Source organism: Ascaphus truei, chromosome 19, assembly GCF_040206685.1.
Source record: "Ascaphus truei isolate aAscTru1 chromosome 19, aAscTru1.hap1, whole genome shotgun sequence".
Lineage (NCBI taxonomy): Eukaryota > Metazoa > Chordata > Amphibia > Anura > Ascaphidae > Ascaphus > Ascaphus truei.
In genome coordinates this window covers 32,403,447-32,547,625 of record NC_134501.1, presented here as the reverse complement: position 1 = coordinate 32,547,625, position 144,179 = coordinate 32,403,447, and the positions used below count along the sequence as shown (strand labels likewise).

The following is a 144,179-nucleotide window of genomic DNA, read 5'->3' as shown; positions in this document are numbered from 1 at the left end:
GGAGATGTGCCAATTGTGAAACTGTTTCTTCCTGCAGTGCAATCATCCTTTCCAGCACTGTCATCAGGTCAGAATGGCGACGATTTTCTGCTTCCACAATTTTTCCCTCAGAAGCTACAATTGCATCATATGTGGTATTTGCTGGACGTTTTGGCGGTAAAACAGTTTCAATTGGAACCTCTTCATGGTCACTTGCTTGTATTTGTGTGTCTATGGCGGCGGCGGCGGCATCATCATCATCATCATCATCATCAAAATCCTCTTCATCATGTTCTACAAATAAATGTACACATTATTAAATGGCATGTTAATCTCTGCTGTGTTACTATGTAATTGTACTGTGTCATAAGTAACAACTAACATGTTTCCATACGTTTTATAACCTCACATTAAAAACTACCTTGACTTAAGAATAATGTTTGGACTCAGTATGAAATATGAGTGAATGAAAACTTGCTGTAAACTCACAACTCCTACATGATAGTTAACATCACTAACACAATACAAGTTGGCTTACACTTCATTTTCACTGACACTAAGCAATCCTATTTAAAGAAGATGTGCAAAACAAATAATGAACATGACAACATAACATATAGAAGAGCACATATTATATGGCCACCAACTGATACACTCACCTTCTAGGTGTGTTGAGCTGGCTGACCCAGGTGAAGACACTTGTTCAGTCTCAGGTGACACATGTCCTTCAGGGGCAACTATATATAACAATAACATAAGTTTTACATTTACATGTGTAAATATTGAACAAACAGTTATTGTATGTTCTGTATTTATGAGTACCTAACAGCATCATTTCCTTAACCCAAAATGTGTGTGTGAAAGTGAACATAAATAGTTGTAATAACAATGTACATGCCTGTGTACTTAGAACTTTTGAGTTCCCTAACATAAAACATACTATGTTCCTGCAGTAATGCGTGAGGATAAATAGATTAAATTTGAACATAAAAATCATATGTTGTGTAGTGATATCAGTATCATAATGTACATAACTATCATGAGATGACCATTCACAATGGTTATCATGAAGGTGGTCATATTGCACAAAGTGTTGTTTTTGGTAGAGGATATGTGTGGTACATTAATATAAGATGTGGCACACATGAATGTGGCTGTGACTAAACAAGACAACACATGCAGTGTGTGATAATGTGTCGTTGATAGTAGTAGTTCAACTATAGATATGAGTGAACTAATGTGTGACGTACGGTTTGATAAGTAATGAGTTGTTGGGGCATTTAGTAGCTAAAGTGAAGCTTTCAAATGAGTGTGATTAACTTCAGTTGTGCTAGTCAGGTTGTAATAACGGTATTCCCTTCCCCAAAAAGCCTAATCAGCCACACCTTTCAATGACTTGAAACAGGTGAAAATGGTGTGAACTAAGTTGACCCTAAAATGAGGCTGTAATTAGTGTGTGTGCTGAACCCCACCCCCTCTGTTGAAGTGTATGCTGTGATGAGATATTAATTGCAGCTGCTTTAACACAATGGTAGATGAGCTAAATAGTCGTGTGCAGTTTTTAAGTTATGAAAACAATGACATAAAATATGATACGTGTGCCTCATTATGCTGTCTGATTGTCACGCTGCGCTCACCACAAACAGGACGGAAGACCGCGGGGCTGAGGTGGGGTATGTATAGGCACGACCCACAACCACGCAGTCCTGTCCGGAGTGCGTAGTCCTAGTCGTACCGCGTCGTAGGGTTGGAGAGGTCAGGGTAGTCAGGGTACTTGCCGTGTTCCAGGGTTGGAGAGTCCAGGTAGGTAGAGTTTCGTAGCCAAGGTCCTGGGTAATAGAAGGTAGAGTAGTCGAGTAACGAAGCCGGGGTCAAAGCGCTGGAGAGTGTAGAAATCCAAGAACAGGCAGGGTCAAACAGGACAGACAGGTTCAAGACAAGACTAAACAGCAGCGGTGAGCACAATGCATAAACAGGAGTTTATGCTCAGCAATCAAGGACAGGCAGAAGCAGGTATATATGTGGGAAGGGTCCAATTACCTTGCAGGGGTGTGTACTGATCCACCAATGGTGTCAGAGAGACACTGATCAAAAACAGCTTGCAATTAGGCTTTCCTGATGCTAGGTCTGGTTGCCGGACAACGCGCGCGCGTGCGCGATGCGCGTCGCGACGTGATGACGTCATGTGGTTTACTCAGCAAGTCTCCGCCTGTGGGAGGCTCCAGCAGCTCCCTCACGTTCTCCTGCTTCCTGGTTGCCGAGCAACCCGTGCGCGTGCGCGATGCGTCTCGCGGAGCTCCGCCATCACGCCGCTGCGCCTGCACTGCCCTGGCAGTGCGTGGGCGCATGACTCTGCCCCGTGGTGCTTCCCTGAGTCGGTCTCCGCGCGGATCAGAGGCAAGTGTGACAGTATCCCCCCCTTGAGAGGAGACCTCCGGGCGAACCAGAGATGGTTTCTCAGGATGCCTACGGTGGAAGGCAGAGATGAGGCGGTTGGCATGTACCTGATGATGAGGAATCCACTCTCTCTCCTCTGGGCCATAGCCTCTCCAGTGTACAAGATATTGTAATCCTCCTCTGGATATTCTGGAGTTGAGAATGGTCTGAACCTCGTATTCTTGTTGGCCCTCTACCAGTATGGTTTGCGGAGGTTTAGATTGTCCTTTGGAGGATGAGTCTTGATGATAAGGTTTGAGAAGGGATGAGTGAAATACAGAAGGAATCCTCATATTTTTTGGTAGTTCAAGCCGATAGGCTACTGGGTTGATCCTTTTGGTGATGCGGAATGGGCCAATAAAACGTGGTGCCAGTTTGGGTGAAGCTACCTTTAGCCGAATGTTTTTGGTAGATAACCAAACCCTTTGTCCTACAGAGTACCCTGGGACCTCTCTTCGGTGACGATCCGCTTGTCTCTTGTGTAATATACCAGCGTGCTGTAGATTCCGATGGATCTTCTGCCATAGGTCTTGTAAGTGGCGAATCCTGTCCTCTGCGGCCAGGACTCCAGACTTGGAGATGAGGGAAGGAAGTGCCGACGGATGGAAGCCATAGTTGACCATAAATGGTGACTGTCGGGATGATTCGTTCTGTAGATTATTGTGGGAGAATTCTGCCCATGGGAGAAGTTCCGCCCAGTCGTCCTGAGTGTCAGCGATAAAGCACCTCAAAAACTGTTCCAGAGACTGATTGGTGCGTTCCGTCTGTCCATTGGTCTGGGGGTGATATCCTGATGAAAAGTGTAGGGTAACGTCCAGATTTTTACAAAACGCCCTCCAGAACCGGGAGATGAACTGGGATCCTCTATCGGACACTATGACCTGAGGGGACCCATGTAACCTGAAGATCTCCCTGATGAAAACTTCGGATAACATTGGTGCAGTGGGTAAACCCTTCATAGGGATGAAGTGTGCCTGTTTGGAAAATCTGTCCACCACCACAAGTATTGTGTCCATGCCTCTAGATTTGGGCAACTCAACGATGAAGTCCATCGATATATGTGTCCATGGACGTACTGGGATGGGTAGTGGTTGAAGGAGACCTGCTGGTCTGTTGTGTGGCGTCTTGCTTCGAGCACAAGTAGCGCACGTGGCTACGAAGGCTTGTATGTCTCTCCGCATGTAGGGCCACCAGAATGTGCGTTCGATGAACTCAGTAGTTCTTTTGGTGCCAGGATGGCCTGCAGTCTTGGATGAATGTCCCCATTCCATGACTCTCCTCTGGAATTTACGGGGAGTGAACAACCGGTCCTCCGGAACGTTGAGTCCTGCCGGGATGTTGTTCTGAGCCTTAGTAATGTCCGTTAAGGCACTAAAAGTATTTGCAGCCAAAATACAAGTGGAAGGGAGAATGGTCTCCTGTTGATCCACCTTGTTATCCTCTACCAGGAACTGTCGTGACAAGGCGTCGGCTTTAATGTTTTTAGAACCAGGGATGTAGGAAATGAGGAAGTTAAAGCGAGTAAAGAATAAGGACCATCTTGCCTGGCGAGATCCTAGTCACCGTGCTCCCTCAATGTACAGAAGATTCTTATGGTCCGTAAGTATCGTGACTGGCGACTCTGTGCCTTCCAGTAAGTGCCTCCACTCTTCCAAAGCCAGCTTGATAGCGAGGAGCTCCCGGTTACCTACATCGTAATTCCTTTGGGCGGAGGAAAACTTCTTTGAAAAATATGCACAAGGATGAAGTGGAGCTTGAGGATTCTTTCTCTGTGAAAGTATAGCACCTGCTCCTACATCGGAGGCGTCGACCTCCAAAAAAAAAGGTAATGAAGGATCTGGATGGGTTAAGATGGGTGCTGAGGCGAATGCCGTCTTTATTTTCTCGAAAGCCTGGAGGGCCTTCTCAGTCCACTTTGTAGGATCAGCTCCCTTCTGTGTGAGTGCCGTGATGGGTGCTACTACCGATGAGAATCCCTGAATGAACCTCCGGTAGTAGTTAGCGAAACCGAGGAACCTTTGGATGGCCTTGAGGGAGAGGGGACAGGGCCATTCGAGTACCGCCTTGACCTTGGTAGGATCCATAGCAAGACCGGTATCCGATATGATGTAGCCGAGAAAAGAGGTGGATGTTTGATGGAAATGGCATTTCTCGAGCTTGGCATACAAATGGTTCTCTCTTAAACGCTGCAGGACTTGCTTGACATGCATCATATGTTCCGGCATGGATCTGGAAAAAATTAATATATCGTCCAGGTATACAATAACATGGTGGTCCAGAAGGTCTCTGAAAATGTCGTTGACAAAGTCTTGGAAGACTGCAGGAGCATTACACAATCCAAATGGCATGACCAGGTACTCGTAATGCCCGTCGCGAGTATTGAATGCTGTCTTCCATTCGTCTCCTTCTCTGATTCTAACCAGATTATAGGCTCCTCTGAGGTCCAGTTTGGTGAAGATCCTGGCTCCCTGGAGTTTGTCGAACAATTCGGCTATCAATGGGAGGGGGTAGCGGTTTTTTATGGTGAGTTTGTTGAGACCCCGGTAATCAATGCAGGGTCTGAGGGTTCCGTCCTTTTTCTTGACGAAAAAAAATCCTGCCCCCGCAGGTGATGACGATTTCTTGATGAACCCCCTCTGAAGATTCTCCTGAATATATGTTCTCATGGCCTGGGTCTCAGGAACAGATAGTGGGTATGACCCTCCTCTAGGAGGTATGGCCCCGGGTAGAAGATCGATGGGACAGTCGTACGTCCGATGTGGCGGAAGTACCTCTGCTTGACGTTTGTCAAAGACATCGCGGAAATCTTCGTATATCCCCGGCAGCTGTACCCTGTCAGGATCCGTGACCTCTATTCCTGCCACTGCCTTAGGAGCAGACATGCAATGTTCCAAGCAAAAAGAACTCCAACGAAGTGGCGTGGCCTCTGTCCAGTCAATGACAGGATTGTGGATCCGGAGCCACGGAAGTCCCAGAATGATGTTCGAGGAGGGGGTGTGAATGACATCAAAGGTTATAGTCTCGGAGTGAAAGTCGCTAGTCATGATGTTAAGGGGTATGGTTTGTAAGGAAATGATCGCGGGCTGCAATGGTCGTCCGTCAATGGCTTCAAGACCTACCGGTCGATCTTTGGGTACCAACGGTATTTTATTCTTGAAGGCGAACCTTTGGTCCACGAAGTTTCCTCCTGACCCCGAATCCAGAAAGGCCTGTGTCTGTACTGTGAAGGTCTCACCGGATATGGAGATAGGTAGATAAAACCTCGTAGAGGGTTGAGGAGGGGGAAAAGTTGCAGTACCCAGCGTGATCCTCCTTATACTCACTGGGCTTTGGCATTTCCCGGCTTCAGTGGACAGTTGAATACCAGGTGGCCGTTATTGCCACAGTAGAGGCATAGTCCCGCTCGTCTTCTTCGTTGCCTCTCGATAGGCGAAAGGCTAGTTCCTCCCAGCTGCATGGGTTCATCTAGGACAGGAGTTGTGGAGAGTAGAGGCCCTATGGTAGACAGAGAAGACGATTGTATACCTCGGGAGTGTTTGTTTCTCTCCATCCTTCTTTCTTGAAGGCGCTGGTCCATCCGAATGCACAGGTCTATCAGGTCCTCAAGTCCAGCGGGACGATCCAGAGCTGCTAATTCATCCTTCAACCGTTCGGACAGACCCTGCCAGAAGACTGCAGATAGAGCCACATCGTTCCAGCCGGTCTCGGCCGCCACCGTCCGGAAGTCCAGGGCATAACGAGCCACAGTACGGTCTCCCTGAGAAATATTAAGCAGAGTGGATGCAGCCGTAACCTTACGTCCTGGAGTGTCAAACACCCTTCTAAATTCGGTGACGAAGAGAGTAAGGTCAGAGGTCAAATCTGGGCGTTGCTCCCAGATAGGAGAAGCCCATGCCAGGGCGGCGTCCGTCAGCAGGGAGATTATGTATGCGACTTTAATACGGGAAACCGGAAAATGAGAGGGCATTAGTTCAAACTGTATGAAACACTGGTTCAGAAACCCCCGACAACCGCTGGGATCCCCTGCATAACGGTTGGGCGCAGGTAGTCGTGGTTCGGAGGTAGGTGTGATAAGTGCAGGAGTGGCTGCGAGTGGAACGGGGTTGCTGGCAGATACAGATAAACGGTTAACTTGTTCAGTCAGGGTATCCATGTCTTGTTTAATTTGGGAAACTAGTTGTTCCTTTAGTGTAAATGAGCCGGTAAGTTGCCGGAAGCATTCCTCATGGGTGTCTAAGCGTCGGGCCACCTCAGCGGCGTCCATGTTTGTTGGGCTGAGCATATTGTCACGCTGCGCTCACCACAAACAGGACAGAAGACCGCGGGGCTGAGGTGGGGTATGTATAGGCACCGACCCACAACCACGCAGTCCTGTCCGGAGTGCGTAGTCCTAGTCGTACCGCGTCGTAGGGTTGGAGAGGTCAGGGTAGTCAGGGTACTTGCCGTGTTCCAGGGTTGGAGAGTCCGGGTAGGTAGAGTTTCGTAGCCAAGGTCCTGGGTAATAGAAGGTAGAGTAGTCGAGTAACGAAGCCGGGGTCAAAGCGCTGGAGAGTGTAGAAATCCAAGAACAGGCAGGGTCAAACAGGACAGACAGGTTCAAGACAAGACTAAACAGCAGCGGTGAGCACAATGCATAAACAGGAGTTTATGCTCAGCAATCAAGGACAGGCAGAAGCAGGTATATATGTGGGAAGGGTCCAATTACCTTGCAGGGGTGTGTACTGATCCACCAATGGTGTCAGAGAGACACTGATCAAAAACAGCTTGCAATTAGGCTTTCCTGATGCTAGGTCTGGTTGCCGGACAACGCGCGCGCGTGCGCGATGCGCGTCGCGACGTGATGACGTCATGTGGTTTACTCAGCAAGTCTCCGCCTGTGGGAGGCTCCAGCAGCTCCCTCACGTTCTCCTGCTTCCTGGTTGCCGAGCAACCCGTGCGCGTGCGCGATGCATCTCGCGGAGCTCCGCCATCACGCCGCTGCGCCTGCACTGCCCTGGCAGTGCGTGGGCGCATGACTCTGCCCCGTGGTGCTTCCCTGAGTCGGTCTCCGCGCGGATCAGAGGCAAGTGTGACACTGTATATGAGTTAAAGTAAAAATGGACCTTTTCATAAACAACTATAGATGTGTTAGTGCAAGTGATGTTTGTAGGCCGTTGCATGCAATATATTTGATGCATGCTTAAAATAGGCAGTAATGTCATGTTTGTCGGAGTAAAATAAATAAAATACACAATAATATTATACATATTTCTGTTCTGTACCTGTAGCTAGTAATAATTTCTCATTAACATGTGTTACACATGTGTACTACCCTGTTGTTCCCCATCTTCGCCCACCATCAATTGCTTCCACTGCAGCAATGCATTTTGGGAATTCACATGTAAATGAGCATGCAATGGCACGTGCTATATTACTGCTTTTAGTAGGACTACAACATATATGTCTATTTTGAGATATATATATATATACAGAATCAGACATATACATATATAGATGCAGGTATGCTTATATTGTGAAGACAGTATAAAAAGCAGTGTAACTATGCAAAATAACTGTAAGCAACGACACGCCTTGTACAGTAATATTTCTCACCTGGTGGAAATTGTGAGGGGTAAATTCCTATATCACGGTCACCAGGTAAGCCTTCCACGACGACGGGAAGTAATTTTGCCCGAAGCAGCTCCTCCAGTGGACTTAATATGAGACGTTGTGGTGTGGGCCCACCTCCAGTGCCAGTAGCATGCACGCGTTGGTGTTGTATTTTCTTTTTCAATTTGGACCTAATATCATCAAATCTCTTGTGACAACTCCGCTTGTCCCTCACATGATTCCCACACGCATTGACACCAATGACTATTGTGTCCCACATCTCTTTTCTGCTTGCTGAACTTGTCCGCCCTTGAAAAACATATAAAATATATGAGGTAAATTAATAATAATATAAGCACCAGTTTCCTACACTGCTAGCTGTTCCAAGAGATAGCAAACATGCTGTTTTAGGTGTAATATGTGAAGCACATGAGCATTCACTACTAAACCTATACATGTAAGCAAGCTTGCATTCATATTGTATGCAGTTATGGCAAATTGACCGCCTGTGTTTAGTTGTCCTTGTAAGGCATGATAAAAAGCTGTGTTTCCAGACTAATTAACATAGAAAGATATTGTGAACCCATATTTGCATATGAACAAAACTCAGATGACCTAGGATCACATGTATTTGAATAATAAATGTAAAGGTACACTTACCTAGTAAATGTCCATATATACTGTCATAGTGCTCCAGAATGCCAGTGACAAGAGCTGTATTTTCCTGGTCATTGAAGCGAGGATTACGTGGCTTCTCCACACGTTTCTTCCGAGCAGGTTTAGGGTCAGAGCTTGGCTGGTGCTGACTGGACTCTCCTTCTTCCAATGGAAGAGCCTCCAAAAGCTGCCCACCAGCAAGCACGCCACCACCATCCACCCCATCTGCAACTGCGCCACCAGCAGCACTCCCAGCACCAGCACTCCCACTCCTAGCACCAGCACTCCCACTCCTAGCACCAGCACTCCCACTCCTAGCACCAGCACTCACACTCCTAGCAACAGCACTCACACTCCTAGCACCAGCACTCCCAGCACTCCCACTCCCAGCAACAGCACTCCCACTCCCAGCAACAGCACTCCCACTCCCAGCAACAGCACTCCCACTCCCAGCAACACCACTCGCAGCACCAGCACTCCCACTCCCTGCAACACCACTCTCACTCTCAGCAACATCACTCCCCTGAACAGTACGTTCACTCCGACGCGTACTCGCACGAGTAGCACTCCCACTCCCACCGGCATCACTCTTCCCACGCTTTGCGGGCATACTTCCAGCACTCACAAAAAACAGACAAGAAATGTACAGGCAATCACACGAAACACTTCCACATATAAAACAAGACAAAGATGTAAACAAAACAACAAAGGACAAAGCTCACCCAATACACAACAAGTCTCTCAGTCAATATGCAAATCTTCAATCGTCCAGCTCTGTGCGTCTCTCTCTCTCTCACTCCCAACAACACAGAGAATGATTAGCAGTACACGTTGCCTTTAAATATGGCGCGCAATCAAAAACATGCTTGTTTCGCCTGATTCAGCAAGATTTGTGATTGGGCAACCTATCAGCACCCCGCCACGCACGCCGATACACCTGTGTGTGATCGGATAATCATCGTGAGAGTGGGCGGATTTGTTTTCGGGTTGATTTTGAATGTATTCAGCACTTACTGCATACGGAGAGGAAAAATCGCCAATAACATGACTAATCGGTAAGATTGCCGATTTCACATAATCGACGCTTACTGCATGAGGCCCTAAGTTCTTTCAAGAAAAAAGTTTTGTGGAGACTCACATTTGAATCTGGTCTGTAACTGTTACATACACCTATAATATGCCATATGCCTCTAACATATATTATCTTTAACCGTTGATGCAATGTATTTATATCTAATGTATAATCCAAAATAAAAAGGGAAGGTGGGGGAGGGGGAAGGGAGGAAAGGGGAAAAACTCTTGCTTCAGCTTAATGAGAAAATTGTTAAATGTAACAAAATACAAAGGTGCAAAAGGGGAGTAAGGGGTAATGGTGAAAACTAGAAAAAGCACACCCTTTTACAAGCACTCAATGTATTAAATGATATGATTGTATATTTAAAAATAAATTTTAATGATATAAAAATAAAAAATATATATATGCGTATCAAAGTGAATAAATCACTATGGTGACCAAACACATACAAAAAGACAAACACTGTGTACAAAAATGTCAAAAACTGAAACCCAAGGTATATCTAAGTATTGAGTAAAAAATACTCCTACTGATAAATAGAACCTAAATAGGTCATAGTTAGCTAGTATTAACTCTTGGGTACAGCACTAATAGTGAAAATTAAAAGAAACGTGTATATAGTGAACAGGTAACATACAGACTGATCGTTATGTATAATTATAATGCATATATTAGTTCCTCCAAAAATCTATGATTACCAAATGTGATCGCTATTCTATATAGGCACACAAATTGTGTATAACGCCTAAGGGCACGGATCAGAGTCCAGTCAAATCTAATGTAGCACAGAAAAGTGAGGTGACCAGTAAAATATTAATATTCACTAACATGGCAGATTGTGTTTGCAGAAGGATAATGGTAAAGTATTTCCTAGTGCAATACCGCAAAGGGTGATATTTTCTATGGAATAAATTTGTTTAACTAAACCCAAAGTGACGGTTTGAGGATTATGGCACAATAAGTATTTGGCCACTAATGGGGGTGTAACTAGGCAAGTTTAGAGCCAAACGGATGCAAATAGATGAAGTTCAACCTTGCTGTTCATTGTTTGAGGCTAAGGTGGACATAAAATGAAATTCACCTTAATAACAATCTAAAAGTTGAACTGGTATTTCAATATAATAATAATATACGGTACATATTTGGGTGCCATTCACACAATGACATGCTAGAAATAGTTATTTAGCACCTGTATTTCCAAAGCAATATGTGCTTGGGGTACTTCAAGCCTCCAAGGGGAACCCAATCCTTCGTCTGTTCACAAAAAAACCATCTCAGCCACACACCTTACAGTCCTTATCCGTGTTGGTGACAACTTGTGCTATGCTTCTTTATCTGTAGGAGAAATAATATCCACCTCCCTATAGTACTTAAGCAAGAAGGCAGGTTGTAAATAACGTGATGAGACTATTTTTGGCAAGCAACCTCCATGAGCAGTCTTCATTTCATCTGTTGTTTTAGGCAACATTCCAAAGTTTGATGTCATTTCATGCTGATATATTTTATGCCAATAAAGCAAACTATCTCTATGGAGAATGTTTCAATTTCATTAGAGCCGGTACAATAAATAGTGTGCAGGCGGTACTACTACAATTGGCAAGCTCTGTGTTAGTTCATGTTACTGGGCATCCCCAATTCATATGTGTTTTGCTCGCTAACGCAATCTGCTGCTAGTGAAGGAATAACATACACACTGTAGCCTGTCGCTCACCAATTAGGCCTCATCCAGGGTGGGTAGAGGCGCGCTGGATCTCCGGCTCAGCGCCCTGCTCGTCCGTTTTTTTTCTGGCCGGCTAGGTGCGCGCGTGTCTGGGGGCGCAGCCTCTACGTCACGGAGCTGGTTTGCCCTCATTGGGCGAACCGCTCACGTGACGCGCTTGCGAGCGGCAAATTCAAAATTGCTCGCTCGGCAAGCGGCTGAGCGCCAAGCCGCCGCGCCCGCTCGCTCACGTAGGCCACGTGCATTGTCGCAACGTGTCTAGCGTGAGCGTGCACGCCCGCTCAGCGCCACCCTGGACGAGCCCTTATAGGTAGAATATATTCTTAGAAAAAACCCCCATGGTGTATAGGGAAGTAGGTACAGGAGGGCCCGGGGCATGTGGCAGGTTCCGTTCTAAGGGCCCGCCGCAAAGCGAAAATCGGCAGAAAGCGGAACCGGCGATTTTCGGCTTGTGTGCATGCGCAAACCAGCAATTCCCCCTTCTGTGCATGCACAACCTCCGTTCGGCGCATGCGCAACCTTTGTTCTGCACATTCGCACCCTCGGCAACAACCCTTTTTACGCATGTGCATTCTCTGACTTCCCCATTCTGCGCATTCACAGACATGGCGGCCCCTTCTCGGTACCGCAATATCGAAACTCAGCTGCAGTGAAATTAGTAAAACACGGCAGTGTAAAGCACAGTATTGTAATACTTTAAGGGGTGATCCGTGTCTAACGGATAATAAAGGCAGGTATAGTATATTCAAAAACGGCACATTGTTAAATTACAGCATAAACCACTATACAGTAGCTAAAAGAATAAGCATGTAAAGAAATCAGCCGATATACAACCTGTTTCTTCCGTGTTAATACACGTGTATAGCCGTCCCCACCACCGACGTCACCAGCCTGACGTCATCTACTGTAAAACCGACGGCGATCGAGCATTTCGTGTAGATGCTACGCTTTATCGGGGTAGGAGGAGTGATGGTGATTAGCTCCTCCCAGCCATTTATACCCTGAGTAGGGGGTGTGAGACAGTGTCTCAGGTGTTCCAAGTCATCTCTATAGTGACTGGCTTCATTAAGTATGCCATTTTAACTGGAACCAATCACACCAATAATTAATTCTATTGTTCATTCAATACTATGAATGGTTCATTTCTAGTAGGTGTATATGACATTTCTACTATTTGATTCTATAGGGGGAATATATTATCCAGGTTGGTTTGCATACCTGCAGCTATCAGAGGAATAATTCCCATGGATGAAAACAAAATGAAATTTTATTATGTAACCAACATCAAGGTTAAAACATTAAAACCAGTGGATATACCAGACTGTATTGGTAAGTATTAGGGGTTGTATTGTAAAATATTCAGATGGGTGAACATTAACTATCCAGAATGAAATAAAGTTTGTGGGATGCAGACGTTGCTGCAGATGGATTATAATGTATCACGTGCATGATATATATATAATAAAAACATGTTCCAAAAAATCTCTCACTCCTTTGGGTGTTTTATGTTCATACAATATGGCTAATAAATGGATAATAAATTGTGTAGGTAAATATACAATGTGAAGTGCTAAAGGAATATACAGTGTACTAAACAAGTGAGTATATGTATAAAAATGTATGTGTGTTGGTATATACAAGTGAAGTGTAGGAGTGGAATCCCTTATGGAGACCCACCTCTAAAAGTCAAAACGGGTCATAAAAAAGTGTAAGACTCATTAATAAATACCTGGATCCACCAAATATATATGTGTTAATTATTAACATAATATCTATAATGATAATAATGTTAACAGTGTCAATTAAACCTGTATAATACTGAGATAGTGATCAACTCACGTGAATAGTGATACTTATACAGTAGTAACATACATAAAGGTAATATATACAAAATATAATGTGAAACTACAAAAATGGTGTATAGATAAAGCCTTCATTAAGGCCATCTGGGTGCAGTGTCTGTAACTTATATATCCATCTACATTCTTTCTGCATTAATTTGTGGTCCCAATCCCCCTTTCTTGGTCCCCACTGCACGTGTTCAATACCACAAAACTCTAGTGACGATGCATCTCCATGGTGCATTTCTGTGACATGTGTTGCCCCTGGTGTGTCCTTACGGTTCCGGATAGACCCAATGTGTTCAAGGACCCGTACCTTTAGGGGTCTGTGTGTTTTTCCCACATATCTCATGCCACACTTGCAGGTAATGAGGTATATCACTCCTGCATTGAGGCAATTGATATCATCTTTGATTTGGTAGGCTTTAGATGTACCAATATATATTATGACATGATTATCGTAATTTTTAGTAGGTTTCTGTTCACTGGTCAGAAGTTTATCCCTGGGGTAGTCATAGCTCTTGTGTACGCCCTCTTAATAGACCCTTGACTGTGTCCTCTTTCCTGAAATCTGTGACTCATGTCCCTTGCCTGTATGTTGTATTCTGTCAGACTAGAGCAATTCCTTTGCAGCCTCAGGGAATTGGCCTGTAGGTATGCTCGTTATCATGTGATGTAGATGGTGGCTGTCCACCCTTAAGAGACTATTGGTCGAGATGGTCTTACGGTAGATGGTTGTAGCCTGTGTGCCGTCCACTTGTTAACTAATTGTAAGGTCAAGGAAGTGAATTTTCTCATTGTTGACGTCATACGTCAATTTAAGGTTGTGATTATTTTTATTCAACCTCTCAATAAACTACAAATACAAAAAATGTCCCCGGCGCAAAGTGTGGTGATGATAATTACAGTACCATATCGAAAGACAGTCCTGTTTGAAAAGTCAGTCCTGGTGGTAGAATGATTCATCAACAATGTGAGGTAGATTTTCCTCTAGGCGTGTTCCCTTATGTTGTCTGCAATAACAGATAAAGAAAACACACCATTGCGCAGTATACAGACTCAATTGCCCCAACCTGAAGAGGAAAATCCCTACTTACAGGATATTTTCTTGTTCATTCGGGGGAGAGAATCTGTTCTTTGGTTCTCTTCCTCCACCCTGGTCTCCACGGGCCCCTCGTGGTTCCTAAGGTGGCTCTCTTCAACTCGGTCTGCGTCGTCCCAGTAGCAGCATACACCGCAACAACCGTGGTTGGAGAAAATTGAAAGACAGCCTAGTGTACTCCGCAAATTTTATTTAACAATGTTAAAAAGCAGCGATGTTACACTCACATTTTGCGAGGGCAAACATGCCGCTCAAGAATGCCGTCCGCAGCCTGTGTCCACTCGATGGTGTGTTGTTCACGACGTCGCGCGCCAACCGATGACGTCAGCGGCGCAGCGCCCGAAGTTCTCCCCACACCACGAGATGCAACGCAGGTGACAGCTTACAACGTGCACTGTACTAGGCTCCTCCTCTCTACGCGTTTCGTGACGCTACGTCACTTCCTCAGGAGATGAAGGAGTCCAGTACACTGGTGCCTTAAGTACATGCACTAAAACTTGTATCTGCCCACAAATGGGCGGCGATCATTTTCGTCACTTAACTGAGTAATTGCAGGACCAGAAACAGCTGACTTGATATACTGTGCTGTTAGGGTCAAACCAGTCCTCACTACTACCCTTTTAAAATATCAAAAAATATAAAATGACTTAAAACATGTTAAAACATTAAATTAATAAAATAAACACTTGTCCTATAGTTGATTACATAAACCTAATGTTTAACATTGATCATATTTACAAATTCAATAGAAAACGATAACTACATTGAAGAAAGATGAAACAAGCAGATTCTAAGGGTCTTTCAAAAAGGATGCCAGATCGAAATCAATATTTAGACCCAATGGGGACAAGGTTTTCAGGACATATATCCAATAACTTTCTCTTTTGGACAACATGCCCAGCCTGTCTCCCCCGCGCCAATTTGGTTTTAGATGTTCAATACCCATACATATAAGGCCATCAGGAATCTGATTATGCACTAGCTTGAAATGATTAGAGACGCTATGCGTCTCGAGGCCTCTCTTGATGTTGTATATATGCTCGGCAAATCGCCTCTTGAGAGGTCTCCCTGTGCGCCCTATGTATTGTAGCCCACATGGGCATTGCAGTAAGTAAACACAATAATCCGTCTTACAGTTAATAAATGTTTCTATATCGTAGACCACTCCTGTTTTGTTTGATTTAAATGATTTGCCCTTAACACTATTTTTGCATCCAATACATTTGGAGCATGTATAGTATCCTTTAAGGTTACTTAGCCATGTAACATGGCGGTCTCGAAGACCATCAAAGGGACAACTTGGTGATAGCCGGGACTTTAGGTTTTTTGCCCTTCTATAAACTATCTGAGGTTTTTCTGGGACAATCTCTTTGAGTACAGGGTCCCTCTGTAGTATGCCCCAATGTTTAGTAAGAACCTTTGTTATAGTGGGGGCCAGACCACTGTACTGGGTTACAAAAAATGGAAATGGGTCACTTTTCTTCATAACAGTTGTGGTCGGATCTTTACATAGAATATTTTTTCTATCTAGTTTATTAACTTCAGACATGGCAGAGTCTACATCACGCATTTTGTATTCCCTCTCCAGGAACCTATCCCTAAGGTCATTTACCTGCTGTTGGTACACTTTTTCATTTGAGCAGTTTCGCTTAACCCTTAGTGCTTGTCCCTTGGGGATGTTCCGGAGCCAGTTTGGGTGGTGATGGCTTGATGCCAATAAATAGGTATTTGCATCTACATCCTTATTATATGTTTTTGTCTGGATAGTATCATCCTCTATATACAGAGAGAGGTCAAGGTAGTTAATGATGGTATTGCTTTGATTAAATGTGAATCGCAGGTTCAGTTCATTAATATTCAAATATTGCTTGAATGCCTCAAGCTCATCCATAGGCCCCCTCCAGACACACAGCACATCATCGATGTATCTTTTCCATAGCACCAGGTTTGCCCCAAATGGGTTGGAGGTCCATATGTTATCCTCCTCCCATATGGACATGAATAGGTTCGCATAACTTGGGGCAAACCTGGTGCCCATCGCGGTGCCGCATGTCTGGAGGAAAAAATCGCCTTCATAACAAAAATAATTGTGGGTTAGGATGAACCTGATTCCATCCAAGATGAAAGTCCTTAGTTTATCATCTACAGAGTTATCCTTTTCCAGAACCCTCCTTATTGCCTCCAGTCCCATCTTGTGGTCTATTATTGTGTATAATGAGACTACGTCGCATGTTACCCAACAACATTCTTTGGACCACTTTAACTCCTGTATGGTCGTGAGTACGTGCGACGTGTCTCTCAAATAGGATGGGACCTGCTTCACATATTTCTGCAACAGAAAATCTAGAAATTGCGATAGATTTGAGGTGAGGGACCTTATTCCAGATATTATCGGTCTTCCTGGGGGCCGATTAAGATTCTTATGGATCTTCGGGATGAAATAAAATACTGGAATCCTTGGTTGTTCTATAGTGATGAATTCCAGTTCTTGTTTATTAATTATCTCATCTCGAAATCCCTGTTCTAAATGCACCAACAACTCCTTTTTAAAAAGATCCGTTGGGTTGCCCTCCAGTTTCCGGTATGTGGTCGGATCACTCAAGATTCTTGATGACTCCTCTTTATAATAAGTGGAGTTCATCACAACCACCCCTCCCCCTTTGTCTGCCGCCTTGATTACAATATTTTTATTGTCCTCAAGGGATTTTATGGCAGCTTTTTCCTCTATGCTTAGATTTTGTTTGGGGCATTTGAAATCTGAACTTGCTGTTTCTAAATCTGCGATCACCATCTCCGCAAAGGTGTTGATATAGTTGCCTTTAACGGCTTTGGGGTAAAAAGTGGATGGTCTCTTAAATGATGTAAGGGGAGATTTGTCATTCCCATTGGTTAAATTGGGTTTAATGACTGCTCTACTAACGGCGTCCTTAATGAAATACTTTTTCAAAGTGATTTTTCTCACAAACTTGTGGATGTCCACAAATGTGTTAAACATATTGGGACCATTTACCGGAGCAAAATTCAAACCCCTGGATAGGACATCTAATTCTACTTGTTGTAATTGAACATCACTTATATTGAAGACATTACTTTTTACCAATCCCTTCCTCTGTCTGACCTTTTTCTTTCTCTTTCTCTTCCTTGACCCTCCTCTCTTTCCTCTGACTCTTCCAGCCTTGACCTTTTCCTTTCTACCTTTGTTTGGTCTTGTCTCCCTAGATGATTTCTGGGGCCTCTCCACCTTTCTTGAATTGGTGCTCGTCCCTGGCGGTAGTCTAAAAAAGAATTCTGTTTGGAATTATTTGTTTTCTGGCTGTTAAAGGGTCTATCTACTGGAGACCTTTCTCTATAGTTCCCATTAGTGTAATTTTGGTCAGAATGTGTAACCCTACTGCTACTTAGGTTTGTCCCTTCCTGATTGATGGACCTCTTTTTATTTTTATAGGAAGGGGGGTTCTTATTAGATTTATCTAATGGTAGATTCCCACCCTTTATTTCCTTAGTGTTAACTTCAAGTTTCTCACTTCTGGTGGAATCTAACCTGTCTCTAGAATTAGCTGCAGGTGTATCTGGTTCCTGACCACTAGTTTCCACTTCACTAGCAATAATGATTTTTTCTGTCTTCCAGTTTCTTTGCCTGTTTTCATCATAGTCCCGCTTATCTCTTGCAAATTTTTTAAGTTTAATAAGCTTGACTTCTTTCTCTGTTTTATCTATTTTTGAAATTGCTTTTTCTTCCAATAATTTGTACTCCGCCATTTCCATAAACGGTTCCATTTGCTCCTTGATTGTATTTATTTCTTTATCTAATACTTCCAGAGTCTTAGCTCTCTGCTTCAGGAGCAATTGGATAAGGTTTACCGAACATGTGTCTAAAATAAAATTCCACTCCTTTAAAAAGTTTTCATCTTCCTGATCTGAGGTGGGGGGCTTTTGGACTCTAAGTCCTCTGGGTATCCGCTTTTGTTCAAGGTATTGTTTGAGCGTGTATACTTCCCATATTTGCCTCATTTCTTGTGTCAGTAACCTTTCTAACTTGGAAAACTGAATATCAAGACTCTCTTTATCAGGATCCATAAATTCATCTACCGTGAAAAAACCTTCTAAATTTAACCCTCGTAGTGCTCTATTGGTGAATAGTGCCATGGTGATCAAATAATATTATGGTCAGCTGCTGAGTGAGTATTGAACAAACAAACGTGAATACAAAACTAACTAAAAAAAAAACTCTCTACCAGCGCTTGATCCAAGTGATAGACTAATTGGTGTGATAACAACAATTGAGTGATTACAATGTGATTACATATGCATAGCGTCTCTAATCATTTCAAGCTAGTGCATAATCAGATTCCTGATGGCCTTATATGTATGGGTATTGAACATCTAAAACCAAATTGGCGCGGGGGAGACAGGCTGGGCATGTTGTCCAAAAGAGAAAGTTATTGGATATATGTCCTGAAAACCTTGTCCCCATTGGGTCTAAATATTGATTTCGATCTGGCATCCTTTTTGAAAGACCCTTAGAATCTGCTTGTTTCATCTTTCTTCAATGTAGTTATCGTTTTCTATTGAATTTGTAAATATGATCAATGTTAAACATTAGGTTTATGTAATCAACTATAGGACAAGTGTTTATTTTATTAATTTAATGTTTTAACATGTTTTAAGTCATTTTATATTTTTTGATATTTTAAAAGGGTAGTAGTGAGGACTGGTTTGACCCTAACAGCACAGTATATCAAGTCAGCTGTTTCTGGTCCTGCAATTACTCAGTTAAGTGACGAAAATGATCGCCGCCCATTTGTGGGCAGATACAAGTTTTAGTGCATGTACTTAAGGCACCAGTGTACTGGACTCCTTCATCTCCTGAGGAAGTGACGTAGCGTCACGAAACGCGTAGAGAGGAGGAGCCTAGTACAGTGCACGTTGTAAGCTGTCACCTGCGTTGCATCTCGTGGTGTGGGGAGAACTTCGGGCGCTGCGCCGCTGACGTCATCGGTTGGCGCGCGACGTCGTGAACAACACACCATCGAGTGGACACAGGCTGCGGACGGCATTCTTGAGCGGCATGTTTGCCCTCGCAAAATGTGAGTGTAACATCGCTGCTTTTTAACATTGTTAAATAAAATTTGCGGAGTACACTAGGCTGTCTTTCAATTTTCTCCAACCACGGTTGTTGCGGTGTATGCTGCTACTGGGACGACGCAGACCGAGTTGAAGAGAGCCACCTTAGGAACCACGAGGGGCCCATGGAGACCAGGGTGGAGGAAGAGAACCAAAGAACAGATTCTCTCCCCCGAATGAACAAGAAAATATCCTGTAAGTAGGGATTTTCCTCTTCAGGTTGGGGCAATTGAGTCTGTATACTGCGCAATGGTGTGTTTTCTTTATCTGTTATTGCAGACAACATAAGGGAACACGCCTAGAGGAAAATCTACCTCACATTGTTGATGAATCATTCTACCACCAGGACTGACTTTTCAAACAGGACTGTCTTTCGATATGGTACTGTAATTATCATCACCACACTTTGCGCCGGGGACATTTTTTGTATTTGTATCTGTATGCTATTGGATTTGAACAATCCATTGTTTATTGCCCCCTTGGCTGCATATGTAATCACATTGTAATCACTCAATTGTTGTTATCACACCAATTAGTCTATCACTTGGATCAAGCGCTGGTAGAGAGTTTTTTTTTAGTTAGTTTTGTATTCACTCTCAATAAACTAACTGAGGAGTCTTTCTGGACCATGCCATAATAGTATGATGTCATCAATATAGTGGGCCCATAATTCTATGCGACCCATAAAGTTTTCCAGGGCATCGCTGAAAACCACCAGCCCAGATATAAATTAGCATAGGTGGGAGCACAGGTGGTCCCCATTGCAGTGCCCTGGATTTGATGATATACATATGTATATGATGATATATGGTTTGATCAAACAGAAATACATTTTTCATTAGAACAAAGTTCAACAATTTCATAATGAATCCATTATGTAATTCTGAGCTGGTATCCCTTGATCTTAAAATATATGAGACAGCCTGTATTCCATGGGTGTGGAGAATACTAGTATAAAGTCTCTCCACATCCAGGCCTACCAGCAAGGTCTCATTATCAACCACTACATCTTCCAATTTGAGTAACACATCTTTGGTGCCTTTGAGAAAGGAGGGAAGTGAGCTAACAAAAGGATGTAATGGTAAGGAATCGGGGAACACGCCCCATGCGACGTGTTCCCTCACCTGCCGCATCTCAGATCCCGGCTCTCCTTACAGAGTGCACATGCACCTGCGGTTCTTCTATTTGTGCCACCGAGCCCGGCCCTGCCCCCAGTCGCGTCGTGCATCTCTCTCTCACACGGTGTGTACACATGACGGTGTGTGCCGCTCTCCAGCTGCGAGTCAAGACTCTAATCCTTGTTCGTGTCCTGAACTCTTCCCTGCTTCCGCAGAGGCCACGCCTCCACTCCGTCCCCTGCCTTATATCACCAACAGGAAGTGACTTCAAGCATACCGAGGCAAGTGACGCCATCTTGCTTTCTGGCAAACCCTGCCCTCTTCATCCTGGAAGGAAGTCAGCCTCACTCTGACTCTCATTGCCAACAGCTGCTGCTGCTGCTCCTTAAATAACAGGCAGTTGCTATCTGCCCTGGGTCATGTAAAGTACTACTCAAGTGCTCAATGCCTCCTGTTCCTCTCATTGCATGCTGTTCCTGCTTGGATCTCCTCTGGACCTCTACTTTCCCTCCTTTTGGGTTTTCTGGAAGACTGGGACTTTCCGCTTTCTATTACTAAGGTTATTTTATCGTGCGGATAGTGTAGGACCTGCTGATTAGGGTTTATATTGACGTCGTAGCAGGCTTACAATACTTTGACCAAAGTATTTAACTAAAGAATCCTTACTTTGAATTTAGTATTGCTATTCTCTTCAGTTACTGGCACTATGCCTTTAAGGAGGCTGGACGTCCTCCAGGAAGCAACCAACCATTGTAACCTTGTGCTCTTGACTCTGGCCTACCTTTCTTTCTTACCTGTAGCATCCCACACCTCGCACTGGTGCCTGAGAGTGCGTCTCCGCTCTGCTAACAGAGCATGTGCGCATGTGCAGCTGGCTCAGCTGTGCCACGGAGCCTGGCTCGACTCCTCCGGACGTGTCTCGCATCTCTCGAACGCGGTGAGCTCCCCAGCTGCACGACAACTTTAGCCTATCTCGTGTCTCCTGCGGCTTCCCCACCTCACTACCGGATCCCCATCCTTGTCTTGGCTTGTACGTGGGAGCAGAAGTGTTACAGTAATACAGTGTCAAGATATCTACTGGCATTAGATGTTAGATTATTAATCCCCGTTACAAACGATCTCCCTGGTGGGGGTATTTTTCCCTTATGAATTTTGGGGAGATGATAGAATGTTGCAATTTGGGGATTATCTTTCATTATGAACTCAGATTAATTTTTCGAGATAACTTTGTTGTTAAGACCTTCCATCAGTATGTCTTTCAGTTCTTTATTGACCCATCTGTGCCCCCCAAGAGTGCTTTATCAGGGATTCTTTCCCGGGTGTTACTTGGTAATATCCGGACCTTGCATGCTAGTGTAGGAAGCAATGAATACACTGGTGTTTGACCTATATCAGGGGTAGCCAACTCCAGGCCTCAAGAGTTACCAACAGGTCAGGTTTTCAGGATATCCCTGCTTCAGCACAGGTGGCTCAATCAGTGCCTCAGACTGAGTTTCAATTATCTTTATGTCAATTCTTACAAGTGGAAACCTGAACTTATTCCTGTCTCGCCAGGTATTTGGGGGGAGGGGGGGCAACTCTTTTCGCTGTGCCACTACACCTACGACTGGAATATAGAGGCATATAAACAGATTATTCAGCAAACATCACTGAGAAATACACATTTTTTTTATCCTGTATGTGTTGTCATTAAAACATAATTTGATGCTCACATTTTAGCAGGTTGCTGCATGCACATAATTATGCTGCTTTTGCAACTTTCAAGGCATTTCTAAAGGTGTCAAAAGGAATAGCTACTGTACACTGTCCCTTATGAATCCAAATGATGTACACTGCCGGTTGTAGACTGCTTGCCAAGGAAAATCTGTGACCATCTCGCAGTAACTCGTGAGATGGTCTACAACAGGCTGTAATGGCACATTGGATTAACACAGCGGGGGTCCCTGTGTTTGAATGGGACTCGCATCCCGGTAGGATTCACACAACGTCAGTCCCATGGAGAGAGGCAGGGAAGCAGGTACTGATGGTCTCTAGTGTAGAAGAAGAAGTAGTTTATTCTACGAAACATGTTGGATGATTTTTATCTAGTGCCTTAATATGGCCATTGCCTCCTTTGGCTTCACCCTGCTAGTATTACTCCCGGTGGTAATTTTGGGCATATGAGAGACTTTGAGAGACTTTGAGAGACTTTGACTGCCTCCCTGCCGGTTCCCTCGCTACTGCGGAGACTGTGACGTCATCACCCAGTATCCCGTGACGGAGCGACAACGTGGCACGCCGAGTGTACCCTTGCAGAGCTGAGGTCTCACCCCTGTACAGTGGATCTGCTCGCTGAGCCACACGAGCTGCACCAGACGGCTTGGAAGCGCGAGCGGTCCCACCAAGCACCAATACCTGCAACGGAGCGTGGTTGCTGTAAAGGGAAATCCCCTTGGGAGCGATGTACTGCTGGATGAGGGGTTTTGGACATTAATCCTGCTCCTGAACCAACGTAGCGCCCCCGCTGAGAGAAGCAAGCTCCAGACTCTTCTGACAACAGTTGCTGAGTGGTAACTTGTGTGAAACACACTAAATGCACCTATTCCACTGTTTTGATGTACGCAGATTTATTACCCTATAATTACTAATATATAGCATTACTTGCTTCACTATTTGGCGTTGTGCTCTGTTTCTTTTGTTTCCATTTCTTAGAGTGTGGGGGGTGCTGAGCCACCCCCTGTGTTTATAGCAGCAGACGCCTCTACAAATACACGGTTATGTGATATAATTTCTTCATATATACACCCTCACTGTGGTTATTGTGATTTATTTCTTGGTCACTTATTTATGTGGTTTAGTCACTGCACTATATTTATATTCTAAATTCTGGGTTAGATAGTAGCGCACAGTATTTTCTCTGTTTTTTACAGATGGTCTCTGCCTCAAAGGAGGAAAATGAAAGGAAAGGACAAGGGGATATTATTATTATTATTATTATTATTATTATTATCATCGTTTATTTGTGAAGCTCTGACCTATTCGGTAGCATGGTACAATGGAGTTACAGATAGATGTAAATGACATCATCCGAGGTACTGTACATACCAAACAAGCCCAAACAGATAGGAAAGGTAAAAGGGCCCTGTTCCTGAGAGCTTACAATCTACGGGGAATGAGGGACACGGTTGAAACAAAAGGTAAAAGTGGCTGATCATTGTAGCACAGACTGTACATCAGGACAGAGTATGGTCCAGCCTCACAGTTGGTCCCAATAGAGTTATAGGGGGAAGGGGTGAGTGGGATATCACTTGAAAAGGAGGAGAGAAGAGTAGATCAACATAAGTATCCCAGGATTAAGGTGCCTCAAGCTCTGAACCAACACCCACCACATCACATATATTTGTGTCAAAAGGAGTGCTATTGGGTGTGACCAAATGTACTGTATACAATCAAAAAACAAAGCCCTAATGCAACATCAAAATGATGAAGTATATAGTTAAATACTTATCTGTGTCTTCTCATAAGTATGGGTCATTTAGTTGATCTCTGATCTGAGTAAATTATAAGAACACTTTAAAAAAATATACCATTTAAATATATCTATTGTATCTGCCATCACAGTCTTCACATTAACTGTCCTTACTGTGAAGAACCCTTTTCTTTGCTGCTAGTGAAACCCCCTTCCTCTAATCTCAATGGATGAGCATATTTTTATTTGTACTGTGCTTGGTTGGTAATGTTTATTGGCCAAAATACAATCCTGCTGTTCGGCATCTAATTAAACAAAGTAAGCTATGTCTTTCAGTATAGACCTAATTACATTAGCTGGTAATGTTTTGATATGTAAAAATAAATAGACTAAACAATTAAGAGGTTAGTGGTTACAAAATACCTATTCTGTATTCCTAATGGCTAGTTTTGTAAAATCATTTTATGATAACTAATTAGTGACTGATTACTGAGTAATTACTCCATGTAGAATCATTGTGAGTAATCAGTAATAAATGAATAACATTTAATATAAAATAATAATTTAGAATATAATTGTCCATGGGTAACACTCAAGAATAGTGAGCAATATTACTTGATCAAGCTCTAGAAGTGCTGGAAAATGATCTCAAACCAGGTTCTCCTAGAACAGACTGTACAATTGCCACTAGACTAGGGGTGGCCAACTTTTTTTACAGGTGTGCCAATAAATGGGCATACATTGTTTGCCGGATTGCTTTCCCACTGCACCCTACATCTGGTTTAAATTTAACCCACCTTAGCAAACTTGATACCCTCTACAATTCAATTTGTCATTTTGTTCTCCAATGCAACTATAACACACATCACTGCGAAATGCTCAAAGAACTAGATTGGTCATCACTCGAGTCTAGGCGCAAAGTTCACCTTTCCTGTCTTGCCTTCAAATTCTTTATGGGCAAGCTACCCAGCTACCTGAACAAGCTCCTCACCCCTACCACATGCAGCACCTATCACCTGAGATCAGACTCCAAAAGACTGTTCATGGTCCCAAGGCTCAACAAAGTATTCGGACGTTCCTCCTTCTCTTACCGTGCACCCCAAAACTGGAACAACCTACCAGAGACTCTCACATCCACCACCAGTTTAAGTTCTTTCAAATCTAAGGCTGTCACACATTTTAATCTGGTCTGTAACTGTTTCATACGCCCATAATATTTATTATCTTTAACTGTGCATGCAATGTCTTGTATATAATGTATACCCTGTTCATTTATGTAACTATTTGTAACCATGTATTATTTGTCTTAACTCTGTGCCCAGGACATACTTGAAAACGAGAGGTAACTCTCAATGTATTACTTCCTGGTAAAATATTTTATAAATAAATAAAAATAAATATAGCTAAACTTAAATGTAGCCAGTTTAGGCCAGTTCCCCGTTCATTACGTTAGCAGGTAGTAACCCCTATGGTAATTAAGGGATTAACCCCTCCCGCAATCCTCCCGGGAGGCCTAGCCACCCACCATGGGGCAACAACAAGCTTCACCAACCCTCTCTACCACCAACAAACCAGCTACTGCTATTTAACCCCTTCATTACCTTAGCGGTTAGCCACTAAGGTAATAAAGCTGATCTGTAATTTTATTTTTATTACGTGTTTGAAGCAGGGTGTCTCCGGAGTTGAAATTAATGTGGGTAAGCTCCGGAGACCCCCGGCTTCAATCTTATGTAGTAAAAATAAAATATACTCTTCATATGTACATCGCGACTCTTATCTCGCCACCCTCTAGACGGCAGGAAAAACAAATGCGAGTTTAAGGTGCAATGTGCATAACAAAGCTACCTGAATAGCAGTTACTGGCCAAAAAATTGAGTTTGGGCATTTTTTGAGCTACCGCTCGGCTTGTCAGAACAAGAGTGCGAACGATTTTTAAAAAGCCAAGCGATTTTTTACATGTTATCGACATTTTCTGAATAGCTACACGTGCAAAAGAGCTTGGAAAGTGCAAGAGCGTTAAGTCACTTTAAGTACACGTTAAGTACAGTACTAACGGTACTGTACCTAAATAAGCCCCATAGTGTTCGTTCTGCATCTGATATTTACATACTGGACATATACACATTTTTATTGGATTCAGCAGCGATTTAAATGTTTTGGTTATTTTTACGGCAAGAGCAGAGGAGTTTCCTAATGAGAAAACGGGAATTTTTAACGGGGTTAAAAGGAAAAATAAATTAATAATAAAGAGAAATGTATGTACAGTATGTATGTGTCTTTATTCATATAGTGCCATTAATGTACATAGCGCATAACAAATATTATAAATAACATGAAGGGGAGAAGTGCTTCAGACATAAAAGTAACATTTAGGAAAAGGAGTCCCTGCTCCGAAGAGCTTACAATCTCATTTGTTGGTAGGAAGAACTTACAGAGACAGTAGGAGGGCGTTCTGGTAAGTGCATCAGCAAGGGGCCTGTAAAGCGTAGCTCACCACAAACGAAGCGCGACCGCGGTGCTGAGGTAGGGAATTGAGTAACGCCAACCCACAGCCACGTGGGCGCATCTAGAATGTAGATTGGTCGTGCAAGCCAGGTCAGGAGTATAGACATGAGAATAGTAGAGGGTACTTGCCGGATCAGGATAGGAGAGTAGCGGATCATCGGGGCACGTAGCCAAGTTCAGATTTGGAGAGTATCGGATCGTCGGGGTACATAGCCAGGTTCAGGATTGGAGACTGGCGGATCGTCAGGGTGCATAGCCATGTTCAGAATGGAGACTGGAAAAAGGTCGGTGTAATTCCGGATCAGGAGAAGAGAGGTGCGGAGTCCAAGGTACGTAGCAGGGTCAGGCAGCGGCAGGATCAAAAGGCAAGGCAACCAAGACAAGGCAGGAGAATACAGGAACAGGATGTAGCAAGATACAGCCTCACACAAAACTATGCTCAGCAATGAGTGTCTGGAGCAAGAGGGTATATATAGGGAGATCCTCCAATGAAGAGCCAGGGTGGGATCAGGAAACCGAATCCTATAGGCTGCTGGTGCACGCAGGTGTGCCCTATGATGAAGCCTGATCAGGCAGGGAGGCGGGGCCGAGCACGTGCTGACCTGCGCACGTCACTGAGGTCAGGGGGCGGAGACCGGAGCGCAAGTAACTCCCACGCCGGTCCTGTCCGTCACCAAGACGGAGGCGGAGACTGGGGAGTGAGTCAGAGGGGAGGCTGGATGAACGCACTCGCCGCGTGCTGGAGCAGGGCAGAGCCCGTGGGCGGGCAGAAAGGCCACGCAAGAGCCGCGGGCACGTAACGGGGCCATGAGACTGCGCATCCTGGGTGTCCGTGGCGGCAGGTGTTTCCAGGTGAGGCGATGGCCTCCAGCCACAGGATGGCAGATCCTCACAGGGCCAAGGTTAATGTAAGAGGTGATAATTATCAGCCATGGAGCTACTCATATGCTTCCTTAAGCAGGTGTGTTTTGAGGTGGGTCTTAAAGGTGGATAGAGAGTGTGCTAGTCGGGTACTGAGGGGGAGGGCATTCCAGAGGTGTGGGGTGTAACGCGTAGCTCACCACAAACGAGGCATGACCGCGGGGCTGAGGTAGGGAATTGTATATAACACCAACTACAACCGTGAGATCACGTCTAGAATGTAGGGTAGTCGTGCAGGCCGGATCAGGGTTACAGAAGACAGGGTTAACAAGATACTTGCCAGGTCCAGGGATGTAGAGGATCGGATCGTTGGGGTATGTAGCCAGAGTCAGGGTTGGAGAAGGTAGAGTAGTCATAATGCCAAAGCCAGGGTCAGTGCAGGAGAGAGCAGCGTCGTTGTATCAAATCCGGGGTCAGCATTGGAGAAGTCACAAGTAGAATCCAGACAGGGTCAGGCAGCAAGGAGAAGACAGGCACAAGGCAGTGAGTCACAGCGTCACACAAACAAGGTTATGCTCGGTAAAGGCTGAGAGTTCCCTGAGCATATTTATAGGACCTCGAAGTGGAAATGCGGTTCCCTATAGGCTGCTGGAACACGTATGTGTGTCCTATGGCACAGCCTATTGATATCGCGTCAGAGTGTGTGCCCACGCCGCACACACCACGCGCATAATGTTGGCGACCCGGTCGCGCATCATCAGCGCGCGTCATGACACCATTGCCAGTGCGGGGCCGGAGACCAGGGGCGGGACCTACCGGTACGGAGGCGGAGTGCCGCAGACACCCGCGCGAGGAGCTCCCGATATTAGAGCGGGGGCGGGACCTTGGGACAGAGACTGCAGACCGGTGGAGGGGTCACGTACCGCGCATGCATCGCGCGTCGCAGACGGAAGAACGGGTGCGCGACTTGCGCCCAGGGGCAGGAGAAAGTGAGGGAACCCGTGCAGTACCCCCGCGCTGCGTGTACGTGCCCCTGCTACTGTACATTGCCACTCCTGAGTGCCATGGGGAACAGGTGAGCGCGGGAGGGTTAAGTGGAGAGAAGCCCCAGAACTGCGAATCCTCACATGGGGCAGTCAGTGAGAAGGGTTTAAGGCAGGAAAGGGCTTTAGATACAAAAGGGGTAAAGAGAAGACATCTTTGAGCAGAACGCAAGAGTTGGGATGGTGTATAGCGAGAAATTAGGGCTGAGATGTAAGAAGGAGCAGAAAAGTGTAAAGCTTTAAAAGGGAGGAGGAGAATTGAGTGTGTGATATGGGATTTGATAGGAAGCCAGGAGAGGGATTTCAGCACGGGAGACGCTGAGACAGATTTAGGAAAGAGTAGAGTGATTCTGGCATCAGCATTTAGGATACATTGTAGGGGAGACAAGTCAGAGGCAGGAAGGCCAGACAGCAGAAGGTTACAGTAGTCAAGACGGGAGAGAATGAGGCTCTGTGTCAGAGTTTTTGCAGTCGAGCAACAGAGGAAAGGGCGTATCTTGGTAATATTGCGGAGGAAAAATGATAGTTTTTTGCTACCTTTTGAATGTGAGAGGAGAAAGTGAGAGAGCAGTCGAGTGTGACCCCCTAGGCAGCGTGCTTGGGCTACTGGGTGCATGATAGTACTTCCAACAGTAATGTGGAAGGAGGAAATAGGGCCAGGATTGGAAGGAAGTATGAGGAGCTCTGTGAAATGTGAAAGAAAAATACAGAAAGAAAAAGAAAATGTTAATTGAGCCAAGAAGAGAGAAGTATTAAACAAAATAGAGAAAAGCAGAAAGAAAAACAAGAGAATACTTCTTTATAATAAACACTGTACATTGCATATACAGTATATTACTTCTCTTGCTATATTCACAATTATATTTACATGCACAATGACTGCAGCACATGCAGCACTGACGTTTTAATGTACTTCTGGTCTACAGCAGATGATAAAGTTAGCAGCCTATAGATTAATAGTGTATATAAGAAAATCATGGATGGCTTCTAGCGATGCATCCTATTAATATGAGCGTCTGTAAAATAGCACGTCAGCCGTCATATTACTTCCCATGACCCAATTTACTATCCCTCCATGTGGGCTTTACATTTTTCTGATGCTAATCCCCCCTAGAAATGGCCCAAGTCCAGCCTTTAGCCATCAAAGCAAATTAATTGGAGTGAACCAAGGGAATCCAAATTGGGCTCTCAGCTGTTCCAAGATTAAATGGTTCAGAAACATTATCTGTTTCTCTGCCTCTTAACCTATTCCTACTGTAGGCAAAGAGTTCCACAGTGTGTTTGTCTGTAGCAATGCAACAAGTCCTTTAGCTTCAAATGAGTTAACATACAGAATTAATAACTTCCCCACTTTACAATGAAATAAAGGATAAAGGAATCAAAGCAGATAATGTACACATTTACTACATTTGTGGGATAATCTGCCTTTGGTTCAGGCCCTAGTTTTGTGTAGCTAGGTTGGATAACCAGATGGTAAGCTTGTTTATTGAGAAAGGTAGAGAGAAAATAGACCAGATGTCCATATTTATTTATTTATTTATTTATCAAATGTTTTACCAGGAAGTAATACATTGAGAGTTACCTCTCGTTTTCAAGTATGTCCTGGGCATATAGTTAAGATGACAAACAATATATGGTTACAAAAACATAGTTACATAAGTGAACATACATTACATATATTATGTACAAGAAATTGCATGCACAGTTAGAGATAATATATATTATAGGCGTATGTAACAGTTACAGACCAGATTAAAATGTGAGTCAGCTTAAGTTTTCAAAGAACTTAGAATGGTGGTGGCTATGAGAATCTCCGATAGATTGTTCCAGTTTTGGGGTGCACCGTAAGAGAAGGAGGAGTGGCCGGATACTTTGCTGAACCTTAGGACCACGAACAGTCTTTTGGAGTCAGATCTCAGATGATAAGTGCTGCATGTGGTAGGAGTGAGGAGCGTGTTCAGATAGGTGGGTAGCTTGCCCAGAAAGTATTTGAAGGCAAGACAAGAAAGATGAACTTTGCGCCTAGACTAAAGTGACGACCAATTTAGTTCTTTAAGCATTTCGCAGTGATGTGTGTTGTAGTTGCATTGGAGAACAAAACGGCATATTGAATTGTAGAAGGTATCAAATTTGCTAAGGTGGGTTTGGGGTGCCGAGCAATATACTATGTCTCCATAGTCAATAATTGGCATTAGTATCTGCTGTGCGATACGCTTTCTGACCAGCAGACTTAGGGAAGATTTGTTCCTGTAAAGTACACCTAGTTTGGCATAGGTTTTTGAATGTCAAGTTATCAATGTGCATCCCAAATGTTAAATGGGAGTCAAACCACATGCCCAAGTATTATATGAAAGCTTTTATCAGGGCCATTTAGGGACAAAGAGTTTAAAAAGATGGACGAAATGATCTTACTCTTAAAAACTGTTAGATTTTTTTAAAATGTCGTAATAATAATAATTCAATTATTTTGACCCTTTTGCTAAATGCGGGACTGCAACCCCTTGCCCCCTCAATTAGAGGGATTAAAATAAAGACATCTTGTTAATTAAGTATCCTCAGGGCCACCAATACGGGATGGGGGGGGGGAAGTCTGCTGGAATTGGCGACTCGGGCCATTACATTAAAAAAAAAAAAAGTTTTAAAAAAATGGCGGCGATTCCCCGTGCGCATGCACAGAGCCGAGGGGATATCGGGGGCAGAGGGGGAAGCGTCTGGCGGGCAAGGAAGCAGTACCCACCCAGTCAAGGACAGTCACCCACCCAGTCACGCACCCACCCAGTCACTCATCCACCCACCCAACCCGTAGGCAGGTAGTCACACACCCACCCAACTCACCCACCCTGGCAATCACTCAGTCACCCACCCACCCAGTCACTCAGTCACCCACCAAGTAACTCAGTCACCCACTCACTCAGTCACCCACTCACTCACCCAGTCACTCACCCAGTCAGTCACCCAAGGCAGTCAGTCACCAACCCACGCAGGCAGTCAGTCACCCACCCAGGCAGTCAGTCACCTGTATTTTGTTGAAAATATTAAAATAAACAGATTGCATTGTAATGTTTTTTTCCGTATAACAATATGAAGAAATAAGTTAAGTAAAAGTTGCGCGCAAAAAAATATTTTTCCGTGGTAGTTGCGCTATGGGTTCGGTGGGAGGTGGGGGCTGCTCCTTTCATTTGTCCTGGCCCCATGATTTCTGTTGGCGGCCCTGAGTATCCTTATAGCTAATTATATGCAAAAATAATGGCCATTCTACATTTCATTAACATGGGCATAACTGAACGTTAACGCAAAAAATCTTACATGAGACGCAACTGTGCTCTAATAAATTGTGCAATGCATCACCACTTTCTTTGCTCCATAATTGCATTGGTATGTAGCCCTCTTTCGGGCCTGCATCAGCAAAACACCATTAAGTCACGTGACGCTAATTTAACATCACCTTAACACTAACCATGTATCTTCAAAGGCCAATAATACACTGGCAAGAGCTATGCTCCTTGTAGAACAGTCCTGTTCACCCGGATCAACCTTGTAACTTCGTGAAAGGCATCTGAGATATACGGAATAAAGCACAAAGATATTACATAGTGTATACTGCTGTAAATATAGGACAAACTAGCATATAACACTAATGAACAATACTGACTGACAAAAGACAGCAAACAAACCCCTGAGGAAGTTTCACGAAACATGTAGGGTCAGAGGTCACGGTATCAGAGCAAGTGTTTGTACAGCAGCTGAAGCCCTGGTGTATCCAGCATCCAGGAGCAGCCCCTCCCCCCAGCGTGTGCCTTCATAGAACACACGAATAGCATTGCCACAGGAGCTGCAGACGTCTGTGCTGTGGAGGAGAATAGCAGCTGCCTTGCTAAAGATTTGGACACACATGCGAGCTTTAAAGTAGGATTCTGGTTTTAACCACCAGATCGCCTTCAACAGAGAACCTTATTCTTTTTATGGATATTTTGTGTCCATTTTATATTTTAATAAATTAGTTTAAATTGTGTTTACAGCCTTGTGTTTGTATGTTAATTGTATTTATTTATAAAATATTTTACCAGGAAGTAATACATTGAGAGTTACCTCTCGTTTTCAAGTATGTCCTGGGCACAGAGTAAAACAAAATAATACATGGTTACAAATACAGTTACATAAATGAACAAGGTATACATTATATACAAGACATTGCGTGCACAGTTAAAGAAAATATATATTATGAGCGTATGAAACAGTTACAGACCAGATTAAAGTGTGAGACAGCCTTAGATTTGAAAGAACTTAAGCTGGTGGTGGATATGAGAGTCTCTGGTAGGTTGTTCCAGTTTTGGGGTGCACGGAAGGAGAAGGAGGAACGTCCAGATACTTTGTTGAGTCTTGGGACCATGAATAGTCTTTTGGAGTCTGATCTCAGGTGATAGGTGCTGCATGTGGTAGGGGTGAGGAGCTTGTTCAGGTAGCTGGGTAGCTTGCCCAGAAAGTATTTGAGGGTGAGACAGGAAAGGTGAACTTTGCGCCTAGACTCTAGTGATGACCAATCTAGTTCTTTGAGCATTTCGCAGTGATGTGTGTTGTAGTTGCATTGGAGAACAAAACGACAAATTGAATTGTAGAGGGTGTCAAGTTTGCTAAGGTGGGTTTGAGGAGCCGAGCCATATACTATGTCTCCATAGTCAATAATTGGCATTAGTATCTGCTGTGCAATACGCTTTCTGACCAGGAGACTTAGGGAGGATTTGTTCCTGTAAAGTACCCCTAGTTTGGCATAGGTCTTGGTTGTCAGGGTATCAATGTGCATCCCGAATGTTAAGTGGGAGTCAAACCATAAGCCCAGGTATTTAAAACTAGTGACAGGTGTTAGGGTGGTGTTAGCGTTGTTTGTTTGCTGTCTTTTGTCAATCAGTATTGTTCATTAGTGTTATATGCGTCATTGAGACATTATCCACCGTACATGTTTCGCTGGATCAGCAGGGGTTCGTGTCACATCAGACTCAATTGTCCTTATATTTATATACATGTTGATCGCACACCGATGACATCATAATCATTATACAATTAGAAATTGTAATGGTCGTGCTTGCCACAAACCGGGACCTGACCTCGGGGCTGATGTGGGGATGTGAAAACACCGACCTTAGACCATGAAGCCGGATCTGGGTTGCAAATTTCGTGGTCAAACATAGCCAGGACAGGAGAAAGCAGGGTAATTCGTAGGAAAGCCTGGGTCAGGGTAGGCAGCATAGGAGCGATGGTCGCGGTCATGAGCTGAGGTCGTCATCATGAAATCTTGAGTGAAGCTGCTTCAGCGTAGATAGCAGGAAACTGAGCAGGGCCGCTTCAGCGTAGAAGTTAGGAAACTTGAGTGAAGATGCTTCAGCGTAGCAGGGCTTCTGGAAGGAGGGAACAGGAACAGAAGGAGAAAAGGCCACAGGAAACCAGGGGTGCAGACACGCCACAGGAAATGCTGAGGACATCAGCGTAGCTGCTTCAGCGCGGCAGAGGCGAAGACTGCCAGGAACAAGGAGTAGAACCAGGGCAACCGAGCCGGAAGGCCTTGGAAGCAGGAGGATAGAGTGGAGAGACTCAGGCACAAGGAGGCCAAGTCTGGCCAAACAGAGGCGTCTGTGACAAGCACAGTTACTTGCAGCAGGAAAGCAAAGTCCATGTTCAGCCATGAAGAAGTGAAAGAGCAGGGTTTAAATAGGAGAGATGCATGACTGGGATTGAGAGGCGGAGTGGAGGTGTGGCCTCTGGGGAGACTAAGATTGGCTGCAAGGCACAGGAGACAAGTGAGTGTACTTGCTTGCAGCTGGGGAGTGGTGCACGACATCTCTCTCTCTCTCTCTCTCTCTCTCTCTCTCTCTCTCTCTCTCTCCTCTCTCTCTCTCTCTCTCTCCTCTCTCTCTCTCTCTCTCTCTCTCTCTCTCTCTCTCTCTCTCTCTCTCTCTCTCTCTCACTCTCTCTCTCTCTCTCTCTCTCTCTCTCTCTCTCCTCTCTCTCTCTCTCTCTCTCTCTCTCTCTCTCTCTCTCTCTCTCTCTCTCTCTCTCTCTCTCTCTCTCTCTCTCTCTCTCTCTCTCTCTCTCTCTCTCGTTCATGAATGTTTGAGCTCTGTCTTCTTCAAACTTTTTCTCTTGCTTGGTTTATCTTATAGCTTTTATTGTTTGGGGTTGTTTTCTATATAGCTGACTTTGTGTCAGCTTGTGGCCTTGGCCACTATGGTGACTCCCCCAATTAGTTTTGAGAATTTAACCCTTAGGCATGGGTAAAAATGTATGGTAGATGGTTACATTTCCGTGGTGGAATGTGTGTTTGCTGTGGGGAAAATTGAAGGTTTTGAGAATATTAAATCAGTTTCCCGAATGAATAAAGCTGTGGTGGGTTTTTTGAGTAGTACTGCACTTGTTCATTCGGTTGTTGAGCCAGGGTTACAGATTAATGGCTGTTTGTTTAATGTTTTGCCTTTATCCAGTCCATAGGTTAAAGTTACTCTGTCTAATGTTCTCCCATTTGTAAGTAATGAGAGGTTAATGCAGGATTTATCTTGCTATGGTAGAATTATTTCTTCTATTAACATGATTCCTTTGGGGTGCAAAAAAGCTGAAATTAAACATGTTATGTCTTTCAGGAGGCAGGTGTTTATGATTTTGAATCAATCTGTGAAAAGTTTAGACCTGGTTTTGAAACATAACATTGAGGGCCTTGATTATGTGAGGTATGCGAGCACAGAGTCCATGAAGTTCTTTGAGTGTGGGGCAATTGGTCACTTGAAACACGCTTGCCCTATTTTGAATACTAGAAAAGGTCAGGGTGAGAATGGTACTGGTCACAAAAAAGATGCAGGTGAGGAGAAAGCAGAGGCTGCTGCTTCAGCGCAAAGTGAGGAGGATACTGTGGCAGGTGAGAAAGCAGAGACTGCTTCAGTGCAAAGTGAGGAGGATACTGTGGCAGGTGAGAAAGCAGAGGCTGCTTCAGTGCAAAGTGAGGAGGATACTGTGGCAGGTGAGATTGCAGAGGCTGCTTCAGCGCAAAGTGAGGAGGATACTGTGGCAGGTGAGAAAGCAGAGGCTGCTTCAGTGCAAAGTGAGGAGGATACTGTGGCAGGTGAGAAAGCAGAGGCTGCTGCTTCAGTGCAAAGTGAGGAGGATACTTGTGGCAGGTGAGAAAGCAGAGGCTGCTTCAGCGCAAAGTGAGGAGGATACTGTGGCAGGTGAGAAAGCAGAGGCTGCTTCAGTGCAAAGTGAGGAGGATACTGTGGCAGGTGAGAAAGCAGAGACTGCTGCTGCTGCTTCAGCGCAGAATGAGGAGGATACTGTGGAAGATGTACAGATTGCTGTTATTGCACGCAGTGAGGTGGACACTGTGGAAGGTGCCACAGCGCAGACTGCTGTTACAGGACAGCATGGAAAAGACATTGAAAAAATGGCGTGTGAAAAAGCACGGACTGGTGCAACAGGGCAGTGTGCAGCTGACTGTGAGGACATGGAGTGTGAAAAGACTAGCAAGAAGAGAGTCTTGGAACAGGAGGAAGATGAAAGAAATCTCGAGGTAACTAAAAGTACTGTTCTGAACGCTGAAGTTGCTGAGGCCACTTTTTCAGATGAGTCTGGGCCAACAGGGAAAAAAATGGCTAAAACAGTGAATGTTTTAACTGATAATCTGCCTGAAAATGCTTTGAGAATGGAGGAAAATTCCCTGTCAGCGGCAACCACTAGTTTTGCTCTGCAGCCCTGCACTGGTGTGGAGAAAAGATCTGAATTGAAGTTACACCTTGTCTGTTTGCATAGCCCAGCCCTCCAGTAAGTCTGTCTGCAGTATCCAATGAACCAAATGCGTCAAAAATACTTTCTGTGGAAGCAGAAAGTGACGTGTCCGAGTCTTCAGACGATGAAGAATATGAGTATACCACCGATAACTCACAGCTTTCTGACCTTCCTTCTAGTCAGGCCTTTAAGGGCTCTCAGTATAGTCTGACTGAGATTAAGGATTTCCTTAACCAGACTAAGGGCAGGCGTGGTGTTGAAGTGCAGGATTATTTCCCTGATTTGCTGTTATTTGTGGACTCAGTTAATCTCATTTTGAAGAAAGGTTCTCTGATAGATATTGATAAACAAAAACGGTATCGTTTAAATAAGTTATTGCAAAAGGTTAAAAAATGAATTGCAAAGTAAATACTGTTGTTTTTTTAATTATGAAAGAATCATGGCTATTTTGGATTGAATTTTTTCTTTTTTTATTGTCGGTTTTTGCTCACAGTGTGTTTTTTCCTCTTTTGCAATGCAAAGACTCCAAATTGGGACATTAAATATTAATGGTGGAAGAGATTTTAATAAGAGAGCAACTTTGTTTGAGTATTTTACTCAAAAAAAAAGTTCAAATGTTCTTTTTTTTTTGCAAGAGACACACTCGGATGATAGCAATCAGCCTGATTGGGTTAAGGAGTGGAAAGGGGAGGCTGTTCTCAGTCATGGTACAAACACAAGTGCACGAGTGGCTGTTTTATTTGCCCCAGGTGTGCTAACATGTAATGTTTCTATCAATGAGATTATAAAGGGATGCTTATTGAAGGTAGATGCTACCATAGGGGACACAGCTTTCATTTTTATTAATATTTATGCGCCAGTTACTGGGAGAGATCGTGTTGTTTTTTTGCAGATTTTGAGTGATGTATTATCCACTTGTAAGCAGGATGTGGTTATTATTTTAGCTGGAGATTTTAACTGCACAGAGGATCCTCTGATAGACAGGAACCATAGATAGCTGCACCCTCAGTCCTCCAGAGAGCGGCACCCTCAGTCCTCCAGAGAGCGGCACCCGCAGTCCTCCAGAGAGCTCATCTCTTTGTTGCAAAGGTTTTCTCTGGTTGATACTTGGAGAAATGTGAATCTTAGTGCTAAGCAATATACTGTATAAAGAAATGGTTAAGGATTAACAAAACATGCACAAATAAAAATACCATAACTCCAAATCAATACATCACATTGCATCTCCAAATTAAAAAATTATATAGCCACATTAAAAAACCAGCACATTGCAAAAGAAAATAAATCTCAGCCCCCAAGAAAACACAGCACCTAGCCAAATAAATAGCTAACAAATGACAATCAAAACATTTAATTTTAGTGTGTACACGATGCAAATAATCTGTGCATCATGTACACTATGCCAAGCAATGCACAAAATCAAATAAACTATTCCAAACAAGATACAATTCCGTCTAAACAAGCATACAATTTAAACAAAGCAAGTAAACAGAAGTACATTTCCATCAATTAATCAAACCCCAAATCAATTACAATCCAATTCAAATCAATTACACAATTAACTATTCAAATCGTAAAACCAAACCATTCAGAAAAAAAGTTACCATCAGCCAAAATATAAGTACCAAAAATCACTATTTTAAAACCCAAGCCCCCCCTGAAATAAAGTACTGCAAAGACCACCAAAAAGTACATATATCGAAATAAAAATTACATTCCACACACATTTGTAAACATAGCAGCAAAATACATGTTAAATACATTAAAACAAGCATTTCCAAAACAATAATTTATTAACCTGTACAGAGGCGACACATTTTATTCGAATTCGGCTAGTTCCGCAAACCGGGAGATTTCCCGGCTTGCTAGCCGAATCCCCTCGGCGTGCCGCGCGTCACCGATGCGCGGTCACGCTTCATCGGGTGCCTGCGTCCCCTGCGCGCGTGCCCAGGGCTCCCCGAGGGAGCCCTGGTGTCCCGCGATGTGGGGGACGGCGGTGGGGGGTTCCGGGGGACCCGGCGGACCCGGAGAGGGGAGGGGGCAGCCCCGATCGGAGGGCCGCTCCTCCGAGGCTTCGGCACGCGCACGGGACACCCCGGCGCGCGCCCGGTTACTGTCGCGGCCGAGACCAGGTAAATGTTAGAATAAACTCGGCCGCGACAGTATGTGTATCGATCTAAACATACATTCATACATACATACATACATGCATACTACATACATACAGGGGCAATAAATGAGCATAAAAAAATACTAAACATATTAAAAAAAAAACCTGTAAAATAAAATACATTTCTTTTGTTTACTTACCATTAGATGACCCACTCACCGACTCCCGGGGAACCGCATGTTCTCGAACCAATACACCACAGGAACAGGTAACCATAAAATAAAATTTTTTAATTTTTTCTATTTGTAATCCATACCGTCACTCTCGGGGCTCTTCGGAATCTTCTGTCTCTTCTAGGGTCTTCATCTGTATCTTCTGGGGTCTTCTGTACCTTCTGCCACCACACCCTGGTCTTCTTCTACTTCTAGGAGGTCTGTCCTCCTCGGCGTCTGGCTGAAAAATGAGACGACCTAGGCTTTTATAGGCCTATGCCGTCACATTTTCGTCATATGGTTCCCACAGTCCTGATTGGGCCATGAAAACTATGTGATTTTGCAAAAAAATAAATAAAATAATTGATGACATAATTGAAAGGAAATGAAGCCAGCCAATCAGAATGGCTGTGTTTTATTTGCCTTTAAGATGACGTCAACAAAAGAAAGATGGCCACTGTCACATGGTACGGGAGCCAATCAGAGCGTGGGAACTAAATCCCAACTCTGATTGGCTGTATTAGACCATGTGACAGAGGCTTGGGGGAGAATGGATGTGAAGTCATCCAAAGGCCGTCATATGGTACTTGAGCCAATCAGAGCGTGGGAACTAAATCCCCAATCTAGATCGATATACATACAGGGTAATAAATGATTGTTTTGGAAATGCTTGTTTTGATGTATTTAAAATGTATTTTGCTGCTATGTTTACAAATGTGTGTGGAATGTAATTTTTATTTCGATAGATGTAATTTTTGGTGGTCTTTGAAGTACTTTTATCAGGGGGGCTTGCTTTTTAAAAGTGGATTATTTTTGGTAGTTATATTTTGGCTGATGGTAACTTTTTTCTGAATGGTTTGGTATTACGATTTGAATAGGTAATTGTGTAATTGATTTGGATTGGATTGTAATTGATGTGTGATTTGATTAATTGATGTTCATTTATTTCTGTTAACTTGCTTTGTTTAAATTGTATGCCTGTTTAGATGGAATTGTATCTTGTTTGGAATAGTTTATTTTATTTTGAGCATTGCTTGGCATAGTGTACATGATGCACAGATTATTTGCATCATGTACGCACTGTAAAATTCAATGTTTTGATTGCCATTTGTTAGATATTTATTTGGCTAGGTGCTGAATTTTCTTGGGAGATGAGATTTATTTTCTTTTGCAATGTGCTGTTTTTTAATGTGGCTATATAATATTTTAATTTGGAGATGCAATGTGATGTATTGATTGTAGATGTGGAATTTTTATCTGTGCATGTTTTGTTAATCCTTAACCATTTCTTTGTATATTTGTTAATCGAGTGTGTATGTGTGTACACACACACACACGTGAAGCCACTGTACAAATGAATGGGTGAAGGGTGGGTATCGGGGCAGGGTGGCTTAACCCCTTAATTACCTTTGCGGTTATTAACCGATAAGGTGATTAAGGGGTTAAGTGATATCAGAATGTATTTGCAATGTATTTATCTGGCAACATTAGACAGAGGGACTTCATATTGCTGAGGTAAGTAGAACTGAATTTATTTTATTATGCTAGTTAATGTGTTTAATAATGGACAAATAAGCTATTATCCATATCTGGTTATAGTTATTTTGCCCATTACTGTACTGTATGTGTGTTTGGTGGTGCGGGGGGGGGGGGGGTGTTTTATTTATTTTAATGTAGGACCATGTTTATTTTTTTGACATACAGGGTTGGTACTTTAGGTCTGCGGTGGACCTCTGGGGAAAACCTGAGGACCCCCGAACGCCCACGGGTACCACCTGCGGACCCACACACTGGTAACACCCCCAGAACCGGGGGCCCCACAGCTGTGGGGGCCCTGTAGACCCACAGGGACCATCCAAAGGCCCTAGACCCATGTGGGAACCACCCGAGGGCCTCAGCCACCTGTGGGGCTGACCCAGGGACCCCCAGACACATTATTATTTTTTGGGGGCACAGAATTGGTACTGCAGGCAAGCAGGGAACACCTGCGGGCCACCGCCGGCCTATAGTATCATTGCTGTGCATCCCAAAAATTACATATGTACTGTATGTTAGGGGGGTATAGGGGTTGTTGGGGGCACAGGGGGTTGGTGGTGATGTTTAACATATCAGGACATAATAACAATCATCTGTTCCTTAGCAGGTCTTAAAATTAGGTAAATACAACCTCAGCGGAACAACAACACATGACATATTACACCGTGTCATGATTTAGTTAACAAAAATAAAGCCAAAATGGAGAAGTCATGTGTGAAAAATTAAGTACACCTTATGATTCAATAGCTTGTAGAACCAACTTTAGCAGCAATAACTTGAAGTAATCGTTTTCTGTATGACTTTATCAGTCTCTCACATCGTTGTGGAGGAATTTTGGCCCACTCTTCTTAACAACGTTGCTTCAGTTCATTGAGGTTTGTGGGCATTTTTTTATGCACAGCTCTCTTAAGGTCCAGCCACAGCATTTCAATCGGGTTGAGGTCTGGACTTTGACTGGGCCATTGCAACACCTTGATTCTTTTCTTTTTCAGCAAATCTGTTGTAGATTTGCTGGTGTGATTGGGATCATTGTCCTGTTGCATGCCCCAATTTCAGCCAAGCTTTAGCTGTCGGATAGATGGCCTCACATTTGACTTTAGAATACGTTGGTATACAGAGGAGTCAACTCAATGACTGCAAGGTTCCCAGGTCCGGTGGCTGAAAAACAAGCCCAAATCATCATCCCTCCACCACCGTGCTTGACAGTTGGTATGAGGTGTTTGTGCTGATATGCTGTGTTTGGTTTTCGACAAACGTGGCACTGTGCATTATGGCCAAACATCTCCACTTTGGTCTCGTCTGTCCAAAGGACATTGTTCCAGAAGCCTTGTGGTTTGTTCAGATGCAACTTTGCAAACCTAAGCCGTGCTGCCATGTTCTTTTTAGAGAGAAGAGGCTTTCTCCGGGCAACCCTTCCAAACAAACAATACTTGTTCAGTCTTTTTCAAATTGTACTGTCATGAACTTTAACATTTAACATGCTAACTGAGGCATGTAGAGTCTGAGATGTAACTCTTGGGTATTTTGCAATTTATCTGAGCATTGCACGGTCTGACCTTGGGGGGAATTTACTGGGATGTCCACTCCTGGGAAGATTGGCAACTGTCTTGAATGTTTTCCACTTTTGAATAATCTTTCTCACTGTAGAATGATGGACTTTAAATTGTTTGGAAATGGCCTTATAACCCTTCCCAGATTGATGGGCAGCAACAATTGCTTCTCTAATTGTTGATGTCTTTCCTCCTTGGCATTGTGTTAACACACACCTGAATGCTCCAGACCGGCAAACTGCTAAAACTTTGGCTTTTATAGAGGTGGTCACACTTGCTGATGATCAATTAATCAAGGGCATTTGATTAGCAGCACCTGTCTGCTACTTAGCATCTTAATTCCCATGGAAGCAGTAAGGGTGTACTTAGTTTTTCACACATAGCTTCTCCATTTTGGCTTTATTTTTGTTAAATAAATTATGACACGGTATAATATGTCATGTGTTGTTGTTCATCTGAGGTTGTATTTACCTAATTTTTAAACCTGCTAAGGAACAGATGATTGTTATGTCCTGATATGTAAAACCATGGAATTCAAAGAGGGTGTACTTTCTTTTTCACATGACTGTATAGTAATGTTTATTGAGGGCCTTGGAGTAGGAGGTAGGTAGTAAGGCTGTAGTGTATAGTTTTTTTATTGTGGTTAGCGGGGGTGGGTTTAGGGGATGTTAGCCCCAACAGTGGGTGTTTAGGCCTTGCTGGTGGGTAGCGGGAGTGGGTAACCCCTTCATTACTGTAGCAGTATTAACTGCTAAGGTAATGAAGGGGTTAAGTCCACCCACAACTCCCCCCCCCCCTGCAAGCTCTAAACACCCACCAAGGGCCAAATACCCCCTTCACCCACCGCCGCTAGCTACAATAAACCTGGCACACGTGGTTATCCCCTTCGTTGCCTTAGCGGTTAGCCGCTAAAGTAATGAAGTGGGCTGTAAATGCATTTTTCCTGTATCAGATTCATGCCGGGGGGCTCCGGTGCTGGTATTAATGAGTATCAGCTCCGGAGACCCCTGGCATCAATCAGGAAAAAGGCCAAAATATTTTCTAAGTGCCGTCCTGCTGCCCGTGCGGATACTTCTCCCCAGCAACTTGCGGCGGGACGGATTTGTGGGAAAATCTAAATTCTAGAGTGGCGATCAGCTGCGAAAAGCTGCTCGGGGCTACTAGAATTGAGCGTGTTTCAAAAAGTGGCGATGAGTGCCAAAAAGTGGATTTTCGCCACGTGGCAAATAAAAATGCCGATTTGTTTGTATTTTTGGCAGCTTATCGGCGCTTATTGAATCGCAGAGACATTTTTGGCGGAAAAAGGCTTTTCGGCGCTTACTGCTTGAGGCCTTAAGTGATGCAAAACTCTGTCCGGGTCTGGAGCAAAAGATAGAGCCCCACCTCTGCAAGATGGGTGGCGCGAAAGCAGGAGCCATGCCCACCTACTTGGTGAGTGACTCAGAACAGAACGATAGACAACTATTGATGCCAAGTGCCCCTCCTCTAAACTCCAGAGGAAGGGGGCACAATGAGAGCTATCCCAAAGCTCTTCACAAGCTGAAGGAGGAGCCGGATGTGAGCTGCCGCACCCTCAGTACTTTCGAGCTGGCGATCGAGAAGGAGCTGTTTGTCAAGCTCTTGCATACACATCTGCCCGAGCTAAAGACGATATGGCTGCGTGTCGGCTAACCACCTACCAACTTCCAGGAGGCTTCCTGGTGGTGGAAGACGGCTGCTCAGAATTCTTAAGGTGTCTGTGCCTGCAGTGCCGATTACCTGGGGGTGAGCCCAGTACTACGGCGCGGTGCCAGCAGTGTGGAATATTCTACTTATGGCCGGTAGAACCATTTCCACCAGTTGTTGCCCAGCCGGACGGCTCACAAGCAAAACTATTAGAAGTGAATAGCCTCGAGGTTAATACCAACGTGGGCCGTGCGCTCTTCCTGGTGTTCCACGGGGTCCGTGTACCCCGGTTGAGGCATGTTGAATTACATCAAGTTTCTTAGAGAAACAACAGAGGGATAGGGAGGGATAGGGAGTGATCACAGGACCATACCAATTGAATAAAGTAATTAAATATATAAGTGAGGTAATCAAAAAGATGGGTGCAAACTGTGAACTGAAAAGTGAATCAGAAAAAGTGAAGGGAAACACAAATTGGATGTGCACCCTAAAAGAATTCACTTATATGCACACCAAACTAGTGTAAAAATTAACTTTTAATAAATTTCCTTAAAACATATATTACCAAAGTAATGTGTAATGTGAATTAAAAATATATTAAATCAAAGTTATCTGGCATCCGTGTCGTTAATTATAAAGTCATGCTATCCCAGATGACCACTTAATGTTGGTGGGATACAGAGGACAGGGGATGCTAAGAGTCAGGGTAATAACCCCTCTGGAGCAACGGTGAGACCGAGTAGTAGGAGTATATAGTTGTTCACAAAAGATAATGCACCCCAATGTTTCCGATGGGCCCTACTTTATTACGGGATACAGTGAGCAAGCCAGTGCAATTAAATCCATAATTCGGAAACATTACATTTTCTTAAATGTCAAAGTTGCTAGCACCCAAGGACAATGTTGTGACTGTTTTTTATATACCCTAGTTATCATTGCACCCCAGAACAGCTTAACTAATATAGATATTGTCCTATCCATGTTGTTTTAAATATATGAGGAATTCATTGATGTCCCGATAAACAACAAGATTATATCTAAGTATGATTCTAGTTACGCTGTAAAGTTATTTAAAGGGTATGGACACCAAGGGGTTAATCAATTAGTCCGTTTTTCGCAGGCTTTTTTTATTTAAATGTACAGGCTCAAACCACGTCTCCCCACTTCAAGACGAAGCGCTGTTCCATAGCGTGAAACGCGTTGAGGGGGAGATCGTGGTGTAGCCGTGTGTGTGATGTGATGTTCCAATAAAGTTTTTTCATCTAAACCCGGAAGTAGCCTGGCAGCTTGTCACTTGCAGTGGCGCCGGATCTTCTTTCTTCTCATTCAACTTCTCACTCTGAGAATAGTAACTCAGCTTTTCATACTGAAGAAAGAGTATGCTACCTCATGAGGGTCTGGAGTGTAGGAAGGATTTTCATGCACAAAATGGTTTATCGTTCAGAGGATGGCCCTCCTCAGTTTTATTTTGTTAAGGTGATCACATTGTGATCACAATGGTCAAACCGTGAGAAAACCTGACCCTAGATTTTATTATTAGTAAGAATTCTCCATGTTGGAGACATCCCAGTATTGTTATCACCATCCCAAGGTGGGTAGGTATGTAACCTACATGTACTATGACGGTATTAACTGTGAACCAGGTTAATGTTTGATGTACTTGTTGCAGGTTCTTCACCTACAGGATGGCCCAGCAAATGTAGGTCCAAGTGGGGACCATTGGATTACACCAGAGGGAGAGTGTAGCCCTGGCTGGTTTTGGGATATCAGTCTGCCTTTCTCCTGGCAGTAATCCCTGGTAAGGGCAGGTTACCAGGAGTAATCATGGGTTTTCCCCACACCTCTTCAGCTCAGTGAATCACAGAGAAGGTAGTGTAATCAGGCTTGGTGTTCAATCAGGGGCAAGGGGCTGGTTCCTGATGGATCTGTACTTAAGGGGTTGCACTTCCTCAATTTAATCAGTCTGCCTCTACCTTGAGGGAGGCAAAGTCTACCCTTGAGCAATGTGCAGGGCTCCTGTGCCCTCCCTTAGGGGAGCGGTGGGAGACTGTTCCCCTTACTCTACCAGAGAGTAAGGGAAGAGCTAGGACTGCTCCTGGTGACAACTGGTGGGAGTGTAGGTCCAGGAACATCCTAAGGGTGCAGGCCCTAATGCTGCTGATTGACTGCTGTGCCGTCAAAGAATAAAGAATAAAGTCATCCTGTTTAATATACGAAAAAGGGAGGGGAAGGAGAACACAAAATGGATGTGCCTCCTAAAAGAATTCACTATACTGCACTCCTACAGTACATTATCTAAAATTTAACTTTTAATAGATTAACATAAAACATATGTTACCAAAACGCTGTGTATTGTGAATTAAAAATAAATCAAATCAACAGTACCAAGCATCCGTGTCAATAAATGTGCGTTGGAATAGTCTCAAGCAACCCATTGTAGCTGAGACCACAGGACAGAGCATGCTAATAGTCAGGGTATAAACCTCTCTGAGGCACCTACACTACCGACACACTTTATTGAAGTGTGGTCGGTACCGCAAGCCGGGAAATCTCCCGGCTTGCTAGTGGCCGCCCCTCGGCGTGCCGCGCGTCATAGACGCGCGGTCACGCGTCATCGGGAGCGTGCGCCCCCTGCACGCGTGTCCAGGGGCTCCCCGAGGGAGCCCTGGTGTCCCGCGATCGCGGGACAGCGGCAGGGGGTTCCGGGGGACCCGGCGGACCCGGCAGCGGTAGGGAGAGCGCCCCGATCGGAGGGCGCTCTTCCGCTGCTTCGGCGCGCGCCCGTCACACTCGGGCGCGCGCCAGGCTACTGCTGCGGCACAGAACGGGCAAATGCTCGAATAAACTGTGCCGCAGCAGTATGGGACCAAGTAAATATATATAGAAATGTAACCTACTCAGTGAGTGATTGTATAGTAGAGATTCAGCAGTCCTGCTTAAACATGTAAACCACAGGGCACTTGAGGATAATAGTTAATGGTATATTACCATCCAGTGAATATAATAGTGCAGCTGATAGTGTGGTAATGGAGGAGAGTGATTCACAGCATAGTGAAGCTAGTGCTCACAGCATTTTGGTCAGTGAATCACTGTACAACACACTCCACATAAAGAGCAGGAAAGCTAGCTCACTGACTGTTGGTAGAAATATCCAATATTAGGTCTGCATAGATAGAGCCAGGAGACTGCAGAGCACTACATAAAAACAGCTCCAAGTAGGAGACTGACAACATTGCGCGTCCAACGCGCGTTTCCCTCCAGCAAAGGAGCTTCCTCAGGGAGAGACTGAAAACTATCAGGAAGAAGGAGAAAGAGACTCTCAAGCAGGGATTTTTCACCTTATCCTGGGGTCTGCAAGAGATGGAGGCACTGTCACTGTGAGCATGACTCAGTTTATACCCCAGAAGCCTGTCCTGATGATATCCCCTATCATCATGCGGGAGACTCATGGCTACTGTTTATCAGCAGGCATTCACCACACTACTCCAAGTAACCAGCATAGCTTTCCCCGTAATAGACCCTATCTGCGATTGGGGGGGGAGGGGGCGAGGTCCGGGTTGGAGAAAGGAGAATAGTCATTTGTACGGTGCCGAGGTCAGGGTTGGAGAGGTGTGGATAGTCGTAGATAGCCGGGGTCTGGAGTACAGAAGAGCGGAGTCCAAAACAAGCCAGGTCGATAACAGAGAGCTGCGAACAAGAGGAAAATACAAGACTGCGAGGCTAGGAAGCAATGAACACAACGGAACATTGAATTATGCTCAGACAATGTGCCAGTGGCACCGCTGAACATATATAGGAGAGAGCATCCAATAGAAGAAGATGTAGTGGAGGTGTGTCAGCAGTGATGATCACCAATGGCCACTCTGCTGCGCAGGACAGGTGTGGGGAGGTGCCCAGGTAGATTATTGAGGACTCGTCTCCTGTGCATGCTGTTCGCCAGCAAGACTGCGAGGCTAGGAAGCAATGAACACAACGGAACATTGAATTATGCTCAGCCAATGTGCATGCTGTTCGCCAGCAAGACTGCGAGGCTAGGAAGCAATGAACACAACGGAACATTGAATTATGCTCAGCCAAAGTGCCAGTGGCACCGCTGAACATATATAGGAGAGAGCATCCAATAGAAGAAGATGTAGTGGAGGTGTGTCAGCAGTGATAATCACCAATGGCCACTCTGCTGCGCAGGACAGGTGTGGGGAGGTGCCCAGGTAGATTATTGAGGACTCGTCTCCTGTGCATGCTGTTCGCGCATTGCACATGCTCATTGCACCCCGCTGACGGTGCGGCGTGGGCGGAGTCCAGAGTTGGAAGTATAAAGCTTTGAGCAAGGTGTGCGCACCCGCATGGTGAGCCGTATATGGCGCGAGAGGAGCGGGACTCCCGGCAGCGGAGAGGTAAGCGGGGAGCGTGCTGAGGGCGGTGTGACTCCCCGATCCTTGCAAAAAGTTCCCCATGAGTCAGAGCCGAAAGAGCGTGGGCGGGCTTTTCAAAGATGCTTGGGACCAAGTTCTCAGAAACTAATGTAGCAGTCGTGGCTGGTATTTTATGCCGTTTTGAATTCCAGGAGATTTGGGCTGACTCGCGGTCAGGAGGGACCAAGTTCTCAGAAGAGAACGTAGCGGTGGCATATGGAATTTTAGGACCATTTGGGTTCCAGAGAATTCCGGGCTGAGGCCCGGTCAGGGTAAAACTCTCCCAAAGAGTTCCTTGCACCTAGGTAAGTCTAGTTTTCAACCCCTGCCCCAAAGTAAGATTGTCTTTTCGTCTGTATTTTGTGTTTCAGTGTGTGTAAGGGAATTTATGCTGAATTTATTTCTCTACCTTGTTTTGCTCAATATGAAGGAGAAAAGGGTGGAGTGCTGGCCGCAGAACCTGCAGTGCCACTCTGGGAAGAAACTACTGTCTTCGGTGAACAACTTGAACACTTCTCACAGCCTATAGAACTGTGGATCAAATTTATCGACAATGTGTTCACGTTGTTGTGACTGAGTTTATCACAGCACTCAACACAAATGGGCATAATCTCAGACTAACCTTTGAGGTCAATAAACACTCTATTAATTTTCTAGATCTTACAATACAGAGAGATGAGACAGGCTTCTGTGAAAGGTTGAGTCCCAGCCTTTATTTAAAGAAGCAGCAGCATCAGACCCTGGGAAGAATGAAAGAGGTTTTTGCGGTCTCTGAACCTTCTTTTTATTAGGGATTCCACATTCAGGTGTACAACAACCAGTTCTCCCAGCGTGATGTCTCCAGCCACAGAGTAGCCAGCAATATCTGCATTAGAAAGTTTGCATCCTTTCACTGAAGTTCCACAGACATCCTCATATCACATAACAGTAACAAGGAGTGCAGAAAAGGAACAACCTTCTATCACATAGCAACAACAAGGAGTGCAGCAGCCCCAGGGAAAGGAACCCCCTCCCTTTTATTACTGGTTAATTTGGACAAAACCAAATTAAGTATACCACACAGGGGAGTTGTCTCCCAAAACTTACACAATTAGCAAACATAATACACTTCACACAACATACAATTTTCTATAGCAAGCCCCAAAACAGTACCTTTTACAAACATCCTATGCATGTCTTTACTCTGCAAAATAAATGACATTCAGCATCACTTACTTTAATTCCCCCTCCATACCATGGTATAATCCACCCTGGATGGTATGCAGGAAGGAAACGCCCTTTTCCTTTTTACAGAGACTGCCCATGGCTGTGTAACATCAAACTGTGTTTAACACCAACCAGACCTGTATTGTACTGACTGACCTCAGGACACCACATTAAAAGGTTAGTAAAGATTCAGGTAAAGGAAACAAAAAAAAGATTGCTGGGCCCAGCAAAAAAAAGACAGAGAAAGAAAGAAAGATAAAGTGGTGCACTTGATGCCAGAAAGCAAACATGCATTTTAACTTCTACAAAAGTGCAAGCAGCCCTGTCACATATCCCCCACTTTAAGAGGAAAACAGTCAGGATTTTTCTCCAACATACTTTTGTAAGAGACAGGAGTGCTGCAATTTTACTCTCCTATACTGAGAAATAGGGAACCTCCGCTCTGCCACTCTAGAGGTTCCATGTCCAGGCCCTCTATGAGACAAAACCACATTTACTGTTGTCAAATCTAAATACACTAAAGTTCCTGAACATCAATCCTGCTATTTCTCAGCACCTTCCTTCGTAGTTATTTCAGCCCCATATCAGGATAAATGATCTGCATTATGATGCTGACTTCCCGGTCGGTATGATACCGTAAATTTAAATGGTTGCAGGGCTAGATACCATCGGTAACCCGGGCGTTTTTACATTGCATATTGTTTAGCCACGTAAGGGCATGATGATCGGTGACTAGTGAAAATTGCTTCCCCAACAGGTAACATCTCAACACTTCCAATGCCCACTTAATTGCCAGACATTCCTTCTCAACCGTGGCATATCTGGTTTCCCTTGGATATAGCTTACGGCTTATATACAAAACAGGGTGTTCCACCCCTTCAACTTCCTGGCTAAGTACTGCCCCTAGCCCCACCTCTGAAGCATCACAGTGTACAATAAATGGTAACTTGAAGTCTGGACTTTTCAACACTGGTTCACTGCATAAAATATCCTTCAACTGGTAAAATGCAGCATTACACTCTGGAGTCCAGGTCACCAAATTTTGCTCCTTCTTCTTGGTCTTCTTGGTCAGCGAGGCTGCTATGGAGGAAAAGTTAGGGATAAACCTTCGGTAATATCCTACCAATCCAAGAAGAAAGGATCTTACCTCCTTTTTGGTTCTAGGTATCGCTGCTTCCCGAATAGCATTCACTTTGCTATTTTCCGGTCGTACCTCTCCATTTCCTAACATGTATCCCAAATATTTAGTTTGTGTGAAACCCAGGGCACATTTCTTTGGGTTTATGGTTAACCCAGCCTCGGAAATCAACTTAACCACCTCCTCTAGATGGTTTAAGTGACTTTCCCAGTCTGGGCTATAGACCACTACGTCATCTAGATAAGCTGCCACAAACTGTTCCCTCCCTACTAACAACCTATTCATCATTCTTTGAAAGGTCGCTGGGGCCCCATGCAAACCAAAGGGCATGGTCACAAATCGATAGAGCCCCTGGTGGTGGCAAATGCTGTCTTGGGCCTATCTGACTCTTCCACCGGAATCTGCCAACAGCCTTTTGTAAGGTCCAAAGTGCTGATATAATGTGCCTTACCCACTAGATCCAAAAGCTCATCAATGCGGGGCATAGGGTAGACATCAAAACAGGCCACCTCATTTAACTTTCGAAAATCTACACAGAATCGTACTGTTCCATCTTTTTTTGGTACCAACACTATTGGGGAACACCATTCGGAGGTGGGAACCTCAATAACCCCCATTTCCAACATTTGGTGCACTTCTTCTTCCACTATCTTTTTCTGCCTTTCAGGAATACGATAGGGACGGGTATGGATAGGTCTTGCATCCCCAGTCTCTATCCTATGAACTGCTTGTGTAGTGCGTCCTGGCCTTTTCGTAAATACATGTGCATATCGAGTAACTAGGCTCTCTAACATATCCCTTTGCTTTGTTGAAAGTTCCTCCCCAGACGATACTGCGTCTTCCTTACTTTTCAACTGCAATCTCTGATATGCCTCACCTGCCATATCAGGTTCACACTCTCTCAGGACCATCAAAGACAATTTTTCTCTCTCTTTCCAACCTTTTAACAAATTAACATGGTATATAGACTGGTCCCTTCTTCCTGGTATGCTTACTTGGTAGTTCACAGCCCCCTTTCTTTCCACAATGGTATATGGACCTTGCCATCTAGCTACCAGTTTATTCTCTCTATCGGGCAACAAGAGGAGCACTTTATCCCCAGGAAGGAATACCCTATCTCTGGACTTTTTGTCATACCACACTTTCTGGTGTTGTTGAGCCTCCCTCAAATTTTCATTAGCCAGATCCTGCATCCAGATAATCCTTTCCCTCATCTGGGTAATATATCCTACTATATTATCCCTCAAAGGATCCCGCTGCACCCAGGAATCTTTGATTAATGCTAGCAGACCCCGGGGTTGCCTTCCATAAAGTAGCTCAAATAGAGAAAATACTGTTGAGCTTGTGGTACCTCCCTGTATGAGAACAATAAATACAAGGTAACCACTGGTCCCATTTGTTAGGCTGCTCACCTACCACCTTTCTAATCATCCTTTTTAGTGTCCCGTTTAGCCTCTCTACTAAACAATCAGTTTGGGGATGATATGGGGATGTACGTAGGGTCTGGATTCCCAACAACTAATACACCTCCTTCATTAGGTTTGACATGAAATTTGACCCCTGATCTGTGAGGATTTCACGAGGGATTCCTACCCTTGCAAATACCTGAATAAGAGCATTCACTACAATCTTAGCAGTAACACTGGGCAAGGGAATTGCTTCTGGATACCTGGTGGCGTAATCACATAGTACCAGTATATACTGATTACCTTTAGAACTTTTTTGTAAAGGACCCACCACATCCATGGCCACCCGGTCAAAAGCTTCCCCAACTGTTGGTATAGGGATCAATTTCCCCCGATCTATGAGGTTTACTGGGGCCACCTGCTGGCATATAGGACAAGAGGCACAGTATTCTCCCACATCCTTATGTACTTTAGGCCAAAAAAAAATGCATTAATATTCTACATAAGGTCTTGTCTCTGCCCATATGACCCCCCAATGGAACATTATGTGCCAGCCGTAGAATCTCCTTTCGAAATAATTTTGGCACCATGACCTGCTCCACCTGCAAAGAAGACTGAGGATCCTTGCGCACCCTGGTTAATACACCCTGCCGTAATACATATGATGGTATGGGCCCAAACTCGCTCATCTCTTCAGTTACCAACTGCTGAAAAAAAGGGTTTAGTGAGCTGTCCTGCTGTTGCACCTCTACAATATCCTTGCCCCAAACATTATTGACCTCGTCCAAGTCCTGCACCCCTAATTCTCTAGCACAGAGTGCTTTGTCCTTTCTTTTTTGCCTACGGGATTTCCTGTCTCTCCCTTCCCAAAGATCTCTGGGTGAAAAGGAAAAAGCCCCATCCAAAGAAGTTTTCAAAGACATGTCCTTCTCCTTTTCAGCCTGCTTCTTCGCTTGGGCCCTTGTGGTAACTGCTGAACAGTGTGTCAATAGTCCTAACAGACCTGGAAAGTCCCACCCCAGAATCACCATGTAGGGCATATTTTCTACTACTCCTGTCTGTACTACATGTGTAACGGTACCCACGGTGATAGGCAGCGGAATGATTGGACACCGCTTATAATGTCCATGGACACATTGTATGTCCAGAGAGCCCACTGGTATCCCTTTGGAAAAGTGTCCTTTCTTTACCAAAGTACTTTCACTCCCAGTGTCTATGAGGGCCTTCACCATTTTCCCCCTGATGGTCACTTCCATAATGAATCCACCAGCATTGGTGATCATAGTACTTGGCCCATTCTTCCCTTGTTGGCAATATCTGGCTATGTGTCCTGGTTTCTTACAGAGATGGCATATTCGTGTATCCTGTATATGTGAGCTCCGACCTGCCCTCTGTCTAAATGAAGATTCCTGTAATGGTGTATGTGATGAGGGGGGAAGAGGTCTTACCACTGGTCTTCTCTCACGTTCCTGATGAGCTGCCAAATAGTCCTCAGCCAGGTCTATAGCTTTATCCCCAGTTTTGGGTCGATGTTCCTGCACCCACAGTCGCGCACCTGGTGGCAGAATTTCCAGGAACTGCTCAAGGACTAATAGCTCCAAAATCTCCTCTCTTGTCTTCTCGGTCGGCCCAATCCACTTATTCACAAGATCCATCAATTTGGCATAAGTCTACTGCGGTCCTTCTGAATGATTATAGCGGAGGTTGCAGAATCTTTGCCTGAACGTCTCCGGGTTGATGTTCTATCGCCTGTAAATGGCCTCTTTCACCATCTCGTAGTCTTCGGCATCCCCTGGACTTAGAGCACTGTAGGCCATCTGAGCCTTCCCGGTCAGTTTGGGGACAAGCCTCATTACCCATTGTGATCTTGGCCACTGACTTGCTCTGGCCACCCTCTCAAACATGACGAGAAAAGCTTCAATGTCATCCTCAGGGCTCAGTTTATTTAAGCGGATCTCTTTGAGGATGATTGGCTCAGGTGCCGGTGTTATGGTTCCTGCTTGAAGGAGCTTCATCAAGTCCGTCATCTGTTGCGTCTGTCGCTGCTGCATATCATCCATCCGTCTCTCCTGTTGCTCTACTTGTTTGGCCCATCGCCGCTCCTGTTCCTCACAGTGTTTCTCTAGTTCACTCTGCCGTCTCGCTTCCATCTCCTGCCGTCTTTCTTCCATCTCCTGTAGCCGCTGCTCTTGTTTCTCTTCCATCTCCTGTTGCCGCTGCTCTTGTTCTGCCTGTTGGACCACCAGCCACTTCAGAAGGTCCTCCTTTCCTTCCGCTTCAGTCTTAACTGCTTCCACTGTATGGGTCTTGGGCTTGGCTCCAACGTCCCCAGTGTCATCAGTGGCCTCCAATCCCTCGTCATTCTCCATAATTACCTCCACGCCCTGCACCAATCTCCTCTGCTCGATCAGCCCTTGTCTGGTCAGGACACCTGGATATCTTCGTCTGTTAGGGTGAGCTGCGACTTCCTTTGGGTCCTTTTCATCGGGGACCATAGGGTTTAGATGTTGGGTACAGCATCAATTATCCCACCGCTGCCACCATATGTGAAAGGTTGAGTCCCATCCTTTATTTAAAGAAGCAGCAGCATCAGACCCTGGGAAGAATGAAAGAGGCTTTTGCTGTTCTCTGAACCTTCTTTTTATTAGGGATTCCACATTCAGGTGTACAGCAACCAGTTCTCCCAGCGTGATGTCTCAAGCCACAGAGTAGCCAGTAATATCTGCATTAGAAAGTTTGCATCCTTTCACTGAAGTTCCACAGACATCCTCATATCACATAACAGCAACAAGGAGTGCAGAAAAAGAACAACCTTCTATCACACAGCAACAACAAGGAGTGCAGCAGCCCCAGGGAAAGAAACCCCCTCCCTTTTATTACTGGTTAATTTGGACCAAACCAAATTAAGTATACCACACAGGGGAGTTGTCTCCCAAAACTTACACAATTAGCAAACATAATACACTTCACACAACATACAATTTTCTATAGCAAGCCCCAAAACAGTACCTTTTACAAACATCCCATGCATGTCTTTACTCTGCAAAATAAATGACATTCAGCATCACTTACTTTAATTCCCCCTCCATACCATGGTATAATCCACCCTGGATGGTATGCAGGAAGGAAACGCCCTTTTCCTTTTTAACAGAGACTGCCCATGGTTGTGTAACATCAAACTGTGTTTAACACCAACCAGACCTGTATTGTACTGACTGACCTCAGGACACCACATCAAAAGGTTAGTAAAGTTTCAGGTAAAGGAAACAAAAAAAAGATTGCTGGGCCCAGCAAAAAAAAGACAGAGAAAGAAAGAAAGATAAAGTGGTGCACTTGATGCCAGAAAGCAAACATGCATTTTAACTTCTACAAAAGTGCAAGCAGCCCTGTCACATATCCCCCACTTTAAGAGGAAAACAGTCAGGATTTTTCTCCAACATACTTTTGTAAGAGACAGGAGTGCTGCAATTTTACTCTCCTATACTGAGAAATAGGGAACCTCCGCTCTGCCACTCTAGAGGTTCCATGTCCAGGCCCTCTATGAGACAAAACCACATTTACTGTTGTCAAATCTAAATACACTAAAGTTCCTGAACATCAATCCTGCTATTTCTCAGCACCTTCCTTCGTAGTTATTTCAGCCCCATATCAGGATAAATGATCTGCATTATGATGCTGACTTCCCGGTCGGTATGATACCGTAAATTTAAATGGTTGCAGGGCTAGATACCATCGGTAACCCGGGCGTTTTTACATTGCATATTGTTTAGCCACGTAAGGGCATGATGATCGGTGACTAGTGAAAATTGCTTCCCCAACAGGTAACATCTCAACACTTCCAATGCCCACTTAATTGCCAGACATTCCTTCTCAACCGTGGCATATCTGGTTTCCCTTGGATATAGCTTACGGCTTATATACAAAACAGGGTGTTCCACCCCTTCAACTTCCTGGCTAAGTACTGCCCCTAGCCCCACCTCTGAAGCATCACAGTGTACAATAAATGGTAACTTGAAGTCTGGACTTTTCAACACTGGTTCACTGCATAAAATATCCTTCAACTGGTAAAATGCAGCATTACACTCTGGAGTCCAGGTCACCAAATTTTGCTCCTTCTTCTTGGTCTTCTTGGTCAGCGAGGCTGCTATGGAGGAAAAGTTAGGGATAAACCTTCGGTAATATCCTACCAATCCAAGAAGAAAGGATCTTACCTCCTTTTTGGTTCTAGGTATCGCTGCTTCCCGAATAGCATTCACTTTGCTATTTTCCGGTCGTACCTCTCCATTTCCTAACATGTATCCCAAATATTTAGTTTGTGTGAAACCCAGGGCACATTTCTTTGGGTTTATGGTTAACCCAGCCTCGGAAATCAACTTAACCACCTCCTCTAGATGGTTTAAGTGACTTTCCCAGTCTGGGCTATAGACCACTACGTCATCTAGATAAGCTGCCACAAACTGTTCCCTCCCTACTAACAACCTATTCATCATTCTTTGAAAGGTCGCTGGGGCCCCATGCAAACCAAAGGGCATGGTCACAAATCGATAGAGCCCCTGGTGGTGGCAAATGCTGTCTTGGGCCTATCTGACTCTTCCACCGGAATCTGCCAACAGCCTTCTGTAAGGTCCAAAGTGCTGATATAATGTGCCTTACCCACTAGATCCAAAAGCTCATCAATGCGGGGCATAGGGTAGACATCAAAACAGGCCACCTCATTTAACTTTCGAAAATCTACACAGAATCGTACTGTTCCATCTTTTTTTGGTACCAACACTATTGGGGAACACCATTCGGAGGTGGGAACCTCAATAACCCCCATTTCCAACATTTGGTGCACTTCTTCTTCCACTATCTTTTTCTGCCTTTCAGGAATACGATAGGGACGGGTATGGATAGGTCTTGCATCCCCAGTCTCTATCCTATGAACTGCTTGTGTAGTGCGTCCTGGCCTTTTCGTAAATACATGTGCATATCGAGTAACTAGGCTCTCTAACATATCCCTTTGCTTTGTTGAAAGTTCCTCCCCAGACGATACTGCATCTTCCTTACTTTTCAACTGCAATCTCTGATATGCCTCACCTGCCATATCAGGTTCACACTCTCTCAGGACCATCAAAGACAATTTTTCTCTCTCTTTCCAACCTTTTAACAAATTAACATGGTATATAGACTGGTCCCTTCTTCCTGGTATGCTTACTTGGTAGTTCACAGCCCCCTTTCTTTCCACAATGGTATATGGACCTTGCCATCTAGCTACCAGTTTATTCTCTCTATCGGGCAACAAGAGGAGCACTTTATCCCCAGGAAGGAATACCCTATCTCTGGACTTTTTGTCATACCACACTTTCTGGTGTTGTTGAGCCTCCCTCAAATTTTCATTAGCCAGATCCTGCATCCAGATAATCCTTTCCCTCATCTGGGTAATATATCCTACTATATTATCCCTCAAAGGATCCCGCTGCACCCAGGAATCTTTGATTAATGCTAGCAGACCCCGGGGTTGCCTTCCATAAAGTAGCTCAAATAGAGAAAATACTGTTGAGCTTGTGGTACCTCCCTGTATGAGAACAATAAATACAAGGTAACCACTGGTCCCATTTGTTAGGCTGCTCACCTACCACCTTTCTAATCATCCTTTTTAGTGTCCCGTTTAGCCTCTCTACTAAACAATCAGTTTGGGGATGATATGGGGATGTACGTAGGGTCTGGATTCCCAACAACTAATACACCTCCTTCATTAGGTTTGACATGAAATTTGACCCCTGATCTGTGAGGATTTCACGAGGGATTCCTACCCTTGCAAATACCTGAATAAGAGCATTCACTACAATCTTAGCAGTAACACTGGGCAAGGGAATAGCTTCTGGGTACCTGGTGGCGTAATCACATAGTACCAGTATATACTGATTACCTTTAGAACTTTTTTGTAAAGGACCCACCACATCCATGGCCACCCGGTCAAAAGCTTCCCCAACTGTTGGTATAGGGATCAATTTCCCCCGATCTATGAGGTTTACTGGGGCCACCTGCTGGCATATAGGACAAGAGGCACAGTATTCTCCCACATCCTTATGTACTTTAGGCCAAAAAAAAATGCATTAATATTCTACATAAGGTCTTGTCTCTGCCCATATGACCCCCCAATGGAACATTATGTGCCAGCCGTAGAATCTCCTTTCGAAATAATTTTGGCACCATGACCTGCTCCACTTGCAAAGAAGACTGAGGATCCTTGCGCACCCTGGTTAATACACCCTGCCGTAATACATATGATGGTATGGGCCCAAACTCGCTCATCTCTTCAGTTACCAACTGCTGAAAAAAAGGGTTTAGTGAGCTGTCCTGCTGTTGCACCTCTACAATATCCTTGCCCCAAACATTATTGACCTCGTCCAAGTCCTGCACCCCTAATTCTCTAGCACAGAGTGCTTTGTCCTTTCTTTTTTGCCTACGGGATTTCCTGTCTCTCCCTTCCCAAAGATCTCTGGGTGAAAAGGAAAAAGCCCCATCCAAAGAAGTTTTCAAAGACATGTCCTTCTCCTTTTCAGCCTGCTTCTTCGCTTGGGCCCTTGTGGTAACTGCTGAACAGTGTGTCAATAGTCCTAACAGACCTGGAAAGTCCCACCCCAGAATCACCATGTAGGGCATATTTTCTACTACTCCTGTCTGTACTACATGTGTAACGGTACCCACGGTGATAGGCAGCGGAATGATTGGACACCGCTTATAATGTCCATGGACACATTGTATGTCCAGAGAGCCCACTGGTATCCCTTTGGAAAAGTGTCCTTTCTTTACCAAAGTACTTTCACTCCCAGTGTCTATGAGGGCCTTCACCATTTTCCCCCTGATGGTCACTTCCATAATGAATCCACCAGCATTGGTGATCATAGTACTTGGCCCATTCTTCCCTTGTTGGCAATATCTGGCTATGTGTCCTGGTTTCTTACAGAGATGGCATATTCGTGTATCCTGTATATGTGAGCTCCGACCTGCCCTCTGTCTAAATGAAGATTCCTGTAATGGTGTATGTGATGAGGGGGGAAGAGGTCTTACCACTGGTCTTCTCTCACGTTCCTGATGAGCTGCCAAATAGTCCTCAGCCAGGTCTATAGCTTTATCCCCAGTTTTGGGTCGATGTTCCTGCACCCACAGTCGCGCACCTGGTGGCAGAATTTCCAGGAACTGCTCAAGGACTAATAGCTCCAAAATCTCCTCTCTTGTCTTCTCGGTCGGCCCAATCCACTTATTCACAAGATCCATCAATTTGGCATAAGTCTACCGCGGTCCTTCTGAATGATTATAGCGGAGGTTGCAGAATCTTTGCCTGAACGTCTCCGGGTTGATGTTATATCGCCTGTAAATGGCCTCTTTCACCATCTCGTAGTCTTCGGCATCCCCTGGACTTAGAGCACTGTAGGCCATCTGAGCCTTCCCAGTCAGTTTGGGGACAAGCCTCATTACCCATTGTGATCTTGGCCACTGACTTGCTCTGGCCACCCTCTCAAACATGACGAGAAAAGCTTCAATGTCATCCTCAGGGCTCAGTTTATTTAAGCGGATCTCTTTGAGGATGATTGGCTCAGGTGCCGGTGTTATGGTTCCTGCTTGAAGGAGCTTCATCAAGTCCGTCATCTGTTGCGTCTGTCGCTGCTGCATATCATCCATCCGTCTCTCCTGTTGCTCTACTTGTTTGGCCCATCGCCGCTCCTGTTCCTCAAAGTGTTTCTCTAGTTCACTCTGCCGTGTCGCTTCCATCTCCTGCCGTCTTTCTTCCATCTCCTGTAGCCGCTGCTCTTGTTTCTCTTCCATCTCCTGTTGCCGCTGCTCTTGTTCTGCCTGTTGGACCACCAGCCACTTCAGAAGGTCCTCCTTTCCTTCCGCTTCAGTCTTAACTGCTTCCACTGTATGGGTCTTGGGCTTGGCTCCAACGTCCCCAGTGTCATCAGTGGCCTCCAATCCCTCGTCATTCTCCATAATTACCTCCACACCCTGCACCAATCTCCTCTGCTCGATCAGCCCTTGTCTGGTCAGGACACCTGGATATCTTCGTCTGTTAGGGTGAGCTGCGACTTCCTTTGGGTCCTTTTCATCGGGGACCATAGGGTTTAGATGTTGGGTACAGCATCAATTATCCCACCGCTGCCACCATATGTGAAAGGTTGAGTCCCATCCTTTATTTAAAGAAGCAGCAGCATCAGACCCTGGGAAGAATGAAAGAGGCTTTTGCTGTTCTCTGAACCTTCTTTTTATTAGGGATTCCACATTCAGGTGTACAACAACCAGTTCTCCCAGCGTGATGTCTCAAGCCACAGAGTAGCCAGTAATATCTGCATTAGAAAGTTTGCATCCTTTCACTGAAGTTCCACAGACATCCTCATATCACATAACAGCAACAAGGAGTGCAGAAAAAGAACAACCTTCTATCACACAGCAACAACAAGGAGTGCAGCAGCCCCAGGGAAAGAAACCCCCTCCCTTTTATTACTGGTTAATTTGGACCAAACCAAATTAAGTATACCACACAGGGGAGTTGTCTCCCAAAACTTACACAATTAGCAAACATAATACACTTCACACAACATACAATTTTCTATAGCAAGCCCCAAAACAGTACCTTTTACAAACATCCCATGCATGTCTTTACTCTGCAAAATAAATGACATTCAGCATCACTTACTTTAATTCCCCCTCCATACCATGGTATAATCCACCCTGGATGGTATGCAGGAAGGAAACGCCCTTTTCCTTTTTAACAGAGACTGCCCATGGTTGTGTAACATCAAACTGTGTTTAACACCAACCAGACCTGTATTGTACTGACTGACCTCAGGACACCACATCAAAAGGTTAGTAAAGTTTCAGGTAAAGGAAACAAAAAAAAGATTGCTGGGCCCAGCAAAAAAAAAAGACAGAAAAAGAAAGAAAGATAAAGTGGTGCACTTGATGCCAGAAAGCAAACATGCATTTTAACTTCTACAAAAGTGCAAGCAGCCCTGTCACAGCTACCTAAACACAACCATTTTTAGGAAGAAAACATCCACCAAAAGCCTCCTGAAAGCAGTCACACATCACCCGCACCACCAGGTATCCAGTATACCAGTAAAACAGTTCCTGCGGCTACACAGAAACTGTTCTTCTATCACTGAGTTTGAAAAACAAGCTACGGACATGACCTTAAGATTCACCGAGAGAGGTTATAGCAAATCATGTCTTCAAAAAGTGTATAGAAGGGCCAAATACTCAGATCACAACCTAACGCTTTGCTCACCACAAACAAGGCGGGACCCCGGTACTGAGGTGGGAATGGGTATAAACGCCACCCACGGCCACAGGTGTACGTCGGGAGTGCGGATAGTCAGGGAGCCGGGTCAGGATTGGAGAGAGTAGAATGGTCAGGTACTTCCGAGGTCTTAGGTAGGAGTCAGTAGAATGGTCAGTGTCCAATTAGCCGTGGTCAAGGGTTGGAGCCAGTAGGAGCGTAGAGGTCCGTAAGCCATGGTCAGGATTGGAGAGAAGTCAAAGGTCAGAGATAAGCCGGGGTCGGTAAGCCAGAAGTGCGGAGTCCAAAGTATTAGCCGGGTCGGTACACAGGAGGTCAATCTGAAACAAGGAGCTAGGAGACAAGGCAAGGAACCAAGAAGTGGAATAACAGTGCTAACTGGAACTATGCTCAGCCAAAGTGCAAGTGGCACAGCTGAGCATATATAGGTGAGCATAACCAATGAGAAAGGGGGGCGGAGTGGAGTCGTGGCCACCGCGGAGGCACGGATAGGATGGGAGACACAGGAGACAGGTGGGCATGCTGGAGATAGTTGACACGCAGCTTGGGAGCGGTGCACACACATCACGTGTGTGCGCCGTGTGACGCTTATGCGCGCCGCAAGCGGGGGTTGGGGCCATACTCCGCGACGTCCAGAAAGCTCCTGCTTGAGCACGCGTGCTGTAAGAACAGCAGGGTTGCGTGAGACGTTAGGTAAGGAGCGAGTGCGTCGCGGGGGACGAGCTCCCGATTCCTTACACAAACATTTCATTAACTGTCAAACAGAAGGAGTAATTTACCAAATGGTATGTAAATGCGGGAAACAGAATGTCGGTAAGACCAGGCGACAGTTGCGGAGACGAGTACTGGAGCAGGTTGGCTCAGTGAGGAATAAACTGGAGACACCAGTGGCACGTCACAAGAATGACAAACACAGAGGTGATGTGACAATGATGAGCTTCAGAGGCATAGACCACCTGAAAAGTGGCCCAAGGATGCGAGACTGGGATAGGACTCTCCTGCAAAGGGAGACAAAATGGATATACCAACTCAATTCACAGTCCCCTAATGGCCTTAATGAGGGTTTCCAATTGGCCTGTTTCCTCTAGATATGATAATCACACCAGATTACCATATACTATAAGAAGATGTGGTATATATTCTGCTAAATTTACTTACACTCCTCTCTTTATCATATGGGGTTCACCCTAGGACAGAAACTCATATTGAGGGTTAACATTCACTGATACGGCCCTATGTCCCTCCCACCACAGGTGGTGAAGGTATTTAAACTCACCTTCAACAGAAGCGGATCCTCCCCCATCGAAGCGACGGCAAAACATATGTCAGGAGTGTGTGATTGAGCACGTCTTTTATTTACTCGGAAGAAACAGGTGTTTGGAGCAGGAGAAGTAATGATGGCGCACTACAGCGTTACTATTCAGCTCCATGTTCCACAAACTATTTAGTTAACTATATATACCACTAGAAAGTTGTGCCAGACTAATACTGAAATGAGCACCAAGTACACTCTACGTGAACGGACTATACGCTCACTGAAGCAGTGGCCCTACAGGTGTATAATTTCCAAGCTGCAATCCTCAAGAGGCAACCAGTTGTATATACACTATGCGGTGAGCTGATTTCTAGCCCGCTACAGTAGTGGTCAACCCAATCATAGCATATATCTGCCAGTGTTCAATCACAATTACATACTGAGTCCAGAGAGGCAGTGCGTGTTTGGCTTGTACCACAAATATCTGTAAGTAATTATAATTATTTACACTATACAGTGAACCAATGCCCAAGATCACGAATATAGTGGCCGCACTCTATTCTGTGTATGTTTATATACTCCCGTAAGAATAGGAATTAGATCCATGGAAGGAGTTGTATGAGGAGAATTATACTACCTGAAAGAAACGGGCGGTTGGAGCAGGAGAAGTAATGATAGCGCATTACAGCGTTCCTATTCAGCTCCGTGTCCCACAAACTGCTCAGTTAATTAAATACACAACCAGTGAGCTAATTAAATACACAACCACATGTCAACCACCACAAGGTTATAACCGTGGCAGTGGTTTTTCTGTGTACGTACCTGGGTTTTTCCGCGATGACCTAATTCTGGTAACTGCAGTCTGAGTCAGACATCTGGTTTCTACCTATTGGATACGTCACATCTCCTCACTCTATTTCAAGATTATCACTGGTCACCAGATTTCCTGTGGGTCACATTAGACGTTTCTTCACTCTATTCTATCATTTCGCATGCCCACGGCCTACTTGCCACTAGACACTTTTTAGATTTAGACCCTTCACTATCACCATTACACACGACATTTCTACTTGATTGCATTCACTTCCTGCTCACACATAACTATTTTCTTTTTTCTGGCAATTGCTACCTCCAAACACGTGGGACTGCCATGGGCACATGCTTCGCTCCTTCCTATGCTAACCTCTTCATGGGATGGTGGGAGGCGACCCACGTGTTTGGAGATAGCAACCCCTTCAGACACCACATACACTTCTACCGCCGCTTCATTGATGACTTACTGATTATCTGGAGCGGTTCGGTTGAAGAATTACATTTGTTTATCAATTTCATTAACACCAACACGTTTAATTTACACTTCACTTCACACTATCACTCCACTCACGTCAACTACCTAGATTTGAAACTTTATGTAGGGTTGGACCAACGGATTCATACTGACTTTTTCCGCAAGGATAATGCAAAAAATACCCTGCTCCATGCAGACAGTGCACATAGTCACGCTCTCATTAAAGGGATACCCTACGGACAATGTATCCGCCTCCGGAGAAACTGCTCTAACCTAGAAGATTTTCATATTAGATCCACTGAGTTAACTGATCGATTCCTCGCAAGAGGATATACAAAAACTAATCTTCAAGAAGCATATAAAAATGCCCTCCAACAAAATAGAGAGGCCATGATCAATAGGTCTGTAGATAAAGCGACTAATAGATTTACTGACAACAATACCTCCAGAGAGAGAAACATAAATGCAGATACCCCCTACTTTATTACAAAATATAGTAGGCAAGCAGAGGCTATCCGTAACATTGTAAACCAACATTGGTCCATACTAACCATTGATCCTCTCCTCATGAGCATTACCACACTAAACCCAGATTTGTCTTCCAACGATCCCTAACTATAGGTAACATCATAGCCCCTAGTGTTATCCATAAGAACAGATCCACTACTAAAAAAGAGTTCTTTCCAAATCTAAAAGGATGCTTAGCATGTGGACGTTGTAAAATTTGTAGATATGTTGCTAAATCCACTACTTTCACAAATATTGATAATACAAGATCTTACAATATCCCAATGTTTTTGAACTGCAGAACAGAGTTCGTGATATACATGCTAATCTGTGGTTGCCACAAAAAATACATAGGTTTAACCACACGCATGTTTAAATTAAGAATATTAGAACACATAATACTCAAAAAAGACGAAACACATCCTGTATCAAAACATTTTAATATTTGTCAGAATGGTACCTTAACAAATTTTAGATGTTTAGCAATTGAACAGATACCCATACACTACAGGGGCGGTGACAGAATTACCACACTTTACTGCAGAGAGGCCCACTGGATCTTCACCCTTGATACATTAATTCCTAAGGGATTAAATACAGAGTGGGATCTCAAACATTTCCTGTAATATGTCTATTACTTAAAGATGTATTGTATCATGTTCTTGCTTGCTCACATCCGTCCTTTTATTTAACATCCGTGTATTGCATTTTTGTCTACCCCTAGGCGTTTCTATTGTTAGCCTTTGTGATTTAAACTTCAGCTATTTCACAAACAGTTGCTCACTTTATGATTACAATGTTTAATCTTTGTCATCTGATATTTACATCTAACATATTCTCTGTTAACCAATCATTTTTCCCTTTTCTGTATTTATCCCCTCCCTACCTTTTTGTCTCAATAGATTATACCACATCTCAAATATTTTGTCATAGGATTGCACTTTAAAAGATATCATTCATATCTTAGACTTTCTATCCATATTGTCTCTTTTGAATACTTACTGATTCATTTATTAATTGATATACTACCTTGATTATTCATTAGTCATCCTGGTGCATCCACAGACATAATAGTTGAAACAATTAACTATACACCAACCTTGTTCAGCTGTGTGCTAACAAGAAAGGAGGGGCTATATATACCTGACATTCATTCAGTCCCCACTATTCCCCTTGAGAAAGGGCACTAAGGTGCCTGAAACGCGTAGGGTTGTTATGTAGCAGTTTTTTGTTTGTCCTCATTTTCATGTAGTCTTTAATAAACGTTTTTAGTTCTTTATTTTGATAAGCTGTCGGTGTTTTTTTGGGGCTTTTTGCGACTCAACCTTCCAATCATCACCTTGCTTCCTGCCACTGTCTGATTGGAGTGACGCGCTGAGGATCGGAGGTTGCGTGGGTGTTGGCGGCTGTCTATTCTCCTCTGTGTTATCACGTGTCTACTGGGAGAGGAAGATTTTTCCGGACGGACCGGATGCACCATTACGTGTTTCCGGCACTCGGGATCTCCGCGCCACTGATGGGAGACTGCACAGAGGACACCTAGGACGGCTGCGTCCCCTCTGCGGAGAAGACTGCGCTGGAGGAGGGCTACAGAAGGGATCCATAGAGGCGCTGACCCAGGCCTTCTTTACTTCCAGGATCTCAGGTAGCGTTTTCCATTGGAACTCCTCCTACACACACGCAGCTTACAGCGTCTCCCCCATCTACTTCCATCCTTTCCACACCCACGCTTTGGAATTCCCTCGCGGCTTACCTCAGCAGTCCCACTCATTATTTATTTTTATATACTTTTTTGCACCCTCTGTTTATGAGCTGTCAGTAGCCTTCAACTCATCTGGTTTCTACTGCACTGATTATATCTATTGTTGTCCTGCGGGGAACGCTCTGGGGACACGTTATAGTACTATCTGCGACAAGCACATCTCAACTATATACAGCGTGCTGAGATACTTTGCGACCAGCACCTATTAGTACCAGGATATAGTCACTTACTGTAGCTCCTAGTGAACATATTTTAGGAGTAATCAATACCAGCTCAGCATATATTTAAACTGAGGCATGTCCCATTTACTATATGGGGTTTATCCAACTATATGTCTATTAGGTAATCGGGTTTTAAATGATATGTCTACAGTATATCTGATATTGACATATCTAGGACGCTGGTCACGCAGACCATCTGTTCATACATACCTCCAAACAGCCGTCTTCACCAAAGGGACTGTCACACTATATTGATCAACACTTAACTGTAAGGAGGGTATACAATACACCACTGTTCATGTGTGTATGTGCATAGGTTTTATTTACCCCGCTTTATTTTAGTGATTGAGTTTAATAAAATACTGTTTTTACTTACAATCAAACAAAGAATACACAAATTAGGGGTCAGATGTTTTTTTGAAACAATTCTCAGTACTACAAGTACACGACTAGTCCAGTTGTAATACATTAGTTCATTCACGTAGGAGAGTGTATTGTAAGGGGTACTTTGGTGGAGAGGCACCGCAGGTTCTGCGGCCAGCTCTCCACCCTTTTCTCCATCATATTGATTTCATTTACCCTAGTGCACCCCTATTTATGTGTAACGGTATTTCTGGCCCGGCCTGACCCACCCAATCTCACATTGGCCCCTATGGTCTAACCGGTCCCCATTACAGTGTGGTAGTGTCTGGTGGTGCACCTGTTGGCAACAGGACTCCTGAGTCTCCCGCATGATGGTGTGTGGGGAGGACCCGTCCAGACAGGCAGCTGAGGTAGTGTGCTGAGTCCTACCTAGTTCCAGTGCAGCGCCTCCACCTCATCAGGGTCCCTTCGGTCACTTGGGGATGGTCCTGGTGAGGAACTCCTCGGTGGTGCAGCCCCCTGTGCAATCACTTGACTCTTACACACGAGGGTTTCTGTGATCAGCTTCATCTTTATTGATACGGTGGGCTAGCTGCCCTCCACAATGGGGTGTCTCTAGCCCATCATGGTGCCCGTGCTTCCCTTTGAAAGGTATGTCACCTTGATCAGGGATTCCCTATCCCAGCCGGGATATCTGTATTCAGCGCCAGGTCCCTGGACACAGACTCCTACTGCAGCTATTAGAACATAACTGTCTTAACTACTTGAACTTGACAGAAATCTTCCTCCACTTAGAACTCCTTCCAGAACTAACTTTTGACACAGTGCTGTGCCTTATGTACACTCTGGGGGCTGACACACCTCTGACATCACTAACCATTGAGTCAGAGCATGTGACCACTCCCATCCATACACAGGGCACCCCACCAGGGTGTGAGGGCAAACCTCCATAATTACTGCTGGCATGCCCACAACTTACCAGGCCTTACTGTCAGCAGGAGAGATGACTGTAGCCATTTTACATGACCGCTACATTCTCCCCCTGGTGAATCCCATCATCCTCGCGGGGACCTAAATTTGTATACCCTTTTCCAGGAAGCACTGTAACACAAAAACATAATTAGAACATCTTACAAATTTTCATAATGCACACAAAAATGTCTACAGTACACTCCGCCAAGCCCGCCCCGACCAGCAGCCACGAACCCGCGTAATGCATAGTACCTCCTAAAAGTAGTGACTGGGGTCAGGTTTCCTTACCTCCCTTCCACCCATATCCAGGACCGTAACATAGTAATGTCTCGGCAGTCCCCTCTCGGGCCTATAGGTCACCTTATGCTTGTAGATGTTCCTTCCTATGCCCCATATGCGTACTAAATGTTCTATCCGCTCCTCGGCCTTCTTTCCTATCACTGCACTTCCCCTACTGACCAAGTACATCTCAATGGTCTCCCTAAGCCACCTCCCTCTGTTCTCCTCTATTTCATCCATGAGAGGCTCAGGGACGTAAGGGTACTCCAACCCTTGGGATGATTTGTAACGAGCTATTATCGCCCGTTCCGCTCTGCTGACCCTGGTCAGTTCTGCTCTACCTGCCCTCCCAGGTAACACCCATGACAGGGGCTCATCAGGATCCACAGGATCTGACAGTATGTCGGGACTCATGGGTTCTATCTCGCTATGTTCAATTTGAATCCATCGTTCCTGCAGCTCTCTGTCCCTCTGCTCAGGGGTGAACTCTCCTACTGCCCACCAGTAGTCTACCACGTCCTCCCTCCGGATGAGAAACCGAGTAGGGTCCATCTATGCAGAATACCCTTCAAAGAGTGGGGCCCACCAACGGTGCTCTCTGAACTTGTGTGACTCCCCTGAATCGCTTTCATCCCCCTGGGAAAATACCCCCGATGTCCGTGCCGATCGCGGTACAGACCACCTTGATGATCCCGGGGCCTTTTTCACCGGGTTGGGAGCCACAGGGGGCAGCCACCGGCCTACCGCGGCCACTCTCAACTCTCCCCCCCCCGAGAAGTGCCTTCCGTAGCGCAACTGCGCTGTCTCCCCCCAGTCCGTTTCACCTCCTCTTCCGAGGATATGTCCACCGATTCTAAGCTAGGCGGGGATCCCGTGGAACCGGTGACAGGGGCAGGGGTTTTATCTAGGACGTGGGATGGGACATAAGGGCAAGCGATTGGACCCCACGGGGTTACTACCCGTTCTCGGCTGTCCGTAGACTGGTCCAATGAGGATATCTCACCCTCTTCAGTCCTCGGATCGCCCATCCAACTCCTGGGCCTTTGAGGTGATCGGGGACCTTCCCCCGATCGCCGAAGCGTCGCTGCGTCTTTCCCAGCGGTTCCGCCGTCGGCACCGGAAGTGATGCCGTCCCCGGAACCGGAAACGCCGCCATCTTGTGTTGGACCCCCATTCGGGATCTCTTCCTCGATGACGACATCCGGAAGCTCCGCCGTCGTCTTCACCGGAAGTGATGCCGTCTCTCCACGTGCGCCTCGGGCCTGGCACGGCCCTTCCTCCGCTGCGCTGTCGGCCGGGACAAGGTAAGTGATGGGGCTACTTCTCTTACCAGTCCGCAGGGGCGTTGGCGTCTCTCTCCCGTCGCCGCCAGGTCCTGGGACGGCGGGACTCCGTCTCTCGGCTCGCCGATCTGCGGGGGACGACCTGTTCTCCAGACTGCCACTCACCCCACGGGGTGTCGTCCGTCCTTGGTCCCTCTTGGGTCCCGATTTCGCCAACACTAGCTCACGGAGATCCTCGTCGGAGTAATCTCCCTTCCCTGATCTCGGGGTCACCGAGCGTGGCGAAAGTCTTTTCTCTGCGCGGTCGGGGAGTGACCCGACCGTCTCGGTTGCTACTGACCCAGCCGACTTGGTCGACTCCAGTCCCCTTTCTCCGGGACTCGCACGGCTGATCCACAGTGCGCCAGGGGACTCGGCGGAGCGCCTAGCCGTATCCCCCGGGGGGTCAGCAGGTTGAATAGGTATAAATGTGGGCATGGGCCACAAATATAATGTCCTGCAATGTGGGCAACGTGCCGCTGTGTTGACAGTGCCTCCGGGCAGCCCGCATTGTAGGCAGAGCCCGACCACCGTCTCGGTATTTGCCACCCTTACTACCAGTAGCCCGCCGGGTACCGAGTAGGGCTGGGTGGAGACCATCGTGCCCACAGTGGAGGAGCAGGCCATTCTTTTCACAGGAGCCACTTCCTGTATAGGTCTCTTCAGGTCAGTGGTTCCTCGCAACTGACTGGTAGAAGTTGCTGGATCCGCCACTCCCTGCTTCGGCTCCTCCTTCCACTGGCATAGCTGGAACCCGCCCCCAGGGGTTGCAATTATGGGCGGGTCCCACAGGGGAATAGCATGCCCCTTAATTAAAGCCGCGCCTTTCTCAGTCCTGGTGGGCGCGGTCTGCGTTTTCGCGCCAGTTTCCTCATCAGAGTGGGATTCCTGGGCCGCGGCTAGTTCCCGCCTTCTCCTAGCTGCTGCTTTTCGTGCAAAATATCCCTCCTTTTTGCACGTTACCTCCGCGGCCGGAACTACTTCTTGTAGTGGCGCCGTCTGGATATCAGTCCCTGGGCCCAGTGGGTGCATTCCCACAGGCCATAATTGAAAGTCACTCCCCCTGGTGGAAATCAGGGGAGGGTCCCATAGACTAAGCGGTTGACTCAGCACAGGGGCCGAGTGAGTCACTGTCCATGAAGGCGCAGCCGTAGCTTTCGCGCCATGCCCCCCATCAGGGCGGGGCTCTGCTGTTCGCGCCATTCCCGGCCAGCTCTTTGCAAGTTCTGTATCAGCCATTTTCTCTGCGACTGGCCCATGCGGTCTCCCTAGCAAGCGGGAACCGCCATTTTGGTTGGCTTTTAAGCCCGAAATGTCAGTTTGTTTGCTCTCCTCGCGGGGTTCCCCCCCAGTTATCACAATGTCCTCACACTCTTCAAGGGTGGCCCCTCGGTGTCCCAGACAGGACAAAAACGGGGCAGCCACAGCCTTCGCTCCACTCCAGAGCAGACTAGTTAACGACAGCTCAGCGACAGTTTGCTCTTCAGTGGGGCGCACGCCACGGGTGCCTTCCCCCTCAGCCTCTGGTCGCCATTTTGGATTCTCTGCACCGCTCGGATCCTCCATTTCTTGGGTTGCTATGCTCTCGTACCAATTGTCGTACATGGGGCTCCACTCTGCGGGGCAGCCACCACACCGGTACAATAAAGATTTGCTTCAGATGCACCACCACATGTGTACCTGATCTAGGCTGGACTCATGTTGCACTACCTCAGGCTAGGCTCACTCTCTCAGTGTCTGCTGTAACTCCTTCCTCCCAGTCTGTGCTCCCTATGGTAAGTGTCTGGAATGGGCTAGAGTACTCTGGCTCTGCCATGCAGTACTTGGGGCGTCTACCTCTCTTGGTCAGCCTAGCGCAGACCCTCTCCAGGATTCCTGACCACGTTAACAGGCTATCCCTTCTGGCGTCCTACCAACTAGCACTACCTCAAGGTGACTCGGTCAGCTATAGCCCGGCTCCAGACCCCTCACTCCTTTCAGGCCCCTAGGTCGTCCCTGCGAACTGACAATACCCCGTCAGCCCCCTGACCACCCCTAGGTCCGTCCCTACGCAGCACAGAGTGGCAGCAGACTCTCTCCCTGTTTCCCAGTGTGCCTAGCTAAAGCCTGTCCTGAGGACAGATCTGATCTCAGCAGCTCGCCTCCAAATGTAACGGTATTTCTGGCCCGGCCTGACCCACCCAATCTCACATTGGCCCCTGTGGTCTAACCGGTCCCCATTACAGTGTGGTAGTGTCTGGTGGTGCACCTGTTGGCAACAGGACTCCTGAGTCTCCCGCATGATGGTGTGTGGGGAGGACCCGTCCAGACAGGCAGCTGAGGTAGTGTGCTGAGTCCTACCTAGTTCCAGTGCAGCGCCTCCACCTCATCAGGGTTTCTTCGGTCACTTGGGGATGGTCCTGGTGAGGAACTCCTCGGTGGTGCAGCCCCCTGTGCAATCACTTGACTCTTACACACGAGGGTTTCTGTGATCAGCTTCATCTTTATTGATACGGTGGGCTAGCTGCCCTCCACAATGGGGTGTCTCTAGCCCATCATGGTGCCCGTGCTTCCCTTTGAAAGGTATGTCACCTTGATCAGGGATTCCCTATCCCAGCCGGGATATCTGTATTCTGCGCCAGGTCCCTGGACACAGACTCCTACTGCAGCTATTAGAACATAACTGTCTTAACTACTTGAACTTGAACTTGACAGAAATCTTCCTCCACTTGGAACTCCTTCCAGAACTAACTTTTGACACAGTGCTGTGCCTTATGTACACTCTGGGGGCTGACACACCTCTGACATCACTAACCATGGAGTCAGAGCATGTGACCACTCCCGTCCATACACAGGGCACCCCACCAGGGTGTGAGGGCAAACCTCCATAATTACTGCTGGCATGCCCACAACTTACCAGGCCTTACTGTCAGCAGGAGAGATGACTGTAGCCATTTTACATGACCGCTACATATGGTAATAGGCAGAGCGGGTGTGTTCATAGTTCACACTCATATTGTTTTGCTCAATGAATGATCCTGGTAAACAGGTGTAAATAACCTGGTGAATGCTGTTGACAAATTAATACAACTAAAATATGAAGTGCAACTCCTCAAAGAAGGTTAAGAAGACCATGAAAATAGAGAAAGAAGACAAAATATCAGAATTAGAAACATACCTGAGAAGGTCTCTGCGGAAGATCTCCACTCATTTCTTGTCAGACTCTTCTCTACGATCGACCCAACCTGAACATGATGTTTTTAATAATAATAATAATAATTGTTTTTGTACGTGCTTTTTCAGAGCTCAACTCACTGAAATGTTTGGCAGAGTGGTCCACCATTCCATCGATAAGCAACTCTTCCTCCTTCTTCTTCTTGATGAAGTGTGGCATCCTACAGTAATACTACTTGGCTGGGCAGAGGGACGAGGTGTCACTTTCTGAGGCTTAGCAATGAATGCTGCTATGTGATCTAATGACCAGAATTTAACTGCTATTTATATTTAGTATAATAGTAATGTAATAATAATGTAATAGCATGTTCTTGTATAGCACTGCTAGTTTTATGTAGCGCTTTACAGAGACATTTTGCAGACACAGTCCCTACCCTGTAGAGCTTATATAATCTATGGCTTTTGGTGCCTGAGGCACAGGGAGATAAATTGACTCGCCCAAGGCCACAAGGAGCCGACACTGGGAAGTGAACCAGGTTCCCCTGTCAATGTCCAGAGTCAGTGTCTTTACTCACTGAGCCACTCCTTCTCCCCCTTTATTTTAAATTGATTGTTTATTACATTACACACATGCGCGTTAAAGCATGTTAACGTGCCTGCGTGCTACTATATATATCGTGCACATGTGGTATTACATGTAAACGCGCATATACGGCCTTCTTCTGTAATGGGCATGTGCAATATACTTGGCATTGCACATTGGTGTAACTTTGGTTAAGAGCATACTGTATGTGCCGTAGTATATGTGAACAAGTAGCTGCGCTAACATGTTTAACGCACATATATGCATGTTCACGTACTGTTTATCCTATATTAATGAGATGTATAACGGCCATTGTTGTCGCATAAAATTAGCTTTGCGGAGTCACGTTAACCCCGGGGGAACAAAAAGTCTGTTTGCAATTTTGATAAGTATGTTATAAGCCCTGAGTTAGCGGAGTTCGGAGAATCTTATATAAGAATATTACACACAGGGTCCTCAGTGCCTATTCTGTATCAGTCTGCGTTCATTTGTCCTTATTTTGTATTTCATTCTTTTTGTGTATGTATGTTGTTCCTCCATTGTACCGCCGTGTGGAATAGGTTGGGGCTTTATAAATAGATAACAATATAAGATGTTTTTGAAGTGAAACTTCTTTGCTGGCACTTACAGGGTTTTGATGGGGAAAATGTAATTAGTTGTCACACAAACACGTGACGTCATGATGCAGGAACGGCCGCGGGCCTCGGCGCATGCGCAGAAGGGTCCTCGGGCCTTGGCGCATGCGGATCCTCGGGCCTCCGGAGTGCATGCGCAGATTTTTCTGATAAGATTCTTGTAGTTTGCTTGGAAAACTGCTCTGTGCTCCCTGGCGGAGTGGATAAAGTGCAAATAAACAGCAAGAGTTGACATGTGGACACTGTACTTGCGGCTTTTAAAAACAGAAAAATAAAAAGAAGATTGGTTAATTTGCTTTGAAGCTGTATGTCCCTTTTTTTTTTTTTTTTAAATATCCATGAACCGGATTTGATTTGTGGTTCTCCGAACTCCAGTTATTCCTGGTTCCTGGAAGATTTATAGTTTTGTTGTGCCTGTGTGTAACAGAAAAAAAAAGACAAATACCTTATGGCTGCTGGGTCACCAATGGACATTCACGGCGTCCTCATCCGATTATGTTGCATATTACAGTATATATTGGCTGCCAGCGCAAGTCTGACCCTTGGCACGTAGAATAGGTGGACAAAACTGTCAGACTACAGACTACAACTACAGGGTTCCTGGAGGTTCAGGCTTAGTGGATCGAGTACGAGCAGGGCCTGCTTGTTGGCAGCCCCGTGTTTAGAGGCCCAGGGTTCTGCCATATAACATTTAAACTGAGTGCCGAGGGAGAGCACGAGGCATCTGTAAATGCCTCATACCTTGTTTCCGGAGCTGGTATCTCCTCCTGTAATGATGTGACGATGCGTGCCATGACAACGCGACGTCATGAAGTCACATACCGAGAAGTCACCATGACAACCTGACATCACATGGCGACACGTCGCCTTGACAACGTGTTGTCACATGGCACCGAGTCGCTATGACAAGGCAACGTAGCAAGAAGAGATGCCGCTCTGGGGAAGGAAAAAGCCTCCGCCAAAACCCTACTGCACCGTGACCCACAAAACTCCCAGCCGGCCCTGACTATGAAGGACACCCCAGTCCGTTATAAAAAGAAATACCACTAGCTTAAAAAAAACAAACAATGCAAAATGTTGGTTTAAAGGGCATAACAGAGCTCTCTTGCAAAATAGGTAATGTTGGGGGAAGAGAGGGTACTATGTAGAGTTGCCAAGTGGCTTCTCCAGAAATACTTGACACAATGGTGAAAGGTGCGACGCACTCGAGACACACACACACACACACACCTCTTCACTCTAAGCCGGTCAGGTCACTATGTCCAGAGAGATAATACCGGACACATATCTGTCCAGTATTACCTCTCATTTTTTACTGGATAGTGTCAAAATACAGGACAATCCAGTTCAATACTGGACTCCTGGGAACCTGTATGGTGGACAGGGGGTATTTTATGTGTAGGCGGAGAGAGGGTACTATGTGTGTGGGAGGAGGGGGGAATTATGTGTCTGGGGAGAAAGAGGTGGGGGTTTGGGGGGAAAGGTGGGGGTGTGGGAGAGAGAGGAGGGGGTGTGGGAGAGGGGAGTGAGAGATGGAGGGGAAAGATAGAGGGGGCGGGGGGGCTCGAAAGGCCACCGACACTGAGGGTGGAGGGCAGTGGAAACTGTAGGCCTGGGCCCTGGCTATGGGGCAGTAAGTGAGAAAGGTTTTAAGCGGGAGAGAGAGGGCTTTAGATACAAAAGAGGTACACAGACTACTACTGTAACGGTGTTTCCCCCACCCGGTGGAAGATGTGGCCATTACTGGTCGTGTGGTGCATGATACCTGTTGGTAACAGGAGGGCTGAGTCATCTGCCGGTGGTAATGGGGACACAGGACTAGATTCTCGGGGGTCATACCTCACATATCTCTTTAGCAGGGCAACGCCTCCATCTGCCGTAGGCTCCAGGGACTGAAGGTGATCTCCCACGGTAGAAACTATTACCTCTCCCCCCCCCCCCCAGTAAGGTCACGCACCAGGCAGGAGGTATATGCAAACAGGAACAGTTTATTACTCTTAAGTACAGTTACAGGAACAAGGCAGGTTCTGCCTAATGCAGTCTCACAGCTATCACTGAATGATGGTGCCTGGACCGTCACTACAGACCAAGGGCACCCGCAGCCATCCTAGCTCTTCCCCACCTCCCTAGCAGAGGCATAAGTATGGTCCACACTCACTCTCCCCCAAAGGGAAGAGGACTCAGAAGGCCCAATCTCAGCCTTTCCACTGTGTGACCTGCCTTCCTCAGTGGGGAAGGACATCACCACTGAATTTGGGTGGTACCTGACCTTAAGTACGGCCAGGAGGAGGGCAACAGGTCTGACTCATGATTGGTCATGCCCATGCCTGATGTCACCGCCTCCCGCTGTCACTCAAGTGCAGTACCAAGGAGGGGGAAAACCCCATATAAACTACTGGCAACCTGATTGTACCAGGGTTTACTGCCAGGCCAAGGGCAGAATGTAGCCATCAGGTGATCTGGCTACACTACTATATAATAGGGTGATCAGACGTACTGGTTTTTCTGGGATTGTGTCCAGGTCTCACGACGACTTTATAAAAAGTTTGAAAACGTCACGGTTTTTCGCACCGATCGCGTCACGGTTCTTAACTGGGAAAAAGTGGTCCCCCTACTATATCTTAATAGTCAAAAGTTTCCCTGCTTTGTCAGAAAAAAAAAATCTTAATGTAAGTCAATAAATCAATAATATGCCCCTTCAATCTCTCTTCTATTTGCAGTATATGGTTCAAAGTTGCCCTCACCAATGCGACGGGTAGCACCGTCTTTGCCAGTATCCAAGATGGCCGCCGGGCGCGTCACGTCGTACGTCTTGTCTTTTCTGCGCGTTGCCGGGAACTCTATCGTGCTGTTGCCAAGGCTCCAGCCAGCTCGGTGGGAGAAGCCTCCGCTCTGCGACGTCACAGCGCTTCCGGATTCCCAGCGTCCCCCCGGACAGCTCCGTGCCCCCCACTGTTACTTTCTCTCCCCCCCGGTCATTTATATATGTGCCGCCCGCTTCCAAATGCAGCCCTACGTGTGCGGGACGGGTTGCGGGTGCGCGGTGGAGAGGTGAGCGCCTGCCTGCCGCGCGTTACCTGCGGCGTCACTTCGCGGGCGCGGAAGGGGTTAATTTGTTTGCTCTGTTGCAGACACAGGGTTAATATTCCCCTTATTCGTGCATGTGTTGGGGGGGGGGGGAGCTGTAAAGTGCCATGTGCATGCTGAGGGTACTGAAGGAGTTAATGTCACCTGCATTTATGTTGAGGTACTAGATGGGTTAATAATTATCATTTGCCTATTTTGAGGCACTGGAAGGGTTAATATGTCTAATTATCTTGAGGTATTGGGGGGGGGGGGGGGGTTGTCATTATCTGCATATTATTTCGAGGCTCTGGCATGTAAGAGGTTAATCTTTGTGGTATGTGTCATTGTAATGTCAGTGACATGAATGTAATTTGTCTGTTTAACTCTTGGCTGGGGCTGTCTATTCAGCTGCAATAGTGCCGATTGGGGCGCTGTCGCAAGGGAAAAGTCCCAATTGAAGCTATCAGGATTTTAAGGAACTGTCGATGTGAAAAGAAAAATAATTAATAAACCTGGCCAGCACCTTGTGTGAAAGTAAAATGCAAGTAGAAGAGGGTGGTGGGGCTTTTATATCCTAGTGTGTTAGTGCATTAATATCAACCTCTTATTAATAATCATTTCATATAGCGCTTTTATCCCAGTGGGACTCACAGCGCGTCACTATTACAGTATAGCGTGCGGTACGCAGCACATAGGATTGTTACTGACACCATTCCTGCCCAGGTGAGCTTACAATCTATGTTTTTGGTGCCTGAGGCACAGGGAGATAAAGTGACAAGGTCACAAGGAGCTGACACCGGGAATTGAACCAGGTTCCCGTTCTTCAAACTCTGTCATTGTTTTCAGTCCGTGTCTTTAATCACTGAGCCGCTCCTGCTTCCTTTGTCGTTTCTGACAAGTCAGCTCCTTCATTAAAGTTTAAAATGAGGGTATAGCAAGGCTGTAGGCCTTTACATTTCCAGGATGTTGATATACATCCGATCTACCCTAACTGATCACAGCATGTTCGGTTTGATACAAAGATTGGTAAACTATCCTGGTTTTACTCTGAGGCTCATGTGGGTAACCCATTCAAGTGCTAAAATACTGCGCGGAAACTCCCATTGACTTGGATCATATGTTAATAAATAACACCCTCAAGTTAATGGTCCAGGTGGCAAAGCAAATAGAAGACCTGTTATTCTAGGGGGTACTCCAAATAAAGCTGGAGATGCAAACACCTACAAATTTAGTTTTTTAGGGTATTGCGAGCCGGGGGGGGGGTTGGAGCTCGATCTGATGTTTTCTACCGAAAAGATAAAAGCACACTTGGTGATTAAAGAGCTGGTATTAGAAATGTAATGAATAAAGAAACGATGACTTGGGAGGGGGGGGGGGGCAACATCTCTCATTGTAACTGAAATGTTGGTTATCACATTGGAGTAAAATCCACTTAATTCCTTGATGACGTAATTAGCAAAACAGAACTAGGTGAGCTCAGCGCTAACAAAATGAATCAGTAACATTTACCTTTAGCAGTGCTGCTAGGCAAAGAGAATTGGCTGTACTTTTATGGAAAACAAATGCATAAAACCCTGTGCTACTTTCCAAATTGTCTTGTCATTTATTTGACCCAAGCCATGCTGAAAAGCAGTGTTATGCAGCAGGCATAAGCTTGTAGGGGTCATGTTTAAAATGGATTTGAAGCAAAAGGGGACAGTGGGCTCATTTGCATGTAATTTCCCAGAATCCCTGACTGCAGTGGAACACTGTGTGCTAAGAGATAATGGGGAAAGGCAGGGTTGCAGACCTGTCTGAGACGTGATATAATTTATTAGTGAAATGTAACATTTTTGATCCAAATTTTTTTATCAAAGGAGTCGTGGTTGCATCTTTTGATTAAAAAAAATTAGAATGATCTAGCACTCACCCTGTCGGTTATAATTTAGCTAGAGGTGCTATGATCTTGCATCTGTACCACATGATGCATATAACTATACAAAAAACAAACTGGATCAGCACTAAAATAATGAAGTTTAAAAAAAAATTAAGGACACGTTTTGCCAGGTTTCTTCTTTAATGTATAAAAAAAGAAAACCGCAATACAGAAAAAAATCAGCAGATACACACAATGTGCACAATAGAGCAACGATTCAAGGCCTCCTTTTATTTATTTACATTTTGAGTGCCAATCCAGTTTGAATTTTGGATAGAAAAAAAAAATGATTTAAGCCTGTTAACCGCATCAAAGTAAACTCCATTTAAGAAGGTACCTGCACTAAAATACATATTTCATATTGTCTTGTGGAGTAAATATGTTCACTATTAAAAGAGCCGGTAGCAGGCTGGGACTGACAACAAGGACACGTGAGCTTTCTGAAAGTGTCTATAGAGATAAATGAATGAAGCATTTTTCTATGTGCGATGAAGTGCAATTAAAACTGGCAAAAATGCCAAGCATTATGAAGGAAAAATGTGAGTGCACAGGTTCGAAAGTGGAAAGTAATTGCAAGCCAATTTAGAAAACAGCACTGTGTTTTTGTATTTGTTTTCCTTTGTTTTATTTATTTATAAAAATATTTTACCAGGAAGTAATACATTGCAAGTTATCTGTTTTCTAGTATGTCCTGGGCACAGTTATGTAGTAATACAAAATCCCCAATGTAATACAAGTAATACAATGTTTGCACTCTACTTATTTAGACCAAGAGTAGGTATAGTTAAATCAGCAAATTGATTACTCATAAAAAAATCACATGGCAGAGTGATATAATTTGGTACACAAAGAGACTGGTCAAAAATCCTAATTTTTCAAAAACAATAAAATGAATTTACTGTTTAACGGGCAAAACAATAAATAGTTCATGCAGCTCGGACTCAATGAGCAGAACTTACTCCCTCTGTAGTGAAGTTCACTTCTATGATGAAATTTGCCAATAATCATGTCATTCCGTCTGAACAATATGCTCCCGAACAGGATATACTGTAATGTGGATTATCTTGTTCAGGGATAATCTTGAATTAATGAATTGTGGTAAATAGGATTTGATTATACACCAGTAGGTTCTCTCTGGATACCTATTTTCCCTAATACCCGTGGCTCATATCTCACCACAAGTGTTTTTAGATTTCACTTTGTAAATATTTAGCACACTGCTTATTGATTAATAATAAAATGTTATTGTTTTTGATACATTTGAGGATTTTTGACCACTCTCTTTGTGTACCAAATTATATCACTCTGCCCATGTGATTTTTTTTTTTTTTTTTTAATTTTTTTTTTTGAGTAATCAATTTGCTGATTTAACTATACCTACTCTTGGTCTAATTAAGTGGAATGCAAACATTGGGGATACTTGGCTTCTGGTTTTCTTTAACCGGAATTTGTTGGTTGAAGTATAGTGATACAGTTTGTATTTACAAAATATTTCTAAAACAATATGTACGTCCCCAAATCAGACCATTATCAGTCCTAATGCGTTGGTTCATAATCGTGCTGTAAATAAAACCAGCGTATTGTTTTACTATTTCTGAGTCCTGTGGCCTGAGATTAGTAACTTCTCATGGTAACAACATTTTCACTGAGAAAATGTGCCATTTAGTATTGGGGTTGGCATTGGGAAGAGAATGGGACACTAACCCTTGCCAATTGCATGTAGGGCGGAATTCTCCGATTCAATTGCACTTGTGTGCGGCTATGTACAGTACCAACCTTATTTTTTCTCACTGTGCACCTGAAGTGTTGGTTAAATACCATGGCGCACAGGAATGGAATGCACTTGGCGCATGTATGTATTGTTTTCATAGTATGACTACACATTAATAATATTTACCAACACTTATTACACACAAAATATACCACTCTGTTATTTTAATTTGTATCAATCAGGTATTGAGCATGCCGCAACAAGTCAATTTATTTCAAACAATGAGTTGTACATTATTATGAAATGTTTGTACTACTTTTTGTCACAAATCTGGAAGCACAATACACATTCAGATGTTATCTTAGTACATAAGCCCATATGTGCAGTGTGCTAGAACAAGACAATTCTCAGGAATGTAAAATATTGTGGGAGGTAGCAGTTAAAATCTGAGTGTTATTTTTCCACGTATAACTCGCATTCAAACCCGCTAATATACATTTTGTTTCAAGGAATCCCTTCTAGCTGATTAAACGTGCTGACAGAAATATAATATAGAGAAATGTAACAGTTTAACACCTATTAACGTTGCCATTATAGTGTCCTTCCTTCATTTTAACTACATTAATAAAAATTAAATATGAATTAATATTGTTCAGGTATGTTCAGTATGGATATACATTATTTTAGTCATCCATTATATACCATATTAGTTCACACAAACATCACTTTAATCACTAAAAAGCATAATATAGTTTGATGTGTTTCAGACATTTATATGATCTCGTGTGTGGTGTAACTTTTTGTAATGAAAATGTTAATAAAAGATAGGCGTGTGGGGTAACCTTGCCCGACCACTGTGATAGTAAATGAAGGAGGGCGCATCCTAGGATGGGTGGAACATAAGGACATTAGCCTGTGCTGGCACAGGAGTAGACAAAAATCCCTGTATATGCATACACCTCACAAAGGATATGATTCAGATATCAAAAGTAGACTTTATTAATAACAGGGTTAAAATAAAGAGACAATTCTAGACCAACAGCTATTATCTCATAAAATCGCCCTAGTGCGCGGACAGTATACAGTACAGTTGCAAAGTGCGGGGATTGGTTTCAGGCCAGGAGAATCCTGCTTGTGCTTCAACACAGCATAGACAAACAAAAGTCTTCAAAGTGAAGGGCTCCTATATAACAATACTGTCACAGTGAAGAAATGCTGTACAATAGCCCGACACCGAAGTTAAATATAAATAGAATAGCCAACACTGCCTTTTAAGTTAAACGTATCTCTGTGTAATATGCCTCTTTCCAGGGTTCGTGGCCAGTATTGAGTCCTTAGTGGACTATAAGTAGGCCTTTTTCTTTAGTGAATACAGAAAAGAGGTGGGGGGAGGTATATCTATGATAGTTTATCAAAAGGTACAAATCTCTCTCCAAGTGTCTAGATTCGTCAGCCCACTGCTCTATTTGGATACAAATTCAATCCTATAGTTAGTAGTGTTAAGAGTGCTCGGGTGTCAGAGAGGGGGAGATATCTGGCAACAGGTCTAGAATGAATGGCCAGATTAGCTCTGTGGGCCACGAGGAATCTGATTGGTAGTCATTGAAATGTGCGTTGGGTGATAGCGTGAAGCGTGACGTCACACGACGAGGCAGGGAGAATCGGCTCCGGTCGGGGAAGGCGGTATATAGTTTACATATCCTAGCACGCACTACTACCTTGGCTGTTATATTCAGCTGTTCCACTAAATTCCCACTATGAGTCTCCGCACCAAATTAGTAACGCAGAACTAATCTGACCATTCACTCATCTGTAGCCAGATATCTCCCCCTCGCTAGACCCCAGCACTCTTAACGCTACTAACTATAGGATTATATTTGTATTCAAATAGAGCAGAGGGGTAATGAGTCTGGACACTTGGAGAGAGATTTATACCTTTTAAAATAATATCATAGATATATACCCCCCACCTATTTTCTGGATCCGGATAGCGATATGTAAAATGGCGATAAGGTGCCACTAAAAATGTAACGCACTTCTGTCGATCTACCCCACAGGGCTTTATTCTATAGCGTGTGATAGCGCTGATTGAGTTCAGTTAAGCGCATGCAGTGGTGCACGAACTAGAAATAGCACTTTATAGAATAAGGCACATAGTTCTGAAATATCTCTGGGTTTTACCATAAGTCTCATGGTAGGGGAGAAGGTTACTATCATTAACTGCAAATAGTTAGGGCTGGCAACTCCCCTAGCAAGGAGAAGACCGTTTTAAAAAGCATATTGAACGGGTCCCATTGTTTTTTTGCTGTGACCTTTAATAGGATTTGCCTTATTTCACATGCAGTCTCTAGTGCTTGCAGTAAACATAATGTATTTTTTTCATGTATGGCAGCTTTGCCTGTACAGTATATGCTGTACATATAGGTAATACGTCAAATGAATCCCTTTATTAGAAGGCAGGGATGGGCGAACTTTGAAGCACATGAGCAATTTGCAGGTGACATTAGTCATGTGATCTTTGTTTTTGTACAAATGTTTGCCAAATGAAAATTCGATGAAAATGGCAAACTTTGACATTTTTGTCAGATTTGCAACGGAAATTGTGAATTTATTTGAAAAGCAGAATAGTGAAAATGTGTCTAAATTCTAATTTGGCTGCAATTCATGCAAAATATTTCACAAACTGAAAAGGGCAAAGTTAGCACTAGAAGAGATTTAACATCTGAATTATTTAGTACCTTTGTAATAGGATAATAAAGTGAAATAAAGCTTTCCATCATATAGTCCTGCTACAAAAGCTTGGGCCTTAAATGATCCATTCCACTGAATCTGTCATGTTTTGAAATGTGGTAGTCTCTGCAAATGGCCACAAAAGCCACATAACTATCAACATTGCCAGTGAATGGTAATGGAACCCCTACATTCATCCAGTATGACACGATCCTCTGCATATTTGCTCACTAATCTGAACATGGCAATATGTTGTACTGTTACCACAAGGCTACAAAGATTACCTATTGCTCTTGTATTGATAACTATGTATATTGTTGTCCAGTGCAACTTAAAAAGTGGTGTTCTCTTAATTTGACGATATATTTTCAGTAGGAACGAGGCCAATTATTTATCTTTCTCTCTCTCCCCCCCCCCCCCCCCCATTTGTTTCCAAGATCCGATAGCAGAAGCTGGTACCGAGCCTTCTGTTGATGGAGTTGTGCGGACATGATGTCCACATGGGAGACTAAGTTCTTTCCGTGATGGGCTGTGGGACAAGTAAAGTGCTTCCGGAGCCTCCAAAGAACATCCAGCTGGACTTGGTCAAAAAGGTGGAACCTTACCTGGGCTCAAAAACCGACCAGTACAAGCACTTCATTACAGACCATGGCTTGAAAGCAGGATCCCCATCTCCTCCATACCCAAGTGGATACCCGCATTGCCATACAGAAACTGCAGACCCTCGGAGACACAAAGTAGCCAAGTACAGGGCTAAGTTTGATCAGCGGGTGACTGCAAAGTATGACATCAAGGCTCTTATTGGGCGAGGAAGTTTTAGCCGGGTTGTACGAGTGGAACACAAGGCCTCCAAGCAACCATATGCTATTAAAATGATTGAGACCAAGTATAGAGAGGGGAGGGAAGTGTGTGAATCGGAGCTTAGTGTACTGAGGCGAGTTCGTCACACCCACATCATCCAACTCATTGAAGTATTTGAGACACAGGAGAGGGTTTATATGGTGATGGAACTAGCAACAGGTGGAGAACTTTTTGACCGCATAATCGCTAAGGGTTCTTTCACTGAGAGAGATGCCACCCGTGTTTTGCAGATGGTTCTGGAGGGGGTGAAGTACTTGCATACTCTGGGCATCACTCACAGAGACCTAAAACCTGAAAATCTGCTGTATTATCACCCAGGGACAGACTCCAAAATTATGATCACTGATTTCGGGCTTGCGAGTGCGCGAAAGAAAGGGGGTGACTGCTTAATGAAAACCACCTGCGGGACACCAGAGTACATTGCACCAGAAATCCTGGTGAGGAAGCCCTATACAAACTCTGTGGACATGTGGGCGCTAGGTGTGATATCTTACATACTTCTGAGTGGGACTATGCCCTTTGAGGATGATAACAGGACCAGACTGTACCGGCAAATTTTAAAGGGGAAATACAGCTACTCTGGAGAGGTAAGTTATTGTTGGGTGTGTTTTCACTTTTATATGCCAGATAGAACTGAATCTTTGTCTTTTAAGCTGTATTCTGTGAGGCTACTTCCCAGTGCTGGAGAAAAGATACACAATTTAAATGAATGGGGCTAACATCTTCTATCGCATGGGGAAGTGGCTTAATGTTTTGAACAAGAACCTGTGCTTTAAATCTCAGGTTAAAAACACTACTTGACTATACTGTAGTATTATTGTATGGTGAAAAATGGAGTCCTAAGATAACAGACACTGTTATCAACTGGGGCAGCAAAAATTATGCATTTACCATATTCCACTTACATTAAAGGTACAGCACCACTCAGGACCCAAGGGGACTAAGGCTAGTACAGCTCAACCCCCTTATAACGCTGTGCTTGGGGTCTGAAGAATCACATTGCGTTATAAGCGGATCGCGTTAGAAATAATGTACAATTGTATGCATTGTGCAATAAAGTATTTAAGACACCAATAATCGTGTTGTAAAGTATTCATAAATACGAAAATTGGGAGCCACGCTTGGATCGTGTTATAAGCGGGTTCGCGTTGTAACGGATCACGTTATAACAGGGTTGAGCTGTAATATGTATAATGGGTTATTGATTAACAAAACATTATTTTGGAAACCTCTTCCTTGGATTTATTTGCAAAATTAGCAACCTGAATTTAGGGTGGCTTGAATTACTGCCCTTAATCTGCCTCATCTCTACCTTTTTCTGTATCCTTTAATCTGATTTATTCTCTCTTTGGGTAGAGCAAACAAGACCAATTGTCATCTTCTCCTTTTCCATCTGTAAATAAACATAAGAAAGGCATCAGTCACCAATATTCAACCCATTAAACAAATCACTGCAGAGAAGAAGCTATATTTGACTGGTCTTTCTTCCCATAAGAGGAGCCTCACACCCAGATCCTTCAAACAGAGACACTGGCGAATGCACTAAACATGTCATCCCATTCACGTGTCAAAATACCCATTGAAATGTTCGACTACTCTGCAATTCGTGGAGCAGTTGAACCTCGTATTATTTAACACATTGGTACAATTAAATAGCTGCCCCGTGTTGCTAATTTGTTCTGAGCATCCTGTTTTGACCGCCTACCATTCTACAACATTGTAAAGGCTGTCTGCCTTGTTTCCGGCCAGGAGGGAGACGTGGTGTCACTGCCTGTGTGTGTGTTTTCTGTGACTCCCTGCCCTCTCTGACTGTCACTTTCTCCTCGGACAGTCTCTCTCTCCTTTGTTGTTCTGTGACCATGTCCTGTTGTAAGGGTGCATGCATCAGCAACTGAGCACAGTGGTAAGGGGTGCCCTGAGCAGAGAAGTTGAAAACCACTGTACTATAGAGTAGCTGTAAGCACACTAGATTGCAAAAACATAGCTTACTTCCACTGGTCAATTATGAACTTCACAAGGACCCTCTGTCTTTATGATGATCATGCTAAATGTTCTCCTATTTAGGACTCACATCAATACTACCCCTTAGGAATGGAACAGTTAAACCAGAGCCTGGAGACAGAATGTCCATGGCACTCTTGTGCTGCAGACTTCTAAACACTGTGTTAAGTCTCATGTTGCACATTTAAGCTCATTAACATGGCAAAACCAACTCCGGACAAACCTATACCTACATCAAGTATATATTGTGTGCCAATCTGCGGGATATGAAATTCCCATCAATTTGTTTAAACTGCAGGACCGCACTAAGACCATGATGGTCTGCAACATCACTGGGTTTTTTTTGCTTTGGAGCATGTAAATTAATTTAATAAAGCCTTTCTTTTTCTTCTGGAATCCGCAGCTTCTGTATGTATGTACTGTATAAGCACTGATCAGACACATCAGAGATTTGATAAGTAACATGTTTTGTACACTGCAAATAGCTGATGTATTCCAGATTTAAAATTCTACTCCTGGTGCCTGTGCTGTGAGCAGTGACCTGTCGATCACCACTGCAACCAGCAACAGCGCTCGCAGTGACATCAAAGCTGAATCTGGCATGCTGGGACCGGCAGTGGTGGGGATTGACAGGTCAAGTCACCACCGCAATGCTTGGTGAGAAGAGCGGGGGGGGGGGGGGCCCATCCGAGAGCAAGAGACTTTGGCCGCACGAGGGCTTGGAGTGGATCTAGTTAGAGCCCTCCTGTACTCTGCTAGCCCCTGTTCTCAATGCACACTATGGTAGGGGGAAGGAGGTGTCACTCTGTATATTGCTCTGTGTGTGTCTGTTACACACTGACACACACAGGGCCGCCAACAGGAGGGGAGCAGGGGAGCCAGAACGCCCCCCCCCCCTCAAAAACATTTACCAACTGTGGGCTCCTAAGTATTGTATATTTCCTCTTTCTTATAAGAGCACAAACCCTTCATTTGCATTTTTTATTTTAGTATTATCTCTTGCATATGATGCTTGACTGCTTTACTGTTTTTTTACCAGTGGGAGACAGAAATCTTGGAGAATTGCTTGTAAACCAATTAGCATTATTCATATTTATAACCTATACCCCAGAAAAATGGGTGGAGACAATAATACGATGACATCAAGATACAGTAGGCAAGGAGACCACTGCTCCATTGAGCTTACAATCTAAAACCCTGTGGGGCCTATAATTTTTTTTCAGCCATTGGCTGTCATAGCATCAATGTCCTTCTTTTTATTTATTTTTTATCTTCTCAAAAGTGCCATTTGTGGTGTTGAATATTTTCTAAAGTGTTAGAAAAGTTGAGGCAGAGCACAGCTCAAAGGAGACAGGATCCTGATCAGTACAACAATCTCTTTTTATTCTTCCATGGATAAAAAGGAGGCACAGAAACACCTACGTGTTTCGTACCACGTGGGTAAGGTAATCGCTCTCCTAAATACTCTCTAGTGATCCGGGTATCCCGCGCTATCACGTCAGAGGACGTATGTATGTCAAGCCCATGGCGCGGAGTAGCCGACCGCGAGATTGTCATGGAAACCCCAGGTACATAACTAACACACGCATATATTTAAGGCAGTGACTGAACATTAATCTTATTTACATAGTTACATAGTAGATGAGGTTGAAAAAAGACATACGTCCATCAAGTTCAACCTATGCTAAATTTAGATAACAGATACTTTTATCCTTTATATATACTTACTTATTGATCCAGAGGAAGAAAACAAATAAACTGATGAATCAGACTGCTCACCTATGTAAAGGGTCCTAAAAAGGCAGGTGCAAAGGGTAAGAGTTAACAAAACAAAAAACCCAAAGAGATAGGGTCATAAAGCACCCCTAGATTATGCTCTCATTGCCTTGTAAGTAAGAGATGGCTAAAATTAGCCTCTGGCTTAATTAACTGCTAGATAGGTACATAGCAATCAGAGGTGATGGGTTAAAATCAAAAATAATAAAGTTTTATTACATCATAATAATAGTACACTCAAATATTTAAAATCGTAATATAGAATCCTCGTAGTGGAGTCCAAAGATCCCTACGTAAGTATGTATAGTATTGTTGTTCCTTAATAGGTATAGGGTCCTTTAAAGCTGCAGACATGCACAGGATACTAGCACCATGAGAAAGACCTGTATAGTAGCAACAACAAAAATCACTCTATTAGCGCTGTTGTAATCAAACGTATGGTGGTGAATAGTTAATGCCAGGGATAGCATGAATGAAGGGGTTAAATACATAAGCATCATACATTCACAGCTCTGTGTAACATAATTGCAACACAAAGTGAGTAGGTTAATCAAATTAAGGCAGGAGTGAGCAAACTTTTTAGGCCGAGCCCCCCTTTTAATCCATGAAATTTCTCGGCCCCCCCCCTGTCTGATCAAAATCACATAAAAAAAAAAACCTTTATTAAACGGTATACAATGTAAATACAAATATGTCTAAGGCCGCGCGTATAGTGCCCGAGACGGCGACGTTAGCAAAAGTTGTATTTCGCTTCGCGGCGGCGGTGCGGGCGACCTGGCCATTGATTGGTTCAGGGGCTGTCACATGAGGCGACAGCCCCTGAAAAATCAAATATTGCCGGCTTCAAAAAATCGCATCGCCACGTCACGCTTACTATAAGCACACGCGGCAGCGACAATGCATTTTTCGGATGACGTCGCGTCGCCGGCACTATAAGCGCAGCTTAAATACTTACATACTTCAACAGCTCGCTCTTGCAAAATTAGACTGCGTCTACGCTGCCGCTGAGAGCGGTGACATCACCAAATCTCCAAGCATGAGCACAGGGTGTCCTGCATAATTTTGCAAGCACGAGTGGGGAAGTGTTTACACTTTTTTTACCTTAATTCTGTACATTCATAGTATGAGTGATAAAGTGGCAGCCTACCCTTTCACTTGCAGAGGATCGCAGCGAAGCAGGTTGCCAGCGGAGGAGAGCAGCAACACAGCGTTATTGTAGGGCAGACACCGGAGGGAGGGGCGTTTGACATCACAGGGCTCGCGCGTGCTCCTCCCCCGTACCTCCGAATTATGTGACCTCCACCTGCACTATTCTGTTCGGCCGCGCGCGCACATCTTTTTCGCCTGCGCAGCCATTTTTTGCCGCACGCGCCCCGTCTAAATAATCTTGTGCCTTGGGGGGGAGAAAGGGGAGCGGGGGGGGGAGAAAGGGGAGCGGGGGGGGGGAGAAAGGGGAGCGGGGGGGGGAGAAAGGGGAGCGGGGGGGGGAGAAAGGGGAGCGGGGGGGGGAGAAAGGGGAGCGGGGGGGGGGAGAAAGGGGAGCGGGGGGGGGGAGAAAGGGGAGCGGGGGGGGGGAGAAAGGGGAGCGGGGGGGGGAGAAAGGGGAGCGGGGGGGGAAGAAAGGGGAGCGGGGGGGGGGGAGAAAGGGGAGCGGGGGGGGAGAAAGGGGAGCGGGCGGGGGGGGGAAAGGGGAGTGGGGGGTGGGGAAAGGGGAGTGGGGGGGGGGTGGAGAGCAGTGGGCATATGTATTGTCATAATTTATGTATGGGCATTTCCCCCCCCCTCCTCCGTGCGTCCGTCCCCCTGCTGGTTCGGCTGGTGGCCCCCCCCCCCGTTCCCCGTGACTCCCCCCCCCGTTCCCCGTGACTCCCCCCCCCGTTCCCCGTGACTCCCCCCCCACCCGTTCCCTGTGACTCCCCCCCCACCCGTTCCCTGTGACTCCCCCCCCACCCGTTCCCTGTGACTCCCCCCCCACCCGTTCCCTGTGACTCGCGCTCCCCCCCCGGCGCCCGCTTGGTCCCCCGATGTGCCGTCCTGCTGAGTGAGGCGTGCAGGCGGCTGCAGGAAGCGCCCTGTGTGGGCCTAAGACTCGCGCTACCCCCCCCCCCCCCGGCGCCCGCTCGATGTGGCGTCTGGCTGAGCGGCGGTAGGAAGCGCCCTGTGTGTGTGGGCCTGAGGCTGAGGCGGGACGCGCAGTGGGCCTGAGGCTGAGGCGGCATGCGCTGTGGGCCTGAGGCTGAGGCGGGACGCGCAGTGGGCCTGAGGCTGAGGCTGAGGCGGGACGCACAGTGACTTACCTGAGCGGGTGGTAGCGCCGGGGAGGTAAGGGAGCGGCTGGGGTAGGAGGGCCGCGCTTCCCGTCTGGAGCCAGTGCAGGACGGCGCACGTGAGGGGGGAGAGAGGGGGGCGGACAGAGGGTGTGTGTGTGTGTGTGTGTATAGAGCTGCTGTGTTGTGTGTGTGTGTGTGTGTGTGTGTGTGTGTGTGTGTGTATAGAGCTGCTGTGTTGTGTGTGTGTGTGTGTGTGTGTATAGAGCTGCTGTGTTGTTTGTGTGTGTGTGTGTGTATAGAGCTGCTGTGTTGTGTGTGTGTGTGTGTGTGTGTGTGTGTATAGAGCTGCTGTGTTGTGTGTGTGTGTGTGTGTGTGTGTGTGTATAGAGCTGCTGTGTTGTGTGTGTGTGTGTGTGTGTGTGTATAGAGCTGCTGTGTTTGTGTGTGTGTGTATAGAGCTGCTGTGTTTGTGTGTGTGTGTATAGAGCTGCTGTGTTGTGTGTGTGTGTGTGTGTATAGAGCTGCTGTGTTGTGTGTGTGTGTGTGTGTATAGAGCTGCTGTGTTGTGTGTGTGTGTGTGTGTGTGTGTGTGTGGGCCGTCACTCCGCCTCAGGCCAATGAGAGGTGTGCGGGGGCGGGCGACCCAAGGGACCAATGAGATTTCCCCTAGGGACACCGGACATCCAGGCAGGCAAACATACAGTGCTTTCACTAATATAGTATAAGATATATATATATATATATATATATATATATATATATATATATATATATATATATATATATATATATATATATACACATATACATATACATACACACACACACATACACACATATACATACATACATACATACATACACACACACACAAACATATATACACACACACACACAAACATATATATATACACACACACACACACACACATATACATACATACATACATACACACACACACACATATATACACACACACACATATATATACACACACACACACACATACACACACACACACACACACACACACACACTACCTGGGGGAGGGAGTAACTAAACCTGCTCCGGTCCCCCCATGTGCTGCAGAAAACGGGCGGGTAACAGACAGGAGGAGGGGGGCTTGTCTGTGTGCAGGGAAGGCCCCGCAGCAAGGCCCCGCCCCCTCTGCAGGCAGACACAGCATAGAAGCAGCAGCAGCAGCAGCAGCAGTCTCTGCACGGAGCTTCTGGCCCCGCCCCCTCTGACACAGACAGCAGGGAAGCAGCCAGTGCACGGAGCTTCTGGCCGCCGTGCCCAGCTCTGCCCGCCCCCAGGTTTCCCCGCACTCAGCCCGCGCCCCCCCAAGGGGGCGCGCCCCCCAGTTTGAGCACCGCTGAATTAAGGTGCTCTAAACCCTGATACAAAAGTATCCACTCTAAATGCTATATTGTCTCCCTGATGTCTCAACTGAACTGGAACGCTCAGATGTGTATGGCAGTGAATAAAGCTATCAGTATAGCCTGCTATATTAGCACAGTCATTGTTTAACTGCTACCACCAAGATCTCCAGTCATGATTACATTCCAGACCGCAAATAACTAGGACACACAACCGTTTAGATAGACAAAGACATAACTATTCAGGACATAGATATCATGCCCATTATGCCCATATACAAGCCGTGTTTCGTGTGAGTCGTGTAGTAGCAGTCTGCGGCTCCCTCCGTGACGTCACAGAAGCGACGTCCTACTTCACCAACACATGTTTCGCGTGTATGACACGCTTCATCAGGGGGAGGAGAGCTGTGAATGTATGATGCTTATGTATTTAACCCCTTCATTTATGCTATCCCTGGCATTAACTATTCACCACCATACGTTTGATTACAACAGCGCTAATAGTGATTTTTGTTGTTGCTACTATACAGGTCTTTTTCATGGTGTTGGTATCCTGTGCATGTCTGCAGCTTTAAAGGACCCTATACCTATTAAGGAACAACAATACTATACATACTTACATAGGGTTCTTTGGATTCCACTACGAGGATTCTAGATTACGATTTTAAATATTTGAGTGTACTATTATTATGATGTATTAAAACTTTATTATTTTTGGTTTTAGCCCATCACCTCTGATTGCTATAAACCTATCTAGCAGTTAATTAAGCCAGAGGCTAATTTTAGCCATCTCGTACTTACTAGGCAATGAGTGCATAATCTAGGGGTGCCTTATGACCCTATCTCTTTGGGTTTTTTGTTTTGTTGATCCAGAGGAAGGCAAACAAAAAAACCCAGAGTCATATCATCCAATGATATCTCATAAGGGGAAAAATAAATTCCTTCCTGACTCCAAGAATTAGCAATCGGATTAATCCCTGGATCAACATCCTTCCCATGTATACTTATTTGGTACAGTATATCCCTGTATACCTTTCCCATCTAAAAAGATGTCCAACCTTTTTTTTGAACAAATCTATTGTATCTGCCATCACAGTCTCCATGGATAATGAATTCCACATTTTTTTTGGTATAGCAAGCAACATTACTCCACCATATGAAGTACTAAGTATAAATATAAAAATATGAATGACACAAGACATTAAAAAAAAACACATGATATTAATTGGTAAATCAATATTGCTCTCAACCATTAAAACTTATTTCATTAATGAGAAAAGTATGTATGTATGTATGTATGTATGCCCTATTTATCTCCACATATGTACTGTAGGTAAAGTCATTGTCATTGAGAAAATATATGAAATGTGCACAAAGAATATAATATATACATGTAGCCCCCTTTCCCCGGTGTCAGGGTGACTGTGTGCTGCTAATACCTGCGCGGCAAACAGGAGGCCAGATCCTCCGCCACTGGGAGCCTGGGGTATGTGTAATGAATATACTAACAGGGCCTCCACCTAGGAAGTATCCTCACACAGTGGGAAAGCCCCTCCCAAGTCAATACAGCCAGCAATTGCACAAGGGTATATGTAACAGTATTTACTGAACAGTAACTTATACCAGGAACAATGCAACATAGCATATAACAATACAGTATATAGATATACCAACCCGTGGAATATCCCCCCACAGTACTTGGGTTCAGGGGCTCCAGTGTCCCAGTGTCCAGTCCACAATAGCCAATCCCACCCCAAGTGTGTGACAGCGCTGCCCATGTGAATTGTTGGTGCACTTGTAGATATACCTGCCCGGGCGCTCCAGCCACTAACAAACAACCGATCCGTCTGTCCACGAAGAACCGCCTCCACCTGGACTGGTATCCGGTTGGATGGTCCCACCTTAGGATAGTCTCTGGGTTGATGGCCTTCGGAACATATGTGCTGACTAACACTAATTTGCTAAGGGGAGCGTCCCTGTCTAAGGGGGGCTTCCCTACAGCACACAAGCTATTCGTGATGGGGTCTAGCTGGGACCTAAGGGGATGTTCTGTCCGTGTCCAGCGGAGCACTTCTCCCTGGACCTTACCTATCCCCTTGCTGTCCTGCTTCCGCCTGACTAACTGCCCTGTCAGCGCGAGCTCCCTCGCACCAAACTGCCTCTCTCCCCTCACCACAAATGCAGCAGCCCTATTGGCTTTACTGGACCACCTGACCGATACAGAGGCTCATGGGACATGTAGTCCCTGCTGGTAGCATTCTCCGATTGGCTGCCGTTCGCGAGAATACACTGAGCATGCGCGGTCTTCTTTAATGGCCACCGCACTGGGGAACCTATCTGCGCATGCGCAACCCATCTGCGCCTGCGCACGCAAGGTGAACATGGCGGCTCCCTGCACACGGGAGCCGACGTGGAACTCTGGCAACCCAGTCGCCACTGCCTCAACCTCCCTGCAGCTCCTTTATATATATATATATATATATATATATATATATATATATATATATATATATATATATATATATATATATATATATATATATATATATATATATATATATATATATATATAAATCAATCTCTACAAAAACTCGAATCTTCTCTACAGGGAGCATATTTTGATAGCATATACATGGAACAGAAATAATATCCACAGTTGTCCCAAATGACAACTACAACCAATAAGTTCATTTAGGTAAGTAGTCTAGATACCCTCTCGCTCCCAATTAAGTAAATGGGTATCAGTTTTACACTCTCTTGGTGTCCTTTTGTAGGTAGATATTTCTAATTAAACAAGTTTCTGATTCAACAAACTTAATTTCAGAAAAGTACCGGGATTCCAGTGAATATTGAGGCCCATTGGAGACCGGGTTTTTTAAATAAAAATCCAATACGCTTCTCTACGGTCTAGGAGATTAAGTCTATCTCCTCCTCCCCTTTTTGACTGTAACCTTTTCAATCGCCAAAAAGGAGATGTTTTTGAAATCACCCATTCTGCATCTTGTAAAGTGCCTAGATAAATGGTGCTGCATATCCCCATTTTTAATAAGTCTAAGGTGCTCCATTATGTGTAATTTGAGGGCTCTGGTTGTTCTCCCCAGATAACGTTTGCCACATCTATACGACAACACATATATAACATTCAGTGTTGCAATTAATAAACATATTGACCTTAAACGTTTTCTTGGAAGAATGAGAATAAAAATGGGTGGTTGGCCTTATGTGGGGACAAATCTTGCAGCACCCACATCTAAAGGATCCTTTGGTTGAGAAAGTGGAGGATCTACTTGGAGACCAACACACAACTGGGGGAGATGTAGTTGGCAGTAGTTTTAGCTTTTCTAAACACATTTGGGACCCAAATGAACATATTTTCGTAAGTTTGAATCCATGCTTGTGACGGTGAAAGGGTCCCCAGGCCACCAATTAAAGCATTATGCCCAGCTGGGTGGCCCCTGAGTCATAAAAGGTGACACTGGAGTGTCAGTTCTGCAGTCCAGAGCTGGCTGCAGTCCTGATAATGTATAATACAGTGTGTGTGAAATGTGCCCCTGAGCTATATTGGGGAGTTGTGAGTGTCAGCTCTTCAACCCAATTGTGGTATATAACTGTTGTATAATAAAGATGTACAGGCATACCCCGCATTAACGTACGCAATGGGACCGGAGCATGTATGTAAAGTGAAAATGTACTTAAAGTGAAGCACTACCTTTTTCCCACTTATCAATGCATGTACTGTACTGCAATCGTCATATACGTGCATAACTGATGTGAATAACGCATTTGTAACAGTCTCTAGTCTCCCCGCTTGCGCACAGCTTCAGTACAGGTAGGGAGCCGGTATTGCTGTTTAGGACGTGCTGACAGGCGCATGCGCGAGCTGCCGTTTGCCTATTGGGCGATATGTCCTTACTCGCGAGTGTACTTAAAGTGAGTGTCCTTAAACCGGGGTATGCCTGTATGTGGTTTTACTGTTCCAGGAGTGCCAGCCAGCGGGGTTGTGCAGGGTGTGAGTTTCAGGGGTGACTTTACGGTTAAATGTTGTCTGGGTGTGTTTGGGTAGATGGGGGGCCACTGTTGTGGGTTACCCCGACACTTGTATTCGGAAATCCCCCAAGATTCCTGAGGACATGAGTAACACGGACCACTGGACAAAATCCTCCCTAAAACGCAGTTTGCAGCTCACCGCCAAATCCCCCTGCTTCAGCACAAACCAGGACAGTAAAACCGGGGAGGGAACTGAATTACATTAAAGGTTCTTGGAATATGCCCAAACTCCAGACCCCAGTGTGGGGTTCAGTATATCTCTCACCAGGGATAAGGTGAAGAGTAATAGGGGTTTTAAGTTAAAATGTAGAATGTCAGCTCTGCAAACCAGCAAGGGTGGTGATACTGCAAATGTATTAAAAATGCCTGTGTCTCTCCCCCCAGGGATAAGGGGGCGAGAGTAATTCTATGTATCAGCTGTATAAGTCACGTAACAGGGTTCGCCTGAGTCATAGTGGGCAAATGTATTATAAAAAATTGATGCATTAAAGCATCTGTTTTGACATTATAGACAGAAGGGGATTCTTCTTCATTCTGTCCAGAACAGGAGATGACATGTAGGGTGTGTAATACTGGGCTTTGAAATGCATGGCAGAATATCTCAGAAAGTAAGCATGCATAATTTAGACTTCTGAGCAGTCCTGCTGATTCGGTTCCCCTGTGTCTGGAAACCGCTCGCAGCTCAAGGGAATTAGCCAAGTGGAGTGTTAGGTGGGAGGGGGAGAGCTAAACAGATTTCCCTGACATATGTCCAGCTGTCAGGAGAAAGGGCAGACAAGGTGGCGCCAGGTGAGGGAGGTGTGGTCTGGTATGCTAAGCGGGGAAGGACCAGGTTTGCACATGCTCAGTGGCTATACTGTAGCCCTCCGCCAGGTTTTGTAGAGCCTGGCAAAACCTTGTTATAGGTGGAAGGTTTAGTTCCCACGCAGTGATTCGCTGCAGACTGAAAAGATAGGACATGTGAAAGTTTTAAAAGTTTGTGCAGCAGTCAGGGATCTGTTCCATCTAAGAATTCCAGCTTGTAAGAAGTTCCATCTGATTCATCTAAGCTACAGCAGGGGGGTAACAGAGACTGTTTCATTGTAACTAAATATTTGTATCCAGCTTCCAGTATTCGTAAGGACTAAGGATTTGCTAACTAATCCTGCATTGGGAAAACGAAAAGTTTACTTCTGGCGGAGATACAGGCGTTGCCACTAGCAGCACCCCTAGCCAAGGACTATTACACAGCTCTTTTTGCGCATCAACCCCACGTCTGGGAATTGATGGCTAGAGACTTGATTTCTGAGGATTTCGTTCTGTGGACATTTTATTTAGTTTTGCCCCATCCCAGTAAGTGTGTTATTTGTGTTAATTTTGTAATTCAAGCTGTGTGTTCTTTATGTGAATAAATACAATTTATTTTATTTCATGCTTTATTCAATCAAAGGACCCAGATGGTAAAGCGTTAATAAGCTTGGTCTACCGTGACAATGCGTAACAAGCCTCAATGCTTATATATTATCTATTTTAGGTGATTCCTGTCTCTGTTGTATTATGAAATAAAGAGGTACCCCTTTCCTTACCAGACCCCTTGGATTGTATCCTTGCTTCCTACTGCCATGATATTTACTTTTTATTTTATTTTCTCTGTCCGTCTCTGGTGATGAGGCGTCTGAGGACAGAAGATCTGTCCATGGACAAAAGATCATCAAAGACGGTCTGTAACTCTTCCTTCTCATAGCCTCTTTCCAAAAAACGTTCAGTCAGACTTTTGGATTAATGGAGGAAATTCTTAAGGGTGAAACAATTCCTCCTCAATCTCATAAATTTTAATCGCGAAGAAAGAGCAGCCATCAAGTTTTTACCTGTGTATGTGCAAGTCCCGACCTCCAAAATCCCCACCCCTGTGTATGTGCAGGTCCCCACCTCCCCACCCCGGTGTATATGCCGGTCCGCCCAGTCCAAGTCTTCTCTGTGTCTATGCTGGCCCATCTGAAATATAAAAAGCAATAGAAAATGGTCTAGTATGGAAAAGCTACAAGGAAGAAGAGGGGATTACAAGAACTGCACTCATAATGCCATTTTTTAATTAAAATTCATAGAAAATTCATTATAGCGGGATAATAGAGCACAAGCATACATAATTTAATTTAAGGTGTTATTAACTAAAAATACCACTTATGAGCATAGCGGTCTGTGAGTAGGGTTACTGGCTCTGCACTTCTTTAATCCAGGTAGTGCTGAGAAAGCTGTTTACTGTGGCAGGTTAAAATGGATAAGGCCCCGGACATAGTAAGTGTGCGTGCGCGACAGAGAGTGTGACGTCATGCATGCTTAGCTCTCCTGCGATTGTTGGCCTGTAGTGTAGGAGACGGAGTGCACGATGGGGGGGGCGTGTTGGGGGGTGTGGCGGTGAGGTCATGTGAGCGGTTCGCCCTCATTGGCTGAACCACGCACGTGACCGTCCGTTGCGCCCAAAAAAAATATCACATTTATTTGTCCAAGTTTCTGCAGCGTCTTCTCCTACGTGCGCACACACTATGGCCGTGAGCATTGACTGTAGCTATTTTGTATTGAACACGAGCGATGTTGCTCACGCCATCTTCCCTACTATGGCCGCAGCCTTAGAAGCAAAAAGTTACACCGTGCTCATTTGCATGTCATTACCCAGAATCCCTGGCTGCAGTGAAAACATTGTATGCTGAGAGATAATGTGGAAGGCAGGTCTGTGGAACTGCCCGAGACATGAATGTGCTCACAAGTGTTATCCTTATTTGCTGTACACTGTATGGTGGGAAGGTACTCTCCGTAAATTAATTAATTAATACTTAATCACTCTCAATCTCTACAAGATAATCAATATTCAGGTTGATCTTGCAAAATGGCATTGTGCATAAAGTGCTGTAAATAGCTGTGTACAAATACATGTATAATCCCCCACACACCATGTCCATCAAAACTGTGCGCATCCTATCCCCAGCCCAGAGGATTATTTAGACGTCCTCTCTCAATGTCCATAAACATGTATAGTACTGTCTAATGTTAGAACTTAAAAAACCTCAGGCAACAAGGGGAAACATCCCAATCCACACTGTCAGGGGACATAAACACTCGGCCAAAATCAGCAAGCATAGTTCCCAATACAACCGTAGGCCTCTACTTTCACTGCTGGACACACAGCCACGCCCAATGCGCGTTTCATTAGATATTGCTACTCCGGAGGCCGACAGCCAATGCTGCTACTGTAGGTGTATATACGCAGGGTGTCCCGGGGACACGGATGTACAGCATTAGTTCCATAGATGTCAAAAAGAATACAATACAGTTAGGGATGAAGTTGAGCACCCCTGTTCTACATTACCGCTAGTAATAGCAATGGTGCTTCTTTTTTCAAGTCCGGGCGCAGTACCCAAATAAACGCAGAAGTGCAGGCTTACAATTTCAGCCGTATTTAACAGTACACAATCATTTGCAGGTCTGTGGGTATCTTCGTAAATGTGGGTATCTGGGTGTGTCGGTGCGTTTAAACAGCAGTTCCCTGCCCCCCCCCCCCCCCTCTTTTTATTCATTTATACATGTATAGGAAGCATGACTTCTCCGAAGCGAAACCATATTCTTTCAACTCCGGGGCCACCCTTGTTCCCGGAGAAGGTGCCGCCGGTACGTCATGGAGGTTTAAATCCCCTGTGTCATGCAGGCCAGTAGCCTCGTGGCTTCCTTTTGGCCTATTGACATGGGAGATTTAAAGTTCCCTTTTCCCCCCCCCCCTCTGGAGGAGATGATACCGGCGACACTTTCCCCGGTAAGTATATCAGGAACGCGAGGGGTTCCAGCAGCACAAATAACATCGTTTAGCTGCATAGACCCCTCCTATCTATACACACAGAAAAGCGGGGTGGACCTCCAAAAAATTGGGGTAACTATAGTGTGTGTGTGTGTGTGTGTGTGTGTGTGTGTGTGTGTGTGTGTGTGTGTATTTGGCAGCGAAGGAGCATCGGGTTGTGGTAGTGGTGGTCTGTTGCTAAATGGCAGAGAGCAACATTGAAAAACTGTGCTTTCAAAATACTAGCCCCGTCTGACTCGCATAAATGTTGCTGTCTTTAAAGCAGAGGTGGGCAACCTATTTTTCAATGTGCTCACAGGTGTGGCGAATGAGAAGTGAAAATCGCCACACCATGTAAAAATTGAGAAATTAGGTTGCTCAATTGAACATTTTTTTTAATTATTATTATAACTTGTAGTTTTTATTGGTTTTCAAAACACAGTAAAGATGCATCAAACATCCATTGTTAAAAAGAAAAAATGTGCACAAGCGCTAAAGACTAAAACACCAGTGTGACAATTGCAAAATATATATATATAAAGGCTGCCTAGTAATACTGTCAGTACTGACAGAGAAAGTGAAAGTGAAAACAAAGAAAAACCTGGCGCCAAAAGTTCATTGGATAATCCTGTACTCCTCAGGGGATCAGCATACTTGCTTGACAGGCCATATAGGGGAAAAAACACAAACAGACACAGATCATAGTGCAACACTGTAGGGTTAAAACAGGTCTACACTAATACACACACTGCACATATAACATAGAGACTCCTAGTGACTATAAAAACTTTTTATTAAATAAAAAGAACTATGCCATAAAATGGTTTGGACAAATGAGAACACCGCTGGTCATCCAGATATGAAAAATCAGAGCCCTACTTACAAGCAGCAAGGCAAATACAGGCAATGCAACAAAGAGTCTTCCGGCTGCTGCTGATGTCTTTGCAGAGATGTGATTCCTGCTGCACCGTGACTCTCGTGCTGACTCTCCCTCCAGGGGTTAACAGGAACAGTGGCAGTGTTGGAGGCCTGCTTGTGGGGCTCACAGCTCTCCTCCACGTGAGGCTGCTCTCCTCACTTCCTCCTCCGGTTACACAGGCTGTCTCAGCGTGCCTGCACGCGAGTGTGCACGTGCCCTTAAAGGGACAGTACAAGCGTCCTGTATGCCAAGAACTAACGGCTGCAATGGGGCTCAAATGTGACCAAGTGTCCCAAAAAGTCCAATACCAAGCTCAAAGTGACTGTGTCACCTGCCCTACGCGTTTCGTGGATGTTACTCCACTTCCTCAGGGGCTACAAAGACTGACACTGAATGACATGTACATATACACTAACCAATTAAAAATTAATTGCCCAATTAGGCTGTATAGCCTGCATGTCATTAATATCAAATCACTACGTCTCTAACAACATAATACACATACAATACATTAAACAACATTAAAAACATTCAGATATCAACTGATAACCATATATCCCAAAATTGAGGCCAGATGTAATATCATAATAGGCATTGATATATACCAAAATGCCAAATTGTGGCCAAAGGATAAACAAACCTGCTTAAGCCACTTAGTATGCTACTGCTGGTACAGAGTCAAATGGATAAGGTGTCATCCATTAAGTAATGGTTGCATTTAACTAATGTTTGTTTGAGCCATTTCATCTACCTAAAAAGGAGCCCAATTCAAAATCAATATTGAGCCCATATGGGGATAGAGTCTTAAGTTCATAGATCCAAAAGGCCTCCCTCCTATTGATGTGTTGAATGTTATTACCACCTCTGCAATTAGGCGTACACAATTCAATAGGTTGACAGATAAGGCCCTTTGGATTTTTGCCATGATGTACCAAAAAGTGGTGGGACACACTGTGTGATGTTAAACCCTTTTTGATGTTGTAGATATGTTCATATATACGTCTTTGAAACGTACGACCAGTGCGACCCACATATTGCAGGTCACAAGGACACTGCAACATATAAATGACAAACTCTGACTTACATGAAATATGTGACATGATTTTGTAGTTTTTGGCGGTGACATTAGATTTGAATTCTGTGCTACAACAGCTGTACTTACAGGCTATACATTTACTACATGGTTTAAACCCATTTTTAACCTGATTGATGTTCATTTTTATTTCACCTTGGTTTAAAGGGTAACTAGGTGCCAGTTTGTTCCTAAAGTTACCAGCTTTCTTAAAAACAATAGATGGCTGTGGTGTTAGTATCTGTGACAAAGCTGCATCCTGTAACAATATAGGCCAATGTTTGGCAAAAATATTCCTTATTTTGGGGGCCATAGCATTATATTGTGTTATAAAGGAAATATTATTTTTCCCTTGGCTGTCCCCTTTGTCCTTATATTCCAGGAGTTTGTTCCTGTCCATATCTTGAACTAAAGAGATAGTATTCTCTAGTTCGTCTAAGGGATAGTTCCGATCTAGAAACTTATTTTTGAGTTCACCCGCCTGCTCTACAAAAGATTCCAACCTGGAGCAGTTGCGCCTAAGTCGGATGAATTGTTTTTTCGGAATATTCCTAATCCATTGCGGATTGTGATGGCTGTTGGCCATAACATAATTGTTGGCCTGTACAGGCTTAAAAAATGTTTGTGTATGAATGTGGTCATCAACAATACTAATATTTAAATCCAAAAAGTTAATGGTGGTTTTATCATATTGGCATATTAGTTTCAAATTTCTGTTATTGTCATTAAGGTACAAAATGAATTGATCTAATAAATCCAGTTCCCCATCCCAAATAAAAATAACGTCATCTATATAGCGCCGCCATAGCACGAAGCTTGCACCAAATGGGCAGTTGTTCCAAATGGCCTCCTTCTCCCATTGCCCCATAAAAAGGTTTGCATAACTTGGGGCAAACCTCGTGCCCATGGCGGTACCACATATCTGCAAATAATACTGTAAAATATAACAAAAATAATTGTGTGTTAATATAAATCTAATCCCATCCATCAAGAAGGCCTTAAGGGCAGAGGATAAGGTGTTGTCTTCCTCGAACTCCCTTCGGATGGCCTCACATCCCTGTTGATGGTCTATTATTGTATACAGGGATGTGACATCACCTGTTACCCATACATAACTAGACCTCCAATCAATCTCACGCAAGATTTGCAAGACTTGTGTAGTGTCCTTCAAATGTGAATCTAACTTCGCTACTAGTGGCTGTGAATAATAATCTATAAATTGAGATAAATTGGACGTGAGTGATTGTATTCCTGAAATAATAGGACGACCGGGGGGGGGGGTGTAAGATCTTTATGAATCTTAGGGATAAAGTAAAATAGAGGTATACGTGGGTGCAAATTATTCAAAAAGTCAAACTCATCCTGCGTGATAGCTTGATTGGCAAGTCCCGTATCTAAAAGGGTAACTAATTCAGAGTGATAGATGTCCGTTGGGTCACTAGCAAGGGGGAGGTAAGTAGTAGTGTCACCAAGAAGTCTTCTTGATTCTTGGACATAATAATTACTGTCCATCACTACTACTCCCCCACCCTTGTCGGCTGGTTTGATAACAATCAAATCGTTACTGGCCAGTGACTTTACAGCCAGTTTTTCCTCTTGATTGAGGTTGTCGTGTTTGATTTTAAAGGTACGACTTGATTGTTCCAGATCTCTAGAAACCATCTCTACGAAGGTGTTCACAAAGTGGCCTTGGACAAATTTGGGATTAAAAGTGGACTGTTTTTTAAATGGAGTAGATTTATATACATTACTCACTCCTACAGATTCAATCTGGTTACTGATGGCATCTTTGGCGAAATACTTTTTTAAGGCCAACTTTCTGGCAAACTTCTGCACATCAATAAACAGATTGAAGCTGTTGAGCCCACATACAGGGGCGAATGTAAGGCCCTTACCCAAGACTCTTTTTTCCATATTGTTTAGGGAATATTTGCTAATGTTAAATATATTTTGATACATTTCTCTGCTGTCAGATTTTACGTTGCATCTCTTATTCCTACCTCCTCTTCTCCCCCTGAATCGTTTTTTCTTTTCTTGTGGATGTTCACATGAAGCATTGAATCTAAAGGAGGTTTTAAAACTTTTGTGATTTTCACCTCTGGAAATATATGATCCCTCTCCTTCCTCCACTCTAAAAAAGAGAAGGCTGGTTTGTTACTCTGGGAGGGGAGAGGTTGATATATACTTCCTTCTGCCTCTACTTCAATCTCATCTGTAGAGAGAACCTCAAACTGATTGTGGGTGGGGATAGGTTCCAACTGTGGTGTTATATCAGTGTTCTTCTTGATGGTATGGTTGGGTTTGCTTTGCAGAATGAACTGCTGTGTGTTATGAATGGGTAATGGGGAATTTGATATGGGAAGACTGGAGACTGTGGCATGAATACTAGGGCTGTTAACTGGAGCCTTTATATGATTTGACTCCTTTTTTTTGGTATAATTGTTATTGGAACGATAGTTTTTCTTAAAAGGTTTTCCCTTCGGATCTTTAATATCCTGTTTCCAATTTCTATAACACCCTGTGTCATAATCCACCTTGTCACGTAAAAATTTGGTCTGTTTATTACTTACTAACTCTAGTTCCATTTTGTCAAGTCTTTTTTTGACTACTGGTTCCAGAGCCAGTAATTCATTATTGTCCTTAAATTGTTCCAATTTGACTTGAAGAGCAATAATTTGCTCATCCAATTCTGAAAGGGACTTCTTACGTTGTTGTACCAACAATTGCATTAATTTAAATGAGCATTCATCTAGGGCTTTATTCCAATCCCTCATGAATACTTAATTTTTAGAGTCTGTGGTAGGAGGCTTGAATATCCTTAGGCCACGTGGTATGCGGTTAAATTCACCGTATTTACTAAGTGCTATGACTTCCCATAGTTTTTTTGTTTCTAAGGTAAGCAGTCTTTCCAACTCATTAATGAGTGGATGAAAGTCTGCTGAAGGAGATTCCAGTACAGGAATTCCATCTTGGTTGCTGAAAATTTGGTCTATATTAAAACCCCTCTGTGAGCGTGAATGAAATAATGTATTCATAATATCTAAAGCTGCTACACAAATATGTACAATAAGCAAAAATGTGAAAAAGAAAAAATGTGCACAAGCGCTAAAGACTAAAACACCAGTGTGACAATTGCAAAATATATATATATAAAGGCTGCCCAGTAATACTGTCAGTACTGATGTTTTTAATGTTGTTTAATGTATTGTATGTGTATTATGTTGTTAGAGACGTAGTGATTTGATATTAATGACATGCAGGCTATACAGCCTAATTGGGCAATTAATTTTTAATTGGTTAGTGTATATGTACATGTCATTCAGTGTCAGTCTTTCTAGCCCCTGAGGAAGTGGAGTAACATCCACGAAACGCGTAGGGCAGGTGACACAGTCACTTTGAGCTTGGTATTGGACTTTTTGGGACACTTGGTCACATTTGAGCCCCATTGCAGCCGTTAGTTCTTGGCATACAGGACGCTTGTACTGTCCCTTTAAGGGCACGTGCACACTCGCGTGCAGGCACGCTGAGACAGCCTGTGTAACTGGAGGAGGAAGTGAGGAGAGCAGCCTCACGTGGAGGAGAGCTGTGAGCCCCACAAGCAGGCCTCCAACACTGCCACTGTTCCTGTTAACCCCTGGAGGGAGAGTCAGCACGAGAGTCACGGTGCAGCAGGAATCACATCTCTGCAAAGACATCAGCAGCAGCCGGAAGACTCTTTGTTGCATTGCCTGTATTTGCCTTGCTGCTTGTAAGTAGGGCTCTGATTTTTCATATCTGGATGACCAGCGGTGTTCTCATTTGTCCAAACCATTTTATGGCATAGTTCTTTTTATTTAATAAATAGTTTTTATAGTCACTAGGAGTCTCTATGTTATATGTGCAGTGTGTGTATTAGTGTAGACCTGTTTTAACCCTACAGTGTTGCACTATGATCTGTGTCTGTTTGTGTTTTTTCCCCTATATGGCCTGTCAAGCAAGTGTGCTGATCCCCTGAGGAGTACAGGATTATCCAATTAACTTTTGGCGCCAGGTTTTTCTTTGTTTTCACTAAACATCCATTGTTGTTACTTGACTTATTCACATCTTTAGATAGTGAAATAGTGAATATAAAGGCGCGAACAACTTAAATGTGAAATTAAAAATAGTGAATGTGTAGAACTAATATAATTTACATATAAATAAAAATAGTGACAATCAAAAAGATATATATGTGTAAATCTAATTACCCAGCTCAAACCCTCTGGTGGGACCTGTTTCACGGGTTCCAAGATGTAAGGTAATTCTCAAACAATCCAGGGGGAGCATGTAAGGGAAGAGAAGACAAGAGAACACACAATATAAGTGTAGATGTTTAGGAAAATTGAGATATGGCACATAGTAATTTCTTGGCTCGTATGTCCAGCCTCCTCAGAAGATGTAGATGAATAAAAAGCAGTTGCAAGAAGGGCTGCTACCAGTATGGAGTGAGTGTAGTCAGGATCCCCCCTCAAAGGCACAATCAGCGGTGTGATGAGTTATGCGAGAGATGAGATAAAGCTACAAAGCGCGATCAGGCTGATAGATAAATTCTTTATGTAAAAAGTATATTAAATGCGCACTTACAATGTGCAGATTTAAATCAAGCATATGTCACTTAATGGGTGGGTTTGTCTGTCATTGAGAAATTTGGCATAATTGGGCCGCTTTGTAATACGATAACAAAAGAGGTACCGCTAAACCCCCTTCTGTAGCTTGTTTTAGAAGAGTCTGTTTTTTGATTCTCGCTTTCTTGCCTCCCCAAATTAATTTGGAGATCACCGACTGAAGGTCGAGTATTTCTTTCAGTTTCAGTGGCACTGGGAGCGTTTGGAATAGATATAATATGCGAGGGAGGAGATTCATCTTTACACTATATATTTTGCCAATCCCGGAGATGTTGAACTTTGACCAGCGCCTAATGTCTTCCCTCAGGGACCGAAATAACGTGGGATAATTTGCTTTGAAGATCGAATTATAATCTTTTGTTATGTATACACCTAGATATTTGATAGCGTTTTGTTGCCAATTGAAATTGAAATTAAGGGAGATGAGCTTTTCCATTGTTTTCGGTAAATTTATATTTAAGGCTTCTGATTTTGATCTTAAATCCAGAGATTTTATTACATTTTCCTAGCAAGTTGAAGAGATTAGGCAGTGAAGTGAAGGGTTTGGATAGCACCATGAGGACATCATCTGCATATACGGCTATTTTGTGAGTTTGATTATTAATTTTAAGCCCTGTGATAGGGTTACTACGAATTTGGGCCGCTAGTGGTTCCATACACAGGGCGAAGAGTAGGGACGAGAGGGGGCAACCCTGTCTTGTACCGCTCTTAATCTTAAAGAGATCTGGGGGAAGCCCTGATGTGTCACCCTAGCTGCTGGTCCTGAGTAAAGGGCTAGAATAGCAGATATTATCCTCTCACCGAATCCAAATGCTCCAAGTGTAGCTTTTAAGTATGCCCAGTCGATCCTATCGAACGCTTTTTTTGCATCTAGACTTAACATCATAACTTGTACCTTCTTTTTATTGGCTATTTCTATCAGATCAATGATTCGCCGAGTGTTGTCTGCTGCTTGTCTGTCTTTTATGAACCCGACTTGATCTGGGTGTATAAGTCTAGGTAGGATCTGACTTCATCTATTGGCGATCAATTTAGAGTAAATTTTGATATCCGTGTTAATGAGCGAAATTGGCCTATAACTTTTGCAGTCAAGAGGGTCTTTTCCTTGTGTTGTGGATTAATGATATAGACGCCTGGAGCATATGGTCCGGGAAAGAGGTTCCCGCCAGTACTGTGTTAAACATTTGGAGCATGTATGGGGCAAGTAATTCTTTATATTTTTTATAATTATAAGCCTGAAAAACAATCTGGACCTGGGGCTTTAGATGTTTTCAGGTTTTTGATCACTAGAGTGATCTCCTCTAAGGTAAACTCCCCCTCCAACACCTCTCTCTCCCCATCCGTCAACTTTTCTAGATTAGAGCTTGATAGAACATTTTTCAAAGCTCTTGTAGTTTTGGGGTTCTGCGCCACTTTCTCACCGTTGTACAAATGTTCGTAGTATAGTTTCAATTCTTCTACTATTAATTTAGGATTTGCGGAGATGGCTCCTGATTTTCGTCTAATAGCTTGAATACTATAATTTGGAAGTTTGTTTCTTAATTTGTTTGCTTATAAAGTATCTGGCTTGTTTGCCTTTTCAAATAAATTCCTTTTTGACCAATTCAAGGAGTTTTCAGCCTGGGAGGTTAACAATAGATTCAATTCAATTCTGCTATCTCTTATTTTTTTTTTTTTTAGAGTACAGGCTTACCCCGGTTAAGGACACTCACTTTAAGTAAACTCGTGAGTAAGAAAATATCGCCCAATAGGCAAACGCCAGCTCGCGCATGCGCCTCTAAGTACGTCCTGAACGGCAATACCGGCTCCCTACCTGTACTGAAGCTGTGCGCAAGCGTGGAGACTATAGAGCGTATTACAAATGCCTTATTTACATCAGTTATGCACGTATATGACGATTGCAGTACAGTACATGCATCGATAAGTGGAGAAAAAAGTAGTGCTTCACTTTAAGTACATTTTCGCTTTACATACATGCTCTGGTCCCATTGCATACGTTAATGTGGAGTATGCCTGTAATTGGGTTGTTATCCTGTTTGTTTTCCCAATAGGTCTTTTAACTTGGACTGAAGCATTAGGATTTTCGCCTCTTTCTTCGAGAAGCTAAACTCATCAGTATTTCTCTTAGTGTGGCTTTGTGCGCCTCCCACAGGGATAGATGAGTCTACCAATCCTACATTTAGCTTAAAGTATTGGTCTATTTCTTTAGATATTAATTGGGCGATTTCTGGGATTTTCAATAGGGATTCCTTTAATTTCCCATTTGCTCCTGGTCTGTCTAGGTTTAATTGGGTGCACCGTAGCTCTATAGGTGCGTGATCTGACCATGAAATATCATAGATCCCAGTATGGGAGATCTTCGGGACCAGTCTGCTTGATGCAAAGAAGTAGTCGATTCTACTAAATGACTCATGGGGGTGTGAAAAAAACATATAGTCTCTGTCAAAGGGGTGCAGTTCTCTCCAGATATCTATTAGATTATTTTCTTTTAAACCTAATCTTAATGTAGATGGAGTACCTTTACTATATTTTTGAGGGGGGCCTGAGCTATCTAAATTCGGGTTTAGGACCGTGTTAAAATCTCCTGCTACTATTATTTGTCCTTTCGACACTTTCTTCAGCTTGTTGAAAACCACAGTAAAGAAGGAGGGATCATACTCACATGAGGCTTATATAGAAGATAATGTTATCGTCTGTCCATTTATTGACCCTAATAATATCGGGTATCTATCTTCTTTATCTTTAATTGCAGACTCTAGCTTAAATGGGCATCTGTTGTGAAAGAAAATTGCCACCCCATTCTTTTTTTTTGGAGGAAGATGACAGATAATGCTGCCTGAAATGTTTGTCAAGATATTTTGGAGTATTACTAATGCTAAAGTGTGTTTCTTGTATTAATACAATGTCGGCGTGTCTCCTATGGTAATCTGCGAATGCTATTCGTCTTTTCCCAATGCTATTTAACCCCTTTGCATCGTGGGAAATTATTGTCAACCCCATCTTAATTTACTCATGAGGTCAGCATTCTCTATTGTGGAGAGTTCAGTGTGTAATGCTTTTAAATTTTACCTTAACCTCTTCATTCCAGATAGCAGAGATATCCAAGTTGCGGCGACTAGAGTAGAACGGTTTCACACGACCAACTGCGTGGAAGAAGGGGGGGAAGGAAAGAACAGGTGGGAAAGGTGTAACTTTAGAGATCCTTTCGTGGTCATAGCACCTCGGATCTCTTGCCTCTGGGAAATAACTGGGAGTCAGTGCATCATCTGCTGGTGCCCATCTAACCGGACGTACTCGGTCCCCATCTTCCCAAGGGACTTTATTGAATGACCTGTAAATACCCAGGGCATTCCTTTTAGGACACATAGCGATGGCCAGGGGTGCGAGATCCCCACCCCCGGCTCTATTTATTTTATAAAGCTAATAGGCATCAATCATAAATGTAACTTCTTAACTTTTACAAACAAATGTAACTTCTAGAGACACTGCTGTATATTACTGCATTCTGTGGAGAATAACATAGAAATACTTGTAAATATTCAAAGCGGACTGTGAATGATTGTGTTTGACTGTGAATAACTATATAGAACTATATAACTATAAAACTATCAATTATTGAACATGGGACTTCATTAACTTGGACACCCTGGGTTGGGACCAAGTCCTTGATGCTTTCACATCTGTTTTTTTGCTTGTCCCAATATATTGTTATGCAGCTCGGAGCCTCCACTTTCCCCATCCCTCCTCCCGTCCCCCGCCCTCCCCCTTCTTCAGCACAAACATAGCTCCGGCTCGAGTGTCCGCATAGGTCTACAGCTCTACCGGCAAGATGGCTGTCAGATCCCGGCCCCTTGTCCATCCACCTGCGTGCCTGCACCGCTCTACAGATATCACGGTGCGTAAGAGGGTGAGCGGCCTCTAAATATCTCACATTCTTTTATCCTCCTACCTCTCCGTTATGAGGGTCCAGTCACTCTTTATGGCCTTATTTTAGGGTCGTATAGGACCAGCTAGTTCTCTACCTGTTCCTATCTGTTTCTGGGATCCCCCTTATTCCCCTATTCCCCCTTCTTATGTATCTAGCCATTTTAGGGAGGGTATATGTAGGAGGGGGGTGTCGCTTCACCTTCCGCGATCCCTTGCTCCGTCTTTGGGTGCTGTGTCTGGGCTTCTCTTGCCTCTTTATTCTCCGGTGTGCTTCTTCTTGGTAGGAAACCAAGATGGCCGCCGTCTCAGGATACAACTTTGAACTTTTGAACTGTTGCAACTTTATTCACGCAACTTGCGGACAAACGAACATTCCGGTGGCAGTGCGCTTTTAAGACCTGATTGATCCTTAATTGGAATCAATTAAGGGACTTATCCTTCTGCTTTCACGCCAAAGCCTTCACTTTGCTCCAGTTCGGCTCGGGAAAAGACGTCTCAGCAGCCTCCAGGTCAGTAGAATCACATTTTAGTCCCAATTTTTTCAGGAACGGCTCTGTATCCTCTGGACACCTCAGGGTGATGGCTGATCCATTCTTCAGCACTAATAGTCCGAATGGAAATACCCAGCGGTACATGATTCCGTTGTCTCTTAGCATCTTGGTCACCGGCAGGAGATTTCTCCGTTTGGTTAGCGTGGTTGGAGAGAGGTCCTGAAAAATCAAGAGTTTGATCCCCTCAAATTCAACAGATCCTAAAGCTCTGGAAATTGGACACACCGCTTCTTTTATTTTAACATAGTGAAGTCTCACTATTATATCCCTCGGGTGGTCCCCTGCTTGAGGCTTGGACTTGAGAGCCCTGTGACACCTGTCCAGATGCAGATCTGAGTCAGGCCTGTTGGGGATCAAGCTCGTCAGCCACCTCGTTATGAAATCTTCAGGGTCTGTTATCTCTTCGGGAACTCCTCTCACCCTGATATTATTGCGCTGATCTTTGTTTTCTGCGTACTCCTGTTTGTAGGAGATGTCGTTTATTTGAACTTGTAAATGAGCAGTGGTCTTTTCATTCTTGCGTAGCGCTTTAACTGTGGAATCAAGCCCCTTCTTCAGGTCGTCGGTTCTGACCCCTATACTATTGATATCGCGCCTCAGGTCAGACCGTTCTTTGTGAAGGCAGGCTTTGATATCATTGCAAAACTCCCTTAAATCTTTTCAGGTGACCGAATCATTATCTCTGGCCTCCATCTGGGATTCCGATAATGCTTCCTCTTCTGAGTCAGATCCCGCTTGTGGCGCGGGTGCCTCCGCTCTCTCTCTTCGCGCCAAATCTGCTTTGTTGAAATATTTTGTGAGAACGGCTGTGGATCGCCGCGATTTTGGTCTTGTTTGCATCCTTATATTTTCCTCTCTTTAATAAGGTGCATTGAGGTTCGATCTTGTTTGTTTTTATGTTAGATTGATGTGCTACTTGAGCCGTGGGGTGTGGAGCTCACACTTTATGCGTCCATTCCCCTAGCCCTTGTGCATGTGCCTCTCCCAATGGAACATTTTAAAACGACACACACTGTTCGTCTGCTTCATTCACCTCAGCACTATCACCTGCTGCTGCTTCCCTCAGAAGTGTATGTACAGAGCTCCGAGGCATTGTGGAATCAGGTTGTATTCTTCTTTTCATTTGTGTTATTTTGGAGTGAAACTGTGGGGGATTGTGTGTTTTGTAGAGGTTTAAAGGTTGTTTTTGGGATTTTAAAAAACATTTTTGGTTTTTCACCCAGGGACTGCAGTGGTTTTTCAACCCAGCACAAGCTGCACTTTGGCTGGCTGGAAACTGTAGCTTTCAACCCCTCTCCCCTCCCCAAACACTGGTTGTTTTACTGGTTGTTTTCCTTCTAATTTCACTTTTTTTTCTTAAGCCTGATTCCTCTTTTCTCACCTGCAATTAAGAGCTCTGTGTCTTTTCTTTAAAGACTTAGAAATTGTGTGGCTTATTGCAACAGAGAGAGAGTAATAAGGGGAAAGAGAGAAGAACTACAGCAGGGTTTAAAAGCTGTCTTTTTTTCCCCTCCCTTTGCAGAGAGGTTAATTGGTTCTTAAAAGGACAGTTCCTCTTTGCACCTTTCTCTCTAAACATTACCTCCTCCCCTGACTAAAAGGCTTAATATTAACATGCCTAAAGGAGGTAGGAGTAGTGTGGCAACGGGGACCACACCCGGATACAGGACACCAAAAACTGTGGCCCCTAGGAGCAACACTCTTAGTCAAAGCCCTAGGCCTGGTCCTTCCAGTGCCCTGGCCACGCCTCCCCCAGCGCCTGTTAGCAGCGTGGCCCCTGCGGCCCCCTTTCAAACATGGGCACAGATAACAGCTGCAGGCGTCAACCCAAGCAACAACAATGCTGGGGCCACGCCCGGTGTGAGCAGGAAGCTTGGGGTGAGATGCCCAATGTCACCTGGCCTGAACATGGAGATCTATGTAAGGGCTGTGGCAGACGTTGTGGGTCCCTTTGCTGTGGTGGTGGCGGCCAGCAAGATGTATGGGAGGGGCATTTTCTTCCTCCGTACGCTGGCTGCCACCCACACCCTGGTGCAGAAAGGCATCAATGTAGGGGGGATCTACATCCCTATAGAACCCATGGAGGGGTTAGGCACAAAGGTCATCCTTTCAAATGTGCCCCCCTTCATCCCAGACAGCCTCTTGCGGCCGCACCTGCAAACCCTGGGAGACATTAAGTCTCCTATAACAAAATTGCCTTTGGGCTTCAGGGATAGGGCGCTGAGGCATGTGCTCTCATTTAGGCGGCAGGTACAACTGCTGCTGCCGGGGAGCACAGAATCTGTGGAGGGTTCCTTTAGGGTGCCCTACGAGGGCATTCAATATATTTTTTTCTATGGCACGGAGGGGGTTAGGTGTTATCTGTGCAAGGAGCTGGGGCACACTCGTAGGAGTTGCCCCAAAGGGAATAGGAATCCCACCTCAGCTCCAGCACCCGCCCCTCCCTCTGCCAAGACACCCGGTACCGCTGTGCCTACCACAGCGGGGCCCTCGAGCGCCCAGGTTCCCCCTGGGACCGTAGGAGATGTCGCTGCCCCATCTCGGGCGGTGACATCTGCACCTCTCCCAAAAGAACAGAGGGAGAAGGTAAAGCCCTCGAGGGCCCAGGTCCCCCCTGGGACTGCAGAAGATGTCGCTGCCCCATCTCGGGCGGCGACATCTGCACCTCTCCCTAAAGATCAGAGAGAGAATGTAAAAGCCACCCCACAACAGTCACCCTCTGTTGTCGCTGTCCCCCCCCCAAGAACAGCTTACCCCCATTGTAAGCACCGTGCAGGGGAGCAGGAGGAAGCTCCTGCTGGGGAGGCAGCGGCACCCTGTCCTGGGGAATCAATCCCCAGGAAGAGCAAATTTAAAAATAAAAACAAGAGGTCGTTTGAGGAGGTCGAGAAGGGTGAAACAGATGACGTTCACCCGCGGATGTCTTCAAAAGGGAACGCAACATCGTTTCCGCATGAGGTGGCTCCATCCGGCCCACTGGTTGAGATTAATCAGTGTGAGCCGGATCCCATAAATGAACAGCCCCCCCCCCCTCGAAGATCTGGAGGGAATGCAAGAGGAGGTACCCGACGTCTCTGGGGTGGAAGGCCAAAGTGCTCAACAGCATGAGGCCTTACCCCTAGAGATAGACGTTGGGGAGCCTCCCAACGCCCCTCTGGGTTGGAGAGCATCCCCCGGAGACTTGTGTTTCGGTGAATTTACCCCACCGAACACAAAAAAGATACCTGTCTTCGGGGACCCGGGGGTCGACCGGGATCACCTTCTGGTTGTACCACCTTCGGGTGACGCACATAGGGATAAAAGGCCCCAGTTTGCGTCACCAGAGGAAGGAGATGGGTTAGGGCTGACCCCCGTGGGTGGGGGTTTGGAGGGTGTTTTGGTGAGCACTTCCGATTACATCTGGGAGTTGTCTGACCTGAACCCTCTTAGTGCGGAGTTTTGGGCGGGCACGATTGGTGAGGGCCCTCCCACGGATGGTGAGGGCCCTCCCGCGATGGTGAGGGCCCTCCCGCTGATGGTGAGGGCCCTCCCGCTGATGGTGAGGGCCCTCCCGCTGATGGTGAGGGCCCTCCCGCGGATGGTGAGGGCCCTCCCGCGGATGGTGAGGGCCCTCCCGCGGATGGTGAGGGCCCTCCCGCGGATGGTGAGGGCCCTCCCGCGGATGGTGAGGGCCCTCCCGCGGATGGTGAGGGCCCTCCCGCGGATGGTGAGGGCCCTCCCGCGGATGGTGAGGGCCCTCCCGCGGATGGTGAGGGCCCTCCCGCGGATGGTGGGTGCCCTCCCGCAGGTGATGCGAACACCCGTGGCATGCCATTCATCTGTATGGCGCTTGAGGAAAATAGTAGGGCATTGTGTGCTTCTGTGGCCCCCGAGGATTCTCGGGAGACCACTGCCTCTGCCATGTCGCCACCAGCTGCCCCTGAACATCCCGACTCGGGGATGGAGGTGGCGAGCACAGTGGACCCCCTCGTGGAAACACAGAGGAGGGGATCCAATCTAGGGCTGAGAGAGGCCCCCGCAGAGAAGGGGTCTTGAATTCTCCAGCCAAGAGGAGCCTGGGGAGTTGGGGCTCAGATGGGAGTCCTATGGCACCATGGAGTCGGTGGACTCCTCGATCCCCGTTATCCCTGCCCGGGAGCTAGATAGTTTCCTGGATGATACCCTCTGTAGACACGGACATACGAAGGTGCAGTTGGCCCTTGAGAGGTGGAAGGATGCTTCGGTCATTCTCCACTCTCTCAGAGTATATATCAAGGCTAACCACAAGGCCAAACTTTCCGGGACTATCGAACATGTTCGGGTCCTAAAGTTTAACAAAGTGTTGCTAGAGCACGTAAAGGCTTCTCGGGGTATAGCACCCTGAGCGCCTATGGGAAGCAAGACTCTTGATTACCAATGGCTTTGAGCATCGGTACGCTAAACGTAAATGGATGTAAGGACGGGTTTCGCAGGTTCCAGGTACTCTCCTTTTTACAAAAGGGAAAGTATTCTGTGAGTTTCCTGCAGGAAACCCATACCACTCCAGAGGCTGAAGCCAGCTGGCATCTGGAGTGGCGAGGCAAGGTCTTTTTCAGCCACCTCACTTCGACATCTTGTGGGGTGGTGACCCTGTTCTCCGAATCCTTTCAACCTGAGCTGCTGTTTGCCAAAACTGTTGTTCCAGGTCGCCTGTTGCATCTCAAGGTCCGGCACGAGGACTGCACGTTTAATTTCTTGAACGTGTATGCTCCTGCCACCGGACCCCTGAGAAGGCAGTTCTTCATCAGATTGTCCGAATACCTGGGGACAGTCGACGCAGACGAGCACGTGGTGCTCGGGGGTGATTTTAACTGCACCCTCGAGGCTCTGAGGGACCGGAGTGGTCCGGAGCCACACCCGAGTTCTGCATCGGCCTTGCGGGAGGTCATCACCCGCTACTCCTTGGTAGACGTCTGGCGAGAACAACATCCCGGGGTATCCACTGATTTCACCTATGTTAGAGTGTTTAGAGGTGGACGGATATCCTGGTCCCGGATCGATAGGCTGTACATATCCAGCCACAGCCTATCGCGAGCTCAGTCCAGTACCATTAGGCTAGCGCCGTTTTCGGACCACAATTGTGTGTCCGTGACGGTGGCGCTAATACCAGCAGCGCCCTCGGCAGCCTATTGGCATTTCAACAATACGTTGTTGGAGGACAAGGGGTTTGCGACGTCAGTCCGAGACTTTTGGATGGCCTGGAGAGGTTGCAGGTCAGACTTTGCCACGTTAGAGCAGTGGTGGGACATGGGCAAGATTCATCTGCGCCTCGTTTGTCAAGAGCACACTAAAAGTGCCAGCAGGCGGCGCGATGCTGAGATCGAGACCCTTAGGGAAGAGGTGCTCGGTCTCGAGAGGCGGCTGTCTGTGGCAGGAGACCAATTCCTGCAGTGTGCGTACGTGGAGAGGAAGTGCGCTCTCCGGGACTTGGAAGATCGGAGAGCTCGGGGGATGTATGTGCGATCCCGCATCCACTTCCTTCGGGAAGAGGGTCGCGGGTCGCGCCTCTTCTACGCGCTGGAGAAAGAGGGGAAACCGTAAACATATCACCTGCTTGCTAGCAGAGGACGGTACCCCTCTGACTGACCCGGAGAGCATCCGGGACAGAACCCGGAGGTTTTACGTAGATCTTTTCTCTCCGGAGTCCATCCAGCCGGATGCGTGCAGGGTCTTATGGGAGGGGCTTCCCACGGTCAGCGAGGGTGGAAGAGAGCGGCTTGAGTTACCTTTGACCCTAGCCGAGCTCTCTGAAGCTCTTAATCTCATGTCCCACCGAAAAGCGCCGGTGCTAGACGGGCTGATTGTGGAGTTCTTCCGTTTTTTTTGGGAGATGCTGGGACCTGATTTCACTGAGGTCCTGGCCGAAGCCCTGGAGACTGGTGAGATGACCCTTTCATGTCGGCGGGCAATACTGTCTCTGCTGCCGAAGAAGGGGGATCTCCGCCAGATCTCTAACTGGCGACCGGTCTCACTGCTCAGCACGGATTATAAGATCGTAGCCAAAGCGCTCTCGCTGAGGCTCTAGTCCGTGCTGGCAGAGGTGATTCATCCCGACCAGTCCTATGCTGTCCCGGGCCGGAGCATTCATGACAACATTTTTCTGGTCCGGGACCTGCTACACCACACGCAGAGGACTGGTCTGTCACTCGCCCTCCTGTCCCTAGATCAGGAGAAGGCGTTTGACAGGGTGGATCACCGTTACCTCATGCAGACCTTGCAGGAGTTTGGCTTTGGCCCACAATTTGTGGGCTTTCTCCGGATGCTGTACGCCTCTGCAGAGTGTCTGGTTAAAATTAATTGGTCCCTGACGGCACCTTTTGTGTTTGGTCGGGGAGTATGTCAGGGGTGTCCCCTGTCTGGGCAACTATACGCGCTGGCCATCAAGCCCTTCCTCTGCCTACTGAGGAGGAGGAGGCTCACCGGGCTGGTGCTGCGGGAGCCCAGCATGCGGGTAGTCCTGTCGGCTTATGCCGATGACGTGCTCCTCGTGGCCCAGGACCTAGATGATCTGGAGCGGGCACAAGCGTGCCAAGAGGTCTACACCGCGGCCTCTTCTGCTCGGATCAACTGGTCCAAGTGCTCCGGCATTTTGGTGGGTCCCTTACAGGTGGACTCTTTGCCCCCCACGTTTCGTAATGTCTCGTGGGGGAGCGATACTCTCAAATATCTGGGAGTCTACCTGTCTGCTGCGGAGAACCCAGCCCCAGAAAACTTCAGTGATCTTGAGGAACCAGTCATTGCTCGTCTGGTGTCTTGGGTGTATCTGTCGAGAATGCTTTCCCTCAGGGGAAGAACCCTGGTGATCAACCAGCTGGTGGCCAGTCAGCTTTGGCACCGGCTGATAGCCATGGGTCCGCCCCCCGAATTTATCAACAAGATCCAGAGGAGATTGATGGATTTTCTCTGGATGGGGAAGCATTGGGTCTTCTTGGGGGTTGCGTGCCTTCCTTTGGAGGAGGGTGGACAGGGAGTGGTGTGTGTCCGCTCCCAGTTACACACTTTCCGCCTCCAATACCTGCAGAGATACCTATTCGCGGATCCGTCTCCGCAGTGGTGCTAGCTGGCGACCAGTTTCTTTCGCCAGCTGCGCAGTATGAGGTATGACCGGCAACTGTTTATCATCAGGCCCGAGGGTTTAGGAAGAAACCTCTCGGAGCTGCCGGCATACTACCGGGACTTATTAAAGGCTTGGAAACTGGTCTCCGCGACCAGGAAGGAACAGGCGGTGGGGGTTGATTTCCTCGCCGAGCCCCTGCTGTATAATCCGGCAGTGGGGGCTCGGATGTTGGATTCATCCTCTATTTGCCGCCGGCTAATCCTGGCGCAAGTGACCAGAGTCGGGGATCTCCTGGACTATGAGCGGCAAGACTGTGTAAGCGCAGAGGTGCTTGCGCCCCGTATGGGTATGGTTACTGCCCGTGTCCCTCGCCGTTTGATCCGGGAGATTAAAGATGCAATCCACCCCGACTCATGCACCTTCATCGAGGGGGTTTTGCAGACCGGAGAGCCTTGTCAACCTATCAACTTCAGCTCTCCGGATCTTTGCGTGGAACCCAAACCACGGCAACCCCCTGAGGCTCCTATCTCCCCCAGCCTCAGCAGGTTGGGGGATATGTCCCCGGCATGTTTTCGCGGCATGCCGTGGAAAGTCCTGTATTCTCTGGTGCTCCATATAGTGCACTACCTCGCCCTTGTCACCCGCCCAGATACCACCTGGAGGCGGGTATTTCTTGGGAACGAGGGCGAGAGACCCCGGTGGAGAGAGCTCTACTCAGCTTTGGTTCCCCGTCCCGCCGGGGATTTGATTTGGAGGGTCCTCCACGGTGCACTGAGCACAGGAGAGTACTTGGCACACTTCACGGACTCCCCCGCCGCCTGTCCCTTCTGTGGCGAGCGGGAGTCCGTATTCCACATTTATCTGAGCTGCGCCAGACTGCAGCCCCTCTTATCCACCTTGAGGAGCCTTCTTCTGCAGTTCTGGCTGGGTTTTTCCCCGCATCTTTTTATTTTTGGGTGCCCAGTGTCCCGAGACAATAAGGGACCTCCTAGGGATCTCCTAGTCAACCTGCTCCTGGCAGTGGCTAAGGTAGCCATTTACAAGACCAGGAAGGAGTGTTTGGAGAGGGGGGTCCCAAAGAACATCGTGGCAGTATTCCGGGTGCTGGTGCACTCCCATATTCGGGCAGAGTTCACGTACGCCGAGTCCGCTGGGATGGTTTCGGAGTTTGCCTCCCAGTGGGCGTTAGGCGGGGTGCTCTGCTCGATATCCCCCATCATGGGTTCTTTTGAGTTAACCCTTTTTTTTTTAAGTGCATTTTTTACAGTGCACTTGTTGGTTCCCTTTATATATTTGTTTGACTGGTTTTTCTTTGTTCTACTTGGCAACAAGTAGAATTGCTGTTTAACTGAATTGGCCGGCTTTGCCGGCCAATCAGTATTAAACCAGATCAAAATAGGCTGCTTCCCTCACCTCTTCACTATCACCTGCTGCTGCTTCACTTCGTTTTCGAATCACCCACTTATCCATCTCTCTGGGAGAAATTGGAAATTTTTTACTAAAAAGTAACAGTTCAAGGTCGGGTCTAGAGTCCAACTGAAGGCAGAGGGGAGTATTGGATGGCTGTGTTGCATCAATTACTCATTCAGAAAGCGGAAATGGAACCAGCACACGCCGTCAGGAAAACGTTTATTTTACTGTATTTACTGTATACTATATTGGGGGAATCCTTGATGAAGAAGGATTTAGGAGTGCTTGTAGACACCAGGCTTAGCAATAGTGCCCAAAGTCATGCAGTAGCTGCAAAGGCAAACAAGATTTTATCTTGCATCAAACGGGCAATGGATGGAAGGCAAGTAAACATAATGATGCCCCTTTACAAAGCATTAGTAAGACCACACCTTGAATATGTGTACAATAGTACAATTTTGGGCACCAATCCTAAGAAAATACATTATGGAACTAGAGAGAGTGCAGAGAAGAGCCACCAAATTAATAAAGGGGATGGGCAATCTAACTTATGAGGAGAGGCTAGCTAAATTAGATTTATTTACATTAGAAAAGAGGCATCTAAGAGGGGATATGATAACTATATACAAATATATTCGAGGACAGTACAAGGAGTTTTCAAAAAACTATTCATCCCACGGGCAGTACAAAAGACTCAGGACCATCCCTTAAGGTTGGAGGAAAGGAGATTTCACCAGCAACAAAGGAAAGGGTTCTTTACAGTAAGGGCAGTTAAAATGTGGAATTCATTACCCATGGAGATTGTGATGGCAGATACAATAGATTTGTTCACAAAAAGGTTGGACATCTTTTTAGATGGGAAAGGTATACAGGGATATACCAAATAAGTATACATGGGAAGGATGTTGATCCAGGGATTCATCCGATTGCCAATTCTTGGAGTCAGGAAGGAATTTATTTTTCCCCTTATGAGATATCATTGGATGATATGACTCTGGGGTTTTTTGTTTGCCTTCCTCTGGATCAATAAGTAAGTATAGATATAAGATAAAGTATCTGTTGTCTAAATTTAGCATAGGTTGAACTTGATGCACCTACGTCTTTTTTCAACCTCATCTACTATGTAACTGTGCGAGCTGGCAAACTCAAATTCACCACACTTTCATGGCCAATTCGCCACTTGTGGCGATTGGCGACAGGGTTGCCCACCTCCGCTTTAGAGCATCCAGTGTTATCCCAGGTGGTTTTACATCTCCACATGCTTGTTATGTGCTGTAAATGCATTTGCCTGGTTGTGTTTCTCAGACTCCTGCATATTCTAAAGGGCTTATACAATTGTTCGTTAAGCAAGTCAGCCCAGTTTCCTGTTTTTGTTGCCAAGGTTACAGTCCTACATATCGTAGAAGCCACTGTTCCAACATCCTGGGTCGATGTGCCTTGTTAAGTAAATAAAGCATACGGCTACCAAATGGACAAGCCGCTGCAGAACACAAATGTATCTGTTTGCTGTTTCATTATTTATTTTTAAAAGTAACTTAATATAAGGAGAATGGTAGAACTTACTGTACAATAGCAAAGTGCTTTATGTGGGTTGGGCAACGAGGTTGAGTGGACCAAAGGATTCAATATGAATTGAAGCCATCTTCTTTTTTGGAAGAGGTTTCAGCTCCATTCATGTTAATGGAACTGAAATCTTCCAGGACATATTGAAGAGGGACCAGAGTGAGTAATTGCTTTTAAAGGGGCAATCCCTTCCAAGGCGCAAAGTTTTCACATCTGGGCTTTACATGTGCAATCTCATGTTGAACAGTTTAAACGTGGTAAGGGGATTAATTAACTCTGCTAATGACATTAAGCAAGAGCGAGTAGCCAAACTTGAAAAAACTATAAAAATTTAAAAAAAAACTGTATTTTTTTTCTAAACCAAAAATGATAGTCAACCTAATACAGAGGTGGGCAACCTATTTTTCAATGTAGTCACAGGTGTGGCGAATGAGAAGTGAAAATCGCCATACCATGTAAAAATCGAGAAATTAGGTTGCTCTATCGAACATTTAAAACACATATTGTTCGTCTGCTTCACTCACCTGTGCACTATCACCTGCTGCTGCTGCGTCACTCACCTCAGCACTGTCACCTGCTGCTGCTGCTGCGTCACTCACCTGTGCATTATCACCTGCTGCTGCTGCGTCACTCACCTCAGCACTGTCACCTGCTGCTGCTGCTGCGTCACTCACCTCAGCACTGTCACCTGCTGCTGCTTCCCTCACCTCAGCACTATCACCTGCTGCTGGTTCACTTCGTTGACTCCTTCAGAAAGCGTAAACCAGCACACGCCATCAGGAAAACGTTTATTTTACTGTGGGAGCTGGCAAACTCATTCGCCAAACTTTCATAGCCAATTCGCCACTTGTGGTGATTGGCGACAGGGTTGTCCACCTCGGACCTAATATAACCCCTTTAACTTGTCCCGATTTATTGGTTCATATTGGCTTTAGAATGCACATTACTTTTAAAGGCCTGTGCACATTAATATTGCTATATAAATTATCCTGAGATGAAGAGGGTGCTCTGATGTAGTTGGCTATAGCAGAACTTAATTCAGAGGTGCTCGTGTCAAGGAAGCAATCTGTACTCCATTTTTCTTGCAGTCATGTTCATTTAATTAGGAAACTTTCTTTTCCCACTGCTAATTAAAAAAAAATGCTTTCCTAGTCTGCAAACACAAATCAGTGTATGGATCTTGTAAAAGTGATGGATGTTTTTCCTTATTGGGTACCATTTACTTTGCATTTAATTAAAGCTTTTTTTCTTATTCTAGTGTTTAAGTGCAGCAAAGAGCCTTTTAAAATACTGCTAATTTCTGCTCACTATAAAAGGTTAGGAACACAAATAATATAGCCTGGTTGAAGAGGGAAGCAAACACTAGAAGGCTCAGCAAAGGGAATTATTTGAACTGTGGTCCCTGGGCTGCCAATAATCTCTGAAAGTACTTCAGAATTCATGTAAGGCTACTCTGTGCGTGTTCGACATTGAGGGCTGATTTTTATATAGTGTGTGTGTGTGTGTGTGTGTCCGTGTCCGTGTCCCCCCCCCCTTGAGAAAGGTTCCACTCCAGAACCGAAACGTCGGATTGGGCGGCCTGTTCATTTTGTATTAATGCCTAATACAGACTTTTTTTTTGCCTTTACTCATCTGAGTGCAGTCTTCCTTTACCGGACGTGAGAATGGTAATGTTGTTCTATTATTATTATTATTAGAAACTGGCACCTGTTGATGTTTTTGAGCACATTGAGTGCAAGCTGAAATTTGTTTATATATATATATATATTAATGAGCTAGTTGGTTTGTGTGTATGAATGGAAAAGTTAGAGAAACCCAGGTCGAGATGATTGCTTCTCAGCCCCGCCCTGCGGGTGGTGCTGTAGAGAGCAAAGGACGCATATGTAAAGTATGCCAGTCCTTCCTAGGACCAAAGTGAACTGACATGTTGAATGGGTTAATTATAGGGGCTTGACACTTTTAATGGCTCCATAGTAACCACATATAATACTTTGGCATTTTTTGTACAGGAGGGCCCCGGGCATGCTATGTGTGCAGTCTCAGTACATAGATATTAATTCTAGCGCGGTCGTGGAAGGGGGGAGTTGGACAACTAGCTCCCTTCCTCCTAGTAGGCTTATTTTGTATTGTATGAATGTTGAAAGGGTTAATTTATGTAGACTAGTGAGCCCATTGCTATACTAGCACCTCTCTACTATTATACCCACGGTGACTATATCACTTCATACTTACATGTGCTTACGTTTGAGCATGTGCGTCATCATTAATATAGTTTACAACTGTAGTGTGGTCGTGGGAAGGTGGAGTTGGTTTAGAAGCTCCCTTCCCCTCAGTAGGCTCAATTTCTATTTTTTGGGGGGCTACCTAGCCCAGTCATCACCCCCTCCAGAGGTATTGGCTTTGCTATTTTGCAGTGCTTCATATTTTTGAAGCCCTTTGTGCACCGGGAGTTTTTAATACCCTATTTTTTTTAGTGTTATGGTACTATTAAATGTTTTTATTATATATACATCATATCATTTACTACTAGTGTTTGTTCTTGGGTCCGAGCTTCTATTTGGTTACACTATTACTTCCTACTTATTCTAGTGATATTGAGCACTGTTATGTAGGGGGCTTTTTCACTGGACCACTGGTCCATCTGGGTCTTGTCTGCCAGTTTCTTTTTGTTTCTGTTTTGCCCTTTCTTCTACTTCACCGTTCACTTTATTTACTGTTCCTTATTATTAACTGGAGTGCTGGTGTCCTATTTGTTGTTTTGACAATTAAATTAACCTCAAAAATATAAAAGGATACAACACAACGCCAATCCAAAATATTGTGTCTAGATATTGTAGAAAAATAGTGGCCAATATAATATTGAAGTATAGACAATTGAAGCGATTGAAAAATTCAACGCCTATGGCCGCGATTATAATGCCGACAAGGGCATGCACCGTCGGAACAAATACCTTTATTACAATGAAGGTACACATAATGCGCACGAAGGCGCGACCGCGTTTTGGAAATACAATTCCAAGCGACGTCCGCGTCAGATGAAGCGGTTCAGCTAATGAGGCCTAACCACTCACATATCGCCACGCTTCCCCATCGCCGGAGCATTGGCCAAAAGCAGAGTTCACATTCACGCGAGCTACGTGCACGCGTTCCATCGCGCGCACGGTGATTATAATCTCAGCCTAACATTTCTTCCCTAGCGCCTGTATTGCGGTGCAGCGGTGACTTGATTTGTCCGTCATCGCTGCGACCCGATCCTGCAGCGGCGCCTGATCCTGCTTCGGGAGTGTTGTGACTGACCAGGGAGAGAATCGGAGAACGGAAGGCAGGGCCAGAGCTGTGCGAGGGTTGAGGGCGGCAGCGAGGGCTCGGGGAGATCTCCGTGCTGCTATATCTGTGTGCACATAGTGGCACGCCACTGTCAGTGTGTCACAGATGCACACTGACGCACAAACATGCTCTGACATATAGAGCCACTGTTGCCAGAAATGGCCCCTGCCACTCACCACGCCACAAAAGTTTGGCTGGCTCCTAGGTTTTTAAAGTTTTTGTCCACCCTGGGAATAGTATATAATGTAGCTAGCTGGTACAGTAATCAGTGCTGTTAATCTTCCTTAGGGGTTGGTTATGTTGCAAGTCAGAGTAGCTGCAGTGTGTCTGAAAGTGGAGACCACATGATGTATTCTCTGCTACTTTTTATTTTTTTTTCACTTTATTGCTTCATTGCAAGATTGTAGTGTCCAAATTATTGATCTGTGGGCTGTTCACAGCCCTGATGTGTAGACTTGCATGTGGTGCGGGGTGAGACCACCCACGTATACACTCTGACTTCCATCTGCTGCCATGCTGAGCACACACTCGTACTCAGCATAATGATCCAGTACGCGTCTTAAGTGTCATTTTAAAACCCAATATTTTAGTTGTTGTTTATAATAAATACAGTTTTTAATATTACCACAATTCATCAGAGCGTGAGCTTGAGTGCTTATTTTGGGTTGCTTTCTCCTCCTATGATTATATCGCTACCTACCCATTAGCACCGCTCACTACTTATCTAGCATTAGCAGGGGCTCCCTATCACTGTTACAATTTTAGGTGACCAAGCGCCTGGGGATTTTTATTTTTATATATATATATATATATATATATATATATATATATCACACACCCCAGGTTGGGATCCCACACACACTGTGACAGCCACTGATGTGAGGGGGTAGCGTAAACTCCCCCTCCCCCCCATCGAATGCCTAAGGCTGCGTTCATAGAGCCTCAGCCCACGCTGACGCTGAGGGTCGCCTGCCCGATCAGGAGTTATCCCATGGACTGGCGAGCCAGCGTGCGCGATCGGGGGGGACGGGGAAGTGACGTCGCTGGGCCAATAGCCCACGACGCACCAACATCAATGTCACGGTGACGTTGACGGTTCTTTGCTGTGATTGGAGGTTTTCAGCCCACAATGCGCTGAGAAACAGGCTCTGCTGTCAGCTGAAAATCCCAACGCCTCAGCACACCTGCGGAAGCTCACGTGAGCCCCCTCTAGAGACATTCTCATTGAGGATGCAGGTGCTCAGTACGGAGCGTCCGCGCGGCTTCCCCTGCTATGGACGTAGCCTTAGGCTGCGCTTATAGCGCCAGCGACACGACCGATGACCTCCGCCATTGCAAAAGTTGTAATTGCAGGTATGAATACATCGCTGGCTACAAGGGGAGTGACGTCAGCAAGGGGGGACGGCAGAGGGGCGGAGAAAAGAGACAACAACAAGGCCAAACGGAGTGTGGTGTTTTTTCTATGGAAAATGTTATTGGGGGTTAGCCTGGCTAGTACACTGCATGTAAACACTGCATATTTTATCTGTCAGTTAATTTTTTTTATCAGAGCATACAGTAGTATACAATTTTTTTGTATGCATGCTTCTCAATTCTCAAATACTATCACTCTGGCACTTGTAATGCATAGGGAAAAACCAAAAACTTTCAAACCTAATTGTTTAGGAAATGGGAAAATCCACCCTTCGAATGGCAGGAGCATAATACACATTCTATCACATTAGAAACTGCACAGAATTGCTGGATATTTTTTGCAGACTTCCTTTTCATTTGCTGTATATGGATTTACGTTTTATTAGTGTGACCCCAAAAATGATCTCTTTTTCACAGATATTGCATTGTTAGTGCCATTAAAGAACAGTGTATGTGGGGGAGAGAAAGGCAAGGACAGAGGAGAGAGAGAAGAGGGTAATGAAACAAAAGCACAATGGCAGCACAGGGGAGAAAATGGTACAAGACAAGCGAGTTGTCACACACAGACACACAGACACACAGACAGACACAAACACACACAGGTGCATTGGGTGGAATTGAAGCGATATGATTGGCTTATTGGCAGTCACATGGGGAGACCGTCTCCTCATTAATCAATTCTACTGACTACCAAGATTTTGGTAACACTGTCGCTCCGTCGCGTCCACTATAAGCGCCGGCGACAATGCATTTGTTCTCTAAGCGCAGCCTTACAAAACTATGGCTCTTAAAAATTCTGGTGGTTCTTGAGTATTTTAGATTTTTGTTCACATCTATAATAAATGTCACCAGCATTAAATCACTTTGATCCCAGGAGAAACAAGTTACAAGCTACAGTTTAAATGCAAACGTGACTATTTTCAGAAGAAAATCTTTATTGAAAAAGAGAAAAAAATGACTTTAAAAGGGAAGTTCAACATAGTGGGTCAAATTATTATCATTATTATTATTATTCCTTGGAAAGAGGCAACCTTCCTTGAGGGGACTGTATGAGTTCAACTCAAATAACGTTAGTATCCTGCCCCCTTAGCATATCCTGCCCTTTAAAAAAAAAAAATATACAGTAATATATATATATATATATATATATATATATTCATTCAGCTCAACCCTGTTATAACGCGATCCGTTACAACACGAATCCGCTTATAACGCGATGCAAGCGTGGCTCCCAATTTTCGTATTTATGAATACTTTACACACACAATTATTGGTATCTTAAATACTTTATTGTACAATGCATACAATTGTACATTATTTCTAACGTGATCCGCTTATAGCGCAATGTGATTCTTTGGACCCCAAGCACAGCGTTATAAGGGGGTTGAGCTGTATGTGTGTGTAATATATATATTACACAAAAAAAGGAACGCTGGGTGCACACAAACATATGAACATATATATAGTATACTTATCTGTAAATCCGGGTGCTCGCAGCTGGACAAGGAACACCAACCAGTCCCAAATAAGTAAAACAAAAGGAAATCTGCAGCACTCACATGTAGAAAAAAGGTTTAATCAAAAAACAGGACAGTCATACAGTCTCCAAAACAGAGCAACGTACGTTTCAGACTACATTTGAGTGCTGCAGATTTCCTTTTGTTATAGATACCTTGTATCTTCTATTTTTATATTCATTTAATGGTATTCATTGTTGTTTTTTTTTTTTTGTTTTTTTTTCTATATATTTTTTATTATATATATTTTTTAGTAGTTGATATTTTCATTGTGTTATATACTCCCCAAACTTTTTTATGGTTCACTAGATCTTCACACATATTACCTAATTTATTTGGTCAGTTTAGCTGTCACTTCTTGTTCCCCTTCTTTTGTTTGTGTGTGTGTGTGTGTGTGTGTGTGTGTGTGTGTGTGTGTGTGTGTGTGTGTGTGTGTGTGTGTGTGTGTGTGTGTGTGTGTGTGTGTGTGTGTGTGTGTGTGTGTATATGAAGAAGTCATCATAGATGACGAAACGCGTAGGGCGTGGCTAAAGCAGAGGAGGCACTATTCCCACTGAGAGCACTATTGCGGATTGAGAGGAACGCAGATTGTGAGAGGCTCAGCGAAACAGAACAGTGGATACATCTCTGGCTCCCTTGGTGGTACAGCAGCTAGTAGCAGGCAAGCGAGGGCTCGGTTTCCTGGAGGGACTTCCGTTTTGCGGGACACCAGACCGGGTGAACGTCACTTCCGGTAGAAGGAGACCACGCACGAGAGGACACCATTGCTGGCTCGAACGCTACCACTGGCATATGAGGGCCTATCTCATAACTGCATTTTAAAACCGTTATACTTGTGAGTGGGCATTTGTCTGTTTTTAATGTTCCATAAAATCATTGTTATACTTTAATGCACTAGGTGTGGGCCTGTTTTTTTCTCTTTTCTTTCATATATATATATATATATATATATATATATATATATATATATATATATATATATATATATATATATATATATATATATATATATATATATATTGATGCCTAGCTTCTAATGATACATTTTCCTAATGCGCTGGGCCCTGGGGAGAGCGCAATTTTAACCTGAATATTTACTTAATATTTTAAATGCTTATATTTCCTGAATGGTGCATCACATTTTATAGATGCTGTACATACAGCATTGGAGGTTTAAAAAAAAAATACTTCTCCTTTTTTTTCTTAATAAAAGTGTCTCCCAGCTGCATTTAACCTATTAAACACGCCACTGTCCTTGGTTCACCTGCGTCCTAGGTACGATTGCCCCTTTAAATCAAATGATGCTACATTATGTACCAGTTTCTATAATACTAGTGCGAGGGCAGAAGGGCACAATAGTCATTTATATAATCCACAGGGTTTGTAAATACGCTGCCATCTGGCAAAGAGAATCTCCACTAAAACTGCTCTGCTATTTAAAATTAAAATCTATAGCTTAGCAGACATTGCATAAAACATGGTCTAGTTACTACACAAGGGGCCCGACTGCAGCTCGGGTTATAAAACCGGGGAAGGATAATCACAAAATATTTTATTCCCCCAGGGAGAGCAAAATATCTTTTAATTTTTTTTTTTTTTATGTTTGTTTTGCTTTTTCAACATTGTTTAATTTGATCTTTATATAAGTTAAGGATTTATTTCCTCCAGCATGGTCAAATGTTAATTAGATTAAAAATTAAATGATCAGTTAATCGAACATTGAGTTTTTGCTTTCAGTGGAAAGTCTCCTTTTTTTGCTTGTCTCAGTGTCCGCTTTGGAGAATGGCGGGTTATACATTAAGCTTCTCATCTTGTGAGCAGGGGCACCACTGCCCCCGCTCACCCCCTCGTCGCTTGAACGCATACACACTCGCGCTTGTTTTCACAAGGACACACTCTCTTATTACACACTCCACATTGACCCTCACACAGGCCTGGATTTTGACTTTCTGAGGCCCTAAGCTATATCAAGTTTAAGAGGCCCCAAAAATTAGAAATCTATGTATTATTCTGACTGAAGGGAACATTGAAATATAAACATGAAACTGAAATGAATGAAAGCATTATACTTGCATTGTTCTATACAAAGATGATGGTGTAAAGCTAAAATGAACAGTGTCTGCACATCACATTCATTTTAATTAAAACATCTCTTTTGTGTTTTTTGGAGAGCAAAGTCATTAATTTCTTCACACATCATACTCTCTTTTACTCAACACACACCACATGTATCCCCCCTTCTCACACCGCACACTCACCCTCTAACTTAATCATCAAACCACATACAATTCTTACTTGCTTAACACACCTTTGCCCCCCTCATCCACCTCACAAGACGCACTGGCCTCTCTTACCCTCCCCACACAGCCATCACCCTCTCTGCCCCACATCAAGCCTTCCCTCTTGCCTCCGACCTTGCCACACACCTGAAACATAACTTTTCAGCGGGCATGCCCTGTAGATGAAGAGGCTTCTTCTCTCTCTCCTCTGTTCTGGGCTGAGAGAGGAGAGGCAGATGGCAGCTTCTGTCTCCAGGCAGCGCAGGATGCATCCGCTGAGCAGCCAGCTGAGTTTTTCCACTGTGGCCGGCGGCTGCGTGTCCCTGCGGCGAGGTCACTTGTTGCTAAAGCCGGCGGTCACTTGATCGCGGAGAAACAGGCGGAACCAAATGTCCTAGACCACTTCTTGAGATACTTACCGGAGAATATACCACTGATGCAGTACTGATATTCAGATACATGGAGGTTTAAATCCCCTGCGTCCACCGGCTTCCTTTTGGCGCATGTGACGTGAGATTTTTAACCTCCTGTTTTGTTTCCCCTGGAGGTCAGGACCAGACGGCACTTTCTTCGGTAAGTATCCTGGGAAGCTCGGGTCCCCGGACCTGAAACTAATATGGTTAATTTCTGGAGACACGCTGCTTCCTGTACATATTGAAAAAGGGGGTAAGACACATTTTTATGTAGTGGGCACTGATCCTTCAATTAGGAACATGGTACTGGTAATGTTTCCAGTAATCTTACCAATATCGGTTATTTTTGGCAGAATTTTAACTTGCAAAGCTGCATTTCACACCTGACCTACTAATGGATATGGTTGGGTTTTAGAAGATGATATACAGTATGTGGGCATGATGTCCAAAGATTTTATAATTCTAGTCCTTGACTGAGGCGTCTATGCTGAAGCAGGGATATCCATAAAACCTGACCTGTTGGTGGCCCTTGGGGACTGGAGTTGGCCGCCCCTGATTTTAGATTCTTAGAAACAAAAAATAAATGAAAACTAATTACCCAGGGAGGACCAAGGAGAGAAAAGGGCAATGATTTGTTTAATGGGTTAAAGCTTGACGATTGGGGGCTTTTCCACTGCAGTCCCACCTGCTGAAAGAGGATTAGGACAATGGGGTGAGACTGAGTAATCGCAGTAAAACCCATCCTAAATATGTTGGTGTTTAAAAATATTCCCAGGACACATTTTCAAAAAGTATGTAGAAAAAACTCCCTCTTGCATCATCTTTTTCTTTTAACGTAGTAATCGTCCAGTTTCAACCTATTAAACAAATCGCTGCCTTGAGACTGGTCCTTGAACGACACAATCTACAGCATCTTAGGCCTAATGTGTACTAATGGCGGTGACATATTTAAGGGGATTCATCTTGGGGGAGCATGCCTTACTTACCACAGTCTGACACCTATATGTATTTTAACGTTTTGATTGCCTGAGGAACGATGCCACAGCTCCTCTAGCACATTGCAATCACATGGTTACATAATGTAGTAAATGTAGTTGAAAAAAGAAAACGTGGGCATCGTATTGAATCTTTGTTTGATTTAGACGACAGATACTTATCCTAAATTTGTATTTGCAGAATATTGGTCCAGAGGAAGGCAAACCACAAACCCCAGTGTTTATATCATCCAATGAAGTCTCATAGGGGAATAAATAAATTCCTTCCTGACTCCAAGAATTGGCAATCAGATTACTCCCTGGATCAACATCCTTCCCATGTTTACTTATTTGGTATAGCCCTGTATACCTTTCCTTTCTAAAAAAAAAAAAAAAAAAAAAATGTCCAACCTTTTCTTAATGACATCTATTGTATCTGTCATCACAGTCTCCATGGGTTATGAGTTCCACATTTTAACTGCCCTTACTGTAAATAACCTTTTTTTTTCTTTATATGGGTGAAATCTCTTTTTCTCCCATCTTAAAGAAGGACTGAGTCCTTTATACTGCCCTTGTGCTGAATAGTTCTTTTGAAAGTTCCTATTGACCATGAATATATTTGTATATAGTTATCATATCTCCTCTTGGACGTCTCTTTTCTAATGTATACAAATCTAATTTAGCAAGCATTCTCTCAAGTCAGATTTCCATCCTTTATGAATTTTGTGGCTCTTCTCTTTACTTTATCTAGTTTCATAATGTGTTTATTTAAAGTTTGGTCTTACTAAGGATTTCTACAATGGCAAAATTCCCTTCCATCTATACCCTGTTTTATGCAAGATAAATTTGCCTTTTGCAGCTACTGCATAACATTATCACTATTGCTAAGCCTGCTGTCTACCGGCACACCTAAATCCTTCTCCATCAAGGATTCCCCTAATTTATCCCCATTTAATTTGTAAGTCGCCTGTTTATTCGTGCATCCCAAATGCATAACCTTACATTTATCTGTATTAAACCTCATCTGCCATTTACCTGCCCAAGTTTCCAGTCCCTCCATTTCCTTCTGAAGAGAAATTACATCCTGCTCTAATTCTACTACCTTACACAATTTAGTGTCATCATAAGTTTTAATATGTCATACTAGGGTTATTTGTGCACCCACAGTTTACCTTTTTATAATATACTTGCTGATATACCCGGCGTTGCCGGGGATGTAATGTTTCCCGCTCCCCTCTCCCCTACCCCCCTCCCTCTCTCTCTCTTCCCCTGTCTCCCCCCTCTCTGTTTGTCTCCCGTTCACACCAATCCATTCCCCCCCACCCTTTACAGCTCCCCCACCCTTTACAGCTTAATGCAGTGTCTGTGCGGCAGTGTGTGTGTGCGCATGTCAGGCAGTCTGTGGGCACGTCAGGCAGTGTGTGTGCGTCAGTGTCTCTATTTGTGCGTCAGTCAGTGTGTGTGTGTGTGTGTGTGTGTGTGCGCGCGTCAGGCAGTCAGTTTGTGTGTGCGCCAGTCAGTCAGTGTGTGTGTGTGTCAGCCAGTCAGTGTGTGTGTGTGCGCGTCAGCCAGTCAGTGTGTGTGTGTGTGCGTCAGTCAGTGTGTGTGCGCGCTTCAGTGTGTATGTGTGCGCGTCAGTGTGTGTGTGTGTCAGGCAGTCAGTTCGTGTGTGTGTGGCAGTCAGTCTGGTGTTGCCCTCCCCCTCTCTTGACTGTCTCCGCCTCCCCCCCCTTCTCTTGACTGTCTCCTCCCCCCCCTCTCTTGACTGTCTCCCCCCCCCCTCTCTCTTGTCTCCCCTGTCTCTTGACTGTCTTCTTCCCCACCTCACCCCCCCACCCCCCCGGCGCTAATATGGGGCACGCGGTGTGAGGAGAAGATCCGTTTGTGCGGGCGGAAGGCGGCGTCGGCGTTAGTGCGGCGGGCAGGAGGCGGCGTGACTGCGGAGGAGCCGAGGAGCAGGTGCCGATGCCCGTTAGCAGTGCCTGCGCTGTGACCGGGGGGGGGTGTAGGGAGGAGAGAGGTAAGGCGGCAACGCCGAGGAGCGGGCGGCAATGCCCGTTAGCGGTGCCTGCGCTGTTACCGGGGGGGGAGGTATAGGGAGGAGAGAGGTGAGGCGGCAGCGCCGAGTAGCGAGGGTAGCGGTGTGAGGGGGGGGGGGAGAGAGAGTAAGGAGCGGGGGAGAAAGTGAGGGTGAGATCAGCCAAAGTTGTGGTCCTGCCAAGTTAGCTTCCAACTCCAAGTGAGGCCAAGAGGTGCACGCAATGTGAGGGGGGTACGTCCTGCTGTGACACTCAGGCCAATGAGCTGTGGCCGTCCGTGGGCCAATCACACAGTGGGAACAAATACACACACAAACATTATTTCAGTCTTATATATATAGATCATGTGTTCCTACCAATTGGGCTAAAATATACTAGTGACGTGTTTACATTTAGAACCTAAGTCTGTGTGATAAAGGAGTCTTTTGGTTGCATCTTTTGATCAAAACATGATTCACGCCTGCCAACCTCGTCAAGGAAGACTCCGTTTAGCAGGTACTGTCACAGGAGACCAGGCCATTTCCACCTTTTTACCAGGATCATGCATTGAGCAAAGCAAGTTAATGAAATAAATTGTACATTTATTCACAAGAAAAGGCAAACACACAATGTTACACAAACTACAGCAAAAAAACACACTTGGGAATTGGGGTTGAAAAACTATACTTTCCTAGGTGTAGGGGCTTATCAATCCAAAGCTTACCCTAAAAAGTCTTGGAACTGAAATCAACCTGCAGTTCCAAACGCCACAGCTCCCCTCTCTCTAAAGGGCTGGAATTCACTTGGTGCTTAGAATCTTAGAAAAGTTGGAGGGAACTTTGAGAGACCTTGGAGGACACTAGAAAACACTAATGTGCACAAGGGGTTATAATACCTCTGACTTTCATTCAAAAAATACTATAGCCCAATCCAAAGCGTGAGAAATTTATCCGCCACCAATCAGAGACAAGCTGGTAGACACGACAGGGTTACCTGGAAATCTGAATGAACCAAGGGGCATGGGTTATTTGGCACCTCTGACCCTGGTTTCCTCAATGCCACCCGCGGTGACGGGCTCCTGCCAGTCTGGTGGGATCAATGGAAATGCAAAGGGCGTCCAATGATCTCAGGATGGGGATACTGGTCCTTCCCTCCTGTCCAAATGGTCTTGACACCTCAGACACATCCTCTGTGGCTTTCATCTCCACCGTATGAGTAGACACAGTGGCACCCAATTTGGTAGCCCACTGGCTCACTCATAACACTGGCTCTGAAAGTCCCACCTCATCTCTGTGCACAAGCAGATATGTTTTAAAACACACTGTTCCATACAATATACACTTTTTACAAATATCCTAAGTCTTTTGGTTGTGGGAAATATAATAAGAAGCTGCACGTTATTTCTTACTAGCCATATTCCCCACACTCTATACAATAACCTTAGGACTGGACTTTTAAAAGTCCCCTCACAACCTAGTAGATGATTGGTGTACCCCCAGACCCATATACCGGTTCTGGGTGACCTGGGCATTTACTGGGTGTCACCATCAACCTAGGGACCTCTTGACTGTTTCAGGGACACCTCACATCCCTATGCCCCAATTATCTTTGTGGGCTGTGCTGAAGCAGGGACCCCTTTGTGGCGAGTCGCACAAGTGTTTTCAAGGGGAGATATTACCGAGACTGTGTCTACATGCATCCAGGCATCCAACCTGTCTCCTGGGTACATTTTTAGGGGAACCAGCAACTCTGGGCCCTGACTAGATAGACACAATCTGACAACACTTTCTCCGCAAACAGCTCCCCCCCCCCCCCCCCCCTGAAACTCATACCACAGCAAGCCCTGCTTGCTGGCATCCCTGGAAAGGTAAAAACACAAAAATTATTTGTTGTCGCATAATTACAGGTAATGCTTTTACAACAGTGGAGTCCAAGAGCTGACACTCCTGAACCCCAAAACATGGATCAGAGGTAACCAAACTGGCTTAACCTTTATTAGTGAGCCTGGCTACCTCTTCACCGTCACAGGTACCTACACTGAATACAAGTCATTTCGTATTGTCCTATGCAGTAAACCTTGTGAAGTATGTGAAAATTCCCTGAAGTGGTTAAATAAATGACGCATGTGCTTATTTGTGGAGTTAAAAGCTGACCAAAGCCAGTATCAGAGTTCCCTTATTATAAAGGGGAACTGTGGGTGCACATATACCCTAGTGTGAAATATTAATACTTACACATATCTCTTCTGTCTGTCAGCCATAAACACTCACCTGCTCTTCAGTGGAGGGTGAAGTGTAGACTGACAAAGAGGTGTATTATACCTTTATGCTAATTGGAGAACTGGTAAGAGCTCTATCCTGAAGGGAGGAGCCATACACCTCCAAGGAACTGTTTAGTAAAACAAACCAGGTGAGACAAAAACTGTGTACACATACACACACACACACACACACACACACACACACACACACACACACACACACACACACACACACATATATACACACACACACATACTCATAAGGAGTGGGCGGAGGGTAATGAAAAGAAGGAAAGCAACCAAATATTTACTTTTAGCACACTTAAATGTGTTTAGGGAATGGTGCTGTTGTTTTGTGAGCTATATGGAATTTCACCTTTAAATTGGTAGATTGATTAAACATTTGGCCCATACTTTTCAAGAATATTTTCTGCCACATAACAACCTCTAGCGGGCTTGCGGACACTTTACAACCCTGTCTTATGGCAGCAGACTGCTTAGTTACTATCGGCCTCCATATATATAAAATGTACCTTTATTTTTTGGATCCTGCAGCCCTGGCCGAGCGTTTCGAACCTGGCAAAGGACTTTATTGACCGCCTGCTGATGGTGGACCCAGGAGAGCGGATGACCGCAACACAAACCCTGAAGCATCCCTGGGTAGTGAGCATGGCAGCCTCCTCATCTATGAAGAACCTACACCGCTCCATCTCACAAAACCTCCTGAAAAGAGCATCTTCTCGCTGCCAGAGCACCAAGTCTGCACAATCCACCCGTTCCAGTCGCTCCACCAAATCCAACAAGTCACGTCGAGTAAGAGAACGAGAACTGCGAGAGCTGAATCTGCGTTACCAGCAGCATTACAATGGTTGAGGGTAGCACACTAGAGACCTCAGGAGTGTTTCTCCAAATTAAATCTAATACTTCTCTTCTCACAGTGCAGAAGAGCTACCGAGTGTAGATCAGCAGACTTGCTACTGCTAAGCTCAGAGAATGTATTGGTGCTGTCAACCATCAGCTCAGACTCCACTTCCATACATCGAAATGTAGGCCAAAGAGTTGTCTCACTTGTTAACCCCTCTCTTAAAAATAGGAGGATGTAGTCCGTCTTGCTTCTCCCCTTTTCATCTAAACAACTCTACAGGTTCAATAGCAGAATACCATTGCAAGATGTAGATACAAGGTTTAGTAAATCATATTGGTGATGAGACCCTTTTCTGGATACCTGAACCAAAATGTTACCATGTCTGTGATGTAATGTTCCAACGAATATTTAAAACAGGGAGGACACGTCAGGAATAACTGGGTCAATAAACTGAGCTTCCAAGACCAGAGTGTTACGTAAAGATGTATACATTAGTGTTTAATTGAGGTATAGCAGTTATTTCTAGTGAAGAAGTCATAGTGAGCTTCACATCTGCTGTTCTCTAACAGAGCAGGCACGCGTAATGTGAAAATCTGGACATTTTATTTATAAATTGTACCACTTCTGCTTTGTTTTATATTATATGACTAGCATTATTATTATTTTTAATTATGACTGATCAAAATTTTAAGTTTAAAAAGTTTAAGCCACAAAATATATTTTGGAAAGATATTTGGTTTATCTTGACGTGCTATCTATGTCATAGGACATAGACGGTATTTCAAGATAAAAGTAGCCCCACAGACTCATAGCTTCTGTTTACTCATCTACCACATTGGTAGAAGATTACTAGAGGATCCACAAAATCACTTTAATGTGTAACAGATTAGTCGCATCTATTTGATACATATACACAACTCCAAAGTGATAAATATGTGCATCTCATCTTATATAGTGTTAAATGTGAAGGCCTGAAATGTATTTGTCCAACTATGTATCTGTTTATAGGACTATTTGTTCCTAGATACATCATTTAAAGCTCTCAACGCTTACCTTGCTTAATGTAAGCGTGAGCATTAAACTCTTGATACTCGCACAACTTTTGAGTAGTTATATGAAAAAAAGAAATGCATATATAGCTATGTATATTTACTTCAAGATCATTTTTATAGGTGAGACGGTCAATTATGGTAGCAACATTGAAATTAATTTTAGCACTAGAGACCTACTGTGAGGATGTCCTACTGCAAGAGAACATACTGAGGATAATGATGATATGCCAAAATACACTGGGACAGGGGTGGCCAACGCTAGTCCTCAAGGGCCACCAACAGGCCAGGTATAAGGGATATCCCTGCTTCAGCACAAGTGGCTCAGTCATTCTGAGCTCCTAAAGCAGGGATGTCTCTAATACCTGGCCTAGTGATGGCCCTTGCGGGCTGGAGTTGGCCACTCCTGATCTAGTATCTTCTCATTTGTGACATACTGCGGTATATTAATGTTGGTGAGCGCATTAGACTACTTAAGAGGACCTCAAAGACTATATTACCACACTTTGAAATTGGTAGGTCGTGCTTGTAGAGCCTGAATTAATTTTTTTAGATGTCAAAATGTGGAAATTTCAAACACAACATAATTAAGGGAATAAGGATACCGGATTTTCATGAACTTTTGTGCAGCTATGGCAGAAAGGCCTGGATTTATTAAACTGTTAAACCTTTGTGCACCGTAAGAACCATTCACTTAAAGGGGCTCAAAGGCTCGGTAAGTTGAAGCACTGTTTAGTAGCCAGTGTCATTGTTTCTGGTGATAACGCAACATACCCCAGTATAACATCTAATATCAGCGTTTGCATAGGATTTAGTGGCAATGCTGGAGCAGCATATCACAATATATCTCGCCAAAAATAACAATGAAACTGGCTACATCTGCAAATGTATCTGTTTCCAGATGCTACGTGATGTTTTCACAAAGTGACCTTAACATTTGTACAAACCAGATGTTGAATTGTTCTTACACATACTAGCCTTAACTACTAAGCAATAGCTGTGAAAACCTTGCAGCCAAGTATTGTTAATAAAAAGATGAAGTTTGATTAAACCTATGAGGAACTATGGTATGTTTTTATTATATTCACTGCACACCCTCTCAGCGCATACTGTTCATGCAGAGCACACATGTCCAACATTAAAACACCAATTGGCTCTGCTGCATATTATTGCTTTTTCCGTAGTTTGAACCCAGGGATCTCCTCATGCAGGACCTCCCTCTGTTTTACCATAGAAACGTAATGTTAACCTCTGTTTCTGGAGCTTTAAATGCCCACTGCCAGAGGCTGCTGGTGAGCAGTAAGTTTGACATGAGGTTAAAACTGTAGGTCTACTGTATGTATGTGCTGGCTACAAACTAGTGCACGAAGGATCCGGCCTGAGCTATCTGCAGATCTGATGCCTGCTGCTCCGGTGTCTTCAAGGAAGGACAAGCAAGACGACCTGAGAAGTGTTGGGTTAGTGGTTGACTGTTTTGATAAATGTATAAGGCTGTCGCATGTGCTTATAGAAGGTGCGACGGAGCGACCCAAATCTCTAGTCAGTAGAATTTGATTTTTACAGCGACGGTCTTACCATGTGACATGCTATAAACCAATCAGATAGCTTCTGATGCAGGGGGAGAGGGGATGTGTGTGTGAGTACAGGGAGAAAGGGGATGTGTGTATGTGAGTGCAGGGAGAGGGGATGTGTGTATGTGAGTGCAGGGAGAGGGGATGTGTGTGATGTAGCAGCCGCGGAATTAGCCCGCCAGTCTTTCCTCCCCCTCCCCCCAGCCGCCTACCGACCACACCACCCCGCGCCCCTGAGTCTACATCCCGCCCCGGGAAGCAGCTACTGGCAAACCAGGAGCAGACGGGGAAGGGTCTGGCGGGCAAGGAAGCAGCACCCACCCGGTCAAGGTCAGGCAGTCATTCAGTCACCCAGGCAGTCAGTCCCCCACCCAGGCAGTCAGTCCCCCACCCAGGCAGTCAGTCCCCCACCCAGACAGCCAGTCACCTGTGTTTTGTTTCAAATATAAAAATAAACAGATTGCATTGTAATGTTTTTTTCTTTATTACAATATGAAAACAGTTAATTAAAAGTTGCACGGTAAAAAATATTTTTTCGTGGTAGGTGCACTATGCGTTTGGAGGGCGGGGGGGGGGACACTGGCTCCTTTCATTTGTCCTGGGTCTGTCAAGTGAAACACATTATATTAACAACTTTAAAATAGTAAATTCTACCGTAATTTAAAGTAAAAGCAAATTCAGCATACAAACAAATTACAACTCCTCTCCGTTTCAGCCTTCCCACTTGCTCTTGTCTCTGCCCCTCTGCCTTTCCCTTGCTCTCGTCTCTGCCCCTCTGCTTTCCCCCTTGCTCTTGTCTCCGCCCCTCTGCCTTCCCACTTGCTCTCGTCTCTGCCCCTCTGCCTTCCCCCTTGCTCTCGTCTCTGCCCCTCTGCCTTCCCCCTTGCTCTCGTCTCTGCCCCTCTGCCTTCCCCCTTGCTCTTGTCTCCGCCCCTCTGCCTTCCCCCTTGCTCTCGTCTCTGCCCCTCTGCCTTCCCCCTTGCTCTTGTCTCCGCCCCTCTGCCTTCCCCCTTGCTCTTGTTTCCGCCCCTCTGCCTTCCCCCTTGCTCTTGTCTCTGCCCCTCTGCCTTCCCCCTTGCCTGCGTCACTCCCCTTGTAGCCAGAGACGTCTCCAAAACTCAAATTACAACTTTCGCAATGGCTACGGAGACGGGTGACGTCATCTGTAGCTTTAGCCATAGCCGGCACTATAAGTGCAGCCTAACACGGTTTGTATTTTTCCTAATTTGTCTAATAGTTATGTTTATGTAATTTTGTTTTCTAAATATAGCTTGGAGAAATTAAACATTGAATTACAATTGAATTATAATGCACATAATAGAAATGATAAAACTTAATCTATGTTCTGATGCCACATACATAGCACTTTTAATGTATCTAATTCTATATCTAAAGCAGACCATACCGTACCTACAGTAATATGCAGATGGTTTGAAGCACCAATCTTATGGATTGCAATGCATAGTGAATAAATACTTTCATGGGACTGGCAAAACACAAGGTAAAGCCTTTAGGTACTCCACTTACAGCTTTAGCCCAATCTGAAAAGATTCCATTTATGACCACTCTGTTGTCTATCCTTCGACCAGTTTGCAATCCTTGTGCAAATATTTTTACCCATACCAATTTCCTTTATTCCGTACACTAACCTGTTGTGTGGAACCGTATTAAAAGCTTTTGCAAAATCTTACATAGACCACATCAACTTAATTACCTTGTTCTAAATGTCTACTTACCTCCTCAAAGAAACTCATGAGATTAGTTTGGCATGACATCGTCATAAATCCATGCTGACTATTACCAATAATGTTATCCACATAACCTGTTTCAATACCATACAAGTGTCATTACTGTGGTTTGTACAGCTGCAGCGGCTGTTATTCAAACAAATCACGCGTTGTGTACATCGGAATACCGGTGTCATGACGCGGGATGTCTTCCAACCTTGCCGCCTTAAGAGTGCAGAAAATGGCATTTTAGAGTCCTGTTTTTTAAACACCTTAAATTGACACAGTAGCACAGTACTGTGCACATTGCAATTCATTCATTTCATTGCACTCAAAGAAACAGAATCCATGAAATTCAACAAAGCAATCGCGATAAGCGCTGGGGCGATTGGCGCGTTCATGCTGCGTGGAGTACAGCAGAGCACTTGAAATCGGTGCTGTGATTTGTTTGAATAATGGCCGCTGCAGCTGTATGTGGTGGGGTTTTATCTACGGCCCTTTTGAGCTGTTCATCTTTAAAATCACCAGAAGACATGTAGCACATTGCATTAAAGAGGAAAAGTTTATATGGGAACAGATCTCTGGGGCGGTAGAAAGAGGGAGGTGCTGGGAATATTTGAAAAATTAGTTGAAAGATAGGAGTGGACTAGTTGGGCAAGTCAGAGGAAATGTTGGGGTTGGTGAGCTGGAGCTGTCTGTGGGGATGTTGGTAATACTGAATCTTGTGTGTTTATAAAGATGTAGTAGATATCACAACAAATGCTGTGGCTCCATTGAAACCAATGGTTCTAATTCACAAAATATTTTCTGTGTTACTTAGTGTGATAACCGGGATAATAGCACCTGCTATCTCTCTCAATGTCTTTGTGACGGTGAGGGGGTACCCAGGCCATTAATAAAGGTATTTGGCCCGGCTGGGTGCCCCATAGCCATATTGGGGAATTGTGATTGTCAGCTCTTCAACCCAATCATGGCATGTAACTGCATTTATAATAAAGGTGTATGTGTATTTTTACTGTTCCAGGAGTGCCAATCAGCGGAGATGTGCAGGGCGTGAGCTTCAGGGGTGATTTTATGGTAAAATGTTGTCAGTGTGTGTTTGGGTAGAAGGGGGCCAGTGTTGCGGGTTACCCCAAAACATGTACTCAGGAATCCCCCCAGATTCATGAGGAACACAGATCACTGGATAAAATCCTCTCTAGAAAGGAGTTTGCAGCTCACCGCCAAATCTCCCTGCTTCAGCACAGACCAAGAACAGTAAGACTGGGCAGGGAATTGAATTACATTCAAAGGTCCCCAGTATATGCCCAAGAACCCCAGAACCAAGGGGGTGTTCAGTGTATCTCCCGTCAGGTATAAGGTGTTTTTAAGTTAAAGTGTATCATATGGCAAGGTTTCTCTGTATAAGTGGAAAATAAAATGGCTTTAGAAGTCCCCAAGGTTTATATTGTTATTAAAGTAATGTTCAGAGAAAGTCATTCAGTATGGATAAAAATCCATTTGCATGGGAAACAGGGGCTACTCCACCCTCTAAGCTTCAAAGTCAATCCAGGATATGGAGGTGTTAAACCCTTTGTTAGTTGGAGGGGTAAAAGAAAGAGGAAAAAACTTCAATAAGCCACCTGGCCAGATGTCACCTTGCTCAGCCTGAACGGCACCAGGTAAGAAGGGCAGGGTCTCAAATGCTAAGCGGCCAAGGTGCAAAGTTTGCACATGCCTAAAGCAGAATGAGAAGCCCCTCTGCCAGGTTTGCAAAGTATTAGTAACTCTGTGATAGGGAATATTCCCACAGAGAAGATAGGCTGTACTAGTGAGGCATAGGAATATTAACCCTATAAGAACCTGTGCAGCCCATCAGGAATGAGTCATCATCCTGTAACAGATTCACCTAAGAGTCATCATGCTGTAACAGATTCATCATGCTGTAAGAGTTTCATACCATCTAAGGCCTGGGACATAGTTCCAAAGACCCCTCTGAGCCGCGCTGAGCAGGTGAACTTACCCCCTTCATCTGTGATCAGTGCGGCTTTAGCAGCTGCTTCCGCATGCGTGCGGAGGCTGAGAAATTCTGAGGAGACAGGCAACTTTAAAATTTGCCTCTCGGGAGCGGAGGAGCGGTCACGTGACAGCTCACATCCAATGAGAGCGAGGGACTAGCCACGCCTCCCACCACGCCTTCGTTCAATCACGCCTTTGCCCCGCCCCGAAAGTGCGCTCACTGCCTTGCCTGCCAGGGCACATAAAAGCTCCAGTTTCAGCAGGCGAGGCAGAACAGGCGCACGGCTCAGTGCGGCCCGAGGCACCATGCCCGATGCCTAAGGATTCATGCAAGAAACATCTAAGTTTCAAGATTTTAAAGTTTCATCACGAAAGAAGCCGCTCCAGCGGAGTAAACAGCAGCGGCAAGTTGCGCTGCTGACCAAGGACTGTTTCAGGCTCTTTTTGTGAGCTACTACCGCTCCTGGGAAATTGCTCCTAGAGATTTTGTTTGGCAACATTTCATTTTGGGAACATTTTATTTTGTTTGACCCAGTTCCAGTAAGTGTATTTTTCGTTGTAATTGTAAATCAAGCTGTTACACAAGCGCTCCTCAAATTAAAACTAAGCAGCCTATGTGGACCTGACTTACTACAATCTAGGTTCCTAAGACTTGATGCCCCAGCAATTGCCAAACCGATTGCTTCCATATTCAATTCTATCCTGTCTGCAGGCCATATCCCTAAGACCTGGAAAACTGCCAGAGTTGTCCTAATCTTCAAAAGTGGGGACAAAAACACTGTCTCAAACTACAGGCCAATCTCACTTCTCCCAATTCTATCCAAAGTCATGGAAAAATGTATCTATTCCCAATTAAGCGATTACTATAACAAGACAAATTTCCCTAGCCAATTCCAATCTGGCTTTCGCCCCAAACACTCCACCGTAACTACCCTGCTAAAAGTTTGCAATGAAATCCAGTGTGGAATGGAACGGGGACAACAGACTGGTGCAGTATTCCTAGATTTTGCTAAGGCTGTTGATCATGCTATCCTGCTTAACAAACTCCAGAGCTCTGGAATAGGGAAGCATGCTTTAAACTGGTTTCAGTCCTACCTATCAGGTAGATCCCAACATGTGTCCATCTCAGGCTCTAACTCCAACCCCCTGGATATCACTATGGTGTCCCGCAAGGTTCCATTCTGGGGCTCCTACTCTTCTCAATGATCTTCCCACAGCTTGTAAGGAAGCCTCAATACACATGTATGCAGATGATACAATCCTATATGCACACAGCCATAGCCTCTCCGACCTTCAACACATACTTCAGTCTGACTTTTTGAGACTCGAAAACTGGATTTCCCAAAACAAACAATGCCAATAATTGACTATGGAGACATAGTATATGGCTCGGCACCTCAAACCCACCTGAGCAAACTTGACACCCTCTACAATTCAATTTGTCATTTTGTTCTCCAATGCAACTACAACACACACTGCGAAATGCTCAAAGAACTAGATTGGTCATCACTAGAGTCTAGGCGCAAAGTTCACCTTTCCTGTGTTGCCTTTAAATTCTTTATGGGCAAGCTACCCAGCTATCTGAACAAGCTCCTCACCCCTACCACATGCAGCATTTATCATTTGAGATCAGACTCCAAAAGACTGTTCATTGTCCCAAGGCTCAACAAAGTATCCGGCCGTTCTTCTTTCTCTTACCGTGCACTGGAACTGGAACAACCTACTGGAGACTCTCACATCCACCACCAGTTTAAGTTCTTTCAAATCTAAGGCTGTCTCATATTTTAATCTGGTCTGTAACTGTTTCATACGCCCATAATATATATATATATATATTTTTTCCTTAACTGTGCATGCAATGTCTTGTATATAATGTATACCCTGTACATTTATGTAACTGTATTTGTAACCATGTATTATTTGTCTTAACCCTGTGCCCAGGACATATTTGAAAACGAGAGGTAACTCTCAATGTATTACTTCCTGGTAAAATATTTTATAAATAAATAAAGTATGTTCATTCTGTAAATAAATCACAATTTATTTTATCTCTTGCTTTGCTCATTCAAAGGATCCAGGGATTTTGGTGGTAAAAGTTCTGGTCTACCGTAACAGTCTTGTATAGCGCATACACAGAGCGAACTCTGCTCCCATACCCTACATCGGTAGGTCAAGTCATTCTGATAAATTGTGTAAATTAGCTGGTGTGGTAGAATAACAATGTGTCAAGAACATTAAAATGATTGAACTACTAAGGTAAAACGAGGTAACGTAGATACATTAATACAGCACTCGTGGTATAGCAAGAAAATTAAATCAAGAAAACAGCTTGTATCACATTAAAATAAACTTAATCCCAACCCAAAATATTGTTTGCTCATTAAAATGTGTTTCCAAATATATGAACTAACCTGTTTTGACGGCAATCTATTATTCTTGGCTAAATGAACAGTACATCTAATAGAAATATGCATATGTGTAATACAGTACATTACTAATAACAGTGATGGTTGTTTGATAATTACTGCTTTACCCCCACCTTTCCTCCCCCTCTGAATTTAACCCAATGTATTCGGGTTAAACAAATACACCAGTATAATTCTGAAAGCGACAAAAACAAGATTATTTGCCCCTCTATTAGATGCTCTGATATATACAGACACAAACTGTTATCCTCATACATACACCCGGATACATATACATGCATATCCTCTTACATACACCCTGATACGTGCACTAAAATGCATCCATATACAGTACACGCACCGGCATACACAGAAACTGATACACGCATCCTTGTACATACAGTATGTATATGCTAATCCATACACACGTCCTAATACATTCACGTTAATGCATGCATACATACAGAATTACAGCACATAAACCAATGCACACTGATATATACCCTCTGCATGCTACTCAG

At 44.9% G+C, this 144,179-nt stretch overlaps 2 protein-coding genes across 3 annotated transcripts in view; one reads left to right on the top strand and one right to left on the bottom strand.

Annotated features, from left to right (window-relative positions):
- The window catches only part of LOC142470253 (uncharacterized), a 1,598-nt gene extending 863 nt beyond the window's left edge, over nt 1-735 (bottom strand). The window contains exons 1-2 of the mRNA XM_075577199.1: nt 639-735; nt 1-273 (exon numbers count right to left, since the gene is read on the bottom strand). The exon at nt 1-273 is cut by the window's left edge and continues 863 nt beyond it. Coding sequence (XP_075433314.1) covers nt 1-273; nt 639-735 — 370 coding nt within the window. The remainder of the gene's footprint in view (nt 274-638) is intronic.
- Nucleotides 736-75,959: 75,224 nt separating this feature from the next.
- On the top strand, nt 75,960-137,012 carry PSKH1 (protein serine kinase H1). Of its 2 annotated transcripts, none has more exons than XM_075577100.1 (3): nt 75,960-76,171; nt 82,980-83,990; nt 134,599-137,012. In XM_075577100.1, exons 2-3 carry the CDS (start codon nt 83,067-83,069, stop codon nt 134,914-134,916), a joined length of 1,242 nt encoding a protein of 413 aa, XP_075433215.1. In that variant the 5' UTR covers nt 75,960-76,171; nt 82,980-83,066; the 3' UTR covers nt 134,917-137,012. The 2 variants fall into 2 exon arrangements, with proteins under 2 accessions (XP_075433215.1, XP_075433216.1); XM_075577101.1 differs by lacking the exon at nt 75,960-76,171 and adding an exon at nt 76,346-76,367.
- The last annotated feature ends 7,167 nt before the right edge of the window (nt 137,013-144,179 follow it).

Bases quoted from the DNA above. Each gene is read 5' to 3' on its own strand.
- PSKH1 (XM_075577100.1), top strand. From the start codon at position 83,067: ATGGGCTGTGGGACAAGTAAAGTGCTTCCGGAGCCTCCAAAGAACATC. The intron at 83,991-134,598 runs GTAAGTTATTGT...TGGATCCTGCAG, and splicing joins AATACAGCTACTCTGGAGAG to CCCTGGCCGAGCGTTTCGAA.